Source organism: Amblyomma maculatum, chromosome 3 (genome assembly GCF_055883805.1).
Source record: "Amblyomma maculatum isolate TAMU_Amacu chromosome 3, ASM5588380v1, whole genome shotgun sequence".
Classification (NCBI taxonomy): Eukaryota; Metazoa; Arthropoda; class Arachnida; order Ixodida; family Ixodidae; genus Amblyomma; species Amblyomma maculatum.
In genome coordinates, this window is record NC_139346.1 from 186,478,925 (window position 1) to 186,583,715 (window position 104,791).

A 104,791-nucleotide genomic window follows, 5' to 3' on the forward strand; every position below is an offset into this window, starting at 1 on the left:
CTCTACGCGCCTAATGTAGCAGATGAAAGGGCGCAGTTTTTCCAAGGCATCCAGCAGCGGCTCTGCACTGATAGACAACTGATCGTCCTAGGTGATTTTAATTGCGTCCTTAGTGCGCGAGACAAGACAAGCCGGCGGCCATACCGAGACGCGAGCACTGAAGTGCTATCGCGAATTGTTGAGGAGTGTAACCTCGAGGATGTGGCAGAGTGTCTTGAGGGAGCCCGCACCGTAAAGCTCACGCACTTCCAGGGTTCGAGCCATGCAAGGCTGGACCGCATTTATGCATCCCTCGACATCTTACCTGAATGCAATAGTTATGAAGTAGAGCCGGTATCGTTTTCAGACCATTGTTTAGTTAAATGTTCTTTTGGATGGGTAAAGAGAGGGAATTCTTTTTCGTGGAAAATGTGGAAATTCAATAATAAACTCTTGCAGGATGAACATTTTACCCGCATAGTAAAAGAAGAAATTGAAAAAATAAACCCAAGTAAAAATATGCACCTTTGGCAACAGTGGGAGCTGTGTAAAGAAACTATAAAAATTAAAGCAATAGAGAGTGCAACCTGTATACGGTTTGAGGAAAAACAGAAAGAGACGGAGTTAAGGACACTGCTCCGTACGTTGCTTAAACAGGAAGCTCGAGCGCCGGGGAAATGGATTGAAGATATACGGAAAACAAAGCAAAAACTAGAATTGATAGACGAAGATCGTTATCGAGGTGCGTTAGTGAGGGCAAGGGCAGAAGACACAGCTGCAGGGGAGGCGCCATCAAAACGAGCGCTGGGGTTCGAAAAAGCAAACGCTCAACGGAACCACATCGACCAAATAGATTGGGGCGGTATCTTGGCGGCGGACAACGACCACATCAAAGCAGCGTTCAACGCCCATTACCAAACCCTCTTCGCATCCCATACGGTAGACGCTATCACTTTTAAGAATAAGTTTCTGGCGACGATACCGCGTCTGGACGATGAAGTGAAAGAGAGATTAGAACTAAAGATAACTGAAACAGAAGTGGAGCACGCTATTGACAGTTTAAATGACGGTAAATCGCCGGGACCGGATGGGTTCAGCGCGGGTTTTTACAAAGAATTTAAGTACGAAATCACACCTATTTTGAACGCAATTTACAACGATGCCTATACAGTAAATGCCCTGCCTCCGTCATATGGGTCATCCCACACCGTACTCATTCCTAAAACTGATGAAATAGACAAATTACGCCTGGTAACATCTTACAGACCCATAGCACTTGCAAACGTTGAATATAAAATTTTTATGAAGGTTTTGGCCCGAAGGTTGCAAACGGTTATTAAGGATATAGTAGGACCACACCAAACGTGTGGGATAAAAGGGAGGTCAATAGTGACCAACATTCAAAAGGCGCGAAGTGTCCTTGAGTGTTGTGATGTCTGGGATGGTCGGGTCGCCATGCTTCAGATCGACCTCGAAAAAGCATTCGACTGCGTCGATCACGAAATTTTGTTTTCCCTTTTAGAACATGTGAATGTTGGTTCAGTTATATGTAAGGGTGTGGCCCTGGCGTACCGTAACTGCACGACGAGAGTGATTATTAATAAGAGTCTGGGAGCCCCCATTCGACTGCAGCGTTCGGTGCGACAGGGCTGTCCCCTCAGCCCTCTTTTGTTTTGCATTTATATTGAAACATTGTGCATGAAACTTATGAATAATGTCAACATTAGTGCGTTTAGGTTACAAGCAGCCGAAGTGAAGCTGCTCGCGTATGCAGACGACATCGTTATTTTTACGGTTGACCAGGAGAGTATCACCGAGGCTTTCAAATGTATCCGTGAGTTCTCTCAAGTTACCGGTAGCGGGGTGAACTGGGCCAAGTGCCTTGGGCTCTGGCATGGACAATGGCCGTCGAAACCAGATCGCTTTGCCAATGTTACGTGGACAGACACACCGACCAAGTACTTGGGCGTCGAGCTGGATGCCTACCGCGAAAGCGAGCATTATTGGAAAGGGCAAATGACCGAACTACGGGAGAGAGCCGAGAAGTGGAAAGGCGCCAACATGTCGATTTTTGCCAGAGCTACTGTATGCAATCTTTTTTTTATCAGCAAACTTTGGTTCGCAATGCAAGTTTTGAGTTGTTCGCGCGTAAACGTACAGAAGTTACACAGGATTTTCGCCGTTTTTGTTTGGGCAGGTAAATGGGAACGCTGCAGCAGGACGAATTTGTTCCGTCGGGTAAAAGACGGCGGTTTGGGACTCGGCCATCTGTTTTTACGGCAGGTGGTCAACCGGTTTTTGTTTTTTCGGGATGCTTCGGACCCTTTCTTACGCACCGTCTGCCAAGTTAGGCTACGGCGCCTACTGCCGGAGTTTGTTGTCTCCACCGAAGAAGCTACGGGTGGGATTTTTGGTTATTACAGGGAGGTCGTCGCTAGTGTAAGACTTTTTTCAGTGCGTTTTTCTAATGAATATTTGTCCACTGTAAAACGAAAAAAGCTGTATCGCGATTTATGTGACATTGTTTTGCCATAACCCTTGTACAGAACCTTATACAGTGGAGGTCCGGGCAGAGATGTCTTGAAGAGAGTAAAGAAAATGCAGGTGTCGCCAGGAGCTAAGACATCTTTCTTTAAATTACACACCGGAACATTATCAGTAAAGAAGTTTTTGGAGGAAAGGGATTTTTTTTTTTTACCGTGGGGGGCGCACTGTTTAATCTGCAAGCAGCCGGAAACAATAGACCATGTTTTTTTGCATTGTTGGGAAGGGGTTTATTTCTGGGATGTTTTGCAACGTACGATAAAGAAAGAATTTCCACTAGACTCCCACGGCATCCGGTATTTAAGCATTGATAATGAAGACGGCGTTCCGTATGATTTAATCATGCTCATGGGCCTCCACTCTATATGGCGCTCCAGAATGGCGGGCTATCACTGCGACAGGGATGCTCGACCCGCTAGAATATACTTCCGAGAAAGTATGAATTGGTTTATTGCCATACAGAAAGTGGCTGCTGAACCTCCCGAATGGCTCTCAAGGGTAGAGCCTTTGCTGTCGTTGCGGGAGTTTTAATGTACTGAGACGAAGCCAGCCTGACATTGGCTGATGATGACCTTCCAATATGTACTTTGTTTTGTGTTATTCGTGTTGTGTTCTTGTGAAATGGTATGAACCAAAGCCAGGAAATAAAGAAAAAAAAAAAAAAACTCGTGGCTGAGTGGTAGCGTCTCCGTCTCACACTCCGGAGACCCTGGTTCGATTCCCACCCAGCCCATCTTGGAAGTTGCTTTTCATTTATGAAGTGCATGCCGGGATTTATCGCTCACGGCGAACGCCGCCGACGCCGACGACACCGGCTTTTCTGCGACAGGAGCTCCTTAACGCTATCGCGTTAATATCCCTCCACCCCAATTCTTGGCCGATCCCCCTGTGTTGGTATGTGCCATCAATTTAGAGAACAACTACTACCACTACTGCACTGGGTGGCGCCATCTAAAGTAGGACTGGACCGACTGGTATATATAGGCGGATGTATAGCAACACTGTGACGAATAATAATAATTGGGTCACAAGAACCAATTATTAATATTATTTGTGTAGCAGTGATGCAGCTTCCGCGGCGCGATCTCCCTCTTGTGTTGCTGCGTTTCGACACTAAACGACAGCAGCTAGCGACATAAAACAGAAAAGGACGACCGAAAGCGACCCGGATAACTCTTATTAGCGTGTTGTTACGTAGACCGGTAATCGGTGGCTATTCGGCGGAGCTTGGGAGATTTCACAGGCATTGCTGGCCAGCGTTGCTTTTGTGTCAGCTGTTTTATGAAACAAAAGTCGGAATGAGTTTGAATAGGGCTGCCACAGTTTGAAGTATAAGCGAAGTATAATCGTGCTTTACGAAGATGTTTGCGAAATAAAATAGTATTTCTCGCGCCTCTCCCGTCGAGATATCGCCGCGAAAACGATGGCAGATTTTTCGAACCTAAGCACACCTCACGTTCGTCATCGCGATCGTGAAAAAAAAAAAAAAAAAAAAAAAAAAAGTTGGGCGCCAAGAATCGAGTAAATATGACATATAGGTCGTAGCTCTGTATGTTGCGACATACCCGCTGCGTCTGTTTCAGCGCAGGGAACATGCACAGCAGATGGCTTTTGAACTCTAGGGAGAGAGTGTGCACGACACTAGAGCAGGGTTAGAATATTAAAAAGCGAGGCCAGTTCCCAGTAACGCCTGCAGTACTGGCAGTGCTAGACCTAATCCCAACGAAGTGCATCCTGCTCTCCATGAGTGAGACCGGAAAGAGAAAATGGGGGCTTGGGAAGGGGGGAATGGACGCAGGACTAGAATACGCGCACGACACCGGGGTGTAAAGACGGGTAGCGATATCCGGGCTGGGGAGTTTCGGCGGCGATAAGATGCGAGTCCTCAGGCACCCCGAAGAGGCTGCGCGAATTTGCCACGTAGAATCCATACTGTATCAGTCAGTTCAGAGTTGGGAGTTGCCATGTGATGAACGCCCTGACAAATCGCATGGCTGCGAATGACGCGAGGGTGTGCACGTATTACTTGAAACAACTCGATGCAAATGGTTTGGTTTGGTTTGTGGGGTTTAACATCCCAAAGCGACTCAGGCTATGAGAGACGCCGTAGTGGAGGACTCCGGAATTTTTGACCACCCGGGGTTCTTTAACGTGCACTGACATCGCACAGCACACGGGCGCCTCGCTTTTCGCCTCCATCGAAAAGCATACGCCGAGGCTGGGATTCGATCCCAAGGTCTTGGGAGCAGTAGTCGAGCGCCGTAACCACTGCGCCACCCCGGCGGGGTGATGCAAATGGTGATGCGAGCTAAATGGGAAAGAGTAAAGAAGGCCACGGCAGAAAGCTCTTCAAACAGCCCCATACAGGCGGCAGTTGATTCCCCGATTCTATGACCAGATAATCGGTGGGTCGTTTCCGCGTTACGAAAAGGCTAGAGCATGCGTGGGGCGCCGAAGGTTAGATGTTTTGTTTTTCTTAGCTGTTATATCTACATCGATAACGATTGAGCTATGGGTGCAACAATGCACTCACGAAGAGATGACGCATCGATATCTCTCGTCAGACTGCGGATATATCAATGGAATTCAGTATCTTGATAGATGGCTTCAACGCAATGCCATTGTACAATCGTGAAATGTTGAAACATGGGCTTGCAATGCGAGGCGCGGTTATAACGTTCGAGATGTGAGACTTGGACTAGTCTTGAGACTTGGAGGTGTGCCATTGTCTGAGCAGCCTGCTTCCAGCCGGAGTAAACTATGTGGAGCTTCAACCCCAGAATGTGCACAACTAAGCACCTATCTCGGCAAGATATCGCCGCCAAACGAAAAAAAAAGGGGGGGGGGGGGGGGTTATCTAGCTTTTTTGAATCAAAGCACACGCTCCTCTTTCATCCCCCCCCCCCCCCCCTCTATATTTTGGGCATCGCGATCGTGAGAAAAAGGAGGTGGTTAGAATAGAGTAAATACAGTAAAAGCAGTACAGTGCACTCCATCCATCGGTTGCGTCCTTTTTTCTGAGTATGCTGCCCTATCAGCTTCGGACTTTTCTTCTTGACAGCAATTCCCTCAGCTTTGGCTTCGCTTGCCTAGTTCGGGATAATAATGATAATAGCGAATGATAACAAATTTCGATTTTCCAATAACGGTAAATATGCGTTACTCTGAGGTTCATGTACTTCCTTTAGACCTAAGGTTCTTGCAGCTTACGATTCAGGCCTTAACTGTTTAACCTGTATGGTTAATTTCTGTTGTGGTCTGAAACCATTTTCAGTTTTCCCGGTAGTTACTTTTTCAGCATCGACCAGCTTCGCTATATACGCAAAGCTGCAGGTCGCCTTCGTTCAGCCTCTTCTTGCTCCGTTGCTGGTTCACACGTTCTGTCTTGTCTCTAGTGTCCACTTTTACGAGTTTAATTTGTTTTAATGACATATCCAAACCGCGCCTATTCTCTGCTGGTGTTTGCCTTGTTTAACGTATTACAGAACCACTTGAAACAGTTTCTGCCATATATGTCGATGGATACGCTGTGTGAGAAAAAAAAAAAAGCGGATGTTATTTATTCATCGTTTATTCATCTACCTACATTGCGCCCAGAGGGCATTACAGCAGTGGGTATATTACAGAAAGTATAAACAAGGCACAGTCATCAGGACAATCATCAAGAGCGGCAAGCCTTCAACGTAGAAGTGAAACGATAAAGTGAGGTTCGCGTAAACAAGTAAATGGACCCAACACCGACAACTTGCCAGCAACATACTAAGCTAAATAAATAAAAGCAGAAAAGCAGGAATACAAAAGTGATATGTAAAACGAAGCATAGTAGTCAAAGCAATCAGCCTAAACGGCAAGTCGTCAAGGTATGAAGGAAGCAGTCAACTGAAAAGACTGTAAGCAGGCATAGCAGACTCAACATAGCAGCATACTAAAAGCAGAAAAGCTGGAATACAAAAGTGATATGTAAAACGAAGAATAGTAGTCAAAGCAATCAGCCAAAGCGGCAAGTCGTCAAGGTATGAAGGAAGCAGTCAACTGAAAAGACGGTAAGCAGGCATAGCAGACTCAACATAGCAGCATACTAAAAGCAGAAAAGCAGGAATACAAAAGTGATATGTAAAACGAAGCATAGTAGTCAGAGCAATCAGCCAAAACGGCAAGTCGTCAAGGTATGAAGGAAGCAGTCAACTGAAAAGACGGTAAGCAGGCATAGCAGACTCAACATAGCAGCATACTAAAAGCAGAAAAGCAGGAATCGAATCTTTACACTGAGGCAAGCAGGTGCTGCAACAGTAGAACTGGAAAAGTGTCGTCAACCGCCGAGACTACACATTCCGATAGTTTGTCCCATTGTTTAATTGTTCGTGAGAAAAAAAGACGATTGGTACACAGTTTTGCGGCAGGCTGTTTCACGAATTTTGCAACTGTGGTCTTTCCTGACGGAGAGAAACGTAGGTAGTTTTAGATAAACATCGCGATCAACTGAAACCTTTCCTCGCGCTCTTTGCTTCAACAGTGTAAGCCTAGATACGGAATGACGTGTTTCGAGACGTTGCCATGAAAGGGTTTCCTTCAATGCGATAACGCTATTATTGTACATATAGGAATTCGTTACGAAACGTGCGGCCCTATTTTGAATAGCTTCTAATTTATTTATAAGTGTAATGGAATTTGGATCCCAGACTGCGGCAGCATACCCTACGTTGGAGCAGACATTAGTAAAATACAAAGTTTCCTTAACATCACGAGGAGCAGCCCTCCTCTAATTCCTCTAAAATCGTTTCTCGCAGATTTTTCTCGAAAATTAGGACATTGAATGTCAGTTTCCTATTAACTCTTGTCTGGCCTGCTCAGCTGGAATTCGGCAAAAGGACGGTTCACTCCGCTGCTCACAATTTCATTTTTTTCTCCTGGACGTATCGCTCCTCCTCTTCCTTTTCTTTTCTCTCCCAAAACTGGTCTTTTTACTATTTGATAACTAGGTTTTCTTCTCCCCATTTCACCTAACACACCCGCTATATTTCATGTTTCCTCATGTGGCCAATCTACTCATATGTACCCATTCAAGGGCACGACGACAAAATAAGGATGAGCCTCTCCTATATTTAAGGTGTTCATTTGGACTAGTTGGACTAGCTTCTTAAATTCATTATTACCAGCGCAGTAGCAGACGGAGACAGGAAATGATATGACGAGCTATTTTGTCCTGTCTTTCTGTGTTTTGTTGGTAGGTGCTTCAAAAACGGCAAGTGGCTGTTTAAAAACAGCGCCAGCAGTAAACAAAAAGTGGTCGTGCTTCAAAAACGACAGCGGCATTTCTAAGAATAAGCCCCGATTTAGACTTCTAATTTGTCTAAATCTGCCTCTACCCCAACTTAATTATCCGCATGCTCCCCCTTATGTAATGCTTTCGAATCTTCAAGCGACAAATAAATGAATGAAATGTGTAGAATATTGAGCAGCCATTATTGCGACACACCTGTACCACTACACGGTCTTTATTTCTCATGTAAGTCATGGATTTTCTTGGTGTAAGCATCTCATTCCAAAGACAATCGCGCAACGAACTCATCTAAAGCGAACAAACTAAATATACAGCACAACGCGGGCAGTCAAAGAAATAAAAAAAAATATGGCATGCTGATTGTAGTAATCGCTTATTGCAGCAGTCACGGAAATTATTGGCACCGGTGGCAGTGTTAAGACGTCACGCGGGAACTGTTCATTATTCTTTGTAGAATATTGAGCAGCCATTATTGCCACACACCTCTGCCCCTACACGGTCTTTATTTTTCGTGTAATTGATGGATTTTCTTGGTGTAAGCATCTCACTCCGAAAAGAATCGCACAACGAACTCATCTAAAGCAAACAAACGAAAAATAAAGCACAATGTGAGCGGTCAAAGAAATAACAGAAACGTGCCACGCTGATTGTAGCCGTCGCTGATTGTAGCAATCGCTTATTGTAGCAGTCGCTTTCTGCTGTAATCGTTGGCTGTAGAAGTCACGGTATTGATTGGCAGCGGCGGCAGTGTATAAGACGTCACGCGGGCACTGTTCATTGTTCTTCGTGGGCATATCTTTACACGTCCACAGATAAGGAATTATCACTATAATTATTATTCCACGAATATGGAAGTTTCAAAATTATCAAGTGCATCAACCAAGCTGATCCCACCATAAAAACCTCCTCTCTTCTTGCAGCCGCACTACTGCATTGGCATCAAATGAACAGCCACTAGCCCAGAATACGTGAGTCAGAACTTAAGTGGTCCTTTAGGGCAGCATAGTACAACAAACATCGCAAGCTATCTGATACTTCCTCAGGCTCATATTGCCACAGGTATGTTTTAAAATGTTTCCTTTCTTTTTCCAATTCTTCCTTTCGTTCATTTATCTCTATTTTTCTTTTTGTCTTCTTTCAAAATCAAGAAATTTTTTTTAGATTAGATACGGCTGTAAAGACCTGAATACACTCCAATGTAGAATTTTACGTCTTTGTCAAAAAGCAAAACCGCAAACTGGACTGTATGCCCCGCCGGGTTGGTACAATGGTAAGACGCCCGACTACTGTCCGTATTAGCCGGGCGAACCCAACCTCGGCGGCTGCGTTTCGATGAAGGCGAAACGAAGAGGCGCTCGGTGTGCTGTGCGATGTCTGCGCACGTTAAAGATCCCCAGGTGGTCGAAATTACTCCGAAGCCCTCCACTACGGCTCCTCTATCTCTCTTTCTACTTTAACTCCCACCTTCCTTTCCCTTCCTGTGAACCAATTATATATAAAAACTGGACTGTATGATTATTTGGGTCGCCATAGACGTAAGCAGCGTCCTGTCACACGAGTGTGTGCAGATACAGAGGGTAGCTGAGGTCCGATGACTATTTTTTTTTTTAGTTTTTATACTTGATGTACAAATGTATTGATGCGAAGTAATGAGAGTTTGTTTTTCAAAAATTGCTACAGTTTTCGTGGTAAAACAATTTATTTGGGCATTCGTAGGCTTTAAGGTATTTTTTTTTTCTTTCATACGATCTCTTTTTAGCGCGAAATCACAACATAACACCATTTAGCGTAACGCAGCCGATCACTCCGCCTGTGTTACTGTCACTCTATCATGTTATACATTTTATGTTGTCTTCTTCACCAACTTCTATCAGGGCGCAATGGATCCAAGCACAGAGCATTGCCCTCTTAAGATGCCATGTCCCCCCCCCCCCCCCCCCATAATAAATTTAAAAAACATCGGCTGCCCCGACTCCAAATTTGTTTTGCGCAAATCTAAAATTGAATTCATCTGCGTTCAAACCCGACTTAGCCCACAGCCGAAATTGGATGGCCCACCCCAAAAACTAGGCTGGAAAGACCTAAACGATCGAGAAATGAATGCGATGCCATATGGGTGGACGCCGCATGCTCGGGCGATGAGGCGGCGGCAGCTGCGGGGAACAATACCCTTCAGTCCATTGCAACTCTCCCCCTCCCCTCTGTTACCTCCTCAGAAGTGGCCGAGGAGGCAGCAATCGCCCTTGCAATTGCCCACACGGAAGCTAAATATATGCTCACAGACTCAAAAACTGCACTACTAAATTTCGCACGTGGGCGAGTTCATGTTTCTGCTTTTTGCATACTGACCTCGCCCACTGCCAACCCGCCCCGCCACGTGGAGCTTATCTGGGTGCCTGCGCACTCGGGGAACCCTGGCAACGAGGCCGCCAACAGCTTAGCCCGATGTCTAATACGCCGGGCACGGGCGGTCCCCACGTCGGAGTTCTCCCGGGAGCGCATGCACACGTTTAAAGAGATGACTCAGGCCTACCGGGTCGAGAGACAGATCTACCCCTCACCTCACTCCTCCCTCAGCAAACACCACCAAACACTATGGCGCCGCCTCCAGACGCGAACCCTCCCATCCCCTTACATTAGGTCCCGTTACCACCCCACTCTTACCGACCCCTCCTGCACCCGTTGCAACCACCCCACTGCCACCCTCGCCCACATTCTATTCCAATGCCCGGCGGATCCTCCCCCGCGGAGTCTGGAGCACTTCACCACCTGGGAGGAATGGGAGACCCTACTACGCTCTAAGGACCCGGTCCGGCAAAAGACCGCCACATACCGAGCTGCCGACGTCATGAACCGTAGGAACATGAACGTTTGAGTGTAGTGGGGCCGTGCGGGGGCCCAGGGGCCTGAGCGCCCCGAACTCCTCTGTTAAAATAAATGTTTTTACTACTACTTTCGCATGTTACTACGTTAGTTGGCGGTGTCAAACCGGTTCTTAATATTTCTTTTCTTATTTGCTTTTGTACTTGTGCTTTCCTCGGTTCGAATTCGGTCCAGTTTCTTGGCAATGCTGGAGTTGTTTACACTAATTGCAAGCTCAACATTACTCAAGCCAGTGTAATTTTCGCAAGCTTTCATATAACTTGCATATAAGGTGCAGCGTAACGGTGAAGGGTATCTAATCTGTTGCAGTCCATTGGCTGCAGCGTGAAAAAGTAATAATAATAATAATAATAATAATTGGTTCCCAGGAAGGGAAAGGGGCAGTTTCTGTCACACAGTTGTTTCTGTGGACACCTGAATCACGCCGTAGGGAAAGGGAGGAGGGTGGGAATGAAAGTGGAAAGAGAGAAAGGGGAGCCGTAGTGGAGGGCTGCGATGTAATTTCGACCACATGGGGATCTTTAACGTGCGCTGACTTCACACAGCACACGGACGCTACTTCGTTTCGCCTCCATCGAAACTCAGCCGCCGCGGTCGGGATCGAACCCGGGAACTCCGGCACAGTAGCCGGGCGTCTTACCACTGCACCACCGCGGCGGGGCATGAAAAAGTAGCCATTAACTGTATTCTTACATTTAAAATAATAATAATAATAATAATAATAATAATAATAATAATAATAATAATAATAATAATAATAATAATAATAATAATTATAATAATAATAATAATAATAATAATAATAATAATAATAATAATAATAATAATAATAATAATAATAATAATAATAATAATCAATCTTTATTTATTGTGCGCAGGAACAACTATGTGGTCTTCGTGCTGCAGTACAAAAAGAAAAGCGCACATAAGTTTTACACACACAGATAGAACACGAAAGAAGTAACAAATATCACACGAAATTAAACTAAGACGAAATGAGTCACGGAGAGCAAGAAATCAAGAATAGCATGTCTTGTACACGATGAGAAAATTGTAGAGCACATCACGAGAAAAAAAAAACTATAGATAGAGAAAAAAAAGCAAATGTCATTGACTACGGTAATAAAGATGTATGCATAAAATAAACAACCACTCGAGGCGCAACAAGTGTTTGGTATCTAGAACACAAGCTAGAAATAGAGAGAAATGCAATAAATAGAGTTGAACGCAGAACAGTAAAATTCGAATATAAAGTTTAGAGTTAAAATATAAATAAGAAACGGATAAAAAGCAGTTCAATACACAGACAGCATTGAACAGGAGAAAAAGCAGAAAGTGAAGTAAATACAATAATTAGGCTAGAAAGTGGAAGTTATATGTGATAAAGTACTGTTTAGAATACAACACTACGAACATCCAATATAAATGAACAGAGCGAGTTTTGGAAGATGTCAAAGTGAGGACAAAAAGAGTTAAACCACTGCATTCTGTCTAGAAGGGAATGGGAATGAAGAGACGGAGAAACTTGAAATGGTCTGAATTCCCTCATGCTCTTTCGCGGAACGCGCAGTAGGATGTACTCTAAGAGCTAAGGGCGCATAATGTGGCACATTCAGTTGGGTGCTCCTGGTGGAGCGAGAGGAGGAAGTTGCGCAAGGAAAGCGATATCGAAATATCGGTTAAAAATTTTGCTCTACTCTGTCAACCTTATCCAAGCTCGATTTGCAAGTGCCATTCGAAACAACCGACGCGTACTCCAAGAGTGGCAAGCATATGGACAGGTACAGCTTTTAAGAACGGAAGTGGAGTACGGAACTCTCTCGAAAGTCTCCAAACGAATCCGAGTGTGGGCATAGCCCGCTGAGCAATGCGTTTAGTATGAGAAGAGAATCTGGGGGTGCGGTCAAAAAGTACACCAAGGTCAATAATTTCATCAATCCTGTCCAACAGCACAAAATTCACAGAATAATGGTAGAGAAAGCTGTGCGTTTTACGAGTAAATGAGACAACCCTAGTTTTGGAAGAATTGAGGGTAAGTCGATTCTTTGCACACCAATCAGATAAAGCAGATATGTCCGATTGCAACAACAAGCAATCTTGAAAATAATGTATTACTTTGAATATTTTTATATCATCAGCATAAAGAACAAACGAGGAGTTCTTGATCGCGGAGGAAACGTCTTTAATAAAAACGGAGAAGAGAATCGGGCCTAATACAGAACCTTGAGGAACTCCACTGGTTACAGGGTAAACGAAGGAGGTCTGTCCATTGACACTGACAAAGCAGGAGCGATCAAGAAGATAGTTCCGTAAGAGGGCTACGAGTGAGACTTCGACGCTTTAGAAGCTTTTAGAAGTAGAAGCTTTTCAAGAAGTAGTGAGTGAGTAACAACGTCAAAAGCTTTGCTCATATCACAGTACACAGTGTCAACCTGACCTCTCTAGGACTGCTGCAGAGGCATACGTCATAAAATTGACTAGGTTGGTAGAAGTAGAGCAACCCGATATAAAGCCGTGTTGATTCGGTATTATGATATGTTTGAGATGGAAGGAAAGTACGTTGTGCAAAGCTAATTCGAAAAGCTTAGAGGTTGCACATAAAAGAGAAATCGGACGATAATTAGAAACATGAGATTTGTTTCCTGACTTGAAGGCAGGAAACACGCGTGCTATTTTCCACACGCGAGGAAAGGCAGCATTTTTCAAACAGTTATTAAATATAGCAGTCAGTACTGGTACAAAGATACAACTGAAGGCTTTTATTATGGCGGCTGGAATGCCATCATGTCCAGGAGACAAAGATGGTCTCAGACGTTTAAGACTCACAGTTATTAACTCCTCGTCAAAGAGAATGGAATTAGATGGTGCACCAGATGGGAGGCATAAGGAATCACGATGTGGAGGCTTGTATACGGAGGAAAAATGTTGGGCAAAACTGTCGACAACATTCCCGATTTTCCGACCCCCGAGAGTCAACTAAGCCGATACTCGAGTCTGATTTAATGGAACGCCTGCGAACGTATCGCCAGAACTGACTAGGACAATTTGAGGTACTCCTCTCTAAGGACTCACGGTAAGAGTCGTGGTCCCGCTTGTATAAGCGTTTGCAAAGAGAACGCAAGCGACGAAACTCATCTGCCCAATTATCAAACCCAGGGCGTTTCGCTCAACGATGGGCCCGTTCCTGAAGTTTTAACGCCGTTATGAGTTCCCTTGAAAACCAGGAAGGAAACAATTCCTACGCGTAGGAGTATGCAGAGGCATGTACCGACGCATACCATCAAGAACTATTTCAGTGAAGCGACTGACTTGTCCGTCTGAATCACTAATGTCATTTGAAAGGGACCAGTCGACGGAAGAGAAAAAATTGGAGACCGACATAATCACCACATGATTACGCGAAACGGGGCGACTTGCTCGCCCGGTCTGGATTATTAGAAGGTGAGGCAGAGACAGCAGTTGTAACTAGAAGTGGAGGGTGAAATTTTTCACGAGTCAGCAGTATGTCTGAACTCGAGACTGGAACACTTTCAAAATTCGATAGACATATGTCAACAATATTACCGCAGCAGTTTTCAATGAAATTGTGTTGTTGCAAAGATTTAAAGGCTATAAAATCAAGTAGAGCGTTACACTTACTTAATATATAATGATTATTGTAAGAAGTAAATAAGTTCCAGTTGATACCTGGAGTATTAAAATCGCCTAAAATGAGAAGTTTGTATTTGCTATGACAAGTTATAACAAGTTCGATTGAGAGCAGAACATCATCATAGGCTGGGGCAGGAAGGTTCGGGGGAATGTAGAAAGCTGCAAGCAAAAGTTTTTCATGTCGATTTAAAGAGAGCTCAAGCCACACACATTCTTCAACAGTTTCCAGATCAGAACGTGGAACACACTGCACAAAACTGTCAATATCAATGAGCACTCCACCTCCTCTTTGTTTGGGTCCTGTTTCAGGGCGGTCGCTACGAAAACCAGAGTAATTATTAGGAAAGAAATCACTGGAAGGGATATCGCTTTACAGCCAGGTTTCGGTAACTACAACAGCGGTATAACAACAAGACAAACCACAAAAAAAAAAAGAAAATCCGATCCCTTAGTCCGAAGACTTCGGGCGTTTTAATAACAGATGTTTAAATTAGGGGCCGCTGCAATTTAGCGTCAGTTCTGAGGGATGCAGCATATCGTCGTGAAGCTTCCCACGAAAGTCCTTGTAAATGCAACCCATCGACCACGCATATTTACGCAAATTTTTGTTTTTCATTCCGAGATAATACAAAATGGCCATTTCACGAAATTGTAAAAGTGACGTTGTTCACATGTGGCGACTTGCCGGCATGTTTGCCTATCACAAAAAAAAAAGTCACCCAAAGCAAACAAAATGCTTCTGATCCCTGCGGCACCCGCATTGGGGGAATGCGTAAGCATTCTGTGTGGAAGAAAGAAGAGACACGGAAGAAGAGGAGGAGGCTTCCGGTTTGTGACGTCACACTATGACGTAACACTTCCATGAGGGTGGATATGTTTGTGATCCCTGCGGCACCCGCATTGGGGGAATGCGTAAGCATTCTGTGTGGAAAAAAGATACACGGAAGAAGAGGAGGAGGCTTCCGGTTTGTGACGTCACACCATGACGTAACACCCCCACGAAAGTGGATACCACGCGACTCCCCTTGGACTTCGACATTACCCCCTTTGGCTATTTCAACGACTGACTGACTTAATTGGCTCTAGTTAACTAATTACTCTACATGCAGCAAATTCTTCCCCCCAGTGAAATTTTTTCATCATACACCTAGTGCAATCATTCGTTTGCTTATCGCTTGCTTCGTTCGAACGTAGTCCTGCCGACAAACTTCTGGGGGCACGACCTTGAAAACTTTCCAAGGTCGTGGGTATGGCATACCCACTTAGTGCTTGCGCATTAAAAATCATAATGGCACGCCGACTACCCACTACAGACGATGCGCGGTACCGCATTAATCTTACCAACTGTCCCTGTGTCTGTACAGGAGAAGTAAGGAAGTCCGTCGCGATGGAGTCCCGCAGCCTTTACGCGTCAGCGCTGCCACTGCTGCTCGTGTTCTGGCAGCTCGCAGTGACCGGACTCTCCGTACCCTCCACGGGAGAAGGCACACCGGAGGAGCTCACCTATTACAACCACGAGGAAATGACCGCCTTCCTAAAGAAAATTAGCTTCAATTACCCGAACTTCACCCGGCTGTACAGCATCGGGAAGTCAGTAGAAGGTGAGTGCGAGTGCGATTCACGTCTGCGCCTAAAAGGACGCCGACCATGACTCCCTCCAACTTAGGCTTTTGCAGGAAATAAATCCATCCTATATGGCTCTTTTCGGGTTTCTCGGTGGTTTTTTCTGGTAGAAAAAGACGTATTTGCCCCTGACGAAATCCTCAGTTAGTAATGTAATAAGTTTAGGGTGAAAGATAATTAAATACAAACCAGAAGGAAAAACAACGCGCCGATGGTGGGCACCGAACCCACGACCTACGAATATCGCGTCCGGTGCTCTTATATATGTATGCTTCATTATTCTTGTTGTTTTAGTTCTTTTTTTTTTTATCCGACATCAGGCGCCCTGCCATTTTCAAGAATTAATGCCCACGGTTGTGCTTGACGACCGAACGTCAGCTAAAAAATGTAGTTAAAGCAAGAAGCAATGTGACGCATATTTTAGGTTTGGTTTGTGGGGTTATTAACTTCCCAAAACAACTAAGGCTATAAAAGAAGCCATATTAGAGAACTCCGGAAATTTCTACCACCTGGGGTTTTTTAACTTGCACTGACATCGCACAGCACACGGGCCCCTTGCTTTTCTCCTCCATCGAAGAGCGGCAGCCGAGGCCGTGATTTGATCCCGCACCCTTGCATTTTTTCTTACCTTATATATATATAGCGATCATTACTCTGAAAGAAGAGGAGACTTACCATGTTCCGTTGTCATCTTCCGTTGTTGAGGATCCAGGTAGAACGAGAGGAAGATGGTTTGCACAGTATGAAGGAGCACCGAACAAGGGCAAGTGATGATCGCTTTGCCGAGACGAAGACAGGTCCACTTGTCGAAACGTTAGCTCGACCTGCGAACTGAGGCGTCCCCCCTTTACCCTTTCTTCTTCGTCTCGTTCTACCTTGAAAGAAGCGAGTAGCAGAGCAAGTTGGTCCGCAGTCGATGCAGGCTTCGAGCACTTTTTCGAGTAATTCTAGTTCATGCTACATAAAATCACAAAGAAAACAAATATTAACTGATATAGTAGTAGTAGTAGTAGTAGTAGTAGTAGTAGTAGTAGTAGTAGTAGTAGTAATAGTAGTAGTAGTGAGTAATAGTAGTAAGTAGAAGTATTAGTAGTAGTAGTAGTGGTGTAGTCGTCTCTGTGTTGTCTCTCCTTTCCTCTACGCTAGATAGCTCTCTCGACAGATTCGGAGCGACTATACCTATTTGAATCGCTAGTTGACACTTGTGTATAACAGGTGAGCAGTACGTACGCACTGACGAAAAACACGATATATATTTGCACGAAAATTTTAGTTTCTAATTCGACTATGCATTTGGGCGCACTCAACGCGAACATATAAAATGAGAACATTTGTTTACATCGAGTATACCGGGATCTGAATCTGAAGACTTCTGGTGCTACATAGTCACTATAGCCACGGCCGCTCGATGGAAGCGCACAGGGTGCGGCCTGCTGCGTCGCGCCGCCGTCAATGGGCAAGCGCGTCCTTGGAGAGTTTACAGTTGCGCCCGCTATTTCTGCTGAGGGCGCCACTGTTCGGGGACACGTCGCCGCCGGGGTCGCCGGCTCTGAGCGCGCGGTTTGCTTCCTTTCTGGGCGCGTTCGCCTCGCGCCTGCGTGGTAAACGCAAACGTTTTTGTGTGCGCGTGTGCAAGCACGTTAACGTTGTGTCTGGATGCGTTTGTTTTTTAATGCGAAAGCCGTTCTAGGCTCTTGGAGCGAAAATTTATGCGCAGAAGCTGTGCCTGTTATCTGTGCGTCGCATCTGTGCACTGGTGTGCCAGCCGCAAAAGCGGACGTGCAAGGAGGGAGATTAAGAATGAAAATGATTGATAGTGAGGTAATCAATAAAAGTTATAAATGCACATTGATAGAGGTAATGACTAATGCTAATGGCTAATAATGGTTAATAATGACTAAAATGATTTGTAATGACCAGTATATCAAACTACGACATGTAATGACCGCAATTGATTAGAAATGAGAAAGTGCTTAGCGATGTGTGGTAATGACTAATAGCTAGGCATGACTCATTATTACTGTTAATGACTACGAAATGACCAATATATGAAACGACGACATGTAATGACCACTGCTGTTTCTAAATGAGTAACCTGCTTAGTTATGTGTAATAAGGACTCTAATGACTACGCAGGCAGATTCATGATGACTGAGAAACGACCAATATATCAAACGACGACTTGAAATGACGAACTGTGGCAAACGATGAGAGGCAAATGATAGGAGAGTAGGCTTTCGCCGTCCTCCGCTTAACAGACATCTAAGAGACCCTCTAATTTTATCTGCTCAGCTCGCTTCAGGCAAAGACAGCAGCGACGAGTGGAAATGCACTCGCTTCCTCTGAAATGAAAGCGGCGTTGAGGTTAAAAAGTCCAGATGCTGAAGCATAATGCCCTATCAGCTGCCATTGAATTTGCTGCAAGGGACAGAGTAGATTGAGATCCTAAGTGGGATATCTCCCGCATCACTAATGTATCGCGGGTTGCTACAAGGGACAGCAGAATGGACTTGTTGGTGATTAATTATAGGTTAACCGTGCAAACAACGTGACGGGAACACAGGAGAAGAAGACGGCACAACCGCGCTAGTTGTGTCGTCCTCTTTTCCTGTGTTCCCGTCACGTTGTTTAACCTATTTAGTTATCAGGGAGCTGGCCAGTGAACTAGGATTTTTAGCGATGTGTTGTAAAGCAGATGAACACGATGAGGTAGCACCAGAAGCTTTTCTCGCAGGTTATGTTGTGAGAACATATAGGAAAAAGCTACGAAGGGTTTTTTTTTATAAGCATGCAATTTGTTCTAAATTTTGCCGCGCTAGTCTGCGTGACCTTGCAAGTAAAGGAGCCTGTGCATACAACATTTGTTTATACTGTCGAGACTATTTGAGCCGATGCGATAAAATGAAAAGCCATGTTCCACAGAAAATCCGGCGCCCGCTCTGTCTGCGGAAAGTCGGAAAAAAACCTCTCTGGTAAGAGGAACTTTAGTTGGTGATATAGCCAGAAACCTTTGTCGCAATGAGAACACGACATGTTCAATGTGGCAGGAGCTGCCAAACCAGACAGTCAATAAGATGTAAGGGTGAAATGGGAATTACTGAAAGCAGGACCCTTAGATCCCAAGTCAGGCACACTATACTCCTATAGGGCACGTTCGTACGGCTTCAGCAAACAGGGGTTTTATATAGCTATGTGTAGGGTGCTATTTCATATAATGCGGTGGCTTAAGGCTGCATTCTAATAATATGCGACAGAGGCAGTAATTACGGGATACGGTGAATAAGCATAAGGTAGCAAAGTGCGGGCACTCTAACGATGCTCCTTAAGGAGACTTAAGAACCCTAAGTTTCGTTTATCACTACCAGGTTGTTGCTTAATTTATGCGATATTTAGTAATGGTTTTGAGGCGACATGTCAGTCGAGCAAGAGCCTGTTGCAGGAAATATGAGTCAACTGGACCAGTTACAGGTAAATGAAAATCAAGGACAATGGAGGCTTGATGTACCCGCAAAGGAAGTAATCAAGCTTCGTCAGTTTACGAGCACCTTCATCAACAGGATTATGAAGTCTGAAGAGGTCCGGCGAAGTAGCAAGCTGTGTAAACTTTTGGTTTCATCATTGTTTTCTAACTGTACACAGTACCTGCAGCTAATCTATAAAAACAATGATTGTGCCCATGCTGAGGCCCTATGCGAGATATCGTTAAGTTGCTGCCCCCACTGATAGCGAGCTGGGCTGGAAATGTCAACAGTGGAGCGATGTTCATGGCTATGGGATAAACTTCTCTCAAGAAAGGTTTTCCGTATGCAATTGGTACTTCCTTTTTTTCTTTTTTTGTGCGGCCATTAAATAAGCGTACTCGGCTGCTCGCTGATTCTCGGCTGTAGTTGCACTCTGACGCGTGAACTTTCTTGTAATCAAAGCTAAGAGTTTCACGACAGCAACACTCGATGCGCGTTCTTCCATTGAAAATTAAGAACCAGCAAAATTGTATGGGTTTGCGAGCAGCCAATAAAAATAGTAATAAAAACTTTCGGCGCATATACGTGGCCCCTTGAGGCAGACCGGCTCCATCAAGCGCGCTTACTTTGTCCGGTCATGCAAAATGCGGGAAGCCATGACGGATAGCGTTCTGGCGTACAAAGTTTAAGGTCTCCAACTGAGTCGAAGATCCCAGGTTATCATCTAGATTTAACCTAATAAACGTCTTCATATTTCCACCGTAAAATTTTTCACAATGAGATAGAAAGATTGCTTGCATGTCGCATTTTCGCAGAGGTTGCTCTTAATAGGACATCTTTTTTATTGGATAGCGCTGGCAGCTTAGAACAGGTTGACATCAATTTGTGTATAAAAGTTATATGCAGGAATGAGTAAATGGTATGAAAATGACACGGAATTCGCGACATAGTTAATTAAGTGGTTATGCATTAGGCTACCATGGCAGCTGAGCAGCTTCGAATTGTTCACAGCCGGGTCACATTTTCATGTGACAAACTGGATCCGAATGCAACATCACGGTAATGCGAGCTTTCCAATCGAGTGGCCTTGAACCACCGTCCCTATAAGTTTTTCGGGGTACACTCCAGTATACACCATTGCCGAGCAAGCGCTAAGTGCTGACATGGTCACACTGGACATGACAGTATATACTGATTCTTGTGGCCAAATTAAGTGAAGCGGAGCTCTTATATCCTTAAAATAAAAGGCTTCTTTCACGCCGACGCCTCCCTCAAAGCGCAGCCAGGCGCAGCTCTCCGCGCGCGGCTGTCCCCGAACGGTGGCGCCGCGGCGGTGGCGACTAGAAGTAGGCGCCTCCCGCCGGTTTCGGGCGACGTAGCAGGCCGCACCTAGTGCGCTTCCATCGAGCGGCCGTGCTATAGCAAACAAACAAACAAACCAACACCCACAGAAGAGATTACAGCAAGTACTACTGATCTTTATGCCGTGATCGAGTGGCAAACTGCCGTGACTAACTTCACTCTCGACGCAGTGACTAACTTCAGTTTCGACGCATTACAGGGCGGGACCTGTGGGTTCTCCTCGTCACCAGTGACCCGGACGATGAACCGCTTCTTAAGCCTAACGTGAAATACGTTGCCAACATACACGGCGACGAGGTAAGTGCACTCGCGCATTCCGGTTTCATTGCTGTTTTTGATACAGAGTGCAGCCTATGATCTTAACGCGACATCGTTGTTGCCCCATGTCGATAAAAAAATTTGTCCGTCGGCGTTGGCGGTGTCGGTCGTCACGAGCATACCTCTGTCAGGTGCACGGTGGTCAGGTGGTGGTTGGTAGGTGTTAATCACCCGGTCCATTGCACTATCCGTTTAGATCCGCGCACTACTGTGCTATAAGTTACTATAATTAACATTGGCATACACCCAAGTGCAGCCATATACGGCTACAAAGGAAAGCTATACAGCTTTCTTAGAAACCTCCTATGTTAAAGAAAAATTTGTCCTGATCCGGGGATCGAACACATCTGCACTGCTCACTATCGTGGTTAACTCGATAGAACGACTGCCTGGGAAAGGTGGTGGTCCCGGGTTCGATCCCCGAATCAGGACGAAATTTTCTTTAACTACGAAGTTTCTGAGAAAGCTGTATAGCTTGCCTTTGTGGGCGTATGGCTGCACTTGGGTGGACGTCAATGAGTAATTTCTCCCTTGTTGCAAATCTACATCTAGGTATAAGGAACCTATAAGGGGGGGAACACAAAAACCGTGTTCTTGTTCCTTATACAAGCTCCGATAGAACCGTGAAAATCAGTCGGTATGCACTTCTGTGTTCCCAAATAACTATTTCTCCATTTCTTCTAAGTTATCTTCTTTGCACGTTCACTCCCACCTTCCTCCCTTCCCTTACGGCGCGGTTCAGGTGTCCGTAGAACAAGTGTGACAGATACTGCACCTTACCCTTCATGTGAACCAATTATTATTATTATTATTATTATTATTATTATTATTATTATTATTATTATTATTATTATTATTATTATTATTATTATTATTATTATTATTATTATTATTATTATTATTATTTTAAAGCGTCAATGATAAAATGATAGTAACACAGCCATGCGAGTTCAAAAAAAATAACTGGGATATTTAGAAGACTAATTATTGAGGCGCATCACTTCGGCGCCTAGTACATCGATGGCCTGCTGGACGAGCAGGCGCTGTTCTTCCTCACCCTCAGCACTAAGCCAGTCCACCCAGGTCCAGATAGTATGAGAGGGGTTGGGAAAGAATCCCGATTGCAATGCAACCGGGCATGAAAATACGCAGTGGGAAAGGTTGACATAAGGGGAAGGGCAGTTGGGGCATGATGGATCACGACGGAATTTGTACAGTTATAGCCATGCAGGGGTTATGAGTGTATTCAGCTGTATCTGCGGAGGGACATGAGCCTCCCGAACGGAGGGATTAGGATGAGGGTCGGGGTAGAGCTTACGGTCTAAGCGAGCAGTATTATATTCGCTGATGGTGGCGCGAAGAGACAGTCTCGACCCGCCCTCCAAGGATCTTGGCCAGGGGATGAACGGCGCCTGGTTACGAGTTTCACGGGCGAGCTGGTTCGCCATCTCATTGCCGTCAATTCCGAGTGTCCAGGGATCAATCGGAGGAAGACGGGGCAGGGCTGCAGCGCAACAAGTGCAGCTTCGAGCTCCGTGGACAGAAACATTACAGTCATCACGACCAGTGTGCTATACCCACTCACCGTCCGTGCATACACTGACTGCGCAGACGGCGGGCCGGCAGATGATGGTGTACCTGATCTCGCACCTGGTGACTAGCTACGAAGTGGATCCGTACGTGCGACACCTGCTGGACAACACGCGTATCCACATCATGCCCAGCATGAACCCTGATGGATTCGCCATGGTCGAAGAAGGCACCTGCTTGGGCTTTCAAGGACGGTACGTGGCCGCGTTTTAATCATGATTTTCCTAAGCACGAATTATCTGTAGAATTTAAAGCCTTAATGTCAACGTTATCGGTAAGGGGGATCTGCAGAAACAGCCCGAATTGATGGATCAAAAAGGATAAAAAGAGCTTTCGTGCGCATTTTTACTTGTTGCTTAGAGGTCAGTTCCATTTTTGATATGTTAAAACTTGGCACCGACTGGATGGTGCTGGTGTTTTGTTTGTCGTGTTCCGCCTTTGTAATCTGTACCCTGTATCGCTCCTATCTTGGTCCTGACCGGACTGATAGTATCTCTAATAAATAAATAAATAAATAAATAAATAAATAAATAAATAAATAAATAAATAAATAAATAAATAAATAAACAAAATAAATAAATAAATAAAACGACTCTGTCAATGTGCAAAGTTGCATAGGCAGAATGAGTATGAGTTGCTTTTGATCGGCAGGTGCGTAGAAATGTCGGTTCAGCACTTTTTGTCAAACGCTTCCTCAAACTGAGCGTCCCTTAAATTAATGGGAAAAGCTGGATAGCCTCGACGGCTAAATGACTTTAATTGGAGGCTCATTGTCCATTTTCGCTTGCGCTTGTATATGCGTTGAGCTCAACGAGAGAATCTAACTACACAGCGAGCGTTTACGATCTGCCAATTAAGATACACGGCTGACTGGCGGAGCTTTATGAATAGTCGATTGAGCGCGTGGAGAGGGAAGAAAGAGCGCTGGTTACGAACGGATCAGCAGCCTAATGAAAGTGGGTGCTTTCAATGAGAGCGCATCACATTCGCCAAGGTTGCTAGCTGCCCGCACGTTTTAATGCAGGCTTCTGATTCGATAAGGAGCCCTGCATCAGTAGAACGGTAATTGTGGCCTTTAAGCTTATGAACAAAATTAAATAATGTATGTTATAAATAAAATTAGTTAATTAGCGGGAAATAGGGGTCGAAGAACTTGGGTCAGTTGTGTCTCGGAGTACCCTGCAGCCACAAGCGTACAGCAGGGATAAAGGGGGAGTTATCGCAGGGGAGTTATCGCAGAGTGGTCATTGAGGTCGGGGTTGGGGGTGGCTGCTCCTGGCCCTACGGGGCTGGGACTGGTAGGTCATCGCCGCTTAATTGCGGCTGGGCTAGCCTCCCACTGGATTTGTGTCTGTTGTAGGCCGTCATTGCAACCGTCACCGTTTCGGTGGTGGACGACGGCTGTTGCGACGCGCGTCTTTTTCTGTCAAATAGGTAAAAATTAGCGCCGTTACAGTCATCGCCACAGGCAAATGTATCCACAGAGACCAGGTTTGCGTGTTGTCCCTTGTTGGAGAGGCTTATTTATCAGAAACGCACGTTCGTCGACGTTCTGGTTCCTGTAAAATTTTGCTTCCATCATCGACGGTAATATCAGGTGCTCGATCCCAGCCAGCAAAGAGTAAAGATGTCATCGGCTTGCTCATCCGAAGATATTCCGTGTTTGGGCGCAAAAAGCCATAATTTGCGAGTAACCAACAGCAAGCAGCTTCCTCAAAAGTTTTGATGCGCGCGCTTGCTTAATGCGTGCCTCCGTGCGTGCTTCTCCTGAGAGGGGAGGAATTAAAGTGGTGTTCGGAATGAAAGACATTGAAGTTGGTCGGCCTCACTCCTGAAGGTCGTGCTGTCAAGCTGTGTCCGTTCCTTTCCATCTATAAACGCCCCAGAATTTGGGAGCTCATTTCGAGGATTCGTGCTGCGGATGTGATGCGTGAAGAGGATGAAAGTGTGTGTGTGTGTGTGTGTGTGTGTGTGTGTGTGTGTGTGTGTGTGTGTGTGTGTGTGTGTGTGTGTGTGTGTGTGTGTGTGTGTGTGTGTGTGTGTGTGTGTGTGTGTGTGTGTGTGTGTGTGTGTGTGTGTGTGTGTGTGTGTGTGTGTGTGTGTGTGTGTGTGTGTGTGTGTGTGTGTGTGTGTGTGTGTGTGTGTGTGTGTGTGTGTGTGTGTGTGTGTGTGTGTGTGTGTGTGTGTGTGTGTGTGTGTGTGTGTGTGTGTGTGTGTGTGTGTGTGTGTGTGTGTGTGTGTGTGTGTGTGTGTGTGTGTGTGTGTGTGTGTGTGTGTGTGTGTGTGTGTGTGTGTGTGTGTGTGTGTGTGTGTGTGTGTGTGTGTGTGTGTGTGTGTGTGTGTGTGTGTGTGTGTGTGTGTGTGTGTGTGTGTGTGTGTGTGTGTGTGTGTGTGTGTGTGTGTGTGTGTGTGTGTGTGTGTGTGTGTGTGTGTGTGTGTGTGTGTGTGTGTGTGTGTGTGTGTGTGTGTGTGTGTGTGTGTGTGTGTGTGCGTGCGTGCGTGCGTGCGTGCGTGCGTGCGTGCGTGCGTGCGCGGAGGAAAAGAGAGAGGACCGAGTAGCGGAGGAATTTCATGTTCTCGCCTTCTCGTCATTTAGGCTATACAGACTGTCTAAGCTAACTTTGCCAAAATGAAGCTATAGGCCAGGGAAACCAGATGCATGGAGCTTCCATGGGCAACTTTTAAGTTCGCAATTAATTAATTAGTAATTAAGATATCTTTTCTAAGTTACTGAACATTTACTTTACACAATGAACGTGATTTGCAAAGTTGGAGAGCGCCTTCACAAACCACCGGAAACGGGAAAAAAAGCGGAGAAAACGGAGCTCAATCTTCCGTGGGCTTGGGCCAGGGAATAAACGGTGTCCGGTTAAGAGTGTCACGGGTGAGTTGATCGGCCAACTCATCGACGTCAATCCCTGTATGCGGAGAACGACGGAAGGCTCTAATATGAAGGCCGCTCATTCGACCTCTTAATTGTTGAAGAGAAGTGGTAGTTTGCGCATCAGTATGTCGCCGAGACGACTTGAGAGTCGCAATACACTATGTATTTCACAAGAGAGGGAAGGAGGGCGACAGTCTTGAGGTCATGGACAGTGACGAGCATCTCGAGAGAGGATGCGTTCGGTGGGTGGAGGTAAAAAAAAAAATTTAACTACCTTTAAGCATGCATACTTAAACTGCGACTTTACAGCGATCTCGTACCCTTATTTATTTTTTTCGGCTCGGTTTGTCTCGAAACGCGCTTTGACAATGAGATTTCCGCTTATCTAACCTTTAATTTGAAGCCCTTAACCGAATACAGAGAGAACGCGCGGGGCCTGGACCTGAACCGCAACTTCCCGAACCGCTTCAACACGCAAAAGGATGAGGAGCAGCCGGAGACCGAGGCGGTGAGGCGATGGAGTAAGCAAATCCCCTTCGTGCTGTCCGCAAACCTTCACGGAGGCGTGGTGGTAGCCAGCTACCCGTACGACCACGCCATTGCTTTCGGTACGTACTCGGCTATGCATCTTTAGCACTTGCATGGCTGTCTCTTTCAAGTTAGGGAAGATGCCTCGATGAGCGGCTTGAATCACTTTGCGCGTGAAGGATACGCTTGCAAAACGCTTCGGTATATCCTTGAGAGTGTTTTTCAGCTGATATGTGTGAGGCCCAAGCAAGCTTCCGAGCTGGAAAAAATATATATAGACGTTTGGACGAGCATTTCTATATTTCGGCAAGCTGAAGAGAATTTTAAAAAGGAGTTATTTTGAAGCTGAAGACAAGTATACGGGAGGGGCAGATGCAGATTTTCCGCAAATGACTTTGTTGTCTGAGAAAACTTATCTTACGATTTGTATGCGCGTGGTTTCTTGTGATTTGTATGCGCCGTCGCTTTTACTATATCGGCGTCCAATTTACTAATGTGCCAATCACGTGATATTTTTTGTACTTCACGGGCTTTCTTTAGAGCTTGGAAAAACGGTACACAGGAGGCTTTCTTTATCGGAAATGAATAGAATGGGGTTTTAGAAAGTGCCCGTCATCTTTGTAAGTCCATTTATTGTCTGAAGGCAATCATAAATTATAAAAGTTATCTTAATTACTAATTAGTTAATAGCAAAAAAAATTCTATGTGATACAACAGATGCCTAGCAGTTGCGCACAAGTGGTTTCTCTGGCCTACCTTTAATGTTTCATTTCTGCCTTGACTAAAGATAGCTTGAACATCCTATATATAAACACATTCGATTCCCCTGAAGGAAATCTGAGAAGGGGGGGGGGGGGGGGGGGGGAGGAAGGGGCAGCATAAGGCGTTCTCCAATAACTCCACCTCCCGTGGGTCACCCACCCACGAATTGTCGTATGAAGGGCACGCCACATTTTAGCTAACGCATGTGTCACCTTGTTCTGCGACTCTCTGTCCTATTTTCCGGGGTCAGGCGACTCACATGAGCGCAAGCCTTCACTGACACCGGATGACGACGTCTTTAAGCACCTCGCCACCGTGTACTCGTACAATCACGCCAACATGCATCTGGGAATGGCCTGTCCTTCTGAAGGAATGCCGTCCTTTCCCAACGGCACCATTAATGGAGCGGCCTGGTACGACTTCTCAGGTACGCCGTACTCTTCATAGTTCATTATATCTCGAAGACCTTGCCTGTTTCCTTTTTTTTTTTTTCTTTTTTTTTTTCACTAAGTGGTTCTGGTTATTTCAATTTCAGGGACACGGCCATGACGGTTAAACGTTGAATGTCTTCACATCTTCTTCACGACCATATGGCACTTTCAATGAAGTGCTCACGTACAGGTCGCACTTCGATATCTACATTATTGCACTGTGTTTAGGAAAGGTTTTAATACACATTATAGATTGATATGTGTGACGACAAATGACCAAAAATGAAAACGTACACGATTAAAAATAGAGGACACTGCACATAGCATACCGCCATGTCGAGGAAATACATCAGAATTCACAATTTACATTCCGGAAAAAAAAAATGGCTGCTCGTGATGATGATATATACCATTTTTAATGAAAGTTTAAATGAAAATATACACAGTGTATAATAATTTGACCCTCGTTTTCCACAAACTGTGGAGGCCCGGGAGCATATTAGTATAGTGCCTAGAATATAATATTAGCATCAAAAGGAATGTCATCTGTTTGTAGAGGTAAGAACCTGATGCCATAGGAATTAAGGGAAACTTTTGTTTAAAGTTCTTTGAAGTATATCCCAGAAAAAAAGCGTCTTACAACAATCCTTAAACGCGTGTTCTATAGTTTCCGTTTTTTTTTTTTTTTTTTTTTTTTTTAGAAATAAAGCAGTTAGTCGACTAAGGAACAAAAAGGCATTTGTCATGCATCCAGGTTCTAACTGATAATGTACGTATTAGGGTGAAGTTTGAATGCCAATCTTGCCATCAGTAAAAATTCATTCGGTATACAGAAGCGACGCGAACTGAATTTGCGCTCTTCTTCGTTATAGCCATATTTCCGCTATTTTTCGTCTAGTGACGCTGTTCAGAGGACCCTACCGCTGAGAGAACGGAATCATGCTGTCTTCTTCTATAGGCGTATTCCGAATCCCTTTTGCTTCCCGTTTTCTTCTTTCCTTCTTATGTCTTCTTGGCGTCTTCCGAACCTCCTTGCTCCATTTTACCGGCTTTTTCTGTAAATAAAGAGCTTAATACGTGTAACCATTAGTAATGAAGTTTTCGCGTACATACTTGGTTTAATCAAGCTAGACCATCAGGAATATTTTTGACTGAGTCTTTCTGCCGGACATCATTTGGAACAGGCAGCATGGCGGACTACAACTATGTGTACGAAGGCTGCATGGACCTGACGCTGGAGATCTCCTGCTGCAAGTTCCCGCCTCGCCAAGAGCTCGCCCGCCTCTGGGAGGAAAATAAGCGGCCGCTCCTCGCTTACCTGGATGAAGTTCACAGAGGCGAGTGCTTCTCCCCTACCCTCTCAGCACACGACGGACAACATATGCTTCAGTTGTCTAAGGCATTGCGCGGATGAACTGAGCACTGAATCGAATTGTCTGCTGAGCGATAGCAAGAGATGTCTAAAAGGGGAACACAGCTGCCATATCTTATCCACTTCCTCATTCGTGTTCAAATGAACATTGGCGATTTTAGTGGCCGTATTTCGGGAATCCGTAATGGCCTCCTTTATAAAACGCTCCAACATTTCCTATCAAAAACGGTTTTTGAGTGACAAATTTTTCACACCATCGGCACAAAATTTTATTTAAAAAATTATTTTCTTATGTCCTGAGGTTAGACACTAAAAACTTAGTTTTTATCCTTGTTTTGTTTATCCCGTGGTACTTGATGTAAGTTCGCATCACAAATGTTTCGATCCACCCTGTGCATGTTTTGGTAAACGCAGTCAGCACCGAATCGTTTGGCGTGCTGCGTACCGCGATGGGCGCACCCTGCACCAAGGAACAAGCGAGAAAAGACAGCTCCGAGCTTTCGACTCTCATGTTTTACACAACGATACAAGCGACAAGCAAAGTACCACATTACTTGCGTAGTTAACACTCTAACACATTGAACGCGCCCCATTCATTTGGCGCGCAATTTCCCATTGAAGATAGCAAAGACTATCAATCGTTTTTGCTTTATAGCGCCCAAACAGTACGCAATATTGTAAGCCATGAACGTCATATGGATGGACAGTCAATGAGAGCGTTCCTTGTGAAATCCGATAACTAAATGAAACCACGCCTGGTCACAGGGGGTTCTCTATTCGAAACAACGCGTGGTCGTAGCGAGTTTTTCTTCTAAGGATTGTAGCAACTTGCTGCTCTTCGGCTTCGTGGTGAATACTGACTTTTGTTAGAGCCGAATCTATACCCCCATTTCCCTAACAGTTTTGAAGCATTACGAAAGATAAAGGCAACCTGGGCCAATGAGGACGACGCGCACTACGCGGCAATGTTCCTATCAGATCATTATACCGCGGTCGATAGGCGCGTCGGAACATAATCGTGCACTGCGAAAAATCTTGGTTGACCCTGGTTGCCCATTCTTTTCGCTAGCGGCAAACAACTTGTGCGGCTGTGTAAAGTAGCGCTCTTTTTGGTTTGGTTTAGTTTGTGTGGTTTAACGTCCCAAAGCAACTCAGGCCATGAGAGACGCCGTAGTGGAGGACTCCGGAAATTTCGACCACCTGAGGTTCTTAACGTGCACTAACATCGCACAGTACACGGGCGTCTTTCTTTTCAGTTCAGTTCAGTTCAGTCGTTCAGTCGTGTCCGACTCTTCGTGACCCTATGGGCCATGTCACGCCACGCTTTCCGGTCTCTCACTATCTTCCTAACATCACATAACTTCATCTGCAGTGCCTCGAAGATGCCATCTAACCATCGCGTTCGCTGCCTACCCCTTCTCCGGCGACCCTCAACCTTTTCCAACATCAAATCTTTCTCCAGCGACTCCTCTCTTCTCATCAGATGACCAAAGTAGCTGAGCTTTACCTTTAGAATTTGACCCTCCAATGAGCAGTCAGGGTTTATGGTCGACAATATCGACTGATTTGATCTTCTGGCAGTCCAAGGAACTCTCAAGAGTCTTCGCCAGCACCACAATTCAAACGCGTCAATTCTTCGGCGGTCAGCCTTTTTCACAGTCAAACTCTCGCATCCATACATCACAACTGGAAAGACCATAGCACGAGTTATACGGACCTTGGTTGGCAGACTAATGTCTCTGCTCTTTACTAGGCGGTCAAGGCTAACTATTGCTCTCTTTCCCAGAAGCAGGCGTCTCCTAATTTCATGGCTGCAGTCTCCTTCCGAGGTAATCTTGGAGCCCAAGAAAAGAAAATCTGTCACAGCTTCCACTTCTTGTCCATTGATGCTCCAGGACTTGATAGGGCAAGACGCCATGATCTTCGTCTTTTTAATGTTCAGTTTAAGCCCAAACTTCTCACTCTCTTCTTGTACGCGCATCAGAAGTCTCCTGAGTTCCACTTCACTTTCTGCCATTAAAGTGGTATCATCCGCATATCTAAGGTTGTTGATACGTTTTCCAGCAATCTTCACTCCAGCTGAAGACTCGTCCAGACCGGCCTTCCTCATGATGCACTCAGCATATATGTTAAATAGGCAGGGCGACAGTATGCAGCCTTGCCTCACTCCTTTCTCAATCGGAAACCAATCAGTAAGACCATGCCCAGTTCTTACTGTGGCCTCTTGTCCTTCATACAGGTTCCCGAGGAGACAGATGAGGTGAATTGGAACTCCCATCTCTTGGAGAGCTTGCCATAATCTTGCCATAATCTGCTGTGATCTACGCAGTCTTCCTTTTCACCTCTATTGAAAAGCTGCCGCCGAGGCCGAGATTCGATCCCGCAACCTTGGGAACAGTAGTCGGGCGCCGTAACCACTGCGCCACCCCGGCGGGGTCGCTCTTTTTGGGAAGGACTATAATCCGTTATGCGAGTTATGCGCGTGCTGATTTAATATAAATTATTGACATTTCACTCTTGCACGGAAATATTCACAACATACTTTCTGCTTTATTTGGCAGATTAGTCACACCAAACGAAGTATTCATTTCATAATCCTATCTTCTGTCGATTTTAGCAACTTCGAATTTATCTCTATATATTTTAGCAGACTAATAAAAGAACCTCCCCAGTTTTAGGCGATTTTTTACGAAGCTAGCTACAGTACTAGTAATAAGTATACTTGAGGAATCGGTATCATATGAACTTCATTCCGCAGATTGCTTTGCACCTATAATATTTTGTAGTTGAAAACGTTCAAGTGGTACGATTAAGCTTCCGTACGCTGTTCCTAAAGGCAGCTCTGTTCTACTATGACATAAGATCTAAGTGCTCAGTCTGCCTAGAATGGTTCGTGCATAAAAGTCAGCCCCGAGAACGCGTCTGGTGACCAGACTAGCTGTCACGTTTAAAACCGGTTGCATCATCATCATCATCAGCCTGACTATACCCACTGCAGGGCGAAGGCCTCTCTCATATTTCTCCATTTAACCCGGTTGCATATGGAGGCGCTTTTATATTTCCTGTTTTAGATACCGAAGTCGTCAGTGCCCTCATAATATCCTTCCCTTGGGAAATAGGTGCAACGGTATAGAAGAACAGAGCCAGGCAATGTGATGGAGTTAACTATTTCTGAGGGAAATAGTGAGTACATATTTCACACTGTGATTATCAAACAACAAATGACCGCAGCATTTACCTCAAAGGAAGGACTCTGACAAGGATATACCCGGCAGTTGACGTGAATGCATGGTGATAATGATCAAGTAAAAAAATTATAGCACTGCAGAATCTACATTGGATTAATGCGAAAGCATGGATGCTGCTGTTGGTTGCTTTTCTAGTAGCTTAACTCGCTTCTTGTTTGCCCGTTTAAATGGGCCTTATACGCATCGTCCGTCATACCGTAAGGCTGCGCCCCGACTACTGCGAGGAGCTGAGCCACAGCACCATTCATTGGTTGTTGGTTGTACAACTTTTAATTCCATCGGAAATGGGCGTCCTCTTCTCCGCCCCCGGCACGCGTGCCGGGGAAAACGGGGAGTCGTGCGCCCGCGGATTAGAGGCTGGCGGGTAGCCCTTGGCTTGTTACGGCAGTTACGGCCTTTTCCGCCATACTCCTAGCCTGACGTCACAAACAGCGAACGCCTTCTCTCGGCTACTCTCGGCTGCGACACAGCGCTACAACTAGCCACTGTAACAGCGCCGTTATAGTGCCTAGAATATATTCTAGGCACTATAGCGCCGTGTATAGCCTCGCCGCCACCATCCGATGGCGCGAGCTGGGGCCCCGTCTCTCGGTCTGGCGTGACGTCAAACAGTCACGTGAAATGGCGTGACGTCACCGCTGCGGCTCCTGACCAGCAGAAAGCCGTCTGCCTGGCAACTGAGGCCGCGAATAACCAATGTATATTCACCAGTCCTTAGTCGCGGAGGTTCCAGCCCATGTTCCTCAGGCCTGCGTGCCAGGAGCGGGGAGTAGGGGGCCTCCTAAATCGGTGGAAATTAAAGTTAATCAATCAAATCCTGTAAGGACTCAACGCCTTATCTGATGGCGCGAGCTGGGGCCCCGTTACAGTGGCTAGAATTAGCCCCGTCTCTCGGTCTGGCGTGATGTCACACGGTCACGTGAAAGGTCATGTATGGAGGCGCCACGACACGCCAAAGGCTCGAAGTGCTAGCAGTATTGCTTTCGCAACAAAAACACAAATTTGCTCGCTGTTACACAAAGCTTGCCTTTTTCTTCCTCAGGCGTGCGCGGAATCGTGCAAGACGAAAGTGGTAACCCCGTGAAGGCGTTTCTGAAGATCTCCAACCGCAGAGTCGGCTTCAATACGTCGCCTAGGGGAGAGTACTGGAGAATCCTCAGGCCGGGCACGTACACTTTGCAGGTGAGATCGCTATCCCAAGCATCGCATTTCATGTCTTGGCTGTGAGAACAATCTAAGGTGCAAGAGACTGCTGACGTTACCTAATTTGTCAAGTGGCAGTGAGAACTCGACACATTCAGTTACTTATTTTTCTCCGCAGTATCGCCGAGTGCCCCTCGCGTTCACAACGCCGTACTCGTGCGAACTGAAACGATCCTTTGCGTCACGGCGAACCACAGCCGTGACTCGAGGCGCGCAGAAGCCTCCGCGCCTCCCCTCGCCCTTTTGTTTAAGAAATAATAATAATAAATGAACAGCCTGAAGAGGAAGTCCCCAAGCAAAGCAACGGCATCATAAGGCTGTAATCACCGTGCCAACGAGGAGTTATAATTTGGCAGTAAACCACCTAAGCGGCAAACAAGGAACTATAGACACGAATACAAGATGAAAACACGATGGGGCGGAAAATAAGGTGGGCGGATGAGATCAGAGACCTTATCGGGATAAGATGGCTGCAGCTGGCATACAGCCGGTTTAATAGTCGGAATGCGAAAAAGGCCACTGCCCTGTAGCGGGCATAGTCAGGCAGATGATGATGCTCCTGATGTAGATGATAAAAGTTATCTCATAGTACACAACCTCCATACTCACTGCGTGGAATGCATGAAAGGGTGAACAACAACGCATATAAATTACTTAGGAGCCATGCTTCACAAGCTGCCATTTTCCATTTTATATCTCGGATCCATTTTTATTTTAAAGCATTAGTCACTGCTGTTGGGTGATGAATTACAAGCGTCCGTAGGAAGTGACCGGATCATTCGCTCAGTGGCGAACGCACCTCAACATTAGCTGCATTATAGTGAACTAGAATACTGTCTGATGAGTATCCTGGTTCACTATAGGCTGCATGAAGCAATCAGTCGTTAGTCGGCGCATTCGACGAGTCACACTGTTGGCGCGCCATTTTACACTTCGTTAGAAACGCAGTAGAAAATGAGGAATGTGCCACAGAAGGGAGCGGCAACGTCGCAGCGGTACGTTCCAAGGCCCATTTCAAGTTCCTATTCCGCAAGTCGCCGTCAACGATTACATGCGTACCTAGTTCGCTCCGACATTTCCTCACCTCGGTCTGTGTGTTTCATCCGGAGTTAGTGAGTTGACAGCTTATATCAACATGCAATTCTGGGCGTAGCGAAACCTTGTGGTTCCCATGCGTAAGCAAACTATCGGCAAAAATAAGCCTAAACGTCATCATTCCAACCATGTTACTTTACGCAATGTGCGAAAACCTCTATTGGTAACGCGGATGTCAATTTCTGACACATTTTGCCCAGGTTTGTGCACCGGGGTTCCAGGAGGCCGAGGTAGACTTCAGCGTTCCAGATGAGCTATTCACCGTTCTCAACGTGACGCTCAAGCCAAACCAAGAATTGAAAGGGGAATCGTACAACTGAGACCCTCATCCGGCCACAGACTTAGGAAACCACGGCGTGCAGACCACCATGCCCTCTCTGCCTTAGATAATTTGGATGTATTTCACTTGCATTTAGAATACAGCCGCTCGTACTGGACCGGCGGCCTGTCCTTGTCACATTGAAATGCTGCCTCATTTTGGTAACGCGCCGAATGTTTTAAAAAATGCATCAAGGAGAAAATTAAAGGTGACCTCCACCGGCACTTTCTCTGAAGCGTAGTTTTTCTAGGCCAGCACAACTGAAAATTGAAATAAAGGTACAGTCACCGCCACATGCTGTCTTTGACAAAAGCGAAGCGTTGGCAACGCATTAGTCTCGCTACACTCCGCATCCTTCGTGCAGTTTCCACCAAAGTCGTTCGCGTAGTCTCGCAGAAAGCTCAAAGTGAGACAAGACAATGGCAGGCTCGCGTGGAGGGCTTTTTTTTTTTTTTTCTTTCTTGCGTTTCGTCACGTACGTGAAACCACAATTATTGAAGTTCCTCGCCGACCAAGCTGGAGAGCGGACGTGCAATCGATGGGCTTCATCGACCACGAACGCTTGCGCTCTATTTCGGCCACTGGATTTCGGAAATTTTCTGGGATTCGACTCTATTCAGGAAGCGCTCACCGCGGATTATCAAGACTCCAAGGTGGGCCGATTCTTTCGCACATTTTTGAGGCTTTGAAGAACTTCGCAAGCCACGGGGGACACTAGGCCTAGTTAGGCCTAGGCAAACAAAGGCACCCCCGGCCGTTTAGAAGCTTGACGAAAATGATGGAAACCGTGGAGGGAACGAGCATAGACCCTGCGGAGCTGAAAGAACCTGGCCAGTGGTTTATTGCCAAGAAAAGAGGAAAGGCGGTGCCACTTGAGAACGAGGGACGCAGCGTCACCGATGATCAAGGGAGAGAGCGAGCCGCGTCCAAGCTCGCCGGAAGGAGATTGGCAGCAAAGTCGGTTGAAAGGCAATCGATCAAGATACCTGACGGAACTGACAAAATAATTCTCCGCCCACGGGGAGGAGTCAGCCGCCTACTTAAGTATGGCAACATTGAACTTGCGGAGTTGATCGCTCGCACCGCAAATATAAACATCAGAGAGGCCGCGGAAGACACCTTCTCGGTCAACACAAAACAGCAGTCTATCCTCATCGCAACAGACAGCGAAGACCGGAAAAGAAAATACGTCGCACTACGCGTCCTCGAATTCGAGGGCCAGAAAATTGAAATCACGGCGTACGTCGCTATGCCCGAAGACTGCGGTAAGGGGGTGGTACACGACATTCCCCTTCGCATCACCGAGGAAGAAATAGTGCAACGGCTACGCACGATCAAAGGCAACCCCCCCGTGCTAGGAGCCAGGCGCCTGGGCAGGAGCTCAACCACTGTGTTCATACTGTTTGAAAAACCAGAGGTGCCGAGGTGGGTGAAACTCTCACTTACATGGCAAAGATGTGTCTTATACAGAAAGAAATACGAGGTTTGCAACGCATGCGGGCGCCTAGGGCACCGCGAAGATGTCTGCCCAGATCCGAATAACGCTAAGTGCAGAGGATGCGGAGAAGAGCGCCCAGATCAGGGACACACCTGCGAAATAAAATGTCAGCTGTGCGGTAAAGACCATCCGCTTGGCGACAAGAAGTGCAGAGAGCTCTACAGGACTCCCTACAAGACCAAGAAACGTCAATGGGAGCAGAAAATTGCCGAACAGCAGCAGCAACAGCAGCAGCAGCAGCACAACGAGCAGCACCAATATCCCAACACCACACCTGAGAGCGGCCGCAGAGGACGCTCGAAATTCAGAAGAGACCACCGTGACCAACGCGGATATTCTCAAGAAAGGAACGGAGGCTTCCGGGCGCAGAGCGGGGACTTCCCGCAGTTGGAGGACGCCAACCGACGTCACCGTTCAAGCTCCCGCAGCAGCAGGGAGCGGCCCGGATCCAAGTCCAGGTCGGGGTCCAAATCCAGAGTCACGGCTAACTCCAGGGACCCAAGGAACCCGTCGGCCACCCAAAAGCGAAGCCCGAGCGGGGACAGTAAAACCGTGAGTTTCAGCAGTGGGGTTCCCCAGGCTAAAGATGAGGAAAACAAAGGAAAAGATAAAGAAATAGAAAAGTTAAGAAAGGAAGTTGCGGAACTGAGGGAGATAATTAAGAAACTCACTCAGGACCAATACCAATCTAAATCACAGCCAAATTCCGGGGCTCCCCCGCCTCCACAGGCTCTCCCCGCAAAACAAGTAGCCAAACCGACACCTCCACCTGCGACGCCAAAGGTGCTAACACCACCCGCGGCGTCAGACACGGAGGAGGACGCTATGATCACTGAACAGTGCAGGCCACCTCCCCCGCAGAAACGAAGAGGCGGGGAAACGGATCCGCTGGCGGCAATAGAGCGTAGACTAGACGCCAAATACGGGGCGAGACTCGAGCGGCTTGAGACAGGCATGACCAATATCATAGGCGCCCTAAACCGAATTCAGGAACAATCTAAACAAACAAACGCGGCTCTTGCTGCTATGGCAGAAAGGCAAACAGTGAGAGAAGAGATACTTGACCAATTCCAACATGGGCAAAACGCAACCAAAGATTAATTCGACGGTATGGCAGTGGAACTGCCGAGGATTCCCGCGCAAGCGAGCATTAGTGCAACAACATCTCGAGCAAATAGTTGAAAAACCTCTAGCCGTAGCCCTACAGGAAACTGGCAAAGGAGTAATTAAATTATCAGGATATCAAGCGTTTGCTAGTGGCCGGGGAGAAAAATCCCGGGTTACTACATTCGTCAAAAGGAACGTAGCGGTGATCGAACATGAAATTAGTTCTCGCGACATTGAGGCGGTTTTCGTTGAAATCATCACGGGCAGGAAGAAGGAACCCAGTATTTTCGTCCTAAACATATATAGCTCTCCTCAGCAGCGCAAAGTTAGGTTCAAGACATTATTTCGCAAAGCAATGAAGGCAGCCGGAGCTAACCCCCTGCTAATTGTAGGAGACTTCAACGCCTGCCACCAAGAGTGGGGATATAATAGGCAAGATCCGAAGGGCAGGCAGTTATGGGAAGATTTTCACGAATTAAACCTCACCCTGCAGACAGACTCTGGCTGCCCGACGAGGGTGGGAAACAGTGTGAGCAAAGACACAACCCCAGACTTAACATTTACCAAAAACATAGAGGAGCTTAGGTGGAACAACACAGAGCTCAACTTTGGAAGCGATCATTACGTCCTCGAAATAACGCTTAAACGGGGAGTCAAAGTAAGACGAGAAAAGATCATCAGCGCAATCGAATGGGAGAAATTCAGACAAATTAGGGAATCTGCCAACATGGACCAAAATATTGAAAATATCGACGATTGGGCAGAAACCCTCATGCACCACGTTAAATCCGCTACCATTAACCTAGAGGGGGACGATGCACCGAAAACAGTCGACAGGAAACTCCTACACATGTGGGAAGCAAAAAAAGGTATGGAAAGACGCCTCCGGTGTCAGAGATGGAACCGAAACCTAAGGCGAAAAATAGCCAGGCACAATAAGGAAATTGAGGCTTATGCAATTAAACTCTGCGAGGAAAACTGGTGTAACAGGTGCGATGAAATGGAGGGCAACATGAGCCTTTCAAAGACGTGGAGCCTGCTACGATATCTTCTTAATCCCGACAGTTCGAAAACACAGTCAAACACAACAATAGCAAAGGCAAGACACGCGTTCGAGGGGACTGACGCGGAACTAATAACTAAACTCGTAGACACATATGTCGGCGATACAACATCCCTCCCTCTTAGGCAATACGCGGGCCCACCGAACGAGGCCCTCGACGCGCCCATCTCAGAAGCGGAAGTTAGAGCTGAAATCCTTAGCTTAAAGACGCGATCAGCTCCCGGCCCCGATGGAATAACAAATAAAATGCTACGAAACCTAGACGACGCTTCCATAACGGCACTCACCAACTACATGCAAGAAGTATGGAGTAGCGGTCGTCTTCCCCAGCAGTGGAAAACTGCAAACGTTGTGCTAATTCCAAAACCTGGCAAGCCCCCGAAATTGGAAAACCTCAGACCTATTTCTCTAACCTCATGCATTGGAAAGCTTATGGAACGCGTAATCCAAACAAGGCTAACAAATTTCATGGAGAAAAACGACCTGTGGCCGCATGAGATGGTCGGGTTCCGACCGGGCCTGTGCACACAGGATGTAATGCTCCGATTACAACATGACATAACTGACTCGAAATCCAGAGACGCGAAGGTAATTCTAGCACTAGATCTAACAAAAGCATTTGACAACGTAAAACACCAGGCAATTCTCGCGGGACTACAGGAATTAGGAGTCGGCGAGAGGACATATAATTACGTAATGGATTTCCTGACAAACAGGACGTTGAAACTAAAGTTTCAGGACCTAGAATCCCCCACTGTCCACCTGGGAAGTAAAGGAACTCCGCAAGGCTCGGTGCTCTCCCCCTTCCTTTTTAACGTGGTGATGAGAGGCCTTCCTGCTGCCCTTAAAGTCATAAAAGACCTGAAGTTCAGCATTTACGCGGACGACGTTAATCTCTGGATGAACAACGGCAGCGATGGCAGCATAGAGGAACGCCTACAGGCGGCGGTGGACACCATTGTGACCTACGCGGCCGAAAGGGGTCTTTCGTGCTCTCCGCAAAAATCCGAACTTTTCATATATAATCCAAAATCAATGAGGTGCAAGGGCGACTTTAACGTAGAAATAAAGGTCGACGGCAAAACCGTACCAAGAGTCCAGCAAATCAGAATCCTCGGACTTTTTATTCAAGAGGACGGGTATAATGACGGAACGATAAAAAAACTCACTACCTACGCGACGCAGGTAACAGGAATATTTAGGAGGATTGCATTCAAAGGCAGAGGCCTCAAAGAGAGAAGCCTCTTGAGACTGATGCAGGCGTACATAATAAGTCGAATATGCTATGCCACACCGTTCCTCAACATCAGGACCAATGAAAAAGAAAAGATAGACGCACTCATCAGGCGTTGCGTCAAGAGGGCGCTGGGTCTACCCATCTCCTCTTCTACGGAACGTCTGATAGAAATGGGAGTGCATAATAGCTGGACGGAACTTGCTGAAGCGGTAAGAATCGCCCAACATGAAAGATTAAGTAGGTCGAGCACGGGTCGAACCATCTTAGAATGGGTGGGTCGAAAAATAGATAGGGGCACAGCCGACAAGGTTTTCCTACCACCACAATGTCGCGAGAACATCATTGTCCGTCCTCTCCCCCGCAACATGCACCCAGAATACCACAAGGAGAGACGGGAGAAGAGAGCAGAAGCACTGGTTAAAAGTGCAAAAGAATTCAGAGTAAAAGAAGTTGCCTACGTAGACGCTGCAAGCGGCCTATCAGGGGCGGCAGTCGCCGCGGTAGTCGATGGTAGCGGCGCACCAGTCGTCTCCGCCACCATCCGAAGTAGAAACATAGACACGGCTGAAGAGGTCGCAATAGCGCTCGCTTGCGTCGGAACGAAGGCTAGATTGATCTTTAGCGACAGTAAAACTGCTCTCTGGAATATCGGAAAAGGCAGGGTCTCACAAGAAGCCGCTCGAATTCTAAAAGCTGCAACTAAAATTGATCGCAAAATCACCCTAATTTGGGTCCCAGCACACACGTCCGTCCCCGGCAACGAGGCGGCCCATGATTTAGCCCGAGATCTCTACTTCCGGGCAAACGCGGAGCCGCCCGACTGCCAGGCGATGGACGAACGTTTGCAAACCTATAAAGAAATAATCGAAAATTATAGATTAGGAAGACGTCTGATGCCGCCACCGGATCCTAGCTTAAATAATAAAGAGGCCATAGCCTGGCGGCGATTACAAGCCGGAAATTTCCCGAACCCTGTCTGGTTGTTTCACACCCAGATAGAGGAGAGAAAAAACGATAAATGTAAAGCCTGCGAAGCGAGGGGGACCCTCAACCATATAATTTGGGAATGCCCTAAGTCTCCGGGCGCTAGGGACAACATTAAAAGTAGAGAAGCCTGGGTAACCCTGCTGCGAAGCGACGTCCCCGCTGACCAGCAGAAAGCCGTCCGCCTGGCGGCTGAGGCCGCGAATAACCAATGTATATTCGCCAGTCCTTAGTCGCGGAGGTTCCAGCCCCCGTTCCTCAGGCCTGCGTGCCAGGAGCGGGGAGTAGGGGGCCTCCTAAATCGGTGGAAATTAAAGTTTTAATCAATCAATCAATCACCACAATTATTAAGGCGAAAGCCTTTAATGGCTCATGCTGTCGTGGACAATTGTGTGTCCCGCTTTTGCGGCGTTCTGGTTGGCCGAGGCGGGATGCGTCCCTGTCATATGCAATGCCACACTTGAACGCGCGCCAAGGAATGCCACGCGACAGGAGCGATGGTGTACCGTTCAAACACACACTTGCCGGAGAAAGTGTGCTGGATACTGCGCCTTTCCTTTCCTGTGAACCAATAATAATTATATGTAGCACTGCAACGAATGCCGACAAGAGGTTATAATGGGAGGCAAATTATAGGCTAAAAAGGGTAGGCTTTCGCGATTCTCCTCTTAAGAGACATCTATAAGAGAACCTCTAATTTTTTTTTTTTTCATTTATTTATTTTTTTTTTTTTTTTTCAAAGAGGACGAGAGAAAAACTGGTCCGCCTCTCAACACCCCAGACTTGAGCAGCCGCCTTTGAGTTCAGCTATGAGGCCTCCTGCTGTTCGGAATTGGACAGCTGGAAATCCTATATAAACCCTGCGAAAGGAGACCCTGCGGACACGCTGAGAGAGTATGTGACAGGGTTACTCGTCGGCCATAATTTTTATACAGGGAGTACTAGATGGCGGATATGCTTATGCATAAAGAACGGGGTTGCGGAATGAATGTTTAGAGTCATCTCCATGGTGCTACTTGGGGTTTAGAGACAGATTTATGTTCGGGTGGATATAACCTTAGACACCTGCACTCCTCCCTTTCTGGGAGATAGGCGACCCGTTAAGGCGAAAGCCTTTATAACCTTCTCAGTGTTAGCAGGATTTGTGCGTTCTCCTCCACCTCCACCGGGCGTCCGTGCGGCGCCTTTCATCTGCTACTTCCTCGACCGCCACACCGCGGCATTTCAAATTGATTCACAGGAAGAGAAAGGCGCAGTATCTGTCACACTTGCTCTGTGGACACCTGAACCGCGCCGTAAGGGAAGGGATGAAGGTGGGAGTGAAAGTAGAAAGAGAGAAGGGGGAGCCGTAGTGGAGGGCTTCGGAGCAATTTCGACCACCTGGGGATCTTTAACGTGCGCTGACATCGCACAGTCTCTGCGGAAACATGTACCATGCCGCAAAGGAAGGTGGTAGTAATAGAAGAGAGGGAGATAGAGGTACCGTACTGGAGGGCTACGATCCACCACGCTTTAATGGCTTTCGCCTATCGCACTTGTTCAAGGTGCCTTCTAGACCTTTTTTTTTTTATTTTTTTTTCGCGAGAGTCGGCCATTCTTGTGCTGAATGTGCGGCGTAGCGGCGGCGGACGTTAAGAAGCGGCATTTTCTTTTTTTTTTTTTTGCGAGTCGTTCATCTTTGCATTTATGACTCAACGAAAGCACGCGGCCAGCTGCTATTATGACACCAGCTTTTAGCGTTGTTCGCTTCAAACGGCATTTGCCGCTTTCCAATGACTTTGTGGCAGCGGACTCCACCCGCCCCAAGCTAGGCGTGATAAACAGAATCAGGCTTGTGCGCTTGTGCAATCAAGCCACCACGTTCACTCTGCCAAGTTCGCTCCCCGCAACCGCAAGAACTAACATAAGCGGTACAGTACAGTCAAAAGATAGACACACTGCGACGCTATCGCTGCGCAGCATCTGGAGCTGTGGATGCAACGGCCGAAACGGATGCAGCTGGCACAGCTAGCTGTAGGATGCAGCTAGCACAGAACCGTGTTAATTGGAGAAATATGGGAGAGGCCTTTGCCCTGCAGTGGGTATAGTCTGGCTGATGATGATGATTCAGTTTTGACCTTGCCAAAGCTTTTCATTAAGGTTCTGGTGCAGCTGTGGCATAGAAGCGAGCAAAACTTTTATTCTGCGGGCACATGTATCATGATTTTCCATTTCATCAGTTGCAGCAGTTTCTCTAATGCAACATCTTTACGTCCTATGGTGGTTACCCCTATCACAACTAGAGAAAGGAAAGACAACTGTCGGCATTTCTAAAAACCCTCGACTGCAGCCACCAACATCCTGCTGCTGCAACTGTTGAAATTATAGCGAACAGCTAACTGTGAACCTAGTGACAAAAAAAAGTGACAACAAAACCATTTTAGTCCACCATACCTGCATCCTCAGGCACACAGTTTACCTTTGCCTCGGTGCTAGCGTGACTTTTATTGCATCTTTTTCTGGCAGAAATTTTATTTTAACGGTTATAGACATAAGCCACGCCTGAAATAACTCTCTGCTGACCACTAAAACATGCAAGTCAGTCTTAGAAACAAAAATTGTTTTGATCACATATTATGGCACATGAAGATCAGAACTTTCTTCTCCCTTATGCTTCAACAAGATAAGCAACTAAAATGTCTAATTGCAGATAAAACAGATAACCATTGCGTTCAGAGTAACTGGTGAGCAAACAGACTGAACTAGAGATGCCCACCTTTATCAAAACAAATTTCACACACAATCAAGACACTACAGACTACAGCAGCAGCCAATATGGCATTGTGTTGTAAAGCACCAAAAGGCAAATTTTTGGTTCTAATTAGGGCTCCATGGAGCAAGGCTACCTTTCATTTTCCTTAAAGCCCCACATACACCAAGGTACAATGCCTTCTGTTACTGATAGCATCCACATGTTCCAAAAAAGTGGAGAGCGTTTTCTTCTCCCACAGGTTTTGGGGCACTTGTCCCAACACATAGATTGCCGAGATGCGGTGACAGTCTCGGAACAGGTGGACCCATTAAGGTCATTATATGCCACCAGCTACAAAAACATTCTTGCTGTCCTTTGTTGTGAACACTCAGTGGAGACCAGTCCAATGTCCAATGCAATCAGATGCTGCAGTCTCTCCAGCAAGTCCACGGTCTCACAAGTGGTCGAGATGAATTGGAAAATGCTGATTCAACGATGAGGCTCCAGGAATAATGGGGCAATGACCAATAACCTTGACCAGTCTTGACCAATAACAGATAAAAACATGGTTCATTGCTGGATCTTCTCTAGCGCCTCCATATCTTCCGCATCCAGCTTCTGAATGGGTCGCCCTGCAGCAAGGAGACAAAAGGTCTGAACCAAAGGCTTCCGAAGGTGCCTCTTTTCACAAAAGCCATCTGTATTCCTTGGTTTATTACTTTCTTAAAATGCCACAGATGTCTGTTTTGGAAATGCAAATAGAAGAGCTACAACATTTCTTTGGATTTGCCCAAAATTATTTAAAATATAATGTGCAACTGTATGCAGACCCCAGCAACGTCACAAAGCAGTTCTAGGGGTACCCTTGCAGGAAACGTTTCTTGGCCCAATAATGAAATTAAAACAGTAAAAACAGTGCAAATGAGCAGAGTGTTGACAAGAAGGCAAAGCCCATAACAACTTGCCAAAGGTATACCAAGATACTTTGTTGGGCGAGTTGGTACACATTCATTATTAATTTAAACAGCGCGAACAAGAAGACAAAGGACAAGAAACAGCAGGACAAGAAACAAAGGACAGCAAAATTATCATTTAATCTGCTGATGAATAGCGTGCAGATGCTGAAGCAGATCAGTGTTTTCCCTCACTTCAGCCCACTTTAAATGCTCCACATGGAAGTGTCAACAGTGAAGAAAAGCGGTGAAAAGTGCGCAAGTTCCTGCTGCAATGAGTGCAGCCATTTCTGTAGCGAAAGCTACACTGCGGTAGATTTTCAAGACCTCAGGTGGCCACAGCTATGTCATGAAGAGGAATAGCTACGGTCTCCTCATGAAAAAATCAGCCTGCCATGACATTTGAATTCACGTTACCCCTATGCCACGGGCAGGAGCTGTCAACTCTGGCCGCTCCTTTCATATTGGGAGGGTGATATCAGAACCAGCCTGCCAGAACTGTTTGCATTCTCGTTACCCCTACGACACGCAGGCATGTCCATACGACTTGGTTGAAGCTGGTTTAACTTGTGGGGTTTAACGTCCTAAAGCGACTCAGGCTATGAGAGACGCCGTAGTGGAGGACTCCGGAACTTTCGACCACCTGGGGTTCTTTAACGTGCACTGACATTGCACAGCACACGGACGCCACTCCGTTTCACCTCCAACGAAACGCAGCCACCGAGGCAGAGATTCGATCCCGCTTCCTTGGGCACAGTAGTCGAGTGCCGTAACCACTGCGCCACCCCGGCGCGTGACATTATATGTGGGCTGGTAGCTTACGCTCTCACGTCATACCCTTAAAGGATGAGCTTAAGTGTCCCCAACAATGTAGCACCTTACACTGATAGGGCGTAACAGGGGAATAATGTAGCAGGCAAAAGAAGCTTTCGAAATTCAACTAGGGTTTAACCAGAGCTAAACCACAGGCCTCAAAGGTGGCAACACCTAGCTGGCTAGCTTCCCTTGCTCTAGTGCATAAAAGTGGGGCAGAAAAGAGAAAATAGAGAATGGTAGCAGTCTTAAAATGTTGCTACAATAGAACCTCGATAATACGAACGTTGTTGATGTCAATTTCATGCTGATACAAATTCGTGAAATTACCCAGCTAGAATGCACTGTGTACAACGTACAGAATTTCAGGTACTGTATACATTCTCCCGTGCCACTTAGAATATGTAAATGCATGAGCAGTGATCGCAAGCTTGAGCACTGAGTGCTGCTCATACATCACCAACAATGCAACCCTGGTTATGCGATAAACACCACAAACAGTGAGCAGTGGAGCATGGCAACCACATCACTGACTCAATAGTCACCATTCATGCTACACGCACAGGGAGTAGGAAGTGGTGGCAAGAGGCTTGTCGACACCGAGAGTGAACACTGGCGATCTGCCCACACATTACCTACCGTATAAACCGGAATATAGGTAGAGATGTTTTCTGAAAAAAAAAGCAAGCTAAAGTCGCCCCTCGTCTTATATGGTAGTCTTTAGCACAATTTGAGGCACAGTACGGCGACTAGTGGCGTGCCTGCTCGTGAACAAACAGCCAAAACCGTATCAGCATCCTTCAGTTGCTGGCAGTATTTTTCCCGTCTCAAGCGCATTTATGTGCGCTGTTTCGTTCGACCTATGAGAGTATAATATGCTGCTTTAGCAATGAATAACTGCATGTGGAGGTAGTTTAGAGTGGCTTTCCAGAAAAAATTATGTTCGCCAAAGCGAATGGCAACATGGCTGCTCTCTCAGCAAAAGTTCGGCGGTTCGACGCTTAAGAAAAGAGCGTGCGGTGCCGTGGACAAGATCAGCTGTTAGAATGCAACCTTTCAAGAAATGCTGCGTAAGCAACACGCTTGATGGAACTAGATGACGCACACTGGGTGGTGGCGAGCAGCAAGGAGTCGTCTTCCGACAACACTGCTGAAAGTTTTGAGTGAGATCATAGCTCCGATGATGCACGAACACAGCCAATGTTGTAAATATATGCGCTTCTCCACTTTCTTTTTCGTTTTGTTTATCTTTTCTTTCTTCTTGTTTTTTCAACTTCACAGTAAGGGGATCGACCTATATTCCTACTCGACCTATAATACGGTTTATACAGTATGTCAACATCGCAAATCATGATGTACATACCCCAAATAATGAACTGTGGCTGCGCGGCCATTAACACTTTCCTGTCCATGGGAAAAGGGGTGGTTTTTAGGTGGTGTCATTAATATTTTTTTTCTTTAACAAACCTTGCTTGGTTTCCTCTTCAGAATGGTATCAGTGACAATCAACATATATTTATTGAATAAGTGATGGAAAAAAAAATTATCAGCAAAAGATCGTAGTTAAAGAAAACAAACACACAAAAGCATCAAAGTTTCTTGACACAAAAAATCTTCAAAATATACGTTTTTTACAACAGGGACCAATGCAACATTGCAGCAAATTCTAGCTTCCTGGATACAGTATTCGCCGAGTTAAGAAAGAAAACAGTAGTTCTATCCCTGGCTGTCCTCTAGCGGAAAACACGACTCCCTACGCTGCTGGCAGCAAGTAATACTGCCCAGAAAGCGTTGTCACCCTGCAGATAACAGTTGTGACCTTCAGAACAGTAGTCTCTTCAGAACGGTGATCTCTTCCGATCAGCGCGCAGCAAAATCGGAACTTTTCAGGGGCGAAAGTGAAACTTATCGAAGCGTGGCTGTCGACATTCCAGGTCGGTCTGACGTAGTTTCGCTGTCAGTGCTAAAGTCTGAAGAGCTGAATTCGTCTCCCGAATCATCACTGCTGCTGTTCGCGTCCAAAAACGAGCTCTCAGATGCACCAACTTTCGCGGAAACACGTCGTTTCCGCGCAGTAGGAGTGCGCGACGTTGACGCCATAATGTAAACAAGGAGCGCCGATCACCTTACTCCCGAGACCATCTGGACAAGCCCGGCACGGCAGAAAAAATAAAACCAAAAGCAAAACTGAAAGAAGGGTTCCTCCATTTGCCACTGGATAACGCCACTTGTCAAAGAGCACTTCGAAAGCGGGAAAATTCGAATCGTGAAACAGCGAGCTATCGATAGGAATAAGCACGGACAGGAAAGTATTAATAAATCCTATCAATCGTAAACAGATCTGCATGAATGCATTTACCATGCTTCTGCAGACAAATTTTGTTTGCTTTGTTTTATATAAATTTCCTGACATCCACACCACTGAGATTCTATTGTATCTTAGCTTTTACAGGTGCTTGAACATAAACTGCATATAATTAAAGTATTCATAAAAAAATTATTTGCTCCAAGCCACGATGCTAGGATCACCCTTATATGAGGTGTACTGTGCTTGTTTCTTTAGCCTGAAGTAAAAATAACGAGCAAAATCAAGCAAATGAAATGCCACTTAAGTGACTTTCTGTACCATGGCAGGCATCTGCAGACCCTCCATTGAATGAAGGCTTTCTGCATGCTAGAATGTAGCAGTACAATCAGAGTTCACATACCCAGCACTAATGATGAAGTGTTTTTAATGAAGCAACAAAAAAACTCACAAACTGCTGCAAATAAAGTGCCACCGTGCAGCTTTGCCACTAACCAGCAACCTGCAAATGTTATAACCGCAACAAACTTTTCTCCAGATTCATGGTCGCATCCCACAAACAGTTCAGCACAAGGCAACACAAGGATCTCACTGCCAAGTGCCTATTATGTTCATCTCATCCTAATGCGGTAATTTCGTGTAGGCATCAGCTTAAAGGAAAAACGAAAACCTGCAGCTTTCGGTCCGTTCAAAGCAACTAACTGCTTTTGCAACAAACGTGAATAAAAAATCTACACTAAAATTACGGGGAAGGGAGCGGGGAGGTACAATTCCAGACTTTCCAGCAGTGTACAATGAGTCCCTCAGCGCAGACCTTACGGTAGCAGATGTTGTTAGCGTCAAAAATCCGGTGAAGTAGTTCTGCTCAAAGTTTGGTCCAGATTCTTGGCCGTTCAGAAGCCATAGATGTTGGAGAGTGGTGTTGCACATTTATGAGCTTATTCGGTTAAAATTTCAGTTTCAAATCACTTCTCTGCCGTCGTGCGACAAGCAGACATCACACCCAAGCGCCAATGCCAAATAACACAAGTTCGCATTTAATCGATATTGCCACGCATTGAAATTCTGATGTGCAAGATTGCAAAAACGTACAAAGATTCTTCTTCTTGAACTTTGATAACATCAAGCACATGACAATTATAATTTTACACTGTTCACAGCACACAGGTGGCCTCGTTAACCTTAAAAGCACATGCAAGCAACTACTAACAGCCAACATGACATGCAACAAGACTTTAGCTTTGGTCAGCTGTTTTAGTCTATAATACTGATGGTGCTAATGAGATCGTTGGTGATGCCAGTGATTACAATGTAGCTGGAAATTCCGCGGTGCCAGTTTCGCAAAAATTATTTTTGCACGTGCAGAGGCGACTTATCGGGAGATACAGGGCAGTGGTTGTACAATCGGAAAGCTTAATATATAATCAAGAATCTCCCAGGCAGGTTTGGCAGGCATGTATATAACAAGAACTAAGACAAACTTCTTGCGGTATTTGCCGGAATGGCAGCATTTCTTGCTAGGAAACGGACGGAAACGGTAACTCACCAAAGTGCTCCTCAATCTGCTTGAGGACTGCCAAACTCCGGTTGCCGTCCACCATGTTGACAGCAATGCCCGACTTGCCAAAACGGCCTGTGCGCCCAATGCGATGCAGGTACGTCTCGCAATCAGCACGGCCTTTCATGTCCACAGGGAGGTCAAAGTTGACCACCACAGTCACCTGCTCAACATCGATGCCTGCAAGTAAGAGAGAGTACAGAGGCTGAACAACCCTTGTCCATTGAGGCCCAACTCCTACACATCTAAGGTCAGGTGGCCAAGGGAAAGAGAGTGCTATTATTACTCAGTGCTGTAAGAGCGCTTTACTGCCAAGTACAAGAATGAGTGCAGCATGTGCATTCATTGCAATACCCATAATGTCACAAACAGTTGGCAAAGCTATTACAGTGAGAGCCTCTTCATTCAAGCCCTGCTAATCTGAAAATACAAATTATTCAGAGTGTCAGTGTGATCTCGGCCACAGTTTAAAGAGTTCTACTGTGTCTGATGCTAGCTATTTCGGGCGCTACCTGTCCTGCAATGATTAATTTGAACAAACCCACAAAGCAAGGTCACATACAGGTATGAAAGACCAAACAGCGCCACTTGCATTTGAACTGCATGCTACAGAGCGGCCCACACACCTCACATGCAACGCAACCGCAAACGTGACGACAAACAAGCAGTTCTGGTCTCTGAGAAACAGTCTGGTGGCCAAATTCAGTTTCTGCTTCAGTTTCCTGACCTTTGTGGCAGCCTGTACTGACCGCAGCCATTGAACACACATAAGCCAGTCAACCAAGCTCAGGTCCACAGTATTTAGGACGCTGAATGGCAAACCACCAAATTTTTCCTTTCCTTCTTCCCTCACTACTGCATGCTTCCCCAGTGCCTTCGTTTCACCCACACTTCAATCCAGATGGTTCTCCTCCAGTGTGCCTAAGCATTGCGCCGCTCACCGTTTCTGCAGAGAAGCCTCCTCAAACATGATGTTGCCACTTGCGAGGGGGAGCTCCAGATTGTATGAGTAGACACATCTGTAACCTTATTTTTCTATTACCAGCCCCATCCCTCTGTTTGTTCTTTTCTGCGTTGCCTGTAACCCTGAGGGTACACGAATACACAAATACTGCTTCCACACCATGAAGGATGCCGCAGGGGCCCTTAAAATTTTGAAGCAGTTCTGTTGGTACACTTTTAATGGTGCGCATGCAATAAACCACTAATGGAACAGCACAAAAATGCCATGCAGTCCTCATCTCAACAGCATGCGACTGCAGCCCGATCTTTCACAAAAATTGGTGCTTGTCAAATTTTTTTTTTCTTGCCACTGTGCCTGTCATGCCTTCCAACAAGGCTACATGACTCCCTGAACACATCCCCTACACCTTAAAAGCACAGGAGAGCTCACCTTTCTAGATCACTCAACAGCAAGTTCGGCAAAGAACAAAAGAGTGCTGTATCTTGTCCTTGACTACAACCCATCTGGGCTTTCCCTTCTCGTAACCATATTCACCTCTAAAATTTCATTGGGCATTAAAATTGTTTATGTGACCGGGTTGTTACAAGTTCTGTGGAAGTGCCTCATTTTCGTGTATACTATCATGCCGTTACAAATATAGAGAGAGAGTTTGGTGCTAAACGTAAACCAAAGCTATGCATGTACACAGCCTCAGAGTCATTTAGAAGGCGAGAGTTAAGAAATGTGAGCAACAAAATTGAGTGTGGCAAAACTACCCACATGCAGTGCCGCCACACCTCCACATTCTAGATGGCACCACAAACTACCATGCGCTGCTCTGTGCTACGATCGCTCGCCCTTTGCTTCCCTTTCCTACTCCTCACTGCACTTGTACTGGCTTTCCTTTCTCAGTAACCCACATCACTTTCTTTCCCTGTTCACAGTCGGCCATTTTTTTTTTTTCTTATGGGTACCACACACACTACCTCAAGGTGCTGCAAGTCTTTCTCCTCATAGCTCGCGAGCCTATAGTAGGATACAACTTTTTTGCAGCAGCAGGAGTTTTTAAATATCTGCCGATACAAAGCAAGCCAAAAGCATCAAAATTATTGTGCTTTTATTTTTCTCAGATGGTCAGCTTTTAACTTCAGTAACCTGAAAAGCCCTAACGCAGCATACTTCTTTCTGCTAAAAGAAATTGCACGTGCCAGTTACTGCAGACTTAACTTGTATCCAACTGCAGTAGTCAACCCATTTCACAACACACCAGCTTATAATCACTTGCACTCACTTGCCTCAAAATGTTCATCTTACATTTATGCTGTTACATATCTCTGGCTGTCAAATGCCCTGCACTAAGCACACGCTGCAATCACTTCACCCTAAATATGGCCTGAAAGTCTTTATGCTAACTGTTCCTGCATGAACATGTTTCAATAAAAAAGAACAGCTGTCTATGGAAAGTGAAAGGGGACAACACTTGCCCTTTACTGTACTGCACTTCCTCTTTTATTTCCACAGAGGGTGCACAAATAAGGCCACAATGGTAAAATTGATAGGCACGCTTTGGCATTCGATATTTTATCACAAGACAATAGGACAGTTCATTGGGTTCATATAGAAACACAACAGTGGCATGTGCAAACATATGCAAAAATTTAGGTCTCAGTTTTAATCAGCTAAGGTTTGACGACAATTTGATCGCCAAAGTGTGCTCCATAATATTAAACCAGGGGCTGTACACAACAGTGCAACTACGACCACTACTGGTCCTTTTGCTGCAAGTACCTCGTCTAGAATTGAACCTCATAAAAACGAAGTCGAAGGGAACCCATGACTTATTTGTAGACGTTACTTTGTTACGTATACAGGCTACTATAGGGTTTCAACAGGACTCACCATTTCTTGATTATATCCTTTATTCTGTTATAACCCAGTCCATTACAAGCAACTATAAAAAATTGACTGGTCTGCTGGTTGGGCTAACCCAAATTATTGGGTTGGGCTAATCCAAGCACCCATAATATCGTATTTACTTGCATAATGCTCACACTAGCGTAATGCCCGCACCCCCCACATTGGCCGTCAAAAATTGGAATTCCTTTTTTTTCTCGCATAGTAATCGCACCACCAAAATTACCACCACGAGAGTCGTCTGCAAGTAGTAGCAAGCGCCAGCTTTGGAGCGCTACTGAAACTAGCTGGCCTAGTTGTGTGCGCGCGCTACCAGGCGGCAATATCGTGCTCGAGCATGTCATCATCATGATTATAGGTTTTGCTCGCTAAGACGTCATTTCAAGGTTGTTTACGTTCGCTTACATCATTATGAGAGATGTCTCAGTGTCTCGTAATGGTTCCTTTGTGTTCCTTTGTTTTGTTCCAATGTCTACCAAGTTCTTGGTGCCATATAGCAATAGGGCAGTACGCAAGCTATACAGCTGCTTTGAAGCTGAAAACTATCGAGTATACAATAGAGCATGGCAACCGCGCTGCCAGCAGCCAGCACTCCGGCGTTAGTTCTGCGTAGTGTGCTACTGGAGACTGCGATTGCAGTGTCGACACGGACTCAGATCAAGAGTAGAACTGTATGGTGTGCTTTGAACATTCTATACTTTTATAACAAATTCTCCTTGAAAGTAATATTTCAGTTATATTTACAATAACTGGCCTAAGAATCCAGATTCACACCTACTTAAGTTTGCTTTTAGTGCTCCAAAACATTTGCTCGAAATTTTTCCTCGCATAATTATCGCGCCCCCAACTTCGCATTCATTTTCTGCGAAAAAAAAACATGCAAGCATTATGGGAGTAAATATGGTACTCAACTGACAACACCGGGCTAGAAAATGAAATTAGCAATATAGCTCACATACCTTCGTTTTTCATCCAATTTCTAAATCTTTTAAAGGTAGTAGCCCCAAACTACAAAATGTTTCCCATCTAAGGTACCCAAGCTGCACACTACCTTATAGCGTTTTCTCAGCCAACCATTATACAACCTGCTACTTTATAGTGCAGAAACACACGCTTCTTACACACTCCCTGTTTCCAAGGCACACTTGTCAAGGTGCATTTCGGTATAAACAGTGTGCGCTTTGTAGTTCCCAAAAGTTTAGGCTCAGAACCCACTAGTGATCTGAAGACTGACACATAGCTACAGATGGAGCAGTGCGCCAAACTACAGTTCTCATAAAAAGTGCTCATTTCTAGCTGGAAGCGCTGCCGAAATTGACAACATCACATCAAGCAGTGTTCAAACTTCTGGGGCTTTCTGCAAATTTAATGCACCAGCCAGCTATCCATAAAACAAAACTAAGAAACTATGAGCTATCAAATATATTCCAAAAGCACGTAAAGCCTTGGATCAAAAAGACTGCATGGTCTGTTTTGAGATACATAGTGTAGGGCCTATGGGGGCATTTAAAGAGAAAAACATCTTGAAAGAATAGGAGGGTTTTCCTCGCTTAAGAAACCTGCAGCTCAACAGGTGTCTCAGGTACTTCACTAATGCAGCTGAAAAGCAAGCCATGAGAATCCAACTTTTTCCCAAGACTGTACATACCTCTTTCAAACAACTTTGCTCAAAATCAGTCATATGCGCTGCACATGCACGACTCAGTAAACTTTGGGTAACTTGCAAATATTTTCTTGGCAGCAATGAACCCCAAGCAAGCCCACCAACGAAATGCCAGAGGTCAGGACAGGTAAGAACAGAACCAAGACAAGACTTACCCCTCGCACAAACATTGGTCGTGATGAGGACCCGCTCCGCACCCTTCCGGAAGCGTTCAAGTACGGCAATTCGCTGATCGATTGTGAGCTCTCCTGACAGCAGAGCGACAGCATGGCCCTCCTTCGTCATCTGGCCAGACAACCAGACGGCCGACTGGCGCGTGTGGCAGAACACAATGGTCTGACCAATGGCCAGCACACCGTATATATTGGAGATGGCCTGGAACTTCTCGTCCATACTAGAGCACATCACATAGTACTGCCTGATGTTCTCCAAGCTCTCTTCCTCCTTGCGTAACCGGATCACCACAGGGTTGGAGATGATCATCTCGGCAAACTCCATCACTTCCTTGTCATATGTGGCCGAGAAAAGCATCATTTGGCAATTTGGCGAAAGCCGCCTGTAAAACAAAGGTTTCGATGGAACCACACTAAACCTCATTCCAAGTTTCAGTGTCAGTGAATCTATGGATGCTTATTCAGCAAATCGAATGTAGTGAAAGTTTATTTATTTGAACCTCAATAATTCAAATTTCTGGATAATTCAAACTATGTGACACCATGTTGAGTGACCTGGCGCCTGGCACTTGGCCAAAGAAACGGTCACGTAATATAGGATGGCATAGCCACAAGGGTGCATTGCCTCCAAAATGGAGAGAGAAGATAGCATGTCAAACACGACACCATGACAGCACAGCAATTGAGGGCGGCCGAAGTGGGTACAGGCTGGCGACCGTGGCTGCCTAGTCTCCATTGTGTGTTAACTCGGATTTTCAACTAATAGCTGTTAATTCAATGCTTTTAATTCCAAAATAGGAATGAGTCTTACTGTCAGTGTGTCACCAGTTTATGCTCGTGTAAGGTTATAGAGTCGGACGGACACTACCGAATCTCGCACCAGTTAGGCTGCATCCAGATCATCCGAACAGCACTCCTCAAACCTGAACTCATGCTGCTGAGCTGACTTCCCACCTTTAATGTGCGCGCAACGGTAAGCGCGACGAAATGCCTTGTCTTCAAGAACAGGCCAACTATATAGTTTTAGTTTCACTTTCACGAGCTTCATGCCGTTCACGCTAGCCCATGGCGATGGTAGCTATCAGGCATGCATCAGCCAGCCAACCAATCAGCAAAGCATAGGTGCACATTGTTTCAGACGCTCACTGGCAGCCATTCGCGTAGTTTTTCCACTGCTCCAGAAATGTGTGCTCACTCAGCAAGTACCATCCAACGTGCCACGCAGTGATACCTCGTTACGTGTGACGCTGGCCAGTTGTGACTGGGCACTGCCGCCTCCCACCGTGAAGAATGCCAAGGAGACCCTTATCACTTCTGAGCAGCTCTGCTTTGACGATCTTGACAGTGAGCCCGCAATAAAGCATCGATGGAAAATGCATAAAACAATCACTGTTGCAGTGTTCGCCTCTAAAAAGTAGGTGACCATTGCCCTTCTAACTTACCCGCATGCAAGTTGTCCTTGTAAGCTTTCTAGGAGCCATTTAGCTTCGGGTAATTCTAACTCCTTTTCGAGTTCTGTGAAGTTTGAATCAATGAGCTTTTACTGTACTTGGATTACACACTTCTGCTCAGTGAAGAGATTAAAGAGGAACCTCATAAATTTGGTTTGCAAGGGTTCAGAAATAACACCCAAATTAACTGATCACTGAATTACCAAATGGTGCCAAAGAAAGTTTTGAATAGTAAATTTATACTGTGAAGAACTTAGCTATGTGCTCCTGTTTTTGAGATGCAGACTGCATGAAAACGATGATCTCACAAATGTCTGCTCTGTTTTCTACCATGTGCACACTGTGAAATATCCGAGTAAATCTGTTCCAAATTAGTAAAAACTTTAGGTCCTCCTTCACACAGCAAAGCTATAGGGGGGAAGTCTTACAAGTGTCAAAGTCACAGCAAGGAAACTTCCCTGCACAAACAGTACAGCAAGTAATGAATGCAATTTCAGCAAACTGAAACAATGTTCCAATGTCGCTAACGGAAGCCAGGAAAATGCGCAATGACCAAGACAGCCACCATCACCTTGCTGCCATTGTACACTGGCAGCAGACGACAGCTTGCCCAACCCATCTTCCCTCAAGATGGCCGCCCTTTGAATTAACCATAGAGAGATCTGCAACGTCCCAATTCTTGAGCATTCAGCCTTGGAGAAGTATGTAGGCATTCAACAGCACCATGCCTGGAGTCCAAATTGCACAGATCTTCAAATTAAGGAGGTACTATTGCAAAACAGCTTCGAAAAATATAGCCAGCGATATCTGCAACCCCTTTCAAAACAAATGAAAAACTTACTTGTGGATGCGTATAGACTGGTCATGGTGACCTTGCTGGGCAATCATGATGTCTGCCTCGTCCAGCACGAACACTTTTATGCGTGACAGGTCGAAGAACTTGAACTTGAAGGCCCAGTCGATGATCTTGCCTGGTGTGCCCAGGATCACCTGGTCTTGGATCTTTTCTCCATGGGAGACTGCAAAGTGCCAAATACAACTGTGTTCATGCAAAGCTAATGTCAACAGCTGGCACTCCAGTGCTTTCTACATTCAATCACACCCACAGCCTTACCACTTACATGTTTTCCAGTTCATTACAGCTTCCTCCACATTAGCAGATGCACAAGCCAGAGCACCTCAAATGCACAGGAAGCCATTGTAGGCCTGGTGTGCCAAGTCCATTGAATCAACGCCACGAAAACTCCACATGAATAATTTCGACCTAAATAGCACATCATGTGACATGACAACATGAAATGACCTCCCCATTTACGTTTGTCTACTAATGGTGCAGACGAAGGAAAGCACATAACCCTTCACTGTTGAATTTTGCTGGCCATCTGCAGGTGCTTGGAAAGAAAGGGTGCACATTACTGTAAGACACGTAGGTAGATGTTGAACAAGCATGTTGCTTGTGAGATGTTTTTTTCCCATCTGTGGGCTATGACGAACATCACCAAGCAGCACTTTTATCACGGGTCGACAGAAACAGTCTGCTCTGTGAACTTCTAGGATGGTTATTAATGCGAAAGTATTGTATGGCTCATCGGCAATGAAGCCTGGTGTCAAAAGTGGCGCCCAGGAACCCTGTGAAGTTGTAGCCACATGACCTCGATTTCGTCCGGTGCACCACAAAGCTCATGTTAAAAGCGACATCCCGCGCAGAGTGGCAGTGATTAGAACATGACATGCAATGTAAATTGAAGGATGTCACTTTGAAGAACACTGTAGCTGGAAGTCATATGCACTAAAACTTGGTGCCGTGTGCTTACCCTCCATATAAAAGCAGAGCTTTTCCCATCCCTAAGCTCCTCACCACCCTGTCTAAGGCCTGCCTTGGCCACACAAACAGCACATATTTCCAGGAGCGCTCACTCTCCATGAAGCATGAATGAGGCCTTGGCCGAATGATATATGCAAGAGCTTTTTCAGTTATGACCACGATGCCATTTACTCTCTAGAAATTCTGCTGAAAAGCTGCTGTCATAAGCAGCAGCAGTCATATACTGCCCAATTTATGCACTGAACGTTAACGACAGCACAAAAGCTAAATGAACACTCCTCGAGCTGTGCGATGTCAGTGCACGTTAAAGATCTCCAGGTGGTCAAAATTCTCTGCAACCCTCCACTACGGCACCTATTTCTCTTTCAGCTTTCTCTCCTACGTTCCTCCCTTCCTTTTACAGCACAGTTCAGGTGTCCACAAACAAGTGTGACAAGATGTTGCGCCTTTCCTTTCCTGTGAACCACTTATAAAACTCCTCGAGCACCTCTAGTGAGCATGTCGCACTTATGCTGTAGCTGAATGGAGCCCAACAGGTATATACAAACAGCTTGCACCAATGTCACAGCAGGCACCATCTCTGGGACCAGAAAGCGGAGAAAATAAACAGAGCTGTTTCGCTAATCTATTTATCACCAACGGACGAGTTGAACAACGACCATGTGGAATGAAACACACATATTTTAGCTTACTGCTGCGTTATACTCCGTTTCTTATATCAAGTGCAACACTGCCAAAGCTAGAGCTCTTGTTTTCGCTCCCCGCATTCGCGACAAAAATAGTGCCTGCTCGTGACGAGAGGAAATAATAGTTGCTTTGTCTGCAAGCTTAATACATCTTACATTTGACATCAAATCCATAAAAAGAACCTTTTTTAGGGAGAAAAGATCAGATTCGGTGAATTGGACGTTTTGTTTGTCATTATCGTTCGTGTCACGTTTTTGCTGCACCACAACCCTCCTAGCAGGTGCTCTCCGCATTGCGCATTGCGCAATGCAGCAATCTCGACTGTCTCTTCGGAGCGGATTTTTTTCGATTAAATCCGCACTGCGAAGATGTCCAGGCACGCGAAGCGAGTTATTACAAACGTGTATGCTCGGAATAGAGCCCGTTTCCGCAGAAACCACTCGGCCACGAAACGAGTGCATAGTGATACGCCTCCTTTTTTTTTTCTTGTGGACTACTTGCGTAGCTTTCGCTGCATTGCACCTGATGTGTGAAACGGAGTATAGTAACCCCCAAAGTTTGTTTCCCCAAGGGAATTTCACTAAGTGTGGTTGTACTCCATAATTGACAATGGTTCTGTCGTTTTGCAATGCAACAAATGCCCAAGAAGAAGGCATATGGCCACTTCATGACAACGCACACAACGCTGCCAGAGCTGCCCCCACGTTCTTGACAGGGACGCATGCGCTGCCGCAAATGGCATGCACGTCGCGCCAGAGTTAGACTTACAAGTTGCCTATAGACCTTTCTATTCGGGGTTCCCGGGGTGTCACTATATTGCTTGCTGGGCCGATTTGCAACAACCCAAAGAGGAGGCATTTCAGCACCTAATTCACCCAAAGGAAAAATCTAGTCCGAGCATACGCTACCTGAACCTGCCTTACTTTGATTATAGTCTAAAGGAGATGTAGCGGCTTCAGCCAAGCCACTTATCGAATTCTTTAAGGACCCTAGCCGTCTAAGAAAATGGTAGATGTATGTTGCTTGACTATGATGCGATGAAAGGAGAGCACATACAAGTAATCAATGTAGGGTTGGCTAATCGCACCTACCCTAAACAAAGCCTTTAGCTCAAACACGAATAGCTTCAGAAACATCTACCAAAAAATTCACAAACAAATTTTATAAGCATGCTGAAATGAAGGAGGAAAGCAGGCAAGTTCTTCGGCCAGTCTATGAGCCATGTAAACAAGGCAGGGTAGCAAACCTAGTCAAAAGGTCTACCAAGGTTGTCAAGGTCTACCCTTAGGCACAGTCAGGTGCTCGTGGAGAAATGTGATAGGTACTGAGCCTTTCCTTTCCTATAAGCAAATTTACTAAAGATGTATAACACTGTGTCAGTCCCTAAATGCTAAACCATCAAGCGAAACCATGCCAAAACAGTGCCTTCGCATGTCTTCATCGATTTAGGCAGTGTTAAGTTTAAACCAGCTTTTGTTTTAAGCGATAGCTTAGACAATTCCTAACGCCGGAGAGCTGTCGGCATCGTGGTAGTAGTTAGTTGTCGGCACCATGAGTCAGAAATAATTGAGGGCTCCGTAAAAAAATTGTACCATGGTAATTTGTGGCTGTAGTGATTGATGGTTGATTGGTGTGTGATAGGTGATGATGAGTTAATAAAATCATTGTAATTAGTTGATGCATCAAAGAAATGAATAAAAATTAGAAAAAGGGGGATTCAAAGGTGTCAAAATGCTCAGAATGAAAAGTCAAGGTTTGCTTTCCAGTGACACATCGCCCGGCAGGGTATGAGAAAATTTTTTTACGAAATAAGAAGGGATAAAACATTGTGTTGGTGAAAAGCCATGTGTCACACCCTTAATAGCAGAGCCTAACAGTCTCCCTTATTTTATTTTGCTTCAAATAAGCCATTCTTCAAGCAATGCAGAGGGAGCTGAGACGCTAGACTGAAGGTAAGCCATAATACCGGCTTTCGTCAAATAGCACCTAGTAAGGTAAACAGAACTCACCACCCTAAACAGCTATCACAAGCTGTCAAAGCCAGAAAGGGTTTTTCAAGCCCCATAAATTCAACACTGTCTGCGCCGACATTTTGGCCATTTCCCACTAACTACAAAAAAAAAAAAAAAAAAAATGGGAAAAGGGCTTACAAGTCACCCCGCGCACGGCGTAGCAGAAGGTGATGCGAGTGCAGAATTGGGCCATCCTTTTGGCCACCTCGCCAGTCTGGATGGCAAGTTCGTAAGTGGGAGAAAGGATCAGCACTTGCGGATAGCGCTGTTCCTCTTCCACTCGGCTCAGGCTGGCCAGAATGAACGCAGCAGTTTTGCCTGTGCCGCTCTGCGATTGGGCTATCATGTTCTGCGGCGGGTCTGCCAGCAACGTGGGTAACGCCGTCTCCTGTATTTTGGACGGCAGGTCGAAGCCGATCGAGTACACGCCCTTCAGTAGCTCAGGTCGCAACTTGAGCTCTTCGAAAGTCTTGATTGAATAGAGTGGCGACTTGGGATCCTTTCGCTGCACCTCTACATCGTGTGTCGACTTTATCAGCCGCGAACGGAGTATCTTTTGCATGAGGGACGCTTCGGCCGGGGAGATATCTGCAACGAAATCAAATGGTGGTTGTGCTGATCTACTAAAACGTTTTTGAAATCACTTACCAGGCTCCTCTACGTTGTTTGCTGAGGGTGGCTGTGCGCTGCCACCGTCGCAGGTCCCGCCGCCAGTTCCACCGGCCTGGGTGTTCCGAAAACCATCGCCGGACCCATCGAGGCTAACGCCACCAACCTGCAAAACATGCGTCAGCGGGCTGCGAAACGCATCCCATCACGCTGGTCTTACCTCGTTACTCAGACCCGAGAGAATCTTCTCTTGCTCATCTGCGTCCAGTGCCCAACTTGACATTTTTGTATCAGCACCACTTTGCCGTTGTCAGGATTCAGAGCAATTTCGTCGCAGGTAAGGCGGCACAAGTATGCACAGCGTAGAAGCGTTCGAAGTACCCAATGACAATGGATGGTGGATGTTAGCGTTAGCAGCATTGACAGGGTTTCCTCTGAAAACCGGCAGACCGGCACGATGACGGTGCTGCGAGGGCGCTTTCAAACTTGGTGCAAAAGAATGCTGCGGGCGCACTTTTTAACCATAAAACAACAATGCTTTCGTTAATTAAGACAAAAACGTATGTCATAATTATAGCGAAATTTTATAACAATAACGGGCACCCGTGAGCTCGTCCTCGTCGCAGAGCGGCGCGATCGGCGGCGTCAACATGGCCGCGCTCATCCAGGTAGTCGCTCGCCAAGCACAACTAACTTTCGCCCGTAGCCTCATTGCGGATGAAGCACTTTGCGACCGTCTCGCTCGCTTGCAGAGAACTATCGGTCTGGTCACCTGCCAAGATGTCAACTTGGACGAAAAGCTGCTGCATTCGATGTCTAAGACCGCCAACGGCAGCAGCAAGGATGCACCCATCACGTATATCCCCTTGTTCGAGGACCGGACATTTAGCATGAGCATCTTTATAATACGACGCGGCGAAAGAATTCCGCTGCACGATCACCCAGGCATGTTCGGAGTCCTCCAAGTGCTGCACGGTTCCGGAACTATTAGCAGCTACAGCGCCGTGAGGCCGTTAAGCAACAACGAACTCGAAGCGCAGCGCCACCCGGACATGACCGTGTCCTCGGAAAGTCCGCCTTGCTGCCTGACACCGACTGAACGCAACTTTCACGAGATACGTGCGGTGGATGGAGCGCTCGCCTTCCTCGACATACTGGCACCGCCGTACGACAACAAGGTACGGGACTGCCACTACTACAGCGCTACCGCCACTGGGGTCGCCGATGTCGTGCGCTTGACTCCTATGGAGCCGCCGATTAGTTTCTGGTGTGATAACGCGGCCTACCGTGGACCACCCATCTCTCCCCATCTATTCTCAGCGGAATAATAGGGCTGCGCGTTGATCTGCGCCCCGCTGCTCTGGTGGAACCAGGAACCTGTAGCTCATCGTCTATGCGCGTGTCGTGCATCGGTCAAGTGGGTCGTCGTAATGGAGGTGGAGTCCGTGGGATCGCCGTTCTGTGCGCTGCTACGACGCCCGGCTCCTTTGTGCTCGCTTTACCCTACGAACATGACATACGAGTTTTTGTTTGTCAGTCTTTCACTTAACACGTGGTTGCCCACAGCGATCGCAGCACCGCTACAGCAAGCCGAACTATGCGTCATGCGATTTTGCAGTGCAGACTTTATTGCTTGCAGCATTTGAATTCCAACAGAAGAGAAAGATCGCACATCACAAAGAATTACTTTCCAGTTCTTTGGGGATAATTTATCATTGTGAACCTTGTTTTTTTAAATGCTTCTTTTCCCTAAGGGAAAACCATTTCGAGTGTGTATGCATAGAGTCATTACACAACTGGAAATAGAAACAGCAGTTGCTAACTAGGGGGCCTGTGGTGCGCGGCGTATGTATACTCCGCTGAACAGCAAACAGAACCATTTTTTCCTTTTTTGAACATTGGCTATACCAAACAAGCCAGAGGCATCGAAATTCTTGTTTTAGTTTAGTCTGATGGTTTGTTACAGCAGGCTTGAGTTGATCCGCGCGGGCCATTCAAATAAATAGTACACTGCATTCACATTTTGTGTGGCTGTATTATAATGAACCATTTTGGTTCTGATGCAGTTTCCATTGGAACTGCATTAGTATAAAATTCCTGTAAGCTTATTTTTGTCAAATGCAAAATTTTGCAACACTTACCTCTACATGCCACTGAAAGCCTAGTGGTATATTTTTTTTCTGTATATGTGCATCGTGCTAATGAGTCACTGCAGTCTTCAAGTTCACTTTTCCACATTGTCCTGGTGCAAAAACAGTTAAAAACTGGGTTTGCTATTACTATTTCCACATTGCAGAGGCAGAAAAAAAGATCAGCTGTGCGTACGTGCTTCGTTTTTGTTTGCAAGAATGGATCATTTGTTTTGCTACCTTTGTTTTGTTAATAAATGTATTTCAGCAGATCGAAACCATTAGCTGGTAAAAATCCATTATGCCAATAGTTGCATCTATGCACCCTTTCACACATGTGAGGTAATAGGCTTTAATTTGAACTTCTGCCACCACTGTAACATATCAACATGCAAAAAGTTTCAGAAGCATGCAGAGGCTTCAGTGCACATGGAATAACAACACATGGTCAAATTCATTTCAAAGCTGTTACAGCATGTTAATACCACAGTGTTGCTCTCACTCCCAGTATTTACCAGCCAAACAGCAGCATGCTTCACGATAGCTAGCAACAGTGGCCACTGTTTAAAATATTTTATTATGACTCCACTATAGTGTAGGTCCCACTAGAATGTCATAGTCTCTTCGTTTCCTTTTACTTTTTCCCAAATGCTTGAAAAGATTCTAAAAAAGGAAAACAGTCGGAGTGAAACTAAAGTAGATTATATTCCTTTGGTACCAACCGCATCGCGCATCTTCTGTCATAACAAAAATAAACTGTTACATCGGCGCATTAGCACGTCTTGCTAAATGAGGGCAACAATTGTCTCACACAAGTGTACACTCCAGCTCGTACCATTCGGCCGTGTTTCTGGCAGTAAAACTCCCTTTCAGCTGCTCCTTTATATATATATAAACTTGCTTCACATTTTGTTACCATTCTCGCTCACCAGTTGCACCTTTACTGCCTTTAGCATCTCTCGAAAAAGCTTAGATGCACCAAGCCATCGTAATTACTTCTAAAGGTGTAAGGGGCACACCTTCACTCCCAGCACAAGGTGGCATTAATCTGCAACAAAGCCTTGTATGATAGGGGGAGTAAAGTACTTTCATCATAAGTGTACATGGAATGCAATTCATGAAGTACTGAATGCCTATAGTTCACTACAAAGGAAAAACAACCATCGTATGTAACCTTTCACAAGAAATAAAGATCCTGCATGTCCAAGCACTTCTCCAATTGTTCTTCATGCTATGCAGTAAAAATGCATACAGCAGATACGTACAAGAGAGACATGAGACGTCCTGGTGGTAATCATTTGCTTTGCACCAAGTATTTAAGGAATTTCAAAAGCACTGCAGAATCTGCACTGGATAAATGTGAAAGCCTGAGCGTTGCTGCTGCACACAGTGCACACAATATATTGTGTGCCCCTTGCAGAGCTTTTGCTAGCAAGGCCAGGGCTCGTGCCGTACAGCAGCAATTTTCTTTCTTTGGTGTGCGTTCGTTGCAGCGCTTTATAAATTATAACTGATTTACAGGAAAGAAAAGGCACAGTATCGGTCACATTTTCTCCTGTAAGTGTGATTGTATGGTACACTGTCGCTTCTGTCACGTGGCGTTCCTTGGCGTGCATTCGTAGCACTGCACATTAAAGTGTGGGACTGGTGGTATGGCATCGCTCTTATCGTGCAATGTTCCGATAGCCACGCAACATTCAGACGCAAGCCGGAACCACCTGAAGCGGAGGCGACGCGCACAAACTTTCTAGGCTTTTTTTTTTTCCACTGCGCCAACCACTCTCTCACAACGATGTCATCATATTACCACCCCCTCCCATGAGGTCACACAGTTGCTAGAATGCGCCATTACTTCAGCGGCCACCATGGCAACCACCTCAGCATGACATCTTTTGAAGCGCACCCCTTTTGCCATGTTGCCATGGAGACAACAAGAATGCTAGACAAGATGTTTCTCACGTGCCCGGAGTGGCTTAGTCGGTTAACGCGCTCGGCTGGTGATCAAAGGGGTAGAAGTTCGATTCTCGGTGGAGGACAATTTTTTGTTCTTAAATATTAAACAGAACTCCACCATCATTTTATTGAGAGGTTGAGTGTAACACTTTCTGCATATGGACTGATACATGTGCAAGAGCCTATAAAGGCTTTTGCCTTAATACCTCGACTAAAATTGCCTACTGCATGGTTGACCCTCAATACAGCTCTAAAATAAGTTTTACAAGTTTTTTAAGATGTCACCTTGGTTACAGTAACGGAGTCTGATTTCTTGTGCAGCAGCTTCAGGCACACCAAAAATGTTCGCATTTACAGTTTCAACTTGGCAACAAATTTTAGAGCCGACAGTTGTGTTTCAGATTTAAATGCGGCATTTTGACAGCACACTGTTGACAGGTGGAAAGCAAGCAAGCTGCACCTTCGGCAAGTGTATAGGATGAAGAAACGTCTATTCAAAGGAAAGCCAAATACACAGGCTTGCTGACATATTGAACAAACTGAAGACCAACTGAAATAACAACAGTCTTTTTAACGTGTCACAGTACGGTATGGGATGCTCATCCATTACCTCTGTGCCTCACTATTGCATTTATTGATGAGTAGTGGGTATGCTCTCAGCTCTTTAAGGTTAAGTCGCAAGGTTCAAGATGGAATCATAGGTAATGGCACTCGAGGATCCAGTGTGCCATTACCTTAGTTTGGCTTTTATATTCCTACTGTTACGTTTGAATGTAGTAGTGCTGTGCTGCTGCTCTTTACAGCTTGCACACAAGCTGCAGAAAAAAGGTCTGCAGTTAGTGTCACTGTGACAAATCCTCTGTCGCACCTGTATTTATCATACGCTTACAAACCAGGAAAGAGCAAATCATTACCTGAATATGTTCAGCAACAGCACATTATTTACTGATCATCATGAATCATCAATGATCAAAGCACATCACTGGAAGTTGCATCAAACTGAAGATCATAGATAATCTCGAACGTGTGCGCATATTGCCACCTGCAAAACACAAAGCACAGTAGTCACAACTCTAGCTGCTTTCTCCCTCATCACAGAGGGAGCAATTGGTATCCCCATAGGCTTCAGAAGAGGGGAAAAAAACATATACCCATAGGCTTTACCAACACCATACATTGACAGAAGTGCAAATCACATGATGCACGTGCTCAATTTTATGTTGAGCAGTCTTCTGGGCACTAGAAAAACCAATGCTCACTTAAAAGTGGTTTCTTTAGTCATTTTTTAACTTACTTCCTTGTATGAATGTGGAATTGCAACACCTGAAAGCAGCACATGGACTACAGGGGATGCAAGACCAGAAGACTCTGGATTAGTTTTTACCACTAAGAACACGAAAGCTTGCATTTCATTTCTAGAGAAATGCTGCCACCACAGCTTGGGTTCAATCCCACAACTTTAAAATCGGCAGATGACAAAACCATTGGGCCACTGTCGCAGGTGGCAGTACATCTCTCCAGATGATTTATAAGCCATAGATGAAAAGCTAGAAACCTGCATCTGCAATGCAAATGCTTATAAAAGTGCATATGCATTTTGTGTGCAATAACTGGTTCTAAAACCTTGATTCTTTTGTGGCATACAGTGGTGACAAACCAGTGTACAACACACCGGTTAACAGACGTCTGCTTTTAACTCCATAAAGCTACAATATGTACCACCTGGTTGCCAGTATCCCACATGGCTCATTTATGGTTCACTTGACTAACATGCCCCTGCAAGTTTAACACAGCCATGTAATTTCTGGTTCAATCAACCCTCTATGAACAGGAGCCAAAACAAAAACAATGTGCTGCTGCTACAGTTCACTCAGCAAATCCCACAGAGCTGCGCCAGTTAATGGCATGGTGCCAAGCTTACAAGCATAACAAAACCTTTCATCAGACATGAAACATACTCTCCAGGCATTCATGTTTAGAAACAGTCAGAAGTCCACTGATACAAAGTCTTGGCTATACGGTAGAAGAGGCAAAACAGTCGTGCTCATTATTCTACTCGACCAATGTTCCAGCAGGTGGGTACGTTGGCATTTATGACTACATCAATCTAAGGAAGAAGACATTCCACATGCAATGAAAATTATGTGTTGTAGTTTGTAAACTCGCTTTTTAGGCCACAAATATAAGCATCAAAAAAATAAAAAGGGAGCAGGACCTCATTTCCCACAAAGCTTCAACACTTTAGAAGTATTTTCCATAAAGCCACAGTTTTAAAGGCAGTCATGACATGAAACTCCATAGAAGGATTCAGCAACAAAGATGCAAGCCTCTGAGCACAGCCATGTCACAGCTCCCAAAATTGGCAAACGGTTAAGGAATGCGATTACATTAGTGCAATGAGCAAAACCTAAAGAAATAAAAGATGGAAAGGGAGGTACAAGGCTGCTATGCATCAGTGCTGCTGAACTCACTATTAAACCCAGTACTAGTATACACTTGCACTTAGCAGTTTTTAACAGCAAGAACAGCCAGCAAATGTTTGCATGCCGTCCATCATCTCCCTCGGGTGCACCAAATTTGATTTTAAAAAAACTTGTCCACCTGTAGCAGTAGCAGCTAGTATCATACAAGATAATGAATGCAGCATGCTTGCCGCACAATAAACAGATTTGCAACTCTCCGACAAGGATGACTGCAATTTATTACAATAAATAGTAACATTAAATTACCCATCCATCCTATAAGAGCCCAATCTAAAAGCACGAGTGGCAGTGACGAAATGTGGTACGTCCACTGCACTGCAACAATTGCTGGTTCAGACAGCATTTCCGCTGCACGAGTTTTATTCACAAGGTTGGGAAACATTCCAAACAAGTCTTCACAGACGGCTTCGTTACTTACTCAGCGCTGAGCAACTTGCTAAGTGACGATCGTATCTGCAGCACTAGCAAGATTGCCAAAAGAGATGCTCCGAAACAGGTGCTTCTACATAGTCCGTGGCAAGAATGCTGCCTTCCGGCAAAAAAAGTAAAAGTTCCAAAGGCAGCAGCCGTTTTGTTTCAAGAGTACTTGTCGATCTCGTCCTGTGGCATGCCAGCGAACCTGACACCAGCAGCCACGTGCCCTATGAGGCTGTCAGGCACCGCAACTCAGAGAATCAGGAAGTCCTCGTGTGCACAATTTTATCTGAAAACCGCTCTTTATGGCCGTCCAGTTGGCCCACCCATCACATCATTTGGGGCACATGGAGCAGACCTTGTCTGTCGGCCGCCTCAGCCCAGGCCGTGGCCCCCTGCTGACTGCTTCAGCCGTGCAGATGTTGCCCACCACAGCAGCGCTGCATTACTGGGCTTCGGCACACAAGCATCTGCCGCCACAACCACACAGCAGTGGCGTCACTCGGTGTACTCCCACCAGTCCCGCTCATAGCCCTCGTGCACATGCTCCAGCAGCACCCGCCGCCGGCTCTCGCAGTACCTGCACGTGGAAGCCATTTGTTCTGTAGTGATGATTGGCAATGAAATGTTGGTGCAGACAAATGGGCATAAGAGGGGGCAGGAGCCAGATGACCTGTTACAGTCATTATGATGGGAAGACAGTGAAATCTGTGGCGTGGGAAAGGAAAGAGCAGGTACAACACAAGAAAGACAGCAAGAACCAGAGGGAATCACTCCACTATAGAGACAAATTGCGGAGGGCGGAGGTTCACGGCTACAACACAGTGGGATAGGATACGGTTCATAGCTTGCTAACCACTGAGCACAAATTGCAATCAGCCATGAGAGAAAGCGTGGAAGCCAGGAGCACAGTTGCACTAGACAAACGGTAGGCACAAAGCAACAGCCTCCACTACCTCGTCAAGTTTCGTAGAGCGCAGCACCTTCTCACAGACTATCATCCTGTTATCAGAACCTTTATGTGGTCAATGAGTTCTCACATGGAATGTGAAGAAAAAAACAAAACTTGTGATCCCAACAATCCACTATCAGAACAAGGCCAGCACAAGAACGACGAAAAAGGCCCATGTTCAGGGAACAAATGCACTCTCATTTATCACAACCAGATAAAAAGACTCCATGAAGGCAAATAGACAAGAAGGCCAGAGTCCTTTTGCTTGATTGAGATAAGTATGTATGTGCATCGCTTATATATTATATCAATGCAACAAAAGAAGCAGGTAATTCTTCCCCACCCCAAAAACAATATTTGCAAAAATAAAAAATAAGCAATTTCATTCTAAAATAGACCAAAAAGGTTCGCTAAATTTCCAAAGAATAAAACAGAGATGTCCAACCTCTGCGTTAAGCCAGCACTCTCAGAGGCACTATGAATGACACCACTCACAAACACAAGCAGGAACCACACTAGTGCTTAGGTTGGCCACTTAGTGACACAAAACTTAACCTGCAATCAGTGGCATAATGTGGAATAATTTTGCTGCAATATCAATGTCTTTTGTATCTTGAGCTCTTTTACAATCCTGCAATTATACAGCATAACCAACTAGCCCAAAACACTACCACCGCTACAACATCTACAATCTCGAAAGGAAGAGTATAATATGACAAGAACTGCAGTCTGTTTATACAGGTCTGTCCGTGCCCGCATTTTCAGGGACCTTTAGACCAGGTCTTGACACAAAACTGAGTTCCTGCTTGCAGTAATAGTTATTAACGTTAGCAATAAGCTTGTCGAAACGTTGGCTCAACCTGCGAACTGAGGCTTCTCCCCCCTCTACCCTTGTTCAGTGCTCTTTCATACCGTGTAAGGCATCTTCTTCCTCTTGTTCTACCTGAAGCCTAAAAATTTGTTCATGTATAAAGTGGGCAATTATATGCGATTAATTTGTAACATTGCTAACGCAGTGCTGCCTGCAGACATCACCTGAACTGAGGCTATGAAAATTCAATCTTTAATACTGATTCAACATGAACAAATTGGTGCGCGGCCCACAAACTTGGTTGCATATGTTTTGCAGCATACGATCAGAATTGGAAGAAAAGTATTACACCATGTGAATATTAAGGGAAAAAAAACTCCACAGTTGCCTTTCAAGCACAAATACACACAGATCTCACAGATAAGTAAGGGGTGCAATGCCTAGTGAAGGCGCACGTTGGCACCAGACGTGCCACTGCCATGGGGTGGAAGAATGCACGCACCTGTACTTGTCCTGCACCTTCTGCTTGATGTCGAGTAAGTTAGCTTGAGTTATGTCCCGCTCCAGGTACTCGGACAGCTTCTCGGTGGCACTCTCCAGATCCCGCTGATTGTCCTGCAAGGGAAGCATATAAAGCGTGCATAGTTACGAATACTGGTCGGTTCTCAGCAGGTGTCACAACCAGCATGGGGTGCACAGAGAAAATAATACCATATTTTCGAGATTCTAAGCACCCCCTCACTCCCTCAGCTTCATAAAAAAAGTTTGCGTGAAAATCTGCATGCCTTTTGCATGAGAGGTGGCCTGACCTCTAAGTTTTTGCATTGCTGCATTGTGACACTACACAGCAGCTGGCGGCACAGAACGCCAAAAGCGACCCCGGTAACTTTTATCCACGTGTTGTCACGCAGACCCGAAAGAGACGGCCATTCGGCAGAGCTTGGCAGGCATTGAGGGCCCGCGTTGCTTTGTTTGGTGTCAGCTGTTTGACAGCTGTAATGGAAGTCTGAATGAGTTTGCCCCGCTCACTTTCAGCATTGCGATCATGAAAAAAAGAGAAGGGGGGTGCTTGGAAAAGACTAGATACAGTATATGCTCACCTCAAATATGACCGACTGGTTGTTCTTGCGCAGGTAGTAGGCAAACACGTAGGTGTACATGAGCGTCTGGCGGCATTGGCACAGCACGTCCACCGCCTTCTTGAGGAACTGCACCTCAATCCAGGACATGTTGTGCTGCTGCATCTCTTCCATTTTTTCCTTGACAGCTGCGTACAACTTGTGCTCAAACTTGAGACTCTGCATGTGGTTCAGGTAGCGGTTGCAGTAGAAGAGGTAGCGCTGTAGTGCCGCCCGCGACCGCTCCTGGGCATCCCGCGCTGCACGCGCCTCCTCTTCGTCATAGCGGTTGCAGTTGTACCACGACGAGCCGTGGGGCTCCCACGGACCGAGGCAAACCCAGCAGAAATCCGCCTTGCAGTTCTGGTTCTTGCATACCATGTGGTTGCAACCACCGTCCTTCTCGATCGTCACACTGCACCGCGGACATTCCTGAAAGGCAGAAGTGATCAAAATACAGTTTCAACCTCGCAGGCAAAATGCATGCTTGTTGCAGCTGCTTACTTCAAAACCACAGAAGAGTCACGTGAGCAGCCGCTGTCCACATGGCAAATTTTAGCCCCGACACAAAAGCAAGGCATATTTTTTACGAGCTAAATGCAACTTGAGACCATAATCTTCACGCTGCAAAATGCATGCTGCCCCTCCGATCATGCTTCTATAGGAGCTCCTTGCAAATGTTTCATCCCCCCAGGAAACACAACTTAGCTTCAATCACGGTAGCCACACAGCGCTTAACTACTCACCACGCACTGTGTGAAACATGCCGCAGCACATGCGTCTGTATACCTTGGTGTTTGCTGCTATCCAGTTGGACGTTTCACTGTCATCGTCGCACTTCTTCTGCCACCTCTTCAGCAGGTGGCACTTGACCGGGTCATGCCAATTTTCACCGCACGCAAAGCTGCACAGAGATAGTGATGAGAAAATCAGGCTAGCAGGAACATCAACCACAAAACCTTCACGTGGCAAAAAAGTATTAATACTATGCACAACAAGCTGATCAGACAAGCAAGCTTTTCTTAGTTTATTAAGAACACCTGACGCATGCATGCCTTCAAAAGGTTCTGCAACATGAATTTCGTGACAAAAACACAGCAGTGCAAAGGCACAGCCAATGTAAATTGAGCAATAATGAAAAATGAGTCTAGTCGTTTCTTATAATCTGATTATATCTACAAGCACTATACATAATTACACACATTCTGTCATCATGCTTCGTCATTCTTACAGTCCTGGCACTTTTCCTTTAACAGCCTGCTACACAAGTAAAGTGCAGTAAGTAAAACTTAGTCTTTATTTTCTGTATTTGGCTTTGGTATGCAAATCTTGTTCTGAGCACACTGAAGAGGACTTGTGAAAGCAAGCTCCCATCCATATGAGAAATCAGCTACGCCTAACCATCCAGCAGTTCAGTGCGGCCTTTAGACAAAGCCACAGAGTATGCCAGGTTTAGCACTGCTTAGCAAAAAAAAGCAAAATTTGACGGTCACAGCACTTGCTGGGCTCTAACACGGTGCTCGTGTACCCACAAGGCTGCACTTTGACACACGAGTCGTCAGTTTCCAACAAATACCCCAATGCCACCACTCCAATAAGCACACGACTCACCAGAAGGTGTGGCCACATGAGCAGGTCACGGGCTGCGTGTCCACATACTGCACCTTGATGGCATTGTTGCACTCGGGCTGAGGACACCACCGCAACAGCCGGTTGCACTGTGATATGGAGCACACAGCAGCATTAGCCACCCCGAACACGCCCCTTGCTCGCAGGGTGGGGACTCACCTCGACAAAGCTGTTGGTGATGAGGTGCTGGTACTTGAGCTTCACCTTGGGGTCCGTCAGCAGTTTCATGACTGTCTGGTCGTCCACAAGGATGTCGCAGCCGTGGGCGGCACACGAGATCGTCTGGCCCATGCCCTCCTCCATAATCTTGGTTGTCAGGTAGAAGTTCCAGCACTCGGTGCAAAACCGATGGTCACAGGCTAGCCCAGTCATCATCTGTGCAAAGCAAGGTACTACGTTCTCCCTGCACTTCCCGTATCACGAATTCATCTGTTTAATGTCCACCTTGCATAACAAGGTAGACATAAGCGAGAAGCTATTTCCCCCCTTTCCTCCCCATCAGTTTTCCCACCTAAAGGAGGCACAAATTTTCTGAAGAGCAGAAAAAAAATGTGGGGCGGATAAGAAGGTGGGAGAGACTAGAGGCTCCAAAAGCCCGACTTGGATACAGTGACAACTCGGAAACCTTACTCACAAACGGCAGATCAGATTTTTCTTTGATACTGTTCCTCTCGCAGTCGATGCCTTTACTGTTATGAACAAATGGTGCCACTAATGATGTCAATGAAGTAAAAGTGAGGGACTTTGCTTTTATAATCATAAGGAAGCCAACAGCTACCCACACAAACAATGTGGAGTAACAATGTAATCATAGAAATAATCTATAAATAAGTAGAAGAAAAAACAAACCACATATCGCCGATGGGATCCAAACCCACGACCTCCGAACTCTGTGCCAGTGACTGCTGTTGGCTTCCTTATTATGGCAATCATCACGGTTTAAAGGAGTATAGACACCAAATTATTGCTGGCATGGTTTTTTTTTGTATTTGCCTGCAGTATTCACCTACGATCAATAAGTAATCAACATTTCAATTTCTTCTTGATCCTGTTTCGGTTTCATTAACCGAACAATGGCTGTAATGTCAAGCTGGTGTTTAGGTCACACGAGACATGAGAAAAATGACAATGCAAATGAAGACGCGCCATTTGTTGGCTTGGCTTTCCAGGAAAGCCTTTGAAGCAGCCTGGACCTCATGGTCTATTTTTTTTTTAGCGAATTAACATTATGTATCATCAATTATATTGCAGTGCCTTATGTCAAGACCAATGGAATTACAGACCTGTACAGATAGCACTGTTTCAGCATGTACTGAGGCCTGGCACTGCTATATTTCTTGGCAAAAATGGCATTTGTCATTATTTTACTTCAAAGGTGATAGCAGTCTTGTCCATAGTTATATTAGTCATCCATACGTGCTGTCTTGTACAAGCACCCGTTTTGCGCATGCGTGGCCGGTTTTGTTTTCCTTTTTGCATTGCCTATTTCGGCTGCCAGAGTGCATACGAGTGTGCAAGTGCAGAAAATTCTGCTAAAGCTTGGCCTCATAAAGAAACTTGCTATAACAAAGAAAAAATATGCACACATACTGCCATTGCTTGAAGAAAAGGACAAGACCCTAAAGACACCCAAAAGAAGCAGACTCTGAAAGGTTTAGCAGATGGCAGCCTGACACAATATATCTGCCGCTATGTGCAGTCAATGGACAGCTGTAGATGCAGCAGTTATAGCTCTATGCGCAACATACAGATAAGTTGTGATCACGTGTTTTTGTGTTCACCTTGGAAACAAATGGCATCTTTTTCCATTGCATAAAGCAAGTAACCTAGCTAAAACCGACAATGCCTACACACTGGACGCTCCAGTGTCGTCGTACAAAGGAGTTATGCGCGGTTAAGTATTTGATGGAATGCCGGCTGGTGAAAAGAAAGCATTAAAGCATAACGATACCAGATATAGCGATATATCGTTTATAACGATCACATTCTTGAGATGTATCATTTTTCCCATTGCCCCTATGTAAAAATAAACTAGATATAACGATCGATTATCGGCGGTACATCGGGTACAACAATAAGCTTTATCGTCGCCTGGTAGCTGTTTACCACGAAAATTTTATTGAATATTGAATAAAAGAAATTTTAAGAAGGCAATGACGTGAAAATTCGACATATGCAGCGAAAACGGAAGGAACTGAGCACTATCATCATCGCTATCGCAGCTGCGCAAAGGGTGCTACTGCGGCCATATCGTCATCGCCGTCGCCGATTCTGCGTCCGTGGAAGATGGCGGCGACCACATTGGCAGACAGTACGATAGCTCACGAGATGAAACGGCAGATTCATCGGGATTTTTGGCAAGGTTTTAAGGATGAAAACCTTGTGAAAAAATACGGACATTCGCACTCTACGATTTTAACGATCATCAGGGCTGGGAATATCCTTCAGTTCATCCAGTCGCTAATCAGTTTCGTGCACGCAAAAAGGACTGCCGCCAGCAAACACGCTGGAAGCGATGCTCACAGCGATTGTCAATCTTCACACGAATAAGTATGCTGAAGTTATTTTATGGCTATTGATGTATACTGTAATAAAGTGTTTAGTGCTCTTTGCGATGATTAGCGTTGTTCAACCTGATTTACTCATCGTAACTAGGCAGCTTACATGCAGCATGGGCAAATACATGGGTGTGCTTTTTTCTTTTTTCGTCGGTCCAGATTCAACGATAATCAGTTATAACGATCGGATTTTCAGGTTTTCTGAATATCGTTATAGGTGGACTGCACTGTATAACAAAATGAATGAAATTTGCAGAGTAGAAGCACACACCAAATTCTTCATTTTTTTTGATTAGGTGAGAGTTCATTTATGTTATCACAGCAGATAATGATAGCCAGGTCAACCAAGCACCCTCAATGGCCAGAAAGGTAATGAAAGTTGGAACACACAGCCCCATGCAACCGCGCTATCTTTGCAGGTCTGTACTTCAATTGGCCTTGCCTCACGTAACCTAAATAAACATCAGCGTATCATAGCCACTATTGAGATTATGAACCAAAAACGAAAACAAAAAAAATTCTAGACGGCACTTTGGACTACTAAAGTGCGATGAGGCGAAAGCCATTATGGCACGGTGGATTCTAGCCCTCCACCACGGCACCACTACCTCCCTCTCTTCTTTCACTCCCACCTTCCTCCCTTCCTTTACGGTGTGTGGTACATGTGTCCGCGGAGAATTGTGACAGATACTGCGCCTTTTCTATCTTGTAAATCAATGCTGTACTAATGCCTCCTAGACATCTGGGTCTGCTTTTTTTTCCTATGTGGTGCGGCGTTCGAGGAAGCGGCAAATGAAAGGTGCCGCACAGACGCCTGGATCGGACGCCCAGCAGGGTTAGCTTCGTATATGCATGAATCGCCTGGTGACGTCATAACCTGTCATGACAGTACATCGCGCGCCCCTTGTAGAACACAACCAGCATTTCATTGAACGCATCAAAGTTCACTGGGGTCCTATAATTTAACGATATTGTAGCGCAAAACAGACAAGACACACGAGAAGACCGAACGAGTCTTCTCGTGTGTCTTGTCTGTTGCACTACAATATCGCTATGTTCATGCACCAACAAACACAAAAAGCTACGCTTTTGTCCTATAATTTGTTTACATAAAAGGAAAGGCACAGTATCTGTCACTCACAGAATCCCGCTATCATCCTCATGGTAGACGAAGGGAATTATGAAGAGCGTTTCACGATCCGAGGCGTGGAACAGTTAGTAAAGCGCTGGACTAGAAATCCAAGAGATGGAGGTTCGATTCCCGGTGGAGGCAAGGTTTATTAATTTATTTTTAACTCTCTCTCTCGAAAGAGTGACACCTCTGCTGACAACCTTCTGTCGACAACGATGAGGCATTAAAGGCTTTCGCCCTAAATAACAGCATCAAGGAAGAATTTCAATTATAAATTACCAAGTAGTCCTAGGCAAATGCCATATGATGATCCACGTTTGAAACAGGAAAACACCCACTAAAATTTGGTGTCTGTCTATAGTCCTTGAGGACTGGCCATAGAAGTGGCACCGGAGATGAACCTCACTGCCAATAGTTGTTAAATTTCATCCTCACAGAAATCGTATGCCAGTTCTTCCTTACCTCTAGTTCCCACTATCATGAATGCTATTTTGCTATTTTATTTGGGAAGAAAAACCAAAAGATCTAGCATATTGAAACAAGAGAAGGCACCCCATAACAACATATAATGTAACCAATTTCCACCACAGTAAAGTATGTAAGTATGCATAAATAAAAAGATTAAAATAAAAAACACTCACCGCACTGGGCAGGTCACGCAGGCAAATTTCACAGTCCTCCATGCCATTAGCCGCCGATACTTGACGTTTCTGCACAATCAGCCACAACAAATTACCTCTTCGGCGGCAACACAAATGGATTGGGGAAAACCCTAAATAATTAAAGCTTAATGACCACTCAACACACCCAACACAAGAAAATTACTGCGAATGAGATCACATGAGAAGCGCACAAAGGCAAGTGTCCCCAGGTCTGTACAGAATTTGCAATCAAAAATTCCACTACTCTCCAAGGAATAATAGGCACTGAGAAGTAAAATTCAGATAACGATAAAACAAAACTGTTGAATACCTTGGATTTAAAATCAGGCTGTTTCCTTCCTGCATTTGTCAAGGCATGCCCTACCTGACATACAGGTAGATACTTTCAGCTGCTTCATAATAGGCCCGTTATAGAGCACCTCAGTAAGATTTGGCGCATTAAATAAGAGTGCAGAGCACAGACAGGGCAAAGACAAAATGTAGAGCTTCTATGTACAGTGCTACAGTGGCAAACACGTATTCACGCAATCTACTCCCTACAGACAAGTGTCCGGTCATGCATGACTGCACTTCTGGCACTGCTCTATGCCTCTGTATGAAGGCAGGAGAATAGAAAATAGTTGCCAGCACATGAAAGCATCTGCCACCAGCCAAAATATGAATTAAGGTTTCTGGCATTTCAGTAATACTGGCTGCACAATAAAGAACAAGAGAGAAAAAATTGAAGCAAGTAGGCTCCATGTTATGATCACTCATCATGCGAATAAGATAGCTAAGGCGCTTTGACTTTCTGCTGCAAAAGCGTCTGCGAAGCTTCAGCAGTTTGCGGGCTACATCCACTGAAATATGTTTCTCCACTGCCAGTTTAAGAATCGGGGCAATTAATAGAAAGCTTTGGTGTATCGCAAACCATTACTGTCATCTACCACCGCATGTTCCACTGCGCATGCCCAGATCCCCTTGACGGTGATAGATGGCACCACATGCTGAAATTCGGCACAGACCTGCGTCAGCACCAATCTGCGCCTGTGCACCGCCCACGCACGACATGTAATTATGCGCGGCTTCTCCACAATGTGTCAAGATTTAATACCACACAGTTATGAATGGTATGAAAGGCTGTAAGTTGTGTATGTTCTTGCATGCTATGCAAGCGTTGATGCTGAGATGTGGCATAACCTAAACAACCAACTGCAATGCTGAAAACGCAGGACAGTTATAAGCCAGCGCAGAAGAGAACTGCTGAAACTTCATGCATACAGAGCATTCCACGCAAGGAAAGTGGATGCTGATAATTTAAAAACATGCAAAAACGTCACAGACAACCAACAATATACGGTGAACTTTATAGCTAACTTCACACTGTGCGAGCCAGCATATCGGTGAGAGAAAAAAACACGGTGCTCTGGCCAGAATGACACCTGTGCAATCTAGTACAGTAAAACCTCTTTAATTCAGAAATTCTGATCTTTCGAACTGGGTGCACGGTTTGGCCAATGCTCATGTAACATTATAGTGTTTTATACTCATTAATTCGAGCAATGGGCAGGCTCACTCTGGTTAGTTCGGAAGGGGGGATCGCTTCTAGCTACGACACGCGCACCCAGAATCACTGAAACATAACCTCCCCGAAACTCAACTGCACAGAGCAGTGATGTCCACACACTTCGTGTGTGCTATGGCAGGCACGACCACACACAAAAATTCCCCATTTTCGCAAAGTTTCGGTTTTCGCTTTAACTTCACATCCTTCCATGGCTGCAACTTTGAGTGCTCGCTGGCCAGTCGTGGCGCTTTCGATGCTGCTTGGCTTATCACTGGTATATTGTTGTTTTTTCTAGCATAGAATCATGTTGTTCTAACCCCTATGCATGATTCCCTCACATGCTTCTACATGCTGCTTCCGATACTGTAATAAAGCCGAATTAAGGAGGGTTTACCACAGCGCAGCCTTAATAAACACCTCCCATCCAGGCACCTAAAAAGCCACAGTTCTGTTCTGTAAATGCATGCCCTTACCTTCTGGGATTTAGCAGGCTTTTTGTATGGATTTACCACGTGTGCTTCTTTAAAAAGCCGCTCCTGATCACCATCATAGTACCTGCACAGCCAAGCAATACAAAATATGAAAGCGTATCACACGAATCATCTACAATCGCTAATGACTAGTGCCAAAACCAGTTAACAAGCGAGAAACTGACAGCTGCTCAGCAATTTATTTGCTCTCCTGCCAAAATAGTGCAAGATCCCAAGCAAGGCTAACAAACCTTATGCCACTATCTTCAACCTGAGCACAATGCAGAGCTAATAAGCACACATTTCAAGCTGTAATGGCACGAAGCCTGAATCATTAAACAGATCAGGACTGAACCTTCAGATCCAGCTAAACTCACATTAAAATTAGGCAGTCAAGGTCGAAAATAAAAGTCTACTTGTTTAACCACTGTATATTTAACATCTGTCCACGGTGAAATTTCACTGTCCAGATCTAGAAGATCGACTTCTGGAGATATGAAGAATGACTCTCTTTTGACTGCACTAGTTTGGCGAGATTACAGCAAATTTACAAACTCGTACCTCAGTCTGCCCCTCAATGGCAAACCACAACATTAATAATTAACTACAAAGACTTCGCATGCTGCTGCAACAGCCCACACTGGAACACCTGCCACGCAAATGTTATGAAACACTTCTTCTATTTGCAGAAAAGGCTCCTCAAAGACCTGCTACAAAAAAACGCTGACACCTGCAGCACAGCTCACCTTTCGTACAGCTTCTCCATGTCCCATTTGAAATGGTTTAGGAGAATCCGGGTTGTGGTGGGAGGGATCTGCACAAAAAGAGAACCAGCAAGTCCTTAACAGTTATTAACCATAACAATCAACTGTCACCATGACAAAGTCAGAAAAATCGGGACCAGCTGGTGCAAACATGAACAGCCTTTGACTAAAGGGGCTTTCTTCCAAGTCACTTTCACCTTCATCACATTTAGAACATTCACGATGCACAGTGAGTTAGACATCAGGACCCAAAATAAATACTCCAGTTTTCACAAAGGCTTTATGTGGCCGCAAGTAAACAGCAAAGCCCATGCCTCTAGAACATATTAAGGCTTTCTGCAGGGAAATTTACTGCTCTACCAGCTTAAGAAAAGCTCCACATAACAAGATAGACATTTCATCATGCTGTTTTGTCCTCTATCTTCACTCCTAATCTTTTTATTCCTAAAAAAAATGCCGTGCCAACAGTCAAATTAGGTTACAAGCTTCAACATCACCTGTTCAGGCATGCTGCTATCCACCTATGGGTTAAAAACAAGGAAGGCTGTCACTCATGCCAAGAATAACATTTGAAATGTTTCATTCAACTCGTGCTCTCTATATAAACTCGAATAGTGAACTCTAACTGTTCTCAGTGAGTAAAAACATGAATGTGGCCCTCACAATAACAATACATGGCTTCCACAGGTCAGCTATGACCACTGTCTCAAGCAACTGCCAACAACCTAGCCTTACAGTAGTACAGCCACAGCCCAACCGTAACCAATAATGAACAAAAGCACGCATTGGCACTCCTGGTCAGTAAGCACGGACAGTCATGTCATATAACAAATAGCCCTAAAGACTCTGTAGGCTTAACTACCCAGAGCCTCGACAACTTGAATCTTTCCTTCGTTTTCTATTCCTGTAGAAGGGCACTTTTGAGGAAGCTAAAAAATTACCCCTTACTAATCACCCTACACAATCAGTTATGGCCACAACCATAAAGCTGCAAAGAAATAAAAAAAACATGAAAACGTTAAGAATGCTGCTCAGCAGGTGGAAATGCTACAAAGAAGAGGCAGTGGTAAACCAGCCTGCAAACACACCTGTCAGAGCAATGATGCCTAACCTATGCTAATGCAATCAGAAGTGGTCACAAGTGAGACGGTAAGTACTTTACATCTTTGCTCTTTACAAATGAACAAGTGCATTTAAAGTTCCAAGAAGTCAACTAGACAAGCTCCAATCATGACAACAATGCAGAACACTTCAGCTGAAACCAAAGTGCCTTGTTCTTCCAGAAACCCTGTATATATATTTTTTCACCCCTTTTTGTGTCCAAAGACTGCATCTGTTTGGATACGATATTCAGGCAAAACACAGCATTGTTTGCAATTCCGGTTCACAATTCACGCAGTACTATTGAATCTCCACAGCACAGCAGCCACAAAAGAAAAGGCAAACAGGTCTAAGGAGAAGTGCTCTATAGCACAAAGTAGCAACGACAATGCTCCACATTGAAATCAAGAAAGATTTCGGACACATGCTATGACACAATGGAGAGCGTTACCAACACAATGCTGGGCTCTCAACACAAGATATGTGGGCCAGTTCTGACAACCACAAACAATGGCATCGATCCATGCCAACAAAAGTACTGCAAGTAACAATAGATTTGGCAAACCCCTCCAGTTAGTGCACACCCATCAGGCCACACCTAGCAGCATTATGTACCATGCAAACAATGAAAGGCCTTTCATTTAAGCAAGAGCAGTGCGCACACTAATGCCACACATAAAGTGCTAGTGCTTACAGCCTGCACTCTACCACAAATCTAACAGCCACTGCCAACACCAACCATTGGAGACTATGTGAACCTTGACCTACGAGCACAGGACATCAGAAGCTCACAATGCTAAACACTGCCTGCTACTGCTCCCAAGCCACACTTAGCTTGTGGCAAGTACAAATGGTGAAAATGGCGCCAAAAAAAAAGCCACTAAGAATAAAAGAGAGTAATTTTACTGAAGGAAATTTCAGTATTTAACCACTGAATTTTGTCATCCACCAATATCTATGGGAATATTTTCAGCACACACTGACAACGGTAGCAAACAATGTACCCTACATAATGCTCCCATGCACACTGAACAGACCCAGTTATCATTGGCCAGCACCAGCATCAAGCAGTTACCATCAGAAGGGCACACATAACAACATAAGAGTGCAATTTGCTAGTTCCTTTCCCTAATGATAACTCCAAAAATATGTTGCCAGGGGCATTCTGAGAGGACATTACTGTAAATCAGCCAACAAGAACATTAAAAATGAATTATCAATATGTGAAAGCCACAAAAACAATGCAGCACCACAAGAAAAGAGCAAAACTAGCCTCTGCAAATGCTTCCATATCGCTGAATCTGAATGCTCATGTTTCCCACAGAAAAACAGGGGTGCGGATATGAAAACTTCCAAGTTCAAGCCATCACTGTTGAGACAGGTTTAGTAGCAGCAACCAGTCCTACACTGCAGAAATTCATAATAATAATAATAATAATGTAACAGTCATTGCAATGCCATTTTTGCATGGCTTGTAGGTGCAATCTTGAAATTTATCATGATGTACAAGCTATCTTAAAATTCATCTTGTTTAGCGCAAAAAGACAGGACACACAGTAAGAAGACACGTACATGAATTTTACAGACGAACGTACATATGGATTTTAAGAGTGATCACCAACTAGCCCAACAATTAACGCTGTTAATGTACAAGCTAGTCTGAGGACATGTTACAAACGAATGCCAGTAAATATAGTACACCAAATTCACTACACAGCAAGCATTACTGATAAAACAAATTGCCTAATATGATAAAACAAAGGTTAATATGAATCACATTCATAGAGCTACAAATCATGCTCAAGTATTAGAGCATTATTTGATGCCTTTGCAAACTGACTTGAGGGTAGAACTGATATTGAATGGCTACATAATACAATTAAAGCGGAAGCTCACTACTTTAGAGTCAGAATACGAGAGAAGACATTTGCGGGTGGGCCTCAAGCAAACTACTGTATATTGTGCCATAGTGCATATATTTCTTTTTATTTTTACCTACCCTGTCCTTTCTCCCTATCACTCACCTCTTTGATTTCCTCTACCCCTTCTTCGCTATCCCTTTATTTCCACCGCCCCAGTTCCGGTGCTTCATTATATATATATATACAATAAAATAACCACTACTACTACTACTTACTACTCATTAAAATACTGGCCAGAGTGGCACTCATGAGGCCAGAATGTGGCCAGCACTCTATGGTCATACTCAGCACGTATGTTTGCATTTCTTTTCTTTTCTATTGTTTTTCTACACATGTGAATGCCTTGGCCGACCTCCTTCAACACAATTTTTGTACTGCAGGAACCGGCAAAGCAGACAACAGGAGCACCGTTAACAACATTCATGCATTATCTAAGTAATGAGCCACAAGAAATTTGGGGAGAAAGTGACAGTGCCACCAGCTTAAGCAATAGACCGCCGCAAACGTCCAGCTAGCCACGCAATAGTGATGGCAGTGCATTTTGTAGTATCAGGTCCTATATTTAAAAAATTTGGAGTGAACATTCATGACTAGTAGAAGCTACCATTAGGAACACAAAACAATACTGAAGCATCCAAATCATGCAGAATACCATAGCTTGTCTAACAGCACGCAATCAAATGGTGAATATATGCTAAAGATGGATGTTCATTTTGAAATAACAGACCAAATGAATAAGGCTGTCTACAGTAGGATACAGCTTTAAAAAAAAAAAAAAGAAAGAAAAGAAAAAAAAACAGCAGTTGGTAATTATGGGCTACGGTACTTGACTAGTGTGTTGCTCCACTCAACAGTAAATGAAATCAGTCAGACACTAACTGTACCAAACAAGCCACAGGCACCGAAATTCTTAAGCTTATAATTTTGTCTGTTATCTTTCTTATCCAGGTAACAAGAAAAGCTTTAACCGTGAACTACTTTCTGTTGCAGAGGAAATCTGTGTGAGTTGCTGCAGCCTTGAGTGGTGTCCAACTATTATGTACAGCACTTTTTGCAAAAAGAAAAGAAGAGAAAAGGAAGAAACTGTAGATGTTAAGTCTAATCTAAGGTACTTGAAAGGTTAGGTTGCTCTATTCATAAACAGTACCAGTAGTGGCCACCATGATGTTTCTGGACTTCATCCTGGTGCAACTTAACACATGTGAATAGCCAATCTACAGAGCATTTGTGTTGAGGAGATAAGCAAGCATAGCAAAAGAGGAAAGCAAGAGCAGACAATGAAATTACTAGATTCATTCGAATTCAGCCAGTGTTCCATAATGCAGTACAAAAGTGGTAAATATCAAACTGTCAGAGTTGCACAACGCACTAACATTTTACATAGCAGCCACTAAAAGATTTATGTATGCAGCAACCACTAAGATTTCGGACTTTCAGTTCGAAACGAGGATATGCAGGCTATGGAGGAAGTGGCGATAGCCTTAGCCGCAACGCACTCCGCATCGAAATACATAGTTACAGATTCCGAGGCAGCTTACAGAAACTATATGCGTGGCAGAATCACGCCGCTAGCCTGCAAAATTCTGAGTCAATGTAGGACTTCAGCTGCATGGAAGGAGCTAATATGGGTACCAGGTCACCAGGGAGTTGAAGGAAACGAACGCGCACACGCTTTGGCCCGAGCTTTTCTTCCCCGGAATCCTTCTACATCTTCCCTTGCTGATTTAGGCTCTCCCTCTCCGTTAACAACATATTCAGAGATATTACAGCATTTGCGCCTTGAAAGGCAGACATTCTCAAAGCCCGCTAAGGGTCTTAATAAATCAGAAGAGTGTCACCTTCGAAGGTTACAAACCATGTCATTTTAAAAATCCAGCAACACTTCACGCCATTGAGCCCGAATCCTTTTCGGCGCAGTGCAAATTTTGTGGCCAGAAGGCAAACTTATACCATATGGTATGGGCTTGTCAACAAAATACCAGTATTGACATAATAAATCAGCCAACGTGGGAAGGCTGGGAGGCGGCCCTATCCAGCTCGAACCTCGAGGAACGAGCCCTCGGCGCAAGAGCACGAACAGCGGCTTTTACCAACGGCGTCCCGGACTAGGGACCCGACCAGCCTTCCCTTAATCTAAGCCAATGTTAATAAATGTTTTCATCATCATCCACAAAGCAGCCATCCATTATCACAGGTTTTCACTAGAGTTCAAAGCAGGGACATCAGATCCTGTAACACCAAGTTTAAGAATCCAGGCCAATAACAACTGTTGTCACTATCAGTATACAACTCCAGAATATCAAATAAGTTTTGCAGAAATATGACAGTGTAAATTCAGCACCAGTGTAATCGGACACTCTTACTTTGTACTGCACACTGACTTAGAAAAGGCTATGGAACTACCAGTATACCCTTAATTCCAATAACTAAAACATCAATGAACTTGTTAAGTACAGGGAATCCACAAGTATTTGCAAATGATGATGTAACTATGTGGGCTGCTTGGCTGCACTGCATAGACACAACTGTTTAACAGATGGCTGGACATTGCAGCTTGCAAAAACACAGCCTGCCAAAGGCTGGGGGCAGACAATAAACACCTGCTATTGCCTAGCATAATGCCTTTTTTTTTTTAACTAGCCAAATCACAGACAAACCATGAGAGCTTGCCTAACGTTATATTCTTGCAGCGTTTTTCAAGCAATACAAAACTGTGAAGCTCGTGGAAGTGAGTCCTAGGGTTTGCTCAGTTTCAAATGTTTACTACAGTTTCAAATATTCACTATACTCGCACCACAGTTCAGACGCAGATGGCATTCAAAAAGTCACAATCGCTTCGTGCAATATACTGGGAACATAAAAGGTGAGCTCTCCTTGAGGAGCTCAAGGAGCCATGAATGCAGCGCAGTGACACAACATGGAGCCTGCTTTAAATAGCACGACTTGCTAATGCAAGAAAGCTGCTTTCTTTAACAAGAAAAAGTGCTGACATTCTCAAACCTAAGAATATGAAGCATTAAGGTCTCAATAAGTGCACAGCACTATGCACATGGAAACAAAAAGTGCCTCTAAATTATTCCTTGTGAAGGCCGATGCTCACAATGTTACCATGTTTTGGATCAGCTTCAGTTGGTCAGTAACAGAAACCCCTTAGCAACAAGAACACCATGATCGTGCACACAAAATAGCTTGAGCATGCAAATGCTAAAATAAAGTTCTTAATCTTACTAACTTTATCGACACTTTCAGGATCCCTTGCTGCTATGCATGTTAATATTCTTACAATAGTAATTGCAACTGCTGCAATGGCTTATCATAGGTCACCGGAATAGGGACGATAAGGTGGCTAAGCATGTGAGCCTATTCAAAGTAAAGAAAACACAGAACCAAAAAACCTAAGCTGCTGCAGACAAAGCATCTCTAAAGATGTGTCATACCATAGCCTCCTCTAGAGGAGGCTATGGTCATACTTCGAAGTCAGTGAAACAAAGCCCTGCACAAGTACCCAAAAAGCACCAAATCATTAACTGCAGCAACTAGCCAACAGCCAATACATTTAATTCAACAACTCATTACTGTGAAATCGCAGCTAGGTGTGTCACCAATGCAAAAATGCTGGCACAAATATATATATACGCGGCTTTCTGCAATGGGTGCATAAGGCGGTGCAGTTATTTTCCACCTTTTCAAGGACAATTAGAATACAACTCAAGGTACCAGCACTAAGTTGGAACACTGCGTCTATGCAGAAACCGCAAGACCTGTGCATAACTATACTAATAATGTTACATTGACTCGACCAACGAAAATTCCAGCCCCGATTTGCTTCCCCTAAACACAGTTCGGCCTAGCCCTTTCGCACGATCTCCGCCACCATGCTAATGACAAAGTAAGCCTTTCGTTTCCGAGCCGTAAGCCGTTTGTTGTTACACAACATAGCTCTTCGGGGAAGCAACAGCGCTCTGCTTCCTTCGTTTCCTGTATTACGTGGTGAGCAAGATGCCATTCGGTCTCGACACATCATGCGTAGTTGCGACATCAATGGACAACCGCAGACCTTACCAGGCAATGCAAAAGGCAGCAGCGTATATAACGGCGTGTGACCCCTAAACAAGCGCACGTTCGCATCCGCAGCAGACGACGGCCCCGGCACGGCGAGCCCCTGTCACACGCACCTAAATAAACGTAATCCTTGACTCGTTATTCCTCTCTTTCCTTGACAAACCGCAAAAATATTCAGCACAAGACTGCCGCCGTCTGTACGGAAAAGCAGTCCGCACCACCGATGCATAATTCGGGCCCATAGAGGACGTCCCGTGTGACAGGCGCCGTTCTGTATGTATACGCATCCGTGTTGGACTACGTCCGGAGAATGCGGCTGTCAGGATACGCTCCGCAAGAAGGCACCGATGGGACGGGCAAAACGGGCGATGCCTTCTTGGCTCTGGCGAGAAAGCAACTGATGCGCTTTCGCCAGCCGCCCAAGCAGACGTGAAGCAAGAAGTTAGGCTTAAACACCACATCGACACCACCCGCGGCTGGCACGGCCGTGACACACTCACCTCGACAATATTGTTAACGTCACTGATACAGTTAATCATGTGCTGCACAATATCCTCCGTTGTGAGAACTTCGAAAGGAAAGTCTTCAATTTCCATCTTCTCTTTAGCCGTAGTCGGTTCTGGTTCCAAACCAATAGACAGTCCGTCGTCTTCCTCGCCGCTAGATTCATTCCCGGAATCCGTGTTGTACATGTTTTCGTCTTCCGAATCCATGTTCACGCCCTTGGAGAATGTGTTATGAAACAGAAGACTGTGATAAGCGTATTAATTGAGAAAGGACACTGGGCCTAATACAGGCCACCTTACAGCTCATCGTTCCATACCGTGTTTATCCTGTGACGTCATTGCGCTGCTTGCGCCACCTGAGGAGGCCAACGACGCGTTGTGGTTGGGAGAGCGCTGGCTGTGGTCGCCGCGGCGGCGGACGGCCGCGTCCGGCAGCAACCCCGCGGCGAGCGCCCAACGCTCGGCCACCGCAGGATTCCTGCTGTTCGGCGGGGCGTGCTGCCTCAAGCCGCTTCGTCTTTGCTGCCTTCGTCGCCGCTGCCGACGATGTGGCTGCCGCCGCCTCAAGGACCACCAACAGTAGAGCAGCCGTAGTAGCCGTAATCCAGGATCTCCGCGTGCAAGTCGCGCGTGACGGTGGTTGACATCGACATATTTGCGCGTAAGGAGAAAAAGAAAAAAAAAAAAAAAAAAAAAGAGGTGGCGTTAATTCTAAATCAGAAACTCGCTTTGATCTTTAAAAATTGTCACTTATCGGTGCCAACCTTCGTGGTGCAGTACGCGCGTGCTAGCTCGGCCCAGATAGAAGTCAATTCGCAGTTGACTTATGTAGTACAGGTACACGTGCCCGTAGCGCACGGTTTTAGCCACGCTTTATACAGCCTAATGCTCATTTCGAACAAAGTATAAGATGCACCGGAGACTTGAATGGATTAAGTAATGTCGTATATGTGCCTTTTTTGCGTCCCGTCTTCTTCGCGCAGGTATACGTAACCTTTCATTGAATGGATTGAGGCCTGAATGGTTGAGAATTGAATTGAGAATTGAATGGTTGACCTTTGTTTTGTTACCGCCATATGTCGATCTTTTTCTTATATGCATCTCATAATAACGCAGCCTTCATTATCCCTGATCCCATATGGTAATGGTATGTTCATGAGGTATGCACTACACTATACTATATCGTATTTGTATTGTGTGCACCAAATAATTAAAATATTTGGTACAATGAAGTGAAAGCTGTACAGGGGAAGGGGCGGCCACGAGGGGTGGCGCAAAACGTACACACCCTGATGCGGCACTGATCGCATTGAACCCCTGCTGCCAACCACATTAGCTTGTTTTATTTTTACGCATATCGATGACACATGTATATCACATACCCAGTCTACGTGCCATCCTAATGCCCACCGCCCGCAGTTACTGGCTAGGCCTTGCTGAACACATGGTCACTGATATGATAGTGTCTGTGGTACGCTCTCAATAGCGTCGATCGTGGCGTCTGCACTCACGTCGTCGCTGAGCCCGAAGATGTGAAAGGAAACGTTCTGTGAGATATCAGGGTGCACGTTGTGAAAATCAATCCGGAGTCCTCGAACTACATTATATACGTCGTTGGTTGGTAACAACTTTATTTATAGTCCTGCAGAGCTTTCCCCGACGGGGCCTTAGGTCTCTCACAATTATTTCACTAAATCCCTTCCATCGTGGAACCGTGCAGTCCTAGCCGCGGAAGCCGCGTTCCGATGGACATAAAACGTCAAGATCGTTGGTCTAAATTATTCCGAAGCCCTCCACTACATCACAATCCTCTCTCTCTCTCTCTCAAATTCTCACGTATACCTTCCCGCCAAAGAAGCTGTTGGCCGGACTTGTCCTACTATATAGCTGTCAAACATCCTGACAGCCACGCCAGGCACTTGAGAAACGTATTTCAGTTCTCCATGCCTAGTGTGCCCCGCCAGGGTTTTGCAGTGGTAAGACCCGACTACTGTGCCGGAGTACCCGAGTTCGAACCCGACCTCGGCGGCTGCGTTTCGATGGAGGCAAAAGGAAGAGGCGTCCGTGTGCTGTGCGATTTCAGCGCACGTTAAAGATCCCCAGGTGGTCAAAATATCTCCGAAGCCCTCCATTACGGCTCCTCTTTCTCTCTTTCCACTTTCACTCCCACCTTCCTTCCTTCCCTTACGGTGCGGTTGAGGTGTCCACAGAAAACAAGTGAGACAGTTATCGCGTCTTTCCCATATGAATCAATCAGTTTTACGGCGCGGTTTAGGTGTCCTCGGAAACAAGTGTGACAGATACTGCGCCTTACCTTTCCTGTGAACCACTTATTATTATTATTATTATTATTATTATTATTATTATTATTATTATTATTATTATTATTATTATTATTATTATTATTATTATTATTATTATTATTATTATTATTATTATTATTGCCTAGCGTCATGCCAGCGCGGTTGCCATGGGGGTCGCAACCGCTAGTTAGTGGTAGATATATAGTGATCAATAATGATAGTTAGTGACAATGATTATTTTTTTTTATTTATAGATACTACAATCCAGTACAGATCATAGCAGGGTGGGGAAAAAATGAAATACAAGCATATAAACACAACTTCAAATTCATAACATTTGCAGGCACTTTTCAAATATTACTACACTATTCTGAGTAACCCCGCCGGGGTGGCGCAGTGGTTACGGCGCTCGACCACTGTTCCCAAGGACGCGGGATCGAATCCCGGCCTCGGCGGCCGCTTTTCGATGGAGGAGAAAAGCAAGGCGCCCGTGTGTTGTGCGATGTCAGTGCACGTTAAAGAACCCCAAGTGGTCGAAATTTCCGGAGTCCTCCACTACGGCGTCTCTCATAGCCTGAGTTGCTTTGGGACGTTAAACCCCACAAACCAACCAACCAACTATTCTGAGTAACAGTCTCGCTGTTAAGTTCGTTCCACTCAGTAATTGTCCTAGGAAAAAAAAGAATATTTAAAGCAGTTATTTCGCGCATTCAAGGGAGTTATTGTCCCATCGTGTCTTTGTCTCGTGTTATAACCTGAGGAGTAAACAAAATAATTCGAAGTATTTATATTATATTATAGTGACCTTTTATGAGCTGAAATAAAAACTTTAATCGACAGACACGATTGTGCTCGCTAACTGGGGGTAATCCGCGCGTTTCACGAGCTCACTGACAGATGCACGGCCGTATGAGATAAACATAAACCTAACTAGCTTGCTCGTGCTGTATTCGCTCTAGTTTGTGAATGTTGGTTAATGTGAAAGGGTCCCAGATAATTAAGGCATATTCTAAGAGCGGCCGGATGAGGGAATTGTATGCTAATAGACGAACACTGGAGGGGGCAGACTTCAATGAACGCTTCAAAAAAAAAAAAAGAGTTTGCGCATTGAATTTGCTACAACAGTATCTATGTGTTTTTTCCAGGAAAGGTTAGTAATCCGTAGGCCCAAATATTTTTACTCTATTACATCCATCAATAACATGTTGCTAGTACCGTACACAAAGTGAAGAGGCCTTTTCTTATGTGTAATTTTCATAAAAACTGATTTTTTTTCTTTCAAAATTAACATACATCTGCCATTCATTGCACCACGCAATCACTTTCGCAAAATCATTATTTAGACACACTTGGTCATCGACTGAGGACACCTCTTTGTGCAAAATACAATCATCCGCGTACAGCTTCACATTGACTGAAAGACCTGTAACAATGTCATTAATAAATGATATAAATTATATGGTTATGTGATAATGACATATATGACTATGACGTCATCACCTGGTGACGTCATGATCGGATGTGACGTCATCGTATCCGGCCGGCCATGTCTAATAACCGAAACTGACATCAAAATTCTTGGTAAGAAAGCGCAAAAAAGGTTGTCTTTTTTTAGCTGTCTGGTTGAGGCGTTGACCCAGTACCATGTTTTATTGACATCATATGATGGCGTCACATCCGGTCATGACGCCACGCTGGTCATGAGCTCTCTACTTCCGAGCAGCCGTAGAGCCGCCTGATTGCGATGGGACGGACGAGAGGCTGCAAACATATAAGGAAAAATTAGGACACTACAGACTGAGCAGAAGGTCCCTGCCACCATCGCACCGAACGCTAAATAACAAGGCCGTCGCTTGGCGGCGCCTGCAAGCTGGAAATTCTTTTCCACACGCAAGTGGAGGAAAAGGCGGACGATAAATGCGCAACCTGCGGAGAAAGGGGTACTCTGGATCACATAATCTGGCAATGCCTTGATTCCCCTGGCGCCAAGGAAAACATAAATAGTAGAGAAGCCTGAGAACTGCTACTGCGGAGCAAGTCCCCTGCCAACCAGCAGCAAGCTAACCGCCTGGCGACTGAAGCCGCAAGAAACACTATCGCTTCGCCTGTCTTTATAAAGTCGCGAGGCCCAGGCCTCCGTCCTATAGGCCTGCGTGCCGGGGGCGGGGAGTATGGGCCGGGCCTCCTCTTAGCAACAATAAGGTCAATGTTAAGGTCAGTATTCTAGTTCTTTATACGCATATGCGAAGCTGACCCTGCCGGGCGTCCGATCCTTTTCATTTGGCGCTTCCTCAAACGCCTTACAGCACAACGTTAATAGACTGGGTTCGTACGGCAGGCATCAGCGACGTTTCAAATTGGTTTACAGGAAAGAAAAGGCGCAGTCACAATGAAGAAGGTGGGAGTGAAAACTTGAATATAGAAAGAGGTGCCGAAGTGGAGGGCTTCGGACCAACCATGGTGCAAGAATGTGCACCCTGGGACCAACGCTCAATAGAGGCTTCCCTCATCGCGCTTTAGTGCCCAAGTTTTGTAGCGTAAAGCTACACTATTCATCCTTACTCGACCTTGGGCGGGCAACACACCCCTTCTCTTGCGCTTATGCACTATACTCGGACCAGTCTTCGTAGCCTTAGTCAGCATCGCATGCAGGTGGCCCCACCAGACCCACCCTGTGAGGTTCGGTGAACTTTCGGGCCATTCGGTTTCTCGCACAGAGCGTACGAACCGAGGTAGATACTTTAAAATGTGCACCTGTCCCCGGTCGAAGGGTTACCAAATTGGCGGAACCACGACGCACGACGGAGGCGCGGTGGCAGCTCTATTATTGTTGCCAGCGCAGAGCGCTCCTCTTTGTGCAGTGTTCAGTGTTGAATTTCATATCGGGGACCCGTGGAAGTTTTCTTTTGTATGCATTCTCGTAATGCTACGTGCCCGTCTTTCCCTCTGCGTGGTAACTGTCTCACTTGTTTTCTGTGGACACCGCAACCGCACCGTAAGGGAAGGGATGAAGGTGGGAGTGAAAGTGGAAGGAGAGAAAGAGGAGCCGTAGTGGAGGACTACGGAGTAATTTCGACCACCTGGGGATCTTTAACGTGCGCTGACATCGCACAGCACACGGACGAAGAGGCGTCCGTGTGCTGTGCGATGTCAGCGCACGTTAAAGATCCCCAGGTGGTCGAAATTACTCCGTAGTCCTCCACTACGGCTCCTCTTTCTCTCCTTCCACTTTCACTCCCACCTTCATCCCTTCCCTTACGGTGCGGTTGCGGTGTCCACAGAAAACAAGTGAGACTGTTACCACGCCTTTCCCTTCCTATAAATAAATCAGATAAGGCAGCAGGTGTGCGGTGGCTGACCAGCGCGCGATGAGGCCCAATGGGTCATTGAGCCACAGGTGCGCAGAAGAATTTCCACGTGGCGTTTGGCCCCTCAGTGGCATCTTTCTGTTTTTTTTATAAAGAACTTTAGCTGTTCACGCGGCAAACGTTGGTCCCGCATGCACGTGTGCGAAAGGAAAACAAGGGAAAGCAGAGATTCGGAATGTGGTGACATCAGTGCCGTTCATATGTTTGCGTGGGACTTCTCCTTTCCCAAGTGTTATTAGTTAATATTGTCACGGACAACAGGTCTAGATGTGACTAAGACGACGGGACGAAGCTCAACCAGCAGGCAAAGCTCCGCGCACAGCACGCGAGACAACTTCGGCGTCCTTTTCTTCCAGGTGCCACCTAAAAACATCTGGGACACCAGGTGGCATTACTCCCCCTCCTAAAAAAACGAAAGCACAGACTGGGCGCGAGCGATGGAAGTCAGTACAGAAAACGAATATAAAACAGAGGCGGTGCCCTACACAACTAAACGAGTGCATAGTACACCGCACATTACTGCGTGAAATACGGTTTCATGCGGACAACGTGCACCACCTCGGAGCGTGGTTGCCGACGCGAGGTCTGCACAGTACCCGCTGGAAAGACTTCGTATGTCACTTCTGTGACACGGCGCAGAACCTTGTAAGGTCCAAAGTATCGCGACATCAGTTTTTCAGACAAGCCGGGCCGGCGCACCGGTGTCCACACCCAAACTTGCTCTCCTGGTTGGTATGTGACGTGTCGATGACGGAGGTTGTAGCGACGCGTATCCTTTCCCTGCTGTTGCTGAATGTGGATGCGGGCAAGTTGACGTGCTTCCTCGGCGCGCTGAGCAAACTGCTCAGCGTCTGGGATGAGAGGATTATCCGTGCAGCACGGAAGCACGGCATCTAACATCGTCTGAACGTCGCGTCCATAGAGCAGGCGAAATGGCGTAAAACGCGTAGTCTCTTGGATGGCAGTGTTGTAGGCATATGTGACGTAAGGGAGAATCTCGTCCCAGGTCTTGTGCTGGGAGTCTATGTACATTGCACTCATATCGGCGATCGTTTTATTGAGTCTCTCCGTGAGGCCATTCGTCTGTGGGTGATAAGCAGTGGTTTTGCGATGGCTCGTGTGACTCAGCTCAAATACGTCGTGCATAAGTTGTGCCGTAAACGCCGTGCCTCGATCGGTGATTACTTGGGACGGTGCGCCATGGCGCAACACGATCTGCTGCATAAAAAACTGGGCGATCTCAGATGACGTGCCACGCTTCACCGCCTTGATTTCCGCATACCGTGTGAGATAGTCGGTCTCGACTATAATCCATTTGTTACCGACCGATGTCAGCGGAAATGGGCCCAGAAGGTCGATGCCGATTTGGTCAAACGGTGTTCGGGGAGGCGCAATAGGTTGGAGCAAACCCGCTGGCTTGAGAGGTGGCGCCTTTCGACGTTGGCACTCACGACAGCCTCTGACGTAGCGATGAACGGCGTCAGCGAGTTTAGGCCAATAGTAGGCTTGACGAACTCGGGCGAGTGTGCGTGTAAAGCCCAAGTGGCCGGAGGTGGGCTCATCATGGCAGGCAGAAAGGATATCGGCACGGAGGTCGGCTGGCACTACGAGGAGGAACGCTCGGTCAACAGTGCTGGAGTTCTGTTTGCATAGAACGCCATTCCGGACACAGAAAGCAGACAGGTTTCGAGCAAATTGCCGAGGGATATCAGCAGCGCGACCCTGCAGGTGGTCAATGACAGGTCGAAGGTCCGGGTCAGCTCGCTGTCGGGTCATTATGTCTGAAGCACTCACCAGTCCAAGAAAACCGCTCTCATCGTCCGTGCTCTCATCGACTAAACCGACGGGTGCGCGCGACAGCGCGTCAGCATCTTCGTGCTTCTGGCCAAATTTATACACAATGGTGTACTCAAATTCTTGGAGGCGAAGACTCCATCGTGCTAGGCGCCCCGATGGGTCGCGGAGGTTAGCCAGTCAGCACAAGGAATGATGATCGGTGACAACTTTAAACTGGCGGCCGTAGAGGTAGAGTCCCTAGAAGTATTTGCTAGTCTGCCGTCCGAGCGGGGTTCCCTATGGAACCGGTTGGCCGCTTCCCGGATGAAAGCGCAGGGGGCGCTGTACGCATTCGGAGCGTGGTCGCGTTGTGTACGTGGTGCTGTGGCGGTTGTGCCGTACTGCGAATCTGCGCCGCGATGATCCGTTGGTGCCGTGACAAGGCTCGTGCACCACGTGCACTTTTTTTTCGCTCGCGAGCCGGAATGCGCGCAAATTAGCTAGCATGTGTGCAAGTGTGCCTTTTTTATGGATATGTGACCGCGTCATGTCCAGAAAACGGGGTAAGCGTGATAGCACGTGTTTCTTGCCCGGGTACAAGACCGGGTAGCGCTCGTGCAGGGTGAAATGTTCTCTCTTCAGGACACCGAAAGACGCAGGGAAGAGGCAAGAGTGGGAGTGCAACATCAAGCGCGGCTGCAAAGGCAATAACATTGTTTATTGTCTCAGCTAGGGCATAAAGGAATATGCAAAACGAAAATTAAAAGGCGTAATAAATGAAAGAAAATAGACTGGCTGTGTTCTAATAAAATTCAAGAGAGAACGATGATAAGGCCCTTGCGTGCAAGCAATGTACGAAGATGGGTTGCTCGGTGAAAGGCCCACTGCCGTCAGGTGCCGATATAGTCGGCTTCAGTGGCGGGCAAACCCACAAGTGGTGAATATCTTCCTCATTATTTTGTGAGTTGCAGACAGGAAATCCTGGACGTTGATATAAATATCGGTATATATAAATATCGGATGATCCGGATCGGGGTTGCCCTCACATTACTGTAACACGAATAAGCTAGTGTCGACGTTTGTGAGCGACACTTCAAACCCTGCTTTATTGAGCGAAGTTTTAAAACAGGTAAAGGTAATTGAGATTCCACGGGATGTTACGCAACTCACGAAGGATGCCATCTCAACGCTGTTTCCTGACACTCCAAAATACTTGTTGAAACCCTTGCCTCTCAAGAGAAAGGAGCGCAACTTGTACGAGCAAAAACAGTCAGCAGGGAGACCTGCAGAGAAAGAAAAAAAGTGCACTGATCCTGAAGCATCATGGAGCCAGTTGAAGAATACAGCGGTGGTGGATCGTGTGACGTGAGCCTGCTCCAGGAATGCAGAAAGCTGCATGCCACCGCCACTGGGGACAAATGTCGATCTTTCTGATGTTGAACAATGAACATTCGCATAGTGCCACTCAAGCGAGGACGAATCTCCGGAGGCAATTGCCATCGGCGAGTTCTGTTCCATCGCAGTGCTGAAGCTGCCATGAATGCTGCTGTGTGCATTCGAGGAAACAAAGTCAATGAGATAGCTGTAAAGTCGACAGAAGAGGTAATTAATCTTATTCAGGACATTGCGAAACTCAGCTTGTGTCCTGGCAGCGGATTGAAGCCTATTACCAAGACCTTTCCCACCTACAATGGGCGTTGCTTAATTTGCGACGAACTGTACCATTATTTCTGATGCAACATGCATATAGCCTGCAAATACTTGCGAAAGTTAACTCAGAACACCCTGTCAAGAAGAAGAAAAAATTAAGAAACAGACTTCTATGTCTCGAGCAGTTTGTCGTACGAAGGACAAGGTGGCAAAGCTGGTAAAAGCTCTCGGTGAAATGAAAAATGAACACCTTCAAGGACAGAGTTTGAAAGAAGTGTTAGTGCCCTTCCTCTCAACTAACAGCTGGCTGTTAAAATATGTTTTAGAGGTTGCAAAACGGAAGTCAACAAAAGTGATGGCATATTCTGATGAGTGGCTACTAGGCTTCCTAAGTACCAAAGAATGCCTATCAGCAGTTTGCCTTGAAGCGCGGTGCGATTTGAAGGGCTCGGGTTCCCATCTTGCGTGCTTTAATTGTGCATGCATCCGAAAGTTTCTAGTTCTACATACGTGTTATAACTTAGCTAAACGTCCGAAGAAGTTAAGATGAAACTATAGCGTGAATGAAAACGCCGGCGACAGCGCTCTGTTGCTCGCACACAAGGTCCTTGGAGCCTAGAATGTGCGTCTAGTATAGTCCTCCATGCAAGAGCAATTGTTTGCACAAAATCCTCAGAAGTCTTCATTACAATACGGCACGGCGGTAGCTTCAGCAGGATAATAGGGTATAAAAAGCAGCTTCGTTTCTACATCGGCTCAGAGGCATGCGCGCAAAACTTCGCTCACGAAAAAAAAAAAAAAAAAAGAAAAAGTCGCATCCGTGGTTGTGCCAACAACTCGGCTGCGAATTCAATATTACGACTAAACTGAAATCAAAGACTAAAGAGCGGCATCGCATGTAGTACAAGGCACCTGACAATGAGCATGCAGCGAATGCATTTTGAAGCGCACAGGCGCGCGCGTCGTCTGCTCCGTCAGCAGTGGCGCACTCCGGTTCACCGCAGCGCCACCGCGGCGATCATTCAGCGGCAGCCCCCGCCGCGGCCGGCGGACGACAGACTAGCAATATTTCTAGGGACCCTAGTAGAGGTAAGGCCTAAATTTCATGGTTGCCCACACAACCGCAAGGCATTCCTTTTCCGTAGTGGAGTAGTTTGTCTCGGCGCAGGAGAGCGTGCGGTTGGCATACGCTATTACCTTTTCGACGCCAGCTTGGTGTTGAACGAGTACAGCGCCAAGGCCGATATTGCTGGCGTCGGTGTGGATTTCGGTGTCAGCGTCTTCATGAAAGTGCGCAAGAACAGGGCTTGTTTGCAGTCGGCTGCGCAGCTCCGCAAAAGCCTCTTGTTGCTCGGCGCCCCACACGAACTGTGTATCATCGCGCGTGAGGCGAGTCAGGGGGGCGGCAACTTTGGAAAAATCGGCGATGAAGCGGCGGTAGTACGTGCAGAGACCCAGGAAGCGTTTCAAACTTCTCTTGTTTGCAGGAACGGGAAATTTGGCGACAGCAGCAGTCTTGTCGGGGTCTGGCCTGACGCCTGCGGCACTCACAAGGTGACCAAGAAACTTCAACTCTTTGTAGCCAAAGTGGCACTTCTCGGGCTTGAGCGTCAAGTCAGCTGACCGAAGGGCATCTAATACTGCGCGCAGGCGTTCGAGGTGTTCTTCAAAGGTTTCAGAGAACACGACAACGTTGTCGAGATAGACTGAGCAGATTTGCCATTTGAGGCCGGCGAGGACGGTGTCCATCATGCGCTGAAAAGTTGCTGGCGCTGAAGATAGGCCAAAAGGCAGCACTTTGAACTCGTACAGTCCATCTGGGGTGACTGTATTTAATGCCACCTGGTGTCCCAGATGTTATTAGGTGGCAATATCCTTTCCCCAGTATTTGATTGGTGAGAAAATTTGTCTGATTGCTTATTGGTTGCTGTCCCCGCCAAGGGCGCGGAGACAGATGGCTTAAAAGCGCTCTGGGTTAAACCAGGTCTGATTTCGTCTGACCGACGGGTCAGTCATGTAAATAGTTTTCTCCTTGCTTGTATCTTCTTGTTTTATTTATATGTAAATAAATAAGTAATCTTTCTGTCGTGCCATCAAGTAACGTGATTGTTGCGAGTCTGAATCTTCAAGTTATTAACAACATCGATATCTTCAAGTGTTTCCTCACCTGGCCACCTGAAGGGGAAGCTCAACTCACCCTTTACGCGAAAAACCCACCTCACCCGAAGTCAAGAAGTCTTTTTGAATAAGCTCATCGCCCATGCGGCTTACATGCCACGTATTATGGCCCGCTGGCGTCAGTATACAGAGGAAATGATTACGTCCATCCCTTGGATCTCCAGCCCGGCGTTTTACTACTGCGCCATGCCCCGGATTTTTTTTCTTTATTGCCTGGTTTTGGCACGCAACATAGTAATAATAATAATACTTTAACATTCATGACGGGTGTCCCAGTCATGCATGGGTAGCAAAAGGCAGTACTGCCCATACCAGGATAGCTTGCTGACCCTGACATGGGGTCCAAGGTGTCCAAGACGTGAGATGGGAAAAGGGAAGGAACGAAATTGGGAGATTAGAGGGAATGAGATGAGGGATGAGGAAAAAGACACACAAGGCAATGTACATGAATGAATGTCATGATCAGCCAGTGTTCGACTGGCCTAGTCGCATTAATACTCCCGTAGCGACAACAAAGTGGTTGCATGCAGAACCTCCCGAATGGCTCTCAAGCACCACGCCCCGGATCGTGGAACGCCTTTCATAATTCCCCTTGTCTACAGTGTTGTTGTTGTTGTTGCTGTGGCTGTAGGAAGAAGGAAAAGAAAATGCACGGTCCTGTACTGGCTCTGTAGCTGAGCCACCTCCGCTGCCTCGTGCGGACAGAAGAGAAAACAGAGAAAGAAAAAGAGGAGGGAGAGAAAGACGCGCGCCGCAACAGCCGCCATCCACCACCGAAGCGGTGGCGGGTGCAATGACGGCCTACAACAGATATAATACGGTGGCAGGCTAGCCCCCGCCGCAAGCGGCGGTGACATACCTGTTCCAGCCCCATCAGGGCCAGGATAAGCCACCCTTCCTTGTCTACAGTGAGAATGATAGCGGGATTCCGCGAGTGACAGATAAAGCGCCTTTCCTTTCCAATAGACGAATTATAGAACGCCGGTGAACTTTACTGCGTTCGATGAAGTGTTGTTGTAGGGGTGGCTGTAGGAAGAAGGAAAAGAAAATGCACGGGCCTGCTACTGGCTCTGTAGCTGAGCCACCTCCGCTGCCTCGTGCAGACAGAAGAGAAAATAGAAAATAAAGAAAAGGAAGAGAAAGACGCGCGCCGCAACATCAGCCGTCGTCTACCACCGAAGCGGTGGTGGGTGCAATGACGGCCTACAACAGATAAAAATTCGGTGACAGGCAAGCCCTCGTCGCAAGCGGCGGTGCCCCATCAGGGGAGTCCAATGAAGTGCTAGTTGTGCTCGACAAGGGGCGTGCGATGTACAGTCACGACAAGAAGCTTTCCAAGAGCTGCCGCGAGAGAGGCCCGGAACACTGAATCTTCCCAGAACGAGATTGGATTGGTATAACGTTTATTCGGGGCCTGCAGTAGAACGCGCGCTCGCGCTCGCGCGCTCCGGACGGGGCCTACGTCGTCCTCTGGGCACCGGCCGCGCGGCCTGGGTCCCCGCTCGCCGTGGCCGGCTCGCTGGTTCCCTGCCGGGCCAGCGCCTTGATGACCTGCTGGACGGCCCAGAGTTGTTCCTCTTGATTGTCGCTCCGCGCCTCGGTCGACTGGCCGCTGTGGTTCAGCACCAAAGACCGAATGACCGACTACAACGAAATAACCAAGGTGTTCCGCCTAGCTCGCAGAACTCTTCCACCCCCTTGCTCGGGGCTCAGTCGAGAGCAAGCCGTTTTATTCAGACAGCTACAGACGGGCTCACTCCCCAGCCCGTCGTTGATGCATATAATGTATCCCAGAACGAGAAGAACGCCTAGCGAAAAGACGTCGCCAGGAAGCTCAACGACGTGCTATTGCCGCCGCTAAACAACAGCAGCGGCAGCCGGAGGAAAGTGAGGAAGAGGACAAAGAGGATGAAAGTGATTCCAAGACCCGTCGATACACTGAACACACGATAAAATTCAGTGAAAGTGCAAACTCAGCACCAAGCATAACCGTCACTTTACGCTACGGATATTCAGGCATAGCAGAGCTAAGCCAGTTTTTTTTTTTTTTTTTTTTTTTTTTTTTAACATAACAGACTATACATATAAGAGACACCGTATAGTGCGGAGGACTCCGGAAATTTCGATCATCTTCTCCCCATTCACTTGCAGGGACAATTAATGATCGAGGAACAGACAGGAAGTTGGTAGCCAAGGAAACTCACGATGCATCGTTAGAGATTGACGTGTTTCCCGATGATCGAGGAAGAAGGGAAGGATCGACAGCAATTGGGGCGAAGCGCAGTGTGCCTCTTTTTGATGGTTACACGTGCGACCAATTCCCCCTCGTGGGTATATGCCCTTACCATGAGCACGACACGCTCGTAATGTCATTTAATTTCCGACTCACTTTATACCGACCACATAGCTCTCGCATCTTGTGTTGTGTGAAACCAGCGTTTGTGAGAAACCTGAGTGACTAAAAGCTATAACGCATTCGTTCCTTGATGATGATGATGATGACGATATTGACACCTATCAAGGAATATTCCTCCCCTTTCAGCATAATCATTTGGGATTGAGCGGTGTCCAGGGCCAGATGGATTATTTGCTTTTCTGCGTCGTTTTGGCTAATCAAGAAAGCCTCACAGGACTCCATATTCCTGTCTTCGTTGTAGCTAGGGCATGTCCACAGCCCGTATTTCGAGTTTGCGTCGTTATCGAAGTGTCGCTATCTCACGTACGTGACCTCGAGTCATTTAACTGGTCGAAACGCCGGAACCGTGTGTTGCCACTACAGGACCGGACGACACAAACTCGGAATACGGGCCCATGTGTGCCCCGCCGGGGTGGTGCAGTGGTAAGACGCCCGACTACTGTGCCGGAGTTCCCGGTTCGAACCCGACCACGGAGGCTGCGTTTCGATGGAGGCGAAACGAAGTGGCGTCCGTGTGCTGTGCGATGTCAGCGCACGTTAAAGATCCCCAGGTGGTCGAAATTACTCCGTAGCCCTCCACTACGGCTCCCCTTTCTCTCTTTCCACTTTCACTCCCAGCTTCCTCCCTTCCCTTGCCCCGCCGGGGTGGTGCAGTGGTAAGACGCCCGACTACTGTGCCGGAGTTCCCGGGTTCGAACCCGACCTCGGCGGCTGCGTTTCGATGGAGGCGAAACGAAGAGGCGTCGTGTGCTGTGCGATGTCAGCGCACGTTAAAGATCCCCAGGTGGTCGAAATTACTCCGTAGCCCTCCACTACGGCTCCTCTTTCTCTCTTTCCACTTTCATTCCCACCTTCCTCCCTTCCCTTACGGCGCGGTTCGGGTGTCCACAGAGCAAGTGTGACAGTTACTGCGCCTTTCCCTTCCTGTGAACCAATTTCACTTAACTCCCTTCCCTTACGGCGTGGTTCAGGTGTCCACAGAGCAAGTGTGACAGATACTGCGCCTTTCCCTTCCTGTAAACCAACCAACCAACCAAGCCCATGTGTATCATGTCTGCAATTTCGTTAGAATGTTTACACCGCGAGTCCTGTATTGCCGAATGCCATCTGCTTAGTGCGAGTGAGTTAGGAAAAAACCCCGCCTGCAGCTTTCTCCATATAACCCTCTTCCTGTCTGCTCGAGGCAGTTCTAATCTGTAATGATTTAGAATATCATGTTTTCAGCTCTTCGTTCTAAAGGGGCTCTCTGCAGCCCGACGAGACCGCACTGGTATCCCGGTGTGCGAGTCCTCGGGCCAATGTATGCGCTGAGCTGTCTCGTTTCCTCACAGGCCCTCGTGGGCCGGAGTCCAGAAGAGGTTAACTATAGCTCCACCGGTGGCGGTCCGGCAGCCCTAATTTAGACTGCTTCGGCAGATACCTTGCCTGCGTTGTAGTTTCGGACAGCCGATTGGGAATCGCGCAGTTACAATTACCCTTACGTTCTGTTGAGTTAGGGCCAGCGCAGTAGTCACCTCCTCAGCCGCTGTTGCGTCCCTCTGTCGAATGCTGCAGTCGTGTAAACTACCTCCTGTCTGTTTGCTAGATTTTTTCTTTACTTTCGCCCTGTCCTTTCTTCTACCCTCATCAGTCATGGCGTACCTAGTGCATATGTTCCTTGGGAGTGGGGGAGGAGGAGGAGGAAGAACATTTATTTCCGCCGAATATGGTGCGGCAGCCACCTCCGGGTCCGCACGCAGGCGTCCGGGGAGGCAGTCTGTCGCACCGCGGCCAGAGGACACCCGGCCCCGTCTAGGAGAAGGGGTCTTCAGCCTCGGCCGCCAGGCGGACGGCGAATCGCTGAGTTTTTTTCGTCGGAGCTTCTTAGCGTGGTCTCCCATTCATCGCTAGTTTTAATCGCGTTGCGCCCTGGGGCACGAACGCATCTCCATATTATGTGATCTAATGTTGCCACGTGGCCGCAAAATTTACAAATTTCGGTTTCTGCACCGTCCCTCTTCCGCCATCTGGCACCCGTCCAACTCCTCCACAGGGGCGAAAAGAAATTTCGAGCTTGGGGTCTTCTCCAGTCGTATGATTTCTTTTTACTCAGGGAGCTATCCGACGGCGGATATATCCTCCGGTCTTTCTTCATGTTGTCAGTTACATCCCTTATTCTTATTTTGTTCCTGATGTCTGCTGGGACATCCTCCGCGAGTTTGAGCCTTGCTCGAGGTTAGAAGCCTAGTTTTTGTAGTATTTTTAGCCCTTGAACTAATTTTCATCAGGCCGTCTTCAACGTTTGTGTGAAGGAGATAAGGGGGGGGGGGGTATGAAAGAAAGGGCGAGGAAGAAAGTTGGATGTGCCGAAGAGAATGGGTCGCGAGTGGGGCTGTGCTATTCTAGAACTTTAACATGCTAGAATATAACTATTCTAGCTCAATATTTACTAGGACACCAGACGATGCCAGATGTGTCTGTGGCCGGATGTGAGAGCGAGGGGGAATGCGGCGCGGAGGAGGGTGCTGCGTGGAGCGCCTGCTTGCACAGATGAAGATGGAAGCGTGTAGTGTGGGTGGCGGACTTAACTCCTCAATCCCGAAATGCGGGAGGTGGTGGTAAGAACATTTATTGGCTATGCAAGGGCTAGGAGGAATGTTTGGATCAGCCCGTAAGGGACCGGTCCTTACAAGCACTATATGGAGGTCCCTAGTGGCGGTTGCCGCCGCCCGGGCGCGCCCTACTAGGCTTTTTGGGCTTTTAAGTCGGCCGTGTTGTTCAGTACCATTGAAGAAGGATCTCAGCTGCAACCACCATATCCACGCAAACCTCCTGATACCATCTGTCCATGGTACCATCTTCAACCATCTGCCACGGTTGCCTGTTCGGTTGCCATTACCTGTTCTCGTCGCCCTAATCGCCACCCCCGATTACACTTCGCACCCACGGTACACAGGGAAGCTCACTCACCCAGGCGTAGTGCATGAACAATTGGACAAGTTGGTTTCATATTTGTTGTTGTTGGTTTTCGGATAAAATCCGGATTTTACCCAGTTGCACCCTGAACATGTTCCTACAAAATCGGGTAAAAGCCGATTTTTCCCGGTTTTTGGGACAACTGTGCCCACGGAACTTGTTGAAATCTCGTATGAAAGCACCAAGGAAGACGCTATTCGAGCGGTATTTTTTGATAAAGAGGTTCTTTATGAGAGGCAGTCTTAATGAGAGATGCACTCGAGCCACTTTTCAATGTCCAGAAAAGGCTTGAAAGCGAAAGAATTCTGATGCCAAGCTTCGATCGCCTCGTAAACGTCAAGCTACAGACTGTCAACGAGTCTTCCACGATGATCGGTAAAAGCAATCGAGCAAAAGGTGTATTGTCTATGCACCTATAAGCAGTGACACATTAGAAAAAATTTGTTGTGAAGATCGAGTTTTGCTAGAAAATCTCCACAAAATGGGTACGCACTCTGAAACCGAACGTTTCGGACAAAGAAGAGTACCAGCTGACAATGTGAAAACTGTGCCTTACTCGATCTATTCCAGAAGCGGCTTAGTCGTTTGATGGACTCTTTATTTCCGTGACGGGCGATGCAGGCTCGCTTCGCTAAGAAATTTAACCAGTACTGGCTGAAAACAAGCCCCACAAATGAAAGTGTTGAAGTGATTGATTATTGGAACGACGCAAATGTGTGCTACCCCAGGCTAGCAAATGCAGCGTTGACAGTGTCGTGTCTAGCAATGGCAGCTGTGACTTTGAACGAATGTTCTCTCAGCTACGATACCTCCAGAGACCAGACAGGTCTCGGGTGGAAACCGAAATGTTGCGCATGCATATGATTGTGTGGAAGTGTTCAAAACTTCGATGTTTGTGCTCACGTGAATAAAATGTTTCTTGTTCACAAACTGACCGTTGGAGTAATAATTACGACAGAATTAAATGCCGAATTATGAGATACTTTCTTTAAAGCAACCCAAAACATAACCCGTTACCCCCGGATTAGGAGAAATCGAATAAATTATTAGTTTGTTGTTCGCACGTTTTTCGGTAGCCAGACTTCACCAACCGTGTGAACCGGGTGACAGGTTCTCGCTGGTTTCTTTGGCACCCATGACCGCAAAGCGAGCAGGCATCGTTTCCACATTAATTCCGCCGTGCTGTCGAGAACTCGAAGACATTCCTTCCACGTGTTATTCGACGGGTTACTTGAACACAGCCGCAAGAATAGGGCATCCTTGAAGAGACGGCGTTGTCGCTGTCGTTCTGATCTCAGAAGTTCGAGCACCCGAATCCCGTGGCCGGTTGACGGAGCCAGTCCATCGAACAAGGCTAGGACATCCGGTAGCAGTACCTTATGGCGGATGCAAAAGGAAAAGATGCGGGACCGGCAGATCGCATCGGCAACAAGAGAGAGGAGCAGGGTTGCTTCGGAGTCAAAACAATTAACAGCGCCCGAGGAACAGGATACGTTCACAAGAGCGATGTGACGGGGTAGTTGGTATTGCCGCTATAAGGGCAACGCAGTTTTACGAGACACACGAGAAAGGAGACACGCACACACGGGCGTTGTAACTGAAATTTTTATTTCGAAGCAGTACATTTAAATAGGTAGCAGGGAAAGGGGAACAACAAGGGACGCTGCGCGAACGCCGGTTATCAGTGTAGTCAAGTCAAAAGATAAAATAGATGAGAAAAAAGGACGCGATATGAGTCTATAAGCGATATAGGCAAGCGGTCTGGAGGGGAATAACAGGTAAGAAAGATAAAGCATTAAAAACGATCAAACATGGACGCGTAAAAGGTTGGTAAAAGCGTAATCACATTAGAGAAATAAAACCACAAAAAAAC

The 104,791-nt window shown here is 46.1% G+C and overlaps 4 protein-coding genes across 4 annotated transcripts; 2 read left to right on the forward strand and 2 right to left on the reverse strand.

Annotated features, from left to right (window-relative positions):
• Positions 1 to 8,732: 8,732 nt before the first annotated feature.
• Positions 8,733 to 34,827, forward strand: LOC146197172 (carboxypeptidase M-like). Its single transcript, XM_084598945.1, has 9 exons — positions 8,733 to 8,863; positions 15,703 to 15,939; positions 20,984 to 21,081; positions 22,714 to 22,886; positions 25,997 to 26,184; positions 27,117 to 27,293; positions 28,482 to 28,634; positions 32,960 to 33,099; positions 34,416 to 34,827. The coding sequence occupies exons 2-9, from the start codon at positions 15,726 to 15,728 to the stop codon at positions 34,533 to 34,535; spliced, it is 1,263 nt and encodes a 420-aa protein (XP_084455071.1). The 5' UTR covers positions 8,733 to 8,863; positions 15,703 to 15,725; the 3' UTR covers positions 34,536 to 34,827.
• Positions 34,828 to 42,584: 7,757 nt separating this feature from the next.
• Dbp80 (putative ATP-dependent RNA helicase Dbp80) lies at positions 42,585 to 60,493 on the reverse strand. The gene is made up of 7 exons (XM_084598947.1): positions 60,281 to 60,493; positions 60,100 to 60,226; positions 59,590 to 60,039; positions 55,769 to 55,946; positions 53,459 to 53,859; positions 48,772 to 48,963; positions 42,585 to 43,786 (listed from the first exon to the last, which is right to left on the reverse strand). Exons 1-7 carry the CDS (start codon positions 60,341 to 60,343, stop codon positions 43,725 to 43,727), a joined length of 1,473 nt encoding a protein of 490 aa, XP_084455073.1. The 5' UTR covers positions 60,344 to 60,493; the 3' UTR covers positions 42,585 to 43,724.
• Positions 60,494 to 60,559: 66 nt separating this feature from the next.
• Positions 60,560 to 62,075, forward strand: LOC146197174 (2-aminoethanethiol dioxygenase). The gene has a single exon (XM_084598948.1). The coding sequence runs from the start codon at positions 60,711 to 60,713 to the stop codon at positions 61,386 to 61,388; it is 678 nt and encodes a 225-aa protein (XP_084455074.1). The 5' UTR covers positions 60,560 to 60,710; the 3' UTR covers positions 61,389 to 62,075.
• A 2,167-nt stretch (positions 62,076 to 64,242) lies between these two features.
• ari-1 (E3 ubiquitin-protein ligase ariadne-1) lies at positions 64,243 to 86,622 on the reverse strand. Its single transcript, XM_084598946.1, has 10 exons — positions 86,267 to 86,622; positions 78,664 to 78,731; positions 77,921 to 78,002; positions 75,881 to 75,949; positions 71,709 to 71,924; positions 71,532 to 71,638; positions 70,710 to 70,824; positions 69,903 to 70,352; positions 69,305 to 69,417; positions 64,243 to 67,619 (listed from the first exon to the last, which is right to left on the reverse strand). Exons 1-10 carry the CDS (start codon positions 86,477 to 86,479, stop codon positions 67,538 to 67,540), a joined length of 1,515 nt encoding a protein of 504 aa, XP_084455072.1. The 5' UTR covers positions 86,480 to 86,622; the 3' UTR covers positions 64,243 to 67,537.
• Between the last annotated feature and the right edge of the window lie 18,169 nt (positions 86,623 to 104,791).

Bases quoted from the DNA above. Each gene is read 5' to 3' on its own strand.
- Dbp80 (XM_084598947.1), bottom strand. From the start codon at position 60,343: ATGTCAAGTTGGGCACTGGACGCAGATGAGCAAGAGAAGATTCTCTCG. The intron at 55,947-59,589 runs GTAAGCCCTTTT...GGCACTTTGCAG, and splicing joins CGCCGTGCGCGGGGTGACTT to TCTCCCATGGAGAAAAGATC. The intron at 48,964-53,458 runs GTAAGTCTTGTC...TCTTACTTGCAG, and splicing joins GACCAATGTTTGTGCGAGGG to GCATCGATGTTGAGCAGGTG.
- LOC146197174 (XM_084598948.1), top strand. From the start codon at position 60,711: ATGGCCGCGCTCATCCAGGTAGTCGCTCGCCAAGCACAACTAACTTTC.
- LOC146197172 (XM_084598945.1), top strand. From the start codon at position 15,726: ATGGAGTCCCGCAGCCTTTACGCGTCAGCGCTGCCACTGCTGCTCGTG. The intron at 15,940-20,983 runs GTGAGTGCGAGT...GACGCATTACAG, and splicing joins CATCGGGAAGTCAGTAGAAG to GGCGGGACCTGTGGGTTCTC. The intron at 33,100-34,415 runs GTGAGATCGCTA...CATTTTGCCCAG, and splicing joins CGGGCACGTACACTTTGCAG to GTTTGTGCACCGGGGTTCCA.
- ari-1 (XM_084598946.1), bottom strand. From the start codon at position 86,479: ATGGATTCGGAAGACGAAAACATGTACAACACGGATTCCGGGAATGAA. The intron at 78,003-78,663 runs GTGAGCTGTGCT...TTGGCTGTGCAG, and splicing joins ATGGAGAAGCTGTACGAAAG to GTACTATGATGGTGATCAGG. The intron at 71,925-75,880 runs GTGAGTGTTTTT...TGCTTTGCACAG, and splicing joins TGCGTGACCTGCCCAGTGCG to ATGATGACTGGGCTAGCCTG.